The sequence below is a fragment of the Larimichthys crocea genome, chromosome XIX, assembly GCF_000972845.2.
Source record: "Larimichthys crocea isolate SSNF chromosome XIX, L_crocea_2.0, whole genome shotgun sequence".
Taxonomy (NCBI): domain Eukaryota; kingdom Metazoa; phylum Chordata; class Actinopteri; family Sciaenidae; genus Larimichthys; species Larimichthys crocea.
In genome coordinates this window covers 7,597,972-7,742,150 of record NC_040029.1, presented here as the reverse complement: position 1 = coordinate 7,742,150, position 144,179 = coordinate 7,597,972, and the positions used below count along the sequence as shown (strand labels likewise).

The 144,179-nt window shown below is 42.6% G+C and overlaps 2 protein-coding genes and 4 long non-coding RNA genes across 19 annotated transcripts in view; 2 read left to right on the top strand and 4 right to left on the bottom strand.

The window, feature by feature from the left end:
• Nucleotides 1–1,541: 1,541 nt before the first annotated feature.
• LOC104937226 (von Willebrand factor D and EGF domain-containing protein) lies at nucleotides 1,542–27,702 on the bottom strand. 3 transcript variants are annotated; one of them, XM_027291354.1, is made up of 34 exons: nucleotides 27,158–27,702; nucleotides 22,254–22,438; nucleotides 21,818–22,046; nucleotides 21,296–21,361; nucleotides 20,828–21,066; nucleotides 18,994–19,083; nucleotides 18,748–18,889; nucleotides 18,043–18,260; nucleotides 16,994–17,067; nucleotides 16,629–16,905; nucleotides 16,179–16,381; nucleotides 15,195–16,096; nucleotides 14,955–15,091; nucleotides 14,701–14,862; nucleotides 14,510–14,614; nucleotides 13,705–13,819; nucleotides 11,899–12,173; nucleotides 11,384–11,603; nucleotides 11,110–11,247; nucleotides 8,496–8,939; nucleotides 8,030–8,194; nucleotides 6,586–6,833; nucleotides 6,451–6,543; nucleotides 5,866–6,376; nucleotides 5,465–5,560; nucleotides 5,293–5,388; nucleotides 4,606–4,701; nucleotides 4,428–4,523; nucleotides 4,255–4,350; nucleotides 4,078–4,173; nucleotides 3,811–3,906; nucleotides 3,156–3,251; nucleotides 2,979–3,076; nucleotides 1,542–2,516 (listed from the first exon to the last, which is right to left on the bottom strand). In XM_027291354.1, the coding sequence occupies exons 1-34, from the start codon at nucleotides 27,255–27,257 to the stop codon at nucleotides 2,490–2,492; spliced, it is 6,231 nt and encodes a 2,076-aa protein (XP_027147155.1). In that variant the 5' UTR covers nucleotides 27,258–27,702; the 3' UTR covers nucleotides 1,542–2,489. The 3 variants fall into 3 exon arrangements, with proteins under 3 accessions (XP_027147155.1, XP_027147153.1, XP_027147154.1); XM_027291352.1 differs by having other exon boundaries at nucleotides 6,451–6,833; nucleotides 27,158–27,701; XM_027291353.1 differs by having other exon boundaries at nucleotides 5,866–6,373; nucleotides 6,451–6,833; nucleotides 27,158–27,701.
• On the top strand, nucleotides 12,083–27,147 carry LOC113748274 (uncharacterized). The gene is made up of 5 exons (XR_003464206.1): nucleotides 12,083–12,186; nucleotides 12,861–12,999; nucleotides 13,717–13,845; nucleotides 26,457–26,519; nucleotides 26,885–27,147. It is a non-coding gene; the product is annotated as an uncharacterized LOC113748274 (long non-coding RNA).
• A 4,750-nt stretch (nucleotides 27,703–32,452) lies between the features above and the next one.
• On the top strand, nucleotides 32,453–39,761 carry kynu (kynureninase). Of its 4 annotated transcripts, XM_027291840.1 has the most exons (15): nucleotides 32,558–32,699; nucleotides 33,809–33,899; nucleotides 35,216–35,410; nucleotides 35,509–35,629; nucleotides 35,723–35,805; nucleotides 36,872–36,933; nucleotides 37,095–37,166; nucleotides 37,764–37,838; nucleotides 37,925–38,071; nucleotides 38,229–38,327; nucleotides 38,408–38,481; nucleotides 38,551–38,603; nucleotides 38,736–38,821; nucleotides 39,140–39,370; nucleotides 39,502–39,761. In XM_027291840.1, exons 3-15 carry the CDS (start codon nucleotides 35,242–35,244, stop codon nucleotides 39,616–39,618), a joined length of 1,389 nt encoding a protein of 462 aa, XP_027147641.1. In that variant the 5' UTR covers nucleotides 32,558–32,699; nucleotides 33,809–33,899; nucleotides 35,216–35,241; the 3' UTR covers nucleotides 39,619–39,761. The 4 variants fall into 4 exon arrangements, with proteins under 4 accessions (XP_027147643.1, XP_027147641.1, XP_027147639.1 ...); XM_027291838.1 differs by lacking the exon at nucleotides 33,809–33,899; XM_027291839.1 differs by lacking the exon at nucleotides 32,558–32,699 and having other exon boundaries at nucleotides 33,687–33,899.
• On the bottom strand, nucleotides 39,493–44,781 carry LOC109142632 (uncharacterized). 3 transcript variants are annotated; one of them, XR_003464292.1, is made up of 6 exons: nucleotides 43,945–44,781; nucleotides 43,801–43,860; nucleotides 42,424–42,497; nucleotides 41,144–41,207; nucleotides 40,791–40,973; nucleotides 39,493–39,604 (listed from the first exon to the last, which is right to left on the bottom strand). It is a non-coding gene; the product is annotated as an uncharacterized LOC109142632 (long non-coding RNA). The 3 variants fall into 3 exon arrangements; XR_003464291.1 differs by having other exon boundaries at nucleotides 43,801–44,781; XR_002043029.2 differs by having other exon boundaries at nucleotides 40,791–40,921; nucleotides 43,801–44,781.
• A 1,355-nt stretch (nucleotides 44,782–46,136) lies between these two features.
• On the bottom strand, nucleotides 46,137–108,745 carry LOC113748304 (uncharacterized). Of its 7 annotated transcripts, none has more exons than XR_003464251.1 (6): nucleotides 108,595–108,745; nucleotides 97,605–97,684; nucleotides 81,890–82,107; nucleotides 53,300–53,357; nucleotides 47,853–48,813; nucleotides 46,137–47,773 (listed from the first exon to the last, which is right to left on the bottom strand). It is a non-coding gene; the product is annotated as an uncharacterized LOC113748304 (long non-coding RNA). The 7 variants fall into 7 exon arrangements; XR_003464252.1 differs by having other exon boundaries at nucleotides 81,890–82,013; XR_003464247.1 differs by lacking the exon at nucleotides 108,595–108,745 and adding an exon at nucleotides 101,850–103,590 and having other exon boundaries at nucleotides 97,556–97,684.
• A 13,398-nt stretch (nucleotides 108,746–122,143) lies between these two features.
• The window catches only part of LOC113748305 (uncharacterized), a 160,487-nt gene continuing 138,451 nt past the window's right edge, over nucleotides 122,144–144,179 (bottom strand). Inside the window, exon 6 of the long non-coding RNA XR_003464253.1 lies at nucleotides 122,144–122,198. This is a non-coding gene — a long non-coding RNA (uncharacterized LOC113748305). The remainder of the gene's footprint in view (nucleotides 122,199–144,179) is intronic.

Genomic DNA, 144,179 nt, shown 5'->3' with positions numbered 1-144,179 from the left:
ACTAAAGTGTGTGTATGTTTGCCTTCGTCCTGCTTGTTTGGCATCCAGGGTGGAGGATAACCTTGCTGCCTTGGCCGACAGATCAGTGCTTCCATTGAGTGAACGGTCCAGGTGGACCCGCTGCCGGTCCCGTTCCATTCTGCCCACCAGGATGGACACATGCACCCCCCTCCTCCTCCTCCACCTTGCCCAGTGCCATCTTTGGGGGTGGATATAAATATCTGTGAACGGACGATGCCTTGTGTGTGTTGCTGTAAAAGCTCAGAGCAACCTACGAGTCAGGTTGTCGATTTCAGTAAATCACATCGGGAACGTGAACTTCAGTTTGACCCTTGATTCCACGAGGAGGGTTCATGAGCGGTTCATTTATTGGCATTATTATTATTGCCACCAGATGGCAGTAAATGATCATTTCTGGTGTAGATGATTACTCGAAATATCAAAGACTTTCAGCCTAATAACTAAAACTAAAAGCCAACATGTTTGAGAGGTTTCGAAGATCTATCTTCATCTTCCAAAGACCTAATTTCAAGCAAGTGATGGCAACAAATATCAGCAGAGGCTTGTTGCTCCTAATCCACTGGCTGGCGTACTGGCAGAGAGGAATCCTAATTGGCGTGGAGCTAATGTGGCCTCATTAATCTTTTAATCCTCATTTCCTCGCCGCACCTTTGGCCCTGACCTGCCGGACCTGAACTTGTCTGGCCCCTGCAGCAAAGTCAAATGCTTCTCTCCTCCTGATGATGACTGACCCACTCTGATGCAGCTTATGTCATATAAGTACAAGTGCTATACAGCTTTTTAATGAATCTATACTTTCCGGTGGCCATGTTGGAGGTCTTAGGAGAAAAAAGTTAAGGTGTGTCTGATATGTGTCAGGAACCCAGCGTGGACCATGTGTTGCATGAGGAGAACTTTCATTTTTGGTATTTTAAGTATATTTTGATGCTGATTCTGTTGTACTGCATGAATGCATGACTTGTCCAGGAGTCCTTCTACATTGTGTTATTACTTTTACATAAGTTGATTAATTAATCCAGTGGTTCCTAACTTTATTCCTTCCTCTATCATTTACCAAACTGACTAGGTCACATATTTTATGGATATTTCTTTTTATATTCAGTGTATAGCAATATCAGAACAAACGGTGAATGCAATACCTGCAGGAATTTTATATCAAACGAGTGATTTGGATGTATTTTAAGCAGTTTATTTCCTCATGAATATTCCATCACAGATGAGTTTTTAGGGACTTTTTACACAATTCTGTCTATATTATACATATTTCTTTCATTTTTAACAATCATATATACATAACAGGACAAATTTTGTGTTTTCTTCTCATTGTTCTTTGAGATCTTTGGTTGTTTTAACTGCGTACTTTTCTAATGCAGGACAAGGGAAAGAACATTTATTTAAATTTACATTTTAAATAATCATCTAAAGCAATTCTATTGAGTTTTCTTCACAGAAATGAATGAAATGCTGAGATGTTGTCTGACTGGATGTATTTTTAAAAGCTTTCTTACAGCCCGTAAAAATCAAGAAGGCTCTGCGATCCTCTTCAAACATGCTTTGGTGGCCCCTAGTGGTTCCTCCAGTTTAGAAAGCATTGACATCTTACTGATCACATCTATACATGATGCCGTATATGAAAGACAGCGAGCTACGTAGTATATGCTATGACTCATTAAGAATATATGATCAATCTATGATCAAATCCGACATACTGATCACGTCAAAAGATTAAAAAAAATAAGATGTACTCTGAAAAACAGTTGGTTTAATTTGTCACTGAAGATGAACAGACCAAACCTTAAAAGGATCTTTATTTGTTTTCTTACAAAACAACCAATAAACAAGCTTTAATAAGAAATAACATCGATTATACAGTGATTAAGATATATACAACAAAAAAATATGCGACAATATAAAACAACCAAATAAATAAATACTCATACAGAGGTTTGGGTTTGTAGTGTGGAACCTGAACACGATGGCACTTACAGTAAAAACTTAAACGATCTGTCCGACCATTGAATGAAACCGCTGCTTGTAAAATCCTGAACTTTAGTTTAGACTCTTCTTTTATCACGCTGTGACACGAACTGGTGAAATTCAGGTGATGATTTCCCGATTTAACAAATAAGTCTATATCTCATTAGCCTAGCTTAGCACAAAGACTGAAAGCAGGGGGAAACTGTTAGCCAGGGTATGTGAAACAATTTTGTAACCGTTGGCTCCAAAGCGGACTTCCCTCAGAGAGATCATTTAAATCTACCTAGTAACAACTGCTGTAAGCTGCAAACACAAAGACTGTCATGCATGTATCTGTTGTTAAAAACACACATTTCCCCCAACTTCCAGTTTTATTTGCTAAAATAGGCTCTGTACAGAGATAAAACAGACATTTCTTCTGCGTTGGTGGCTCTGAAGGTGTTATCTGTGATGTTGAATAGAAACTTTTTGGTGTTAGTTTCAAGTTGAGCTCAGCGTCGGATGGCGGCAATGGGGAGCTGAAAAAAAAACAAGAATATGAGATTTAATAATGTGCAAAAACAAAGTTTTTATGCACACACTAAAGCAGGTGCAGGTTTAGCATTCGCAGACTGTCTGTCTACATTTTTTATTTATTTTTTTACTTTATTTTGCACAGCTTTGTTCATACGTCCTCATCTGTAACTGGTCAATTCATGAGATTGGCTGCATTTTCACGTGTCTCCAGTTTTCTTCATGTGCAAGTCTTCTGACATGCACATGTGTGAATGTCAGGATCAGTTGGGAAAAATGAAGCAGTAAAACTCGTCGAAATGTTTGTGCGTTCTTTTCTAAAGCTCCACACAAAACTCCAGAACTTCAGACCTTCATGTCACTTTTTTATGGTCAAACTGGAGGGTATTTGAAAAGTACTGGACATTGTTCAACATGCTGAACCCCCTTTTACTTTAAAATAACACCCTCTGTTCAGTCCTTCTTACCCTTCTGGAGCAAAGAGAACCTGAGTATCCGCTCCTGCAGGCGCAGACGTTTGGTCGGACACATCGACTGCCGTAAAGACACTTCTGTTCACAATGAGCTGAGAAGAAATAAACAATCACAGTCAGAAGATACAACAACTCCTGAAGTGTACAATCATGTGAATCGCCAATACTCACGGATCTGACACTGCATGCCTTGCCACCCGGGGGTACAGTGGCAAGTGTTGGATCCGACACACTCGCCTCCATTCAGACACTTCTGCAGACAGCTGGCTGAAGGACAAAACACAAGACTTAACATTAGAGTTGCAATCAAGTCACAAAGATGAGAACTAAAGAAACGACTTGGACTCGACTGCACCAGGCAGGCCTTGCAAAGATTAACTATAAATGTATCCATCCATCTGTTGTCTTCTGCTTAAACATCGTCTCCCCCAACAAAGTTTTCCAGCCCCTCCTGGAAGATCCTGAGTAGTTCCCAGGCTAGACGGGATATGCAATCCCTCCAATGAGTTCTGGGTCACCTGAAGCCACCCGAAGCTTGCGACACAAAGGAGCCTTATGATGTCCTCACCCTATCTCTAAGGCTGAGGCCAGCCACTCTAAGGAGGAAACTCATTTTGTCTGCGATGGTAGAAAGGTTGGACTATAGATCGACTGGTTAACCGAGAGCTTATGCCATCTGGCTCAGCTCCCTCTTCCCCACAGCGGCCAGTACAATGTCTAGCAGGCTGAGCAGTGTGATATATTTCAGGTGTTCACACCATCATCCAACAGGTTGTCCTGGAGGATGACGATGCTGTAAATGTAAAGTACGAATCACTGCACTTACGTTTATCACATCTCTTCCCTCGCCAACCTGATGGACAATCGCAAACATCTGGGCCGACACACCTGCCGCCGTTCATACACATGGGCTCGCACACACCTGCAGAAAGATTAAGAGAAATTGTAGGCTACAGAGTATGTTCTCATCTCATGTAGTGAGATAGTAGTAAATTCGATGGCAGAAGAAGAGAAAGAAGGGTGATGGAGAAAGGAAATCATGATGGCAGAATAATGCTTTTGGAAGAAGTAGACAAGGAGGAGAAAGACTGACTTTTCTCGCATCGCCACCCGGTGTATCCCTGCAGACAGGAGCAGACGCTGTTCCTCATACACAGACCGCCGTTCTTACAGGGAGGACTGCAAACAGCTGGAATATCGGAAAAATGTATGAATGTTTGCATTACTGATTGACTTATTAACTGATTCACATCTGACGTTGTTGATTTACCATTCTGACACTGTGCACCGTAGAAACCATGAGGACACTCGCAAGTATCTGGCCGAACACAGGTGCCTCCGTTCAGACACACCGGAGAGCAGAGAGCTGGAGAGAGAGAAAGTCGAGGGCATCAGCATTGAGAGGTCAGTGAAAACACGCACAAACAGCAAAAACACACTCACGGGTCTCACAAGACGGTCCAGTCCAGCCTGGCGGACACTTGCACTTGTCTGGAGACATGCACTGGCCTCCGTTGTGACAGTGTCGGCTACACACCACTGCAATCGACAGAAAAAAACAGAATAACTATGAGAGCAAACAACTTTTAAAGCAAAAGAAAAAAAGGAAGTGTGAACTCACTGGTCTCACATCGTGGTCCGACAAACCCATAAGGACAGGAACAAGTCTGCAGTCCCACACAGGTGCCTCCATTTTCACACGATAACCTGCACAGAGCTGCGGAGATGCATTTCAGTGAGTTATATCATCTGTAATAGTCTGTTTAGAGGCTACATAGATCTTTATGGACGTACTTTGCTTCATGGTTTTTCTCATTTCCTGTTTTATGTTGAAAGAGTCTTTCCTCTGGCATCTTGTGTTACTTTACTTCCTGTCTTTGTCCTGCCTGTGTCCTGTGTCACCTGTGTTGTATTTAGTTAATTACTTCTCTTGTGTTTAGTCCATGTGTTTCCCCCTCTTTACTGCATTGTTTAGTCGTTGTTGGATATCTACTAATGGGATTTTTCTTGAATTGTTGGATTTAGTTGATTTTTCCCTGGACTCCAAAGTTATGTTGTCTCAACCTGCCTGTTCAGTAAGTTATTAAATTTACTTTTTGTTTACTCTACCCATCACATTTTGAACTCAATATATAATATATATTGATAACACTTTACTTATGGTAAAAACCAATAGCACAATTGCCATCTGTGACTGGATTAACTGGGTTGTTTGTCTCAACCTATCCAGGGTGTACACTCCACCCCATGACCCTGATAAGGTTTAGTGGTCATGGAAAATAAAAGAATGAAGGGAGGCAAACTTTACCTTCCTGACAGGTTTCTCCATGAAAACCTCTGGGACACTGACACACACCCGGAGCAATGCAAACGCCGCCGTTCATACAATCCGGCTTACAGATTGCTAAAAGAAAATAAAAAGAATATACATAAATATCCTAAACAGCTGGAATCATTTATAAAGGCCATTTATTTCTTACCTGTCTGACAATCGAATCCAGCGTAGCCTGGTTTGCAGCGGCATGTGTTGGGCGCTGCACACTCCATGTTCCGACCACACGTATGTCTGCAAACAGCTTGAAAAACACGCAGGACAGGACTGTTAAACCTGTGAACAGCTGTGTCTGGGCCATGAAGATGACACAAAAATCAGGGTGGTCATTGGTTCAATTAATCTCTTAAGCGCTAGCCTCAGTGCTAATGACAAATCCAGTCGGTTGGCAGCAGTAAAACTTGAACAAAGGTGTACATGGTTGACCAGTTTGTTAATTGGTGCTTAATGAGGGCACTTTATTGGACAGCTTTTATCAACAATGTGTCAAGTTGATTATTACAGCCAATGAATCCTAATGGCAAGGCTATAAACCCTGTCAGGACTTACCTCGACATGCCCGTCCATCTCCAGTGTATCCTACTGGACACCTCCCACAGCGGAAACCCCCATCCATTGCTGGTTCACACAGGACACCAGGAAAACATGGCCGGTCAGCGCAGGTCGTCACCTGTTTCTCAGCTGTTGTAGCACTCCTGTCCCCTGGCTGGATGGCGGTCACTCTTTGGAGCATTGAGCTGCTGTAGATGGTCTTGCCTGGTGTTGTGAAGGTCAATGCCGGGACTACGTGAAGCATCTCTGGGACTTCGGATCCAGGCTCAGCCTCATCTCCATCTGCGGAGAACTCTGACTCAGACAGCGAGTAGGACAGAGCGGTGAGGGCCGCTGTAAGTGGGAGGGCAGGTCTTGGACGTGTCCAGGCCTCGGTGGATGCCAGATGGTTGAGCTGGGGATGGGTTGTCTGTTTGTACTGCGTCACTTTGCCAGACTGAGTGGATAGGTGAGGACTGGACGGTGTTACCTTGGAAGGTGTGCCACCAGTCATTGCTCTTTCAGGCTGCTGGGACATAATCACAGAATGAAGGAAGGAAAGTGATTGACATTCATGACACAGTACAGAAATGGTGAACTCACCTTGGAGGCCGTCACATGGGGAACCGTAAAATCCCTGGAGATAGTCGTGCTCGATCTGGTGTATGCCCTCGTATCTGTTCTGAGATTGGCACTTTGATGGGTGATGTGAGTATTTGAAGTCACATGGTGGGCCCCGATTGATGTTCTAGGAACATCTCTCGAAGGAGTGACCGCCTCTCTTCTTCCTGTCCCACCTCCTCTTCCCGAGGGATTCTGGCGTGGTATATTATCTCGGTTTGCTCTGGTGACGGGCAAGGATAGGTGTTTGATACTGTGCCTGATGGGAAGGTTGGGCAGGTGGAGCTGGGAGACTTTGCTCGTGCTTCCGTGGAGGGATTGGCTGGTCTTGGCTACCGTCTGCTGCTGAGGAAGGTGATTGGAAGCTGAGAAAAGACGGGACGTGACATCAGTTCCTTACCCTCATAGCTTTGCAGCTGTAACTAGCCAAAGCAGGCCATTGGATTTCTTGTGATGTGACGTAGTTGGGAAAGTGGTGTCCTCAGTATTACCCACAGTAGTAATCCAGCATTACTTCTAAGAAGGAGCATTTCATACTGCAGTCTAGGGAAACCTTATTGGCTCTTTCCTGCTCTGTTCAGACTTGGGAAAGTTTACACTAAAGCAATCCTAGCCAAAGTCATTAACAGAGGTAGCATTACATTTGCCAAACACATCTGATCGACCTCATAAATCATGGATCTAAAGTGTAAACCTAACATCCGTCTTGCTTGATAAGCATGTAAGCTAAGCAGGCGAGCACTCATATTGGAACGAAATCAGTCAGTAATCTTGCACTAAGATCAATGATGTTTATTCATTTCTATGTCTGCTGACTTGAAACATGCGTTTCTGCGTGCCTGAGACAGTCAAACAACTCTGGTAGTTTAATTGGCTCGCTACAGTTGGTACAATCTTCTCAAAACAAGTGTGATTTCAGTCGGCAATAGAAATTCAAAACTTGCTAAATTTGCACAGTTATCATTGTAAATGATGCGAGAATAGCAGGTATAGCAACATTGACTAAGTAGGCTTGGTAATGGTTCAGTTAAAGACACATTGAGTTCTATGGGTAAGATGTTGAATGATTCATGTCTTGTTTGAGGCTGACTGACACATCTGTACAAGCGCTTTATTCCAGGCAAACACGATCCACAGTGAAGGGATTTAAGTTGGACTGAAACTGTCTCTTCTGAGTTGTTAGGGCCCCCACTCCCCTCATGAGAAAACAACGTTAAGCAAACTTCTGTTGAAACTTTGTGGCTAGGCACTGACTCAAAAATCAAACTACCAGTGGTGGTTATTACATCCAGGCAGTCTCTAACCACCAATTGATTTTTCCTCTGCAATAAATGTCATTTCTTTCCGACCAAGAAAAACACATAAAACTCCAGGGAAACCAGAACATCATAAGAACAAATTAAAAAGATCTTTAAGGTAGCCCACAATGTTTGGATGAAATTTCAAATAGTCGTCTATGTTGATATTCATGCATGCATTCGTTGGTGGCAAATGGTGCAACTTTAAAACAATGAAAAGCATGTGGATGTTTGTTACGAAACTGCCAAATCAAATCTCTTACCTGCCTTGGCGTTCTTCATGCAAATGCGTCCGTTGCCGTGAAGACCGGGAGGACAACGTCCGCAGACATAGCCGACATGTGGCGGCCTGCGGTTGATGCATTGAACCCCAGGGAAGCAGGGCCTACTGGCACATGTAGCCATCACAGCCAAAGACCGACCAGATCCTGAGAGACACAAACTATGATCAGTGCTGAGCCGAGTCATCATCAGCACAGCCAAGTGGAGTATGAACACGTCAAGATGAAGTCAGTCTGTCCTCATACTGTAAGATTTATTAGGTAGTAGAGGTTTAAGTATCCCCTTGCACCAAAGTTCTACAAATCAACATGTTGTGCAGCTTCTCTTTACAGTTTACTGATGTTTGTTCTTATATTTCTCTCTAAAAATGCCCTCAAGTAGTTTCAAAGAGTGCACATCAACCCAGTAAAATGTATGGTTGGTAGAGGTTCTTGGCAACGGGCTTACCTGAAGCTGGTTTGCCATTTCCCAATGGCTGGGTGACAGTGGATGTCTTGGCTATAGTGTTGCTGATCTTTGAAGGATCAGGCTTGACTTCATCCGGTGTAGTTCTTGAGATGTTCTTAAAAGTATCTCTGTTAGCTGTGGAGCTGTTTTTTCTAAAAACATCTGTCTTTGCTTGGGTCACGATTGGTTTAATTGCTGTGATGCTCTTGTTAGTTATTGCCGGGTTATGGCTTATTCCTGGAATCTGCCTCCAAGTGGTGGTCTTTTTTGATCGGTCTGGGTCAGCCCCTGGAATTGTTTTCCCCACCTCAGTCCTCGTCTGCGGGGAGCTACCACTTGAGGTCTTCCGGAAAGTGTCTGTCTTTGTTTTGGGTGGTTGCAGCAGAACATCTGGTATCTTGTAGACAGTCGTACGAGGAGCAGATGTGGCAGGGATGGGGACTGCTGTTTGAAGAAAGACACAGATTAAACTTTAGACTGGCAAGTAACTGCTTCATGTGATGCTTTTATCCGCAATTACTTCTTTTTCAGTTTCTAGATCACCCACATCGCAACAAACCAACAGCAAAGAGGTTAAGGATTGAAGACCATTGCCTAGAAGGTTCAAAAAGGTTGTTTTTAATAAGACAGGCGCCCAGCATGAAAAGAGACTTTGGAACGGGTTTGTGTAAAGATCTCAACGAGGCATGATTACCACTCACAGGCTATCAACACATTTAAAAGCCGCAAGTGTAGCAGGAAACACTCAGTGATTGACGATGACTGACTTCAGATGTGCCTCAGACATGACCTGATTTATCTTGCAATGACTTGGCCAACAGTAGCAGATTACATCATTAGTCAAGTTTTGAGTCCAGGTTCAAATATTTCTCTGACATCTCGGCTCGAGCTGGTTTTACTTCCGCCTGATGGATTAATCAAACTCCAGTTGTACGCTTTGGAAGAGTTCTTCTGATCCTCAGGAAACTGCTTCTAGTATTTGTAGCTCTAAAAAAGTACTACGTATTGCCATGTAGCTCCATTTATCTTCAATAGCACATGGATTTCAGTTATCTGTCCTTGACTTACTGAATCTAACTGGGGGTTTCTTATCTTTTTGCTGCTGTCTCGTTTCTGTATTCAATTTGAGATACCTGCTTGTGATTAAAAGCTTGTCTTGATCCCTCTGCGCCTGGTCTTAACGTAGACTAGACTTGTGTGCTTTTGACTGCAGCCCAAACAGCAAAAGAAACAAAGAAAAAACCTTCACTACGGCTTGCTTTGCTTACAAGATTTAGGACCGTCACGGTGTGACCCCTGGTGTAGTCCTGACACACAAAGTTGAGTATCTTTTGCACTGAACTAAACAAGGAGGTCAAATAAGTCAAAGTCCTATAGCACGAGAAGATCAGAGGACGGAAAAGTAAGCAGTTAAACAAAGGGGGTAAATAAATCCAAAGATCTGTCCTCATGGGTTTACTTTTACAAAGTTCATGACAAACAATGTACTACTGACAGTAATTTATGCTTTGTGCTTTGCTGTGAGCCAATTCTTCCATTACGGATGATAATGTCTTGAAACATACACCTTGGTTTGATTTTCAGCCTGCATGGATGCCAAGTTTTGAGGCTCTTTGATTATTCCAAGGACAAAAATGCAGTTGCAAGAAAGCCACAATTCAACTGGCACCTAGATGGTGATTTGCAAACGCTATCCAGCCCAAGGTTTACTTTAAAACCATGTATTACCAACATTAAATACACCTGTGGCGCCAAGAGAATGATTTCTGCTTAATACCTACGAAGCGTTTTCTACAGTTCTTTCAGTTACAGGTTTGCCAAATCTGGTGTCCAGTCATGAGATCTGACGGCCAAAGAACATAAAACAGTCTGATCGTTACATCATGTGTTTTTTTTAGAGATAAGAGACGCCCTATACACAATCATGTAGCTCCTGAACCTGGAACTCATTAACAGTCATAGCGTGAGTTTATCAGATACTGCTGTTCTTTGAGTTCTGAGGTCTCACATAATAACAAAATTCTACCTATTTTTTTATTTTTATTTGATCATATATGATGATCTGCTAGAGGCTGCAATGTTGGTTCCAACATTCTTCGTGATTATATCAACTCCGCTGCTATATGAAGTAAATCACTTTGGGATAAGAGCATCAGCTTACTGCCCTGAATGCGAAGGTGAATTTGTCTGAGGAACACACTGCAGGGATGCAGTGCTTGTGTTGAATGGAAACCAGATGTCTGATGGCAGCTGATACCGCCGCCTCCCTCCGTGTGCTCACTTCGCGCTGCAGCTGACTGCTAACTGGAGTTAATGCTTTAAAAACACCGACACTGCGGGAGAGAAACTCAAGTTTTTTTGTTTCTGCTTACAGCTAAGCTTAATCGCTGCATGGTTTTTGTGTCCTGCCTCTTCTGCCTGCTGGCTAATCTAAACCTCAGCAGAGACACGGATCACTGGCTGACCTAAGATGGGCTCAAAGCTGTCAATCAAAGCCCCCACACATAATTCAGCCAGCCTCAAGTGGCCGTTCGAGGAACTTGGCTTCACTTCACAGACGGAGGTTGCTGCTTGGGCATAACACACCTTAAACACTCAGTGTGCTCATGCTTACCTGCACATGTCGTCCCATTTCCCAGCGTGCCTTTGGGGCATGGTCCACAGCCATAGGAGCCAAAGTTGTTGAAGCACTGGACTCCTTGAAAGCAAGGATTCCTTTCACACTCATTGATATCTTCCAGGCACGTTACACCTGCCAAAAACATGGGAGGAAATTGTGTCTGCGATCATAAACCGTATCTGTTATCGATCTATTGCAGCTGCAAACATGTGATGCCAGACAGATGTGAAATCAAAGGCTCTATTTTTTTTGTGAATTCAGTTCTTACCCCTCAGCCCCGCAGGACACTCGCATCTGTACCCGCTGGCTGTGTTGATGCACTTGCCGACTGTGCACGGGGCCGACAAACATTCGTCCACATCCTCGTCGCAGAGGTCGCCTAGCGTACCCTCAGGGCATACACACAAGTACTTCCCACTGCCAGCAGGGAAATTGATGTCCGTCACACATGTACCTCCGTTCTGACACCCACATGGCACCACATCAATCTGTAAAAGATAAGGCATTTCTTCGTTTTATTGCAATGTGTACAATATTTAACATTCCCGGTGATCATTTTATTGCAATGTGTACAATATTTAACATTCCCGGTGATCATCATATAAAATTACTGCTGTTAACTGACTTAATTACTCCCCACAAACAGAAATATCCTCTGTGCATGCTCAGTTGAGAGAGACAGACACATAGTTAGCTGCTGCAGAGCCTGTTATTGATGGTCTATGTTGTTTTTATCAATTCAACCAGGCCCACAGATGATTGAGTGTCTCCTTCCAACTCTACCTCCACGGTGAAGGTGCTCTGGGCGTTGCACTCGTCTGACAACGTGAAGCGGACAGAGCGCTTTGATTGATGTCCACCCTGCTCGGGGAGCGACGACGGGACCCTCCAGATAAGGAGGCCGGCTGGGGAGAGGACAGCCCCATTTGGGCCCTCCTCCAGTTGGAAGAGGAGTGCAGAGCCCTCCGGGTCTGACGCTGTAAACTGGAAGACGAAGTTCTCCCCGGCGAATGTCCGCAGGTCGCTTTGAGGTCGGTGGAAGGCCGGCGGCTCGTTGACTGAAGACAGGAGGTAAAACTTGACAATGAGTTGAGTCTCTGTACATCTACAACTAACCAACAACCTTCTCTCATTCTTATTTACTGTTACAACTGCAGCTATAAGTCTTTGTGTTTTGACAACAGAACCCCTTCCTGTTGTGAAATACACTCTTAGAGTGAGCCCGGTTTGTCCAGGCTATTCCTGGAAGAATCATTGTAAACACATTTGTCCACGGCATGAGAGGTTTCCAGCTCTCAACAAGATCGTATGTCACCCGCTGCTGAGCTCACGCTCTGCTCACAGGTGTTTAATAGACAGAATGTGGTGATAATCCCAGGAAACACCTGCTCAGAATGAATGTCATATGTTTAGAGACCAACAACATATGCCTGCTGATTAAAAGGATTATTAGTGTCCCTGAATACCCATAACCAAACTCGAGCAAAGGGGTGAGATAATCCCAACATAAATAGAAATAGTTTGCTTTGATCAGTTTTATTTTGTCTTGTTACAAATGCACTGGATGATTATTACTGTCCTAAGAAAATTGAGGCCTGAATATGAGACGTGTTAAGTCCTTTATTGCAGCTTTTACAGCCTCACTACTACCACTAACCTGTGTGTAAGTAATGATTGTCATTCTGTGGAGCTGTGATAATCAACCATGTGATTTACCCCCTCCCCTCTCTTCCTCTCTTTCTCAGGATGGTTAAGCGACAGGTCAGGGCATGCTGGGAAACTTAAACATCCGCTCCTTTGATCTGCTGATGGTGACAAACAGGACCTCAGTTGGACGCATACCGAAGTGTAACAGGCTACTGCGACTGCCACTGCACTCATACAGTAAGATAAATAGTGATTTCCCTGTTATTGGTGAAGCAAAAACAACCCCAATCTTTGAGCAATCAGTGATAGCAACAGATTTAGGTCTTCACAATATGTTGTTGCAACAGTACGTGGACGCCACTGACAGTACAAAGAACGATTTCTATCTGTGGCTCTGGCTGCCATCATGTTCCTCTCAGCTAATCTAAAAATTGGCAAAGACCTGAGGCGGCCCTAAATGAACAAATCAAACAAGCCACCTGTGATGGCATCCACCTGTCAAAGCGTCCACACTCCTAATTCTGCATAACTTTAAGCCTTAATATAATGTGAACAGGTGAGTTCTATATAAATTCACCGTCAGTACAGTTGTCATGAACGGGGAAATTAGCTATAGAGACAAAAACGTTTTTTGTACCAGGCTGTAAACATGTTTATTTCTGCTGTGAAACATGGGGACTTATGGAGACTGACTCACTTCTGGAGCCAGCCTCAAGTGGACGTTTAAGAAACTGCAGTTTTTGGTACTTCTGCATCTGCATGTTTACAGAGACATTGTCATGTTCAAAGAGAAAAAGGCCTTTTGACCATGAAAGCAGCTCCAGACTAAAAAAAAAAGTGTTACAGGGGTAGTGTAAAGCAAATTAAAAATGTCAGGCAGATTGTCTAGGGTGATTTTGATGACGGTTCTGTATTAAAAAACAATGAATGAGTTGTTTGTACCTTGGTTCACAGACCAGGTGAATTTGGAGGTTTCTGGGTCACAAAGGAGGCAAGGGCTGCTGGGATTGGAGTCTCCGTCTGTGAAACACATCCCATCGATGTTACATGTCTTCTCCTGGAAACAGAGACACAAAGAAGAAGGTTTGTTTGTGTACAGTTCAGTTTTAAAAATGTTGACATGTCGGGGGAGTTTTACAACATTATAAAACATATTCTGTTTGTTTTTCTTTTGTGGTTTTCTCTGGGGAGTAACAGGAAATCAGCTCTAAATACACATCATCTGCTCCAGTTCTGTTTAAGTTAATTCGATTTAGTTTGACTTTGGCAAGCGCATGCAAATGTGTTCACTCCAGGTTGTTTGTAAGGTTACATGTTGTCCAGTCTCCCATAAAACGCAGTTCCAGTAACAACACAACCCCCTCTGTACCTTTTTTTAATTAATGTTTGTTTTTTAAATGGCCAGCAGCTGCATGTTGTCTCTGGTTTAGTCATTACAAGTTACAGAGAGTCGATGCTACAGCCATAATAGAGCAAATAAAACGCTTCAGCACACTTTTCCACTAAACACTCACTGAAACACATCTGTCTCCTAAATCTGTTTCCCATTTTGAAACAAACAAAGTCCAAGTTTTCTTAAGAGACCTGTTGCAGTCGTGCGAACGACCGACAAAAACAAGAAGTTAAGGGCGCTCTGAGGATCTTTTCCGAGCCTCAACCAAATAATTGTTGGATCATATTTGAATCATCAGTGGAGGAGATGAACAACATGAAAAGGAGAAAAATACTGTTCTTCTGAATGCGTTACCTTTAACTTACAGAGTCCGGTGCGCGATGCCTCGCAGACCTGACAAACGCCATCATAGATCGTCAGCACCTTGGCCTGGCTGTACTGGGAGCCATCATTGGTTACCTTAGGATAGGAAAGAACAGAGGTGACACTGAAGAACACTTCTGACAACACGGCCACCAACAAACAAACAGTAACAAAGGCTTTACCTTAATCTCCCAGCGTGCGTATGGTTTGTCGTCCATCATGAAGTCTTCTGTGTTGACGGCAGTGTTGCTTAGAGATGGTACGGTGCAGTCTAACGCCTTGGAGCTGAGGAAGGTGGCTTTTGTCCTCTGTTTTTCGTCTGGAACCCAAACTCCGTTCATGTACTGTGGAGGCAAATCAACGCAGTTCAGAGGAAATATTTTGGCTTTCATCTTGAAGGCTCTCAGCCACGACCTTTGACCTCGCCTTTCCTCACCTTCAGTCTGGTGGCATGGCAGCTCAGGTCCGGAGAGTCGATGAAACCGAGGCCAAAGACTCGGATGTCACGACAGTTGAAGGCCCGGATATCACACAGTCCACCGTTCTCCAAATCTGTTAACTCTACTGGCTGACCTAAGAGAGGACACAAGACTAATCAGATAACAGACCACTTTTAGAAATGCTTATATGCTGCTAAATCCATTAAGGATTGGAACGACTTTTTCCAGATACTCACTGATGGCCAGGCTGCAGTCGTAGAAGCTGTGGCTGGGATAACACTGACACCCCCACTCTGTGCACTCTCCATTTCCGTTGCAAAAGTTGGGGCAGCGCAGCGCTGTCACCACATCCCTCGATGCTCCTGATGGACCACCCATCTCCAAAGCTCTCTGGGTCCGATTTTCCAACAGCCTCCTCTCACACTCATTCTCTAAGTATGGCAGCAGCGCCTCCTCCCAGCCCAGGTCATCTTTGAGCTGCAGGTCCAGAATGCAGAGATCCACGGCCTCGTCCAGACGGCGTCCCAGCAGCCCTCGGCACACTGCACCAACAGTGGAGTTGGCCAAGGCTATCTGGCAGACCTCCAGAGCTTTGGCCGAGGTTAGGCCACTTGGCGTGGGCCACTGAGGTTGTACCTCCGGTCGGGCTTCCGCTAAGTGATCCTCAGGGAAGAAATAGGCAAGGTTCTCCAGATCGGCCTGGCTGAGGCTTGAAGCAGTAAAGACAGGCTGGAATTCAAATGACACCTGTCTCTTAGGCCTCTCGACAGAAATCAGACGATCCTGCCTGAACTCACCTTCCAGTTCAACATCATGGTCACTGTAATCACTGTAAAACTGAAGGTGCCTCCTCTCCAGAGGATGACTGTTAAAGGCAGACATATCCAGGATGTTTTCCTCTCTTTCTGGACTCTTGATATATTCCACTGTTGTGTCCATGGAGGGGAACACAGATGTGTAATCCACATTATCGTATACTATGCAGTCAGAGTGAGCGGAAGGAGTGTACAAGTTCCTCATCCCTCTGCCAGCGTGATGAGAAGTGCTGTATCCTTTTTGGCACTGACAGAACGGCCTCCTGATGTCCTCTGTCGTCCCTGGAGGTGTCTTGTCAAATAAACTTTCACCAGGAGCTATCCTAGCACGCACACAAAAGATGGATAGTGAAACAAACACACCAATTTGTATTTTTATTCCTTAAATTGCTGTCGCAGACTGACCTCCAGTTTTCTATGAAGCTAAGCAGGTCGTCCGGTCCGAAAACATGACCATCAGAGCTGTGGAAGTCGTTGTTTCCATTGCGGTCGAAGGTGCCACAGAGGCCTTGCGTGTTACTGTAGTCAACGCTGGGCACCCGGACAGACAGGCTCATCCCCCAATCGCCAACATCGGCCCTAACAAAGGCCCCGGAGGGAAAGATCAACTACAAGAGGAGAGTCACATCCAGCAGCTAGTTAACATAATCTCCTCATGCAGCAAAAGTAAACATTTAACCTGAAAAAGCTGCCAAATTCTTGATGAAATTTGTATGATTTGCAACAGGCAGGATATGATTCAAGCATGAAAGTAGCCAGTAATGTTTTCTGGCAAGCAAACAGCGTGTACTGATTTTCCAAATATCGAACAGATTAAACAAATCTGTACCAGTGTCAAAATCTTCGGATACCTACGGTGACCTTCTTCCCCTGGTGGGACTCCAGGACCCTGACTCGACTGCCCTCCCTGTCACCTAGATTCTTCAGGGTAAGCTGTGGCCTGCTTTCCTGTGGTTGGCCGTTGCACATGTCAAAGACAGCAATCTCGTTGCCCTCTCGCACCGCAACGCCACAGTTGCAGGCGACAGCGTAGTGCCGGCTGCCACAGTCCCACTGGCGAGAGTGGACCTCAAACTCCCTGACGAGGCTCCGGTAAAGGACAAAGGTGCCAGTCTGATGGTTTTCATAACGCCTGCACATCACAGATCAAGAGAAGGAAGAAGAAGAGTTAACCATGCCAAATGTCTGTTATGCTGTTAGATGATCAGGAGTTAAATTACCTGCCATCCAGGGTAATGACATGTGGGTCAGTCAAAGAGTAGCAGATGGAAGTGGGAACGTCCTGGACTGTGACCTGGGGGCAGAGATCAGGAGAGCAAAGATTATGGGAGCTCCACCTTCCGACCCTCTGACCTTTGGCTTTGATGATTTCACTAAACACAGATGGGAAACCTCCCCTGCAGTAGGCCCCTCAGAGACACAATGTCTAGAGGGCTGACATCATGTCTTACATAACGTAATAGCTTGTGTGGACACAGCTAATGACTGCACAGAACAGCGCTCTTTAAACATCACGTCAAACCATCAAACAGGCACACTTTTGGTCCTAAACCTCACCCTCCCCTCCAATTTTATACAGCACTGTATAACTGTGTGTATATGTAAACAGTATGACAAAGAAACCTGCAGTTACAGCCGAGTTTTTAATACTTTATAATTATACTTCGACAATTAAAGTAATACAAGACAATTATAATCGCTCAACTTTATTTATTTTGGGACCTTGGTGTAATTCAGGGTACCCATCCAGGACTTCTGAAAGGACCATGCCCTGTGCAGCTTGCATGAGACAGGACCCTGATATCAAGAATCCATGAAACATCCAGGAGAAGAACTTATGGAAACTAGTCAGTTTCTCAAAAAACTGTTAAGGGAATTTAAGGTCCATAAGAAGCATGGCAAAGGGCATTTAAGTGTCTTGCGACTTACATGCCCCAATTATCTGGAACCTCATCAAGGTTTCCAAGATCCCCATCAAAGACCACAAGAAGCCCCTCAAGGTTGACAGGAATCTCTTGGAGTACTCATTGATCCTCCTTGTGGTCCACTAAAACCTGTTCAAGGATCCCTCAATGACTAATGAAAACCCCTTAAAAATTCCTTGAACAAGAATGATTTTATCATGAACCCCTGGAAAACTCTCAAGGATCTCTTGAGCCCTCTCAAGGGCCACCACTTACTGCAATCTCCGTGTCTACAGATAACTAGCTTTGATCCAACAGATTTCATTTTGAATATCAAAAGAGTTTCACAAAGTTGAACAACTCACTTTCAGGGACGTTGGGACATAGTTTCTCCAGAGTCGTGGTGCACTGGGTCCGGGCAAAACACCAATTAGACTCGGCCGGTTCCCATCTCGTGTGAAATCGGTGACAGCAGTGACAAAAAAGGCAGCCTGTCCACAGCTGCCATCGCTGCAGGCATGAGGCTTGAGCTCCACCTGGCAGGCGGACAGCACCACATTCGAGGCCTCTTGTCCGAGACTGTCTGTGGACGTCAACACAGGCGTAAGATAGTGTTAACGGATGACACACAGCTGCCTGCAGAACTGTAATAATGTCCTTCTGAGCTGGCTTTGATGTGATGATGCACAGGGCAAGTCAGAGCGAAGCAGAAGAACCTAAGACAAGCTCATGAAATGCATGAAATAGTCTTTTCTTCACCCACTGGAGTCTTATCTGGGATGCTTGTGACAATGTTTGCATCCTTCAGGGATGACACTAACTTTAAACTGAATTAACTTAATAGTTTAAATTTCCTCTAATGTGTTTTGGTCACAAATTTGTCAAATTAAGACGATATTAAGGCTTAAAGAACGGTATGTTAGGTCGGCTGTGGTGGTTGCTGCAGGCTCATCCTACTTGGTTCCATCTGGTTGCCAAAATTAGGATTTTCTGTCTCCAAACAACTTAATAAGATGGTTAACGGGGAGGTCGATTACAGATAAAGACACCATCTCCTGTTTTGTTCTTACCTGGGTTGTGCACACTCAGAGCCAGAGGGACTCCACACTGGTGACCGTGGTCGAGGCCGTAGCAGGGGATGGGCACTGTGCTGTGGACGGTCACCTCGTGCTCCTTACTGTTCTCTGCTATGTGGAGCGAGTCTGAACAAAACTGAAGACAAAGAGCCTTTGTGAGTTTCTACAAGGTTTTCTCCATCTCAAATACTTCTTATCGTGACGTAGACTTGAGTTAAAAGATCACACAGGAACGTTTACCTTCAGTCCAGCGTAGAAACTCTCACTTTCCTTTGGAGGAGATCTGCCGTTGCTGGAGTTGGCTCTGAAAGTTGATACAATGCAGGAGAACTGCAAGGAAAACATCACTTAATGCTTGTCTTAATCCCTAAAATTACATCACAAGGATAAAGGTATAATAATATTTTCATCACCCTCTCAGGGTTTGATCCCTTAAAAAACAAACCTGCTCTACATAGATCAACTCTTGTTATGTTTTTATACTTTAAACTGATTTTAAAGCATCAACTGTAATGTTTACTTGTAAATGGAACAATGCATGTTTGTTGGGCTGTACATGTTCCTTAATTTATGTTTTTGCAGTGTAGTATTTGTGGACCATTTTTAAGATTTCCAGACATATTTTTAGCTACATTTCCAACAAAGAAAGTCTTAAATCTCTGCAATGTGCACTTGTTCATCTTGAGAAAGACTAACAATGTCTTGACTGGCGCAGTATTTATGATCTATCAAAACAGATCCCCATGTAGCTCACCCGCAGCTCCATGAGCGCATGACCTTTGACGCAGCTCAGCTGCTACATCAACATGTGTTAAAGATGGCCCTCTCCAACATGTTCCAGACACAACTAATATATCCCCTGTGTCTAAACATGACAGCACAATGGTCCACAGCTGTACCAAGGGGTGAATAGTAGAGTGACATCACCTCAATTTCAAATAGCATCACGTTGAAAATCTAATTACCTAATGTTTCCTGGCAACAAATAATTTCTCCAGGAAATGAGAGCCGTCAGCAGCCTCTGGGTTTTGGTGATTTGGATATAAAGCTGTGCGGCAGGCTGTCAAAGTGCCAGGAAAAATTAGGTTTATGTAATTATAACAATTATTACTCCCAATGCAGAAATTGCTTGCTATAGGAAAGCAATGCATTAATAAGCAAAAGTCTCCAATGACTGAGGAAATCTTTCGTATCTGTTCACTGTCATTTTTTGCCAACAGCCAGATTTATGCGATTTCTTCAAATTTAGTTTCATGAGCGATAATTCAACCTGACAACCAGAAGCGTCTTCAATTATTCTGCTTATTAGCCAGCAGCACAAGTGCTCTCGTATGTTGATTTTTAACAGTATGAACATGTGTTCGTCAAGAGTTCCCGGTCCGCAGCTTCTTGATCCTGGATTGGAAAAAAATTAATAGTCTTGAGACCCAAAGCCGAACTCAAATAAAAAGCAATGATAAAGGCTGATCACACTTTGTATCACCTAACATCTCCTGGTGAAGGAATACAGGTGATGGCCATCTGACCACCAACTGGCACATACACGTGAAGACTGAAAAGGAAGAACTTCTCCAAAGCCTGTATTCGTTATCCAATGGTCAACCAAAGATGCCAAATGATGGATGCCAATTACAGACTGTTTCTCCTCAGGAGGTTACAAGAAATTAGGACAGAATAGAGATAATTTTACTATGGATGTGTGCGGCCTTGCACATCAAACAAGCAGTTGCTGGATGCAACTATCTGCCAGAAAACAGTGTAAAACATCACAAGAAACATCTTTATTATGTGTGTGTTTGTCCATGTAAAAATAGGAATTCACTGTGAAGCTCTGAATGGATAGGTTTAAATGGGAAGCATGTGGAGCGAGGCTTTTCCAACCTGCAACTCATTTAACTTCCCCACCCTCCTCTTGCTTGCTCTTAACGGGATATGACACACGTTGCCTTCTCTGCCTTTGCTTTGTGAGGCAAAAAAGAGGTCAGCATGATCCATGGCTTATGTTGTCCGCTCGAGGGGTCAAACCCACCACATGTGCACCACGAAACTTTCAGCAGGGTCTGGCAGGAATTACCGTTTCTCCGAGCCTGAAGTGAACGCCATCCATCTCCGCCAGAGAGAAGGGCTTCAATGTGGATTCCTGCCTGATCTCAGCCTTCATGCTGTGGCCGATGTGTCTGGCCCAAACCACCTGGAAGCCCAGTTGCTGGCTCGACAGTGGTGGGATGAAGGAGCATCTCAAGTGGACACTTTGGCCGATGAGCTCCGGGGTGATCACTGGCCGGGATGGCAGGGATGGCGATGGGATGGCGGCTGGATAGAACAGAAGAGGTGTAGCGCAATCAGATGCAAAATTGATGCTGTTATTTGAAGATGTAGCCTTCTGGTTCTGGGATTTTTCCACTTTCAATTCATTTTCTTACATTTAATAGACTAAACAATGAAGTCTACCAAGTTACTCTGCAAGTTAAAACCTTAAAATTACAAGAAATGTTGAAAGTTAAAATCTTCCAATTCCTGATAACCTCAATATTAGTCTTACCTTTGCATCGGCCGTTGACTTCGACTTCACCTGGTGGGCAGAATCTGGGCCCCAAATCAGGAGCAACTGAAACATGATATTTATCAGATTTCTTCTTGTTATTTTAGTGCAAAAAATATATATATTTGGCAACATTGAAACACAAGATATTGTTGTGCAGTGATAACCATGTAGATATCTTCAAACTGGACCCTTCGAAGGAACTGAATCAGCCTTGTTTACTTCAAACGTCAGGAAATTGGGGTTCATCCAATTGGATTTCCCACAAAGGTTGGCCTAATCTTCTCACACCAAAGAAGAGCTTGTATTTTAGAGTCAACCTGTATCTGAAGAATTAAAGATTGGCCAATATTTTGTTCAATTTGCAGGTACTGGCCTAAAAAGTCCAGTATTGGTCAAGCTTTAAAGTTTAAAATCACCGAGACAGGAGAACAGTAACATGCAAGCTGTGCCCTTTACTAATAGCACAGACCACATGAAAACATCTTCAGCTGCTTCTGTTGGAGCATCCACCACGCTCACCTTTAGCGCAGTATCCCATGCACCCCTGCGTGGGCTGCAGGTAGTAGACCAGGAACTCGCCGCAGTTGCGCACCGTGACCGGGATGCGGAAGAGGCAGCAGTCCTTGGCGCTGCCATGGAAGAACTGCCAGGTGGCACAGGCAGAGAGCTGGCGGACTTCACCGGCCCGTGGCAGGGAGGCATCCTTCAGGGAGAGCCACACTGGAGCCTGTGTACCACAGCGATTCATCTGCAAGAGGGTGGGGAGAGGGGGCATCGACAGAAACAGTCATTACCTACATCAAAGGGATTATTATACCCTCCACCTGGACTGAAGGTGCTTATTAAACCAATCTACAGATGGCAGAGGATGCTGTTTTTTTGGCAAAAGAATCTTGACAGTCACGTAGTCAGAGTCGAAACACTTACAGGAGAAAGAGTGCAATGTTTGTCTTACCTCAACACAGGTGGTCGGCATCTCCGCCGGCTTGTTGTTGATCCTGAATCTGTACCAGCCCGGCAACAGCGAGTGGTCACAGATCAAGTCCTGGATGGCCGTGTTCTGAATCTCTGTGGAGTCGAAGTCAACGCTGCGATAGGAATTGCGCAAAATCTGATGGCCTCCTGGGTGGCACTCTGGAGCTGAGACGAGGAGAACAATGACGGTGTCAAAGAAAGAGGAAATTCAGCATATGTGGCCTTGCCATGAAACTATTAAAATAACTCTCCACCCCACAAGTTTTTGGACACTAGCCTTTGCTCTTCTCCTCTCCCTTTGTCTTTTTGAGCTCCAGATGTGTCAATTTACACAAGAGGAAATGAAAACTGACGAATCTCAGGCTATGATCAGATGAGCGTTTTTTCCTCTAGAGTCTTTATCTCAGATGGAGTCCTGCTGTTTCGGCTGCGTATAAAACTGGCCTGAGAGGACAGACATGACAAAGATAGACAAAACAAAAGAAACTCATGCTGTCATGGGAATCGGCACTCAAAAGTCTGAGTGTCCTTGGCTTGCCTGAGAAGTTTTCTCTCTCTGTACACTGTTGTTAAAACGCTTCATTTAAACTTCCCTTGGGGATAGTAGTGTGACTTAACTTAATCTTAATTTTAACTATGGCCAGGTGATATAAAAGGGGGAGAATTGTATCCTGGCATGAGATGTTGTTGAAAGCTCCAGAGAAAGTTAATAACCGAAACGTAGGTTAATCATAGCTCTGTTGAACTAGACTTTAAAAAAAAAGCAGATTTAAACACAGATTTACCACTTTAATGATGTAAACCTCAGTTTTATAATCAGTGTATATAGGTTACATGTGGTGGAGGATGAAGTTGACTGGACCAAGAAGGCCATTTAACCATTTATTTTGTGGGTTCGAGGTAGTTGGTCAAATGGGAGGGAAGGATGATTATCTGTACAATAAACAAACAAATCAACACACTGCCATATGTTCCATAAACTAGCATTATAAACAAAGATTAGCATTATTAATGCATCCGCTCAGAATTACAGATATCTCAGGTCTTTGTCGATAACTAAACAATACATTTGATCTGTTTAAAGGAAATACACAAAAAATTAGGATGCATAACCTTAGGTATAACTGAAAGGACAAATAAACTGAAATATATCAACTGACTCATTGATGTGGCAGCATGGCGGACAGGAACATTGGACCTAACGAAACACACCCTGGTCCTTATATCACCTCCCCTGTAGTGCTAAACTCCTCCCATCCTCTCGGTTGTAGGTAATCTCCACCCACAAAGTAATACGAAAGCTTAAGATTTTTAACACTGACAACAACAAATTACTGTCAACATCAATGCTGCATTTGATTATGCGTCCATAAAATGATAGAAGTAACTTTTAACAAGCTTGAATTGCCGTAAACACGTCAATAATCATAAAACAAATTTTCAACTAATTTAAAAACTAATTTTAAAACCTCTTACTTTAAAAGTTAAATTGTAATGTTATTACTGGTCGGTGCGACCCCACTAAACCTCTTTAAACTTCATCAGAACAAGGTGAAGCAAAGTTGAAGACTCTTATTTGGATAGTCGGCCTACAGATAATAGAGTATTTGTAATATTTTAATATTTCAACAGCTCATAAAACAGTTTATTGATATTACACCACTGTGATTAAGATTTGGTTAAAGTATGTTCATGAATTGTCAGATATACCCGTACTCATCTATAGGCAGACTATCCAAATGAAGTGTTACTGACTCACTTTAAACACTCAGATGTTGATGTCGCCATCGACCACGTTCAACACCCGAAATGACAAAAGTGCCCCACCAAACAGAAAATCAAGAGACGAGGAAGGAGACATCACAATGTGGCTGTTTTATTGTCAGGTGATCTTTAAGAACCGCAGAAACAACAAACGTTAAAAGACCCTGTGGAGGTCACAAATTACAACCTCATTTCAACTTCAATATCAAAACAAATGGCAAGGAACGGTCGTACGTAAACGGTGACTTAATGATGTGTACGATTTGCTCGTTAAACTAGTCAGTAGGTGTTGAGGAGGTGAGCAGGAAGGATCATTTCACCCCCAGAGGTTATCTAAATTGCTAAGAATAACAGACATTCCTGTGAGCCTCTCGCCTCTCTAAACTCGCCCTGGGAAAAGACGCTAAAGCCAATGACGCATGACATGGCCTCTGAACACCGCCTGCAGTTGTGGGATGAAACAACTGGGGGGATTATTTGAGCAGTTTTACACACAAAAGCTCTAAACCTGTGAAGTGAAATGGGTCAAAGTCGTCAACAGATGCCTTTCTTAACAAAGCTAGACAAAAAGGCTATTCTTTCATGTCCAGTGGACAAAACCTGTTCCCTTTGCCCCTGTTTGAGTTCAGTTGTGGTGACTGAGTAAAGCCACATCAGGGAAAACAAACATTCAGGGTGTTTAGGATGTCTTGAGACTGTCAAAGCCTTGAATGTGTAGGGCGAAGTTACTGCCAGTGATCCCTAGCCTAAACAAGGTCTTTCAGGCTGGTCTTCATGTTGACAGCCCCTTGAAAGCAAATGCTCTTGTTTACACCTCGTCTGGAAGCTCCACTGACAACGTTTGAGGTCACAGGTTGTCCAAACAACCAGGTTTTTTAGGCAGACAATCGGCGAGACTTTGGCTCCTGGCTAAACTGCTCCAATTGGAGGCTTAATGAGTTTACAGAGCCGGAGGGGTAGGGGGGGTGAGCTAATGAAGCCTTCCCTCCCGGAGGGAGGAGATCCTACTGGGAAGGAGGCCCTCAGCAGCCCAGATGTGCAGGAACTCTGCAGAGAATTCTCCAGTTTCTCAGGAAATAAGATTAATTTAGGAGAGTGTGGTGTTAACACAACTGAAGTTGTGGGTCTTTTTCCCAGAGGGCCTGACACTCACGACGAAAACAAGTTATGGGTCTGGATGGGATCTGAAAATGGTATAAGACTCAAAATCATTAATTATTGAAGCAGGTTTTTGGTAGATAACACTTGACATGCTCGGTTGTCTGCATCTAAATCACAAAATGTGTTTTTTTTGTTCCAGATTTCTTGGTCTCAAGCAAGTCGTGTCGTTCTTCTCCGTAGCTTTGCGAAACGTTACAACATTTTATTCTTGCAGTAGAATTGATTAGTACAATTAGCTAAGATCAGCCATCACAGACACAAATCGACTAAAGTATAAAGTTTGTTGTTGTCAGAAATCTTTGATGAGCACGTCTTACATTCGCTTTTTTCCGTCGAGCTCTTGACTGTGTCTTTGTAACGTTGTAAAGACATTAACCAATGTTCAAGTTGACTCAAGTCCAAAGTCAAGCATCAGATGGATTACCGTGAAACTTTGTACAGACACTGATATTCTCCAGAGGGTGACCACTTGACCTTTCCTCTGACTTCACCATTTGGCTTTTACACACGAAATGTCATTTGAAGGCTGCCTTTATGACTACTGAGCACATTCATGCTCCCCAGAGGATGAAACATTCACATCAGCCTACAAGCAACCTGTCCCCATTTCTTCTATAAAGCCAGAGAAGCCAAATGCCTGAGATTTATGTCATCTCAGTAAACTTTGAGATCTTGACTAGGCTTTTAAACAATGTTTGGTTGCACAACATGACTTTTTATTGATGCACCCTGAAGGGTCAGTGGGTTAAAGGCATTCTTTGTAACTGAGGCAAATGTAGAAGATGTGTTGCTTTTTAAGTAACTTAAACCAAAACTTTGAGTTCTTCTTGGCAACTGGACAAAATTTAATTTGTTCTGGCACAGCAATGATTGGTATTCTTGTTGCAAAGCCCACCACGTTTCATTTTACGATGGCCTGCCTTAAATCTTTACGACTGTGTGCTTTGATGTGTCGTTGGACGCCCTGGAGACAAAGATATGAGCAAGATGGAAGACAGGGTGGGATGTTGGACGGACCAAGACAACAGCTCATAGTTAGATAAGACTTCAGTTTACGTTGCTGGATTTCAGGCCCCATGTCGTATATTTGAATTACTGTTAAACATAAATCGGATGGAAACCAGTCAAGACATTTGTCTTTCAGTGTGTGTGTCCTTGAAGCTTTAACACAGTGTGAAGAGAGCCTCAGTCTAACAAAACATCCGACTTTTGTGACAGTTTGTGCTAACATCATAAACCCTTTGTGCATCTTTTACAGCTTTCTTTTAAATATTTGGTCGCACACGTCACGGCAGCATGATGGGACTGAACAACAGAGGGGGTAAGCACGAAGCTGTTTATATTGAGCAACAAGTGTATGATGTGGTGTAATAAGTCCTCGCAACTCAAGTTTGGTAATCTTGTTTCAATTACAGCTGCATTTTAATGACTCTGTTTCTGATCGTGTTGTTTTTACAGCAGTGTTTCTTCAATTGTAATTGAGTATTTTACAAACCCTAGACTTCATTTCCCCTAAGTGAGGTGATAATTAGCTAATATTCTCCAATACTTCTCTGATAATGGGCACAAATAGTGCATCAATTAAGGAACTTGAGTTTCATTCAGCTCCAAATAGAGTTAAGTGTCTTCAATCTTTATGTGACTATAGCTTTGCTCTTGTCTGTGATTTCCTCTCTGCCTCTGCAGGTCCATCTAACCTCTAGACCTGCTGAGTGATCGGAATGCAGCCTCACGGGCCAAGTCACGCAGCTCTGCAGTATCTGATGCTTTAGAAGGCAGGTTTTCCTGCATTTTATTGAAAGTTTATCTCTTTAATTAAACTCGGCTAGAAGCGATTGGATTGCATTAGACATCTTCTTAAAGTTTTAAATCGCCTGGTGGCAGCTGCGCAGCATTTGGAGAGATACAAAAGGATTTAGGATTTGATATGAAGTCATAAAAAGTTTTGCATCCACTCACCATGTTGCGCGAACGCTCTTAAATGCACGAACCATAGCAACGCGATGCGTAAATATCCTGGGAACAACAGGCGCGCCGAACCAAGCGCGCAACAGTCCATGTCTGCGGCTGCGGGTTAAAGAGATGCAGCAGGCTTGTCTCAGTCGTCGGGTCCCATTGAAAGTCTGGAGAAAGTTGCACAAAACTTACTCCCGCTCCTGTTTGGTAATTAGAGAGCTGAAATTTGCGCTCAGCTCGCTGGAGACTGCGGCGTTCCTGTGTGGATGGCGCAAGATGACAAGAAGAGAGGAGGAAGGAGGAGGCACTATACCACCGAGGAGTCTGTTCCTATAGGTGGGTCCTCTCTCACAAAACTTCTCTCCATCAACATCACGTGGATGCAAATCAATAAATGATCCATCCGAACCTCAATCCTCTCCAAGGATTCAACACTTTGTGCGCTTCAAGAACTGTTTGTACTCACTGGAAATCATCAGAGAACACGTGCTGCTGCCACATGTTTCCAAACGCATCATCAGTGACCGATTTCTTTGCATTTCCTGCAGGAAAAAAAAGTCAAATAAACACAAACTCATACTGACCGTTTGACATATGTGCAGCAGTTTTACACAGAGCTGCAGCTGTAATATGCTCAGTATGTTACTGCAGCTGTGGAGGAAGCGAGCGTCCAGTCAGGCTTCATTTTAGAGGAACATGAGGATGAAATGCTGCATATGACATTAATTGTTAACAGTGGAGGACATTTAAAATCATAAAAAGTTGGAAAAGTAAGGAGTTTCTGTAAACCTGTTTATACTTTATGCAGCATTTTATCATCCTACTTATGTACCTACTCACATTTTATATATTTTGACAACAGAAATTAATCAATGAACTTGAAGTTCTTTGGTTAATAAGTGTTTTTTTCCTAAACACATGTTCAGTATTAGAGAAGTGCAAACAATACACTCACATGATGTGGCATTAAAAAGCGAAACGTACGTACCCAAAAATGTTGTTTTTAGGGTAGAAAAACATTAAAACTGTATAGTTTTTTCTAATATTAAGGTATTTGGATATTAATACTGTCATTTCTAGGTTCCATATTTGAAAATGTCTGTAGATTTTACAGTGAAAAACGGTTCCATATTTGAAAATGTCTGTAGATTTTACAGTGAAAAACTGCCAGACCATGACAGTAAAAGACCGTAAAATATGCCATTAAATATTATAGTGTTTTACTGTACAACAGTCTCTCTCTCTATATAAGTAAAGGTTTTGAAATATGACTTAAACACAGTCATGCTACTGTTTTTCACTGTAAAATCTACAGACCTTACACAGCAAATGACACATTTTTCCTTTTCCCAAACAGGAAAACTCTAAATGCCAGCCACTGGGAAAAAAAAGGCCTAATCTGTTCGCTCATTATCTCTTCATGTGACTCAAAACAGTTTGTGACTGAGATTATTTCACCGCAGGGGGAGGTGAGAACCTGCAGAGCTGAAACGGAGAAGGTCGGCCTCCCGTGTGTAGAGTAAATATCAGGTGCTGGAGGCTTCAGAGACAAAACGACATACCTTTCCACTAAATCAAAGACCTGAGAGGAGCAGCAGGTGTTCTGCGCTCGCCTTTTCATTCAGACTCCACTTCAGTACTGTGAGAATGTCTGAGATCTTCAGTTTTGGACCTGAGACGTTTTTTATTTCAGTGCAGAGAGTTTTGCTTTGAGTTCCTGCACATTTTCAGTCTTAAAGTGTGATACTTCAGTATGCTCTAAGGTTTTCTGGTGTCTTAGCTGGCCTTGGACCATTGTTGCGTATCATTTCCTCTTTCTATGCCTTCAAATTAAAGATATTCAAGATAATTTGTCACTAAGTGTGTCCCTACACTTTAAAATATGATGACGTAGGTTCTGCTCTAGCATCATTTCTGGACTCAAAGGGCTCTAGCCTTTCTAGCTTTAGGAAAATTATGTTATGAAGCCTGGCAAACAAACCATCTGTAACAGCACCCGCCTGTCAATCAAAGTGGCCACTCTATTAATTATGCATAACTTTAAGCCTTAATATAATTTGAATTTGCATCATTTGCTTCATTTCACACCCATGGAGGTTGCTGCTTGCTACGGTGTTTTGAAGTGTAGAGTCACTGACCTCCTTCACACCTGTTCGAACTTGGAATTGGGGGAAGGGGGCTGCGTGAAACCAGCATTCACCCCACCTTCAAGTGTTGCCATTAGGATGGAACTGCTGACTTTGTGTGACAATATTTCAGGAAGTATAATTTATAAAAATACAGCATATAATACCTTAGAAATCAAGGTGATTCACTGCCCTCAGTGACCTAAAACAACCAGACATTACAAAGCGGTATATCGTGAAACTTTGGTTTCTTTAGGTAACAAATTTCACCATCTTGTGATTGTCAAAGCTCATACGAGGACACAGGACAGAAACTAGAAGCCTCCTCCCTGCTGCTCTTGCACTAAAACCCCAATTTGTCCTGTAACTCTCACACCTGTCCCGCATGTGTTCAGAAGCGCCATATCATCGGCATGAGACTCTCGGGAACCTCCCTGGTTTGAGACAGCAGCGGCGGCGTCAGCGGTAGTGGTGGCTCCTCGCTGAAGCGTTGTTACAGGAGGAAAAACATTATCTGCCGCCTTCTTTGATGTTTGTGCCCTGAGAAACGACAAGAGGGGGAAGTTTCAGTCCTGCCTCCTGAGCGCTTCCAGATGTCACACATCCTCCTTTACTGTGAGAAAAACAAGAGAAGAACATACAAGAGGCATGTCAGCAGCTACAATGCCCACAAACATCTTGCAACCATATTGGTTCTGCACTATTAAGAAGTATGAGTCATTTTTAACACGTCTGCGTGCTTAACTCTTTAAAAACTCCAACTTGTGTTGCTGTCCTGTCTCTAAATTGACATGTTTACTGGTTAGTTGATTATGTCATCATGTCTCAGTGAAGTTAAAACAAGCTAATTTGCAACTATTGTTTCCAGCTCTTGTGGAGAAAAATAGATTTCTGAAGCTCTACATATTTGTAATCGTGACCTGAAAGTGATCATCCAGCATCTGTAAACTCAGAGGGCAGAGTGGATGGGGTCAAAGGTCAATCAGTTTAACCTAGAGGGCACTTTTTTATTTGGTATTCCCGAAGGTCATGTCCGAGGTGACCAGTGTGGGGTTTTTTACAACGCCTTAGGAGCCGATTTATCAGCAACAGCTATACTTTAAAGGCACATATGGACACAGTGTTCAGCAGCAGCTACCCAAAGCATAAAGGAACAATGCAGCATACATGATAAAAGACCAGGTTGAGGTTTAATATGGTCAGATTTTATGTTTTAAAAAAAATCAAACCTCTGTCTTGGATTCATGTGCTCATATGTAGACAGAAACAGGTTTGTTCTTGCTTTAATCATTTCTCCTTTTAAAACAGCCCTTTCTAATGTGCTTCTGCAAAATATAACAAGGCTTCAGCAGTCTGAGTTGGTAAAGGAAACTTGTATTATTTATATTTAAAACATGGAATCTCTGTTATTAGTAGGTGATTTCCCACTTAAATTACCCCATAATTTATTTAAATCATGTTGGAAACTTTGTGATCTTCACTGAAATGTAGATAAAGTTGCACAGGTTTCAACAATGCTTCTCCAAACAACATGAATTTGTGAAGACTGGATCAGCAATAATTCAGCTTTGTTTACATTTATAGTGATTTAATGTGCAGACATCAAATTTCATTGGCATGTTATAGGAACTACCTTGGGAATATCTTGCATTTACCTTTTTTGTTGACATGTACATGAATGTAAACCTAGCGACAGGCAGCATAATTTAGAGAGCCACAGAAGCTAAGTTAATTTAATATTGGAGGAGTCCCTCAAGGCACGACCTTGGGTCCTCTTTAAAAATGGTCATGGTGTGACCAAGGTTTTCCAGAGATGCTGCCTGGCCCCACTTTGAGTCAAAACACAGGCTGCTGGGCCTCATTGAAGGACAGTGACACCTCCATACTGTAGGTCAGAGTACAGTATGACCTCAAAACCTCCAGCGATGGCTTTTCTCACTCTGTCAAATTTGATTATGAGATGTTTCCCAAACAGCGAGGTGTCACTGATGCAATGTCAGATTACTGTGAGTGGGGAAAAAAAATCTGTTTTTCTCCAATATGGCTCGTCACATCCTGTCGGCTCTCCTTGCAAAATTATGACATTCTAGTCATTTTTAGTGAATGAATCTTTTGTCAAAACATCATGAAAAACAATATTGTGTTTTTAATTACCAGCATGTGTGTCTTCTTTTAGGTTCCGACACAGTTTAATGCAGCGTGGATGGAAAATTTACCTCCAGCAGGAGTGGTAGCTACAGCTAATGTGATGAAATGAAAGCAGATGGCTTAGTGAGCTGTGAGGAGGAATAAGAAGAAAAGAAGGTGAGGAAGATGATCTTAGATTTTATGAGAATGGTGCATTAATATTGCTGCAAACTCAGGGGGATCCAGGGGGCCGTTACATGTTAATTAAAGTGATAACACAGTAAAACTCTAGTAAAACTGACACATAATTTCCCCCTGGGATTATTAAAGTATTTCTGATTCTGATTTCAAGTTCCTAAAGTCATAGTGCACTTTTCTGGTGAGGTTTCTTAAGATTCAAATACCATACACAACCTCAAATATTCAGTCAATTGTGTAATTTTGGCTTTATTCATTACTAAGACGGTGTTTTATTGCACTAAATATTTCACTTTTATTCCATGTGACATGATTTATCTGTTTAATTGTATGGCAGCATACTCTTTTTATACTATTGGTGCAAGCCAACATGTCACTGTTGGTGTTAAAGTAACTTATTGTAACTTTTCTACAATTAAAAATCAGATTTATTTTATTGTTTTTGATGCTGCATTCACGTGTAATCAGGTGATCTGTGACTCTATGATCCAGATACGATCACCCGCGAGAAGTACGTAAGACTTTATGGCACTAAGTCACACACCACCAAATATTTAACTGATTTTGGTGAAACTGGATTATAATTTATGGAGAAAATGTTTTCTGGTTCTCCCTCTGGCTGCTCCGCCTCAACTCTCTGTGATTTACAGAGTTTCCTGATGGACAGTAAAGTAAATCGGTAGCTAACGCTAATGTTGGCTGCTCCTGTGTTTCGGTTTAAGGAGCGACCTTGTTAACTTGTGACCGCCAGCCTTACGCGTCTGTTCATTTAATTAACAGATGTATTTGGTTTAAAAAACAAACAAAGAGGAATTAACGAGGACAGCTCCGTATATTCCTGTGTTCAACAGCTGTCTTAACTGCTACAACTAGGCTAACGGACGCCGGTTAACACGGTCGCTCTTTAAACCGAAACACCGGTGTGAGCTCAGCGCGTAGGGGGGCGTGTTAAGTGTTTAAACCACAGGTGTTTTCACCAGGGAGGCAGAGCCCGAGCCGGAGCGCGGTTATCTCGGACTTAGCCGATGGCGAGAGCTCGGTGAAATAAAATGATGGAAGACAGACGCCGAGCTGGGCTGACTGCTGTTGGACTCGTGAGTAATATTAGCTGCTGCTGTGTTTTGTGTTGTTGACCTTTGGTTGATGTTTGGCTGTTACACAATGTTCCGTTAACTGTGTTAATTATGTCCGCCATTTTGTCAGCTAGTTCCGAGTAATCTGATTGGACGAGAGGCGTTCCAGAGAGTTCTAACCATAGACATATTCTAACGGCACTGCGGACCGTTTAACTACACGTATCACTCCGCTTCACCGGTGTTTTTAAATTCGTTAAATTAACGGTCGTTAACCGTTATTTCCGTTTTAAACTGTAGCGAACTTTTTCACCGCCAAGGTGAATATGTATAAAAATCCACAAAATAACAAAATAACATTTACAGAGAACTTAAAGTATCAAAAAATGAAATTTAAAAAACGCAAAGCTAGCAAGCTACTTGCCGTTATAAGCAAAGATATTGACATGTTGCCTGGCAACGGTGCAGCGGCGCTGTGGGACTATTTGTGTTGGCGGAATAAACAAATCATAAATTATAATTTGTTGTCACTTATTATTATTATTATTATTATTATTATTATTATTATTATTATTATTATTGATAATAACTATTATTAATATTTTAAGCAATACATTTATTTAAAATACATTTTTAAATATAAAAAAATAAATAATTAATTATAAATAGTTATTATTTTCTTGTGGCTGAAGATTGTTTTGGATTACATGTTAAGGTATGTGTTAATATTATATATTATATATATATATATATATAATAATAATATTAATATATATATATATAATGAATTATTTAATTTAATGATAAATTAAATTTATATTAGAAAAAAATCATATATAATTTATTATTTGTATAATATTATACCTTATGACCCATCAATCATGCTCTTGTGGCTGAAGATAGACTCATTGTTTTGGGTCACATGCTATGGTATGTGTTTTTTTTTTTATTTTTTTCACAGTGTGTTCAACGTCACACTGTACGTTTGCGTATTCAAAGTGAAAGTAAAAATTAGGGAACTCAGTGTTGCCTTTCTGTTGTTCAACAGTCAGTTCTGTAAATAGTTAAACATGTTTGAGCTCTGGTTTAACCTACAAAAGCTTGCTTGTTTAATCAATGATTAACATTAGGCTGTATGACAAGAGGTTAAAGAGCATTTGCAGAACACAAGAATCATCCAGTCTGTGTGCTGTCTGCAGAGACGACGCTCCTCTCCAAACCGTGAGTTTCAACTTTCAGGTTTCACTTAATGACAGAATGAATGATCAGGATCTTAAAGTTTTATTCTTGCCAAATTCACAGTATAAACTCTTTTACATTATTTAACATGAACCTATGTTGCAACCATACACAAATAACAGTTAAACTCATCAATAAATCAATTAAAAACGACTAAATTTACCTTGAACCAATAATGCAAAACACAAACAAAGCTGGGATAGTGTGTATCTGCATGTTCCTGATCAGTGGTTACATAGAAGACAGCGTTGTACTGACAAAGCTTCACAGCCAGGAAGACATGTCAAAACTTGAAACTGAACTTTGAAAGTTAAAGAACGTAATGTCTGTTGTGGAGAAATTGCTGAAGTCAAAGGTCAGTGGTGAGGTCAGGAAGAAAGAAAATGTTCAGGAGCCTCTGATGTCTTATGCTGTATTATTTATTGACGCTTGATCAAGGAGAATTAGAGACACTCTCAAAGTTCATCAGAAGCCAAAGCCAAACAACTAACACTGCCGAGAACCTCAAGACCTACACATGACCTCGTGTAACCTAAGGATAGAAAACTCCATAACAGTGTCCTGTACACAAATTCATGTTTCATCTAAATACACTGAACGATAAGATAGATTGATGTAACTACGAATATCCTTGAAAATGTAGTTTGGACGCTCCGGTTTGCACGCACAGGTTTACGTCTTATTTGCTGCAGATAAAACACATCCTGAGGTACATCTTGACATTGCAGACAGAGTCACAGCAGGTCTGTAAAGAGTTTTATCTATATAGGCTTGCTTGTTTAATCAGTGTTTAACATTAGGCTGTATGACAAGAGGTTAAAGAGCATTTGCAGGTTTCAGGTTTCACTGCAATGACAACTGACTTTGAGAGCAACGTAAACAAAGCGTTTCAGTCGATTGTTATTGGACTATTGTGAGCAACGCTTATATAAAATCAGACCACCGGTGTGGGGGAATACCTGACCTGAGAGAGCAGTAGGAGGCAGACACGAGGAACTTTGTTCAGATAAAGCAGAAGGATGTTTATTTACCAAAAATGACACCATGCTCCATGTGTAACCTGAGTCACAGCAGATTAAAATTCACTTTCATAACTTTCAGCTGGGGGCATGAGACAGTTCTTGATTTCCATCCCTAAATATTGTTACAGCATTTGTTTTTTAATTCAGTCAGAATAAAAATCGATTCAGGCCAGAAACTGTTGAGAGACAAAACAAAGAAGCAGATAAATGAAAAGCATTTCTGCAGTGAGAAGCATTAAGCTTTAAAAAAAGTGGCGTGTCTCGTCCTCTCCGCAGGCCGGCAGCCTCCCAGTCTCGCAGCGATGGATCCATTTGATGGCTCAAATCCAGCAGAAACTTTAAGGCGAGTTTCAGCTTCGCTGGGCTGCAGTCCGACCTCCGCGGAAGTGGCTGCGTACCTCGACAAACATGACGAACTGAGACATCTCAGGGAGAAATTCCTGGTGCCCAAAATTGCAGACATGCCTCCATGTGAGTAAAAAAATGCAGCAAAGATATCAACGTCGTGAACAGCTCAGTCTTTTAATCATATGAAAGCAGTTCACATTAGTTCTTCTCTGTTTTTGTAGCTGATCTTTCGCTGGTCGACGGCACCAAAGAATGCATCTACTTCGTGGGAAACTCGCTGGGGCTTCAGCCCAAAACGGCGAGGAAGTATGTGGAAGAGGAGCTGGAGAAGTGGGCCAAAATGTATGTTGACACGTGCACATGATCCTTTTGTTAAAGGACAAACATAAGATACAAATGTTCACTTCACAGTGTGTGAAATAAACTTCTTCACAGGGGCGTTCATGGTCACACAGAAGGCTCTCGACCTTGGGCGTGGGCTGAAAACAACCTGGAGGAACTCATGGCTAAAGTTGTTGGTAAGAGACGCGTTTCATTAATTAAACCACAGATACAAACAGGAGCTGGTTCTGGCCTGGATGTGGCCTCCTAATGTAGCTGGGATTAGGAGGGTTTGGACCTTTATTCAACCAGGATGTGACTCTTTTTTTTTAAACACAAAACACAGACGTGACACTGAAGGAACAAAAACAGTAAAAGGAGGAAGGAGCTGTGCACACAGTATAATAATAATCAGCAGTTATAAATCCACTTTCTAAATGATGTAATGTGTAGGATGTTGGGCGTCAGTCAAACAGAGCTGAATACAAAACATTTGAACTATTTGATGATTCGTTCTTTTCTTTCTCTGCTTGTTCAGGTCACTGCACTTCATGTACAGTCCAGAGTTCACACGGAGGGTCTTTAAACAAATACGCAGTCACACACACTGCAGTAGGTGGTGGTAGTAATAGTAATAGTAGAAAGCTGCAGTGTACAGATTATAGTGTGCAGATCTTCAGTTAAATTCTGGCGTCATTCGTGTCTCAAATGATGATTATTAGATTAATATCTCTTAGTTTATGAACCCTGATGGTATTCGTCAACACTTATTTTCATTATACTCTGATTTCTTAATTATTTTTAGGTTTCGGTCGTTTATTTTGTCTGCGAACGCCTGAAAATTCACCATTACAACCATTTTTTTAATAACCAGGGGTCAGATTGTATTCATACCAACACTTTTGTCATGTTTATTTTGCTTATCGGTACAATTCTTTATTGATTTCTGATCAGTTTACCTTTTTTATGGAAGCTCTGACAGTTGAAGTATTATATATTTAATTTAATTTCTCCATGCACTTTAAACACAAGGTTAATATCATGTAACATTACTTTCACGTCTTTGTATTTAAATCTGCGTTAAAACTCACCTGAACGTGTTCAGTCCTGTTCACATCACTGGTGCACGTCACCCTCTTGTGGTTAAAATGAGTATTACACACACTGTCGCTCCTTTTGCATGTGTTCCTCATTTTTGTTCAAGACCAACTTTACACACCACTGACGTATGAAACGAGAAGTTGTTGTTTTTGTTTCGTACAGGAGCCAAAGCTGAGGAGGTCGCAGTAATGAACGGCCTGACCGTGAATCTACACCTTCTGATGGTAAGAGTCATTCAGATAATGGGACTCACAGTGGTTGAAGAACTCTTTAATATCTTTGATAGAAAAACTGAAACACATTTTGAAATATAAAGAATTTTTCAAGATCTCAGTTAAAATGAATGATGCAGATATTTAATCGACTTCATGTCGTCGTGCTGCAGCTTTCCTTCTACAAACCGACGGCAGCTCGGCACAAAATCCTTCTGGAGGACAAGGCCTTCCCGTCAGACCACGTGAGTGAACGTACCCGGATCATGGTCGCTAAAACACCACTGTACTATAAAACCCTTTTTTGTGTGTGTGTTTTGTTCTTGAATGGAGCCATAAATTCTCCTTTTTATTACACGTTTGTTCTACTGCTGCACGTTGACTCCAGCTCAGAGCTCAGTTTGTTGTAATTCAACAGTTTTAAAATCCAACCAGGAGTTTCCGATAAAACCTTTGACCATAGCAACAAGATGAAAGAAGAATTCTGAACCCGTGTTCATGATAAATCAGCACGTTTAATGAGATGAAGCCTAATTTGCATATTTACACATACATTTTTTATAAAACTTGTAAACACAGAATTTATCTTTATGTCAGTAATCAGCTTTCAGTGAAAGTTTTCCTCGATTCGCTGCAACATTATGACTTCTGTTCCTCAAAGGCAGAGCAGTGAGGGTTTGATTAAAAATGTCATAAATTAGGTGTAATGGACTGAAAGCAAAAATCAAATCAAAGTTTTACTGAATTAGAGAATTAACATGACGAAGAAAGAAACAGCCAGTGTCAGTCTGCATGAATGTTACGACCTGTCTCGTGTCTCTAACGCCTCCGCCTGTCCTCAGTACGCTGTAGAGTCTCAGATCCGACTGCGAGGGTTCGACCCTCAGAAGAGCATGCTGCAGCTGTCACCCAGACCGGTACTGCAGCCGCACACTTTATCACCTGCTCATGGTTTATTCCATTTCTGAGATGTTCTTCAGTTTGATTCTCTTTCTCTGTACAGGGAGAAGAGACTCTGAGGACCGAGGACATCCTGCAGGCGATCGAGAAGGAGGGCGACTCCATCGCCGTGGTGATGCTCAGCGGCGTTCAGTATTACACCGGTCAGCTGTTCAACATGGCTGCCATCTCTGAGGCCGGCCAGAGGAAGGTAACGTTCGACTTTATTAGCAGAAATCAGCCAACGTGTTTCATTTACATCTAAACACACAGTTTTCCTTTGTCAATCAACACTTGGAGTAGTAGTTGTGACAGTAATTAAGCAGATGACATCACTACAACTCATAATCACGTCCTTCTTCTCACAGGGCTGTTATGTGGGATTTGATTGCGCCCACGCCGCCGGAAACGCCGAGTTGAAGCTGCACGACTGGGGAGTCGACTTCGCCTGCTGGTGCTCCTACAAGGTCAGCTGACTGCACCTGCTTTCTCGTGTCAAACACACACCGGGTCACACGTGTAGTCATGACGGCCTGTCTTCTCACAGTATTTGAATTCAGGTGTTGGTGGAATAGCCGGAGCGTTCATCCACGAGAAGCATAAAGGCACCATCAGACCTGCGTGAGTGACTCACATGTTGACTTATTGCAGTTTATATGAGAGATTATAACATCATGTGATCTGCTGCAGGCTGGTGGGATGGTGGGGACACGACCTGAAGACTCGCTTCCAGATGACAAACGGTCAGTGCTGAGTTTAAAGCTGATGTTTGCTGCCATCTCGTGGTCTCACTGGATATTACACCTTTGTCTGTAGGTCAAATCTTCATATGCATATACAGTCGTAATAGTTTCAACGTCTCGAACTCTTTTCAGAGTTGGAGCTGCAGCCCGGCGTGAGCGGCTTCAGACTGTCGAACCAGCCCGTCCTGCTGGTCTGCCCCTTGCAGGCCAGTCTCGAGGTACTGCAGTGCACTGTTTGCAACAATTAAACCAACATTATGTAACTTTGATACTGTTTTTTTGATTTGAAAAGTATTCACGACACCTGGTTTTAGTCATCGTCAAGTTTTTTCATTTAATTTCATCTTTATTGAAATATTTGTGTAAAATTCTTAAAAAAAACAAACACTGATAATTCAATAATGTCTTTTATTTCTTTATTGAGTACAATTCTAAAGTACTGTCAATGCATTTTTCAGGTAATTCAATATGGTTTGTTTAGCTTTTTATTCAACCCACTAAGAAATATTATACAATTCTTTTTTTTTTTTTTTTAGGTGTTTAACATGACCAGCATGCAGGCGCTGCGCAGGAAGTCCGTCCTGTTGACCGGTTACCTGGAGTACCTGATCCGGCATTACTACACCGAGGACCCGGCCCAGCCTGACAAACCTCACGTCCGCATCATCACGCCCTCTGACCCTCAGCAGAGAGGCTGTCAGCTGTCACTCTCCTTCTCCGTCCACGTCGGAAAGGTCTTCCAGGAGCTGGAGAAGAGGGGCGTTGCTGTGAGTAGATGTTAAGTTTAGTGCAAGAATCTGGATTGGGCATTAAAATTTGGCAACATCAAACCAACAAAATTAAAAGACAAAGAAGGAAAGCAGATTTTTGACTTTAACTCTGATTTCGTGTCGTTCAGTGTGACATGAGGGAGCCCAGTGTGCTGCGAGTTGCTCCGGTGCCGCTCTACAACTCCTTCAGCGACGTCCATCACTTCATAGAAACGTTGGGATCAGCTCTCGCTGCCAGTGAATGAAGAGAACAGTGAAGGTTTACTCTGAAAATATCCGCTCTGACTGAAGTACTGAACTGTAGTGTAGGTAAACAATCATGTTTTTATGTGTATCAAAGATATTTAACAAACATTGGCTGAAAATTAAAAAAAGTTTTACTCCACCAGTTAGTGTCCAGACATGGACGTCTCTTTTTTTTTATTTGTTCAACAGAAAATCAGATCAAATCAGATCCAATTCAAACTTTTTATATAAATTTAAAAATAATGTTTCAAATTCTCAGAACTTATAATGTAATTGTAATATTAATCCTGATACAAAATAAAATGAAAACAAATCTATCAAAATTAATTAAATTCAGCAAATCATTAAAGTAGCTGTAAGACAATCGGTAAAATATGTTGTGTTATTACTACTATTGTTTTTGAGAGAGAGAGAGTGAGTGAGTTAGAGTAAGTGTTAGTGTGTGAGAGAGAGAGTGAGTGAGTGAGTTAGAGTAAGTGTTAGTGTGAGAGAGTTAGAGTAAATGTTAGCGTGAGAGAGTGAGAGTGTTAGAGTAAGTGTTAGTGTGAGAGAGAGAGAGTTAGAGTAAGTGTTAGCGTGAGAGAGTGAGTTAGAGTAAGTGTTAGCGTGAGAGAGAGAGTTAGAGTAAGTGTTAGTGAGAGAGAGAGAGAGTTAGAGTGCTAGTGTGAGTTAGAGTAAGTGTGAGTGAGAGAGAGTGAGTTAGAGTAAGTGTTAGTGTGAGAGAGAGTGAGTTAGAGTAAGTGTTAGTGTGAGAGAGAGTGAGTTAGAGTAAGTGTTAGTGTGAGAGAGAGTGAGTTAGAGTAAGTGTTAGCGTGAGAGAGAGTGAGTTAGAGTAAGTGTTAGCGTGAGAGAGAGTGAGTTAGAGTAAGTGTTAGTGTGAGAGAGAGTGAGTTAGAGTAAGTGTTAGTGTGAGAGAGTGAGTTAGAGTAAGTGTTAGTGTGAGAGAGAGAGTTAGAGTAAGTGTTAGTGTGAGAGAGTGAGTTAGAGTAAGTGTTGGTGTGAGAGAGAGAGTGTGAGTTAGAGTAAGTGTTAGCGTGAGAGAGAGTGAGTTAGAGTAAGTGTTAGTGTGAGAGAGAGAGAGTGAGTGAGTTAGAGTAAGTGTTAGTGTGAGAGAGAGTGAGTTAGAGTAAGTGTTAATGTGAGAGACATTTCAGGCTGACAGATCACTCACTCAGTGTCTGATTGGCGGCCGGAGCGTGATGTCGGGCTTCGTTTTTCCAAAAGTTAGATCTGGCTCAACTTCTGCCCCTGCACGGCGGAACGTTTTTTTCCTGACACCTCTGCAGCGTGGACCACCGGAGCCTAAACAGACGACCCAGACTCAAACAAACAGAAACACCTCGCCGGATCCTGTCTGCACGAAACGAAACGAAACGAAACGAAACATTTTAAAGCTCCAGTGTGTGTGTGTGTGTGGGGGGGGGATTTAGTGACATTTAGTGGTGACTTTGCAGATTACACCAATATATATACATGTAGGAAAACCTTAGCAATGAAACTTGTGGAAAACTACAAAGAGCATACCGTTCTGGGGTGGTATAGAAACAAGCCGGACACCGTGGAAGACGTCCCGCTTCCTCTGTTGATTCTAAGGTAACAAAAACAATGGAAATTATGATACACCGATAAAAAACATACACACTGCTTTGAAACAATAGTTAGACACGTAGATGTCTGACTCTGTCACAGATTAAGTAAACATTTTCTCTCCACCACCCTCCTACAATCCCCTCGCCCCTGTGACCTTCCTCTTCAGTCGAGCGTTTGGGCGCGACACCCAGAGAGCTCACAGCATGAGGTTTGCAAATGACATGTTTCGGGGGAGAAAAGAATCTGATGAAACCCTCCCTCCCCTTTTTTCTCCTCCCCCCTCTCACCCGGCTGTACATTACACACATGAGTTAGCCGACAGTCCTCCCTTCACCAATTAACACCTACTTTATTATAACGTTGACTTCTCCCTAATGTTCTTGCATGTGTTTATGCACTATTACCTTGACGGATGCCTATTCCACGATTAGACATAATTGGCATATCAATATGCAAAACCTAAATGGATTAACCTTCTTTAAAACTAATGAGCACTTGGATGCCCAGCTGGGGAATGGACCAGAATTAGCATTTGTCATCTTTTTGGGGTGATGTGAGAATAAATAATTGAAGAGAGAGGCTGGGTATTGTCTTTCCTTGGGCAACTTAAGTTTAAAGTGACTGTACTGTTGGGGAATATGCAGATTTACTGTCTTAATGATGACCGTGGGCTCGCTGCTTGCACGCGTACAGTGTCTGAGGACAGAAATACAAAGAATCTGTGTCCCCGCTGAGGAAAACGGGACCGTTTGCATCAAAAAGGAATAAAGAGAGAGCGTAAATCAGCACGAGTTTGATGGAGAAAAACACAACTGGCACTTCTGAACAGATATTAAACGTATTAAAACATCCTACTTGAAATAGTTCAAGCCTGGGGCCAGACTCTGACTAGATCTGTCAAGACTTAGATGTCTAGATTCAAAGAACTGTCTCGACTATTTTTAGGTTAGGACTAAATTCTGGGTAATTAAGACTGTTAAGACTGAGTGACTGCGCTCACCTGTCTCTAAAAACTCCTGTTGTAAAGTAAGGGGAAAGGCTGAAAGCTCTGAGAGAAACTCTTCCTGAGTCAGCTGGTTAATTTTGAGGACTGTTTTACAACCGCAGGGCACAAAGAGGAGGTGAAGTGCCTGGGTTGAATCCCGCTCGTGGCTGGTACCTGAAGCCTGTTTACCCCTGTACTTCACGTTTCACGTGGGCGAGGACAAACTTACCAACTACATGAGCGCAGGGAGAAGAGGTCTCGGTGGCGAGGGGATTGGTGGCTACATTTCACAACGATGACCATCTGAAATTTAAGTGAAAACGTAAAGAGTTAAGCAAAATCAACAGTGCACAGGCCATCGTGCAAAATCAGAGGTGGAAGAAAGAGGCAAATTTTTAGAAGACCACAGCTGAAATCATCTCCAGAACTACTCGGCAACAACAGAGCAGTGCTCGCTCAGAGGGCATGTACAACATCACCAGTCTGATTCAGACATGTTAGGCTGAACTCCCTAACTGAGCGGAGCCCCGGGCAGTCGGTGGCGGTTGGTGGCAGCAGTCGACAGGTAATAGGGATTGAGAGCTGCATGCATCAAAACTAATTACCTTAAATAGCCCCAGCCTCGGGCTTATTTTTCCAGTCCACGTCTCTCCAATTTGACAGCTGGCAAAGGTAGCCGCGGTGGCGAGGTGCTGCGTGGGACTTTTCATCCCGTTAATTAATTGTAGGGGAACTAAACCGTGAAAAGCTACAGACAGGGGAACTTTAGTGGCCGCTCTCTCTTGGCAGGTCTGCTATGACAGCCACCAAGGGGAATTACACATTAATAAAGGCAGGTGCAAAGAGAAGAAAAAAAAAAACATTTACTAGATTAGTTTTGGGTGGTTTAACTTCATTTGGGGCCGAGCTGAACTTGAAGCTATCAAAGAATTTCATCAAATACAGTTTCCTTTAATAAAGTGAGTGAAAGCGGCTTGTTTTTAAGTCCGCGAGACGGCTTTGTTTGAAGAGCTGGCTTCATGAATAAGAGAAGAAATCACAATAGAGGGACAGAAAAGACAATGTTAGCCTAAAAGAAAAAAAAAAAGATGATCTGGAATCAGATACTACAACCTTGTTAGCATCGCAAGCTTATTTCCATATTAACGACCCCTTCAGAACCTTCAAAGTAATGAATAATTGACAACAAATGAAATGTTTTGATTGTCGTCAGCGCCCGGCGTGTTTAATGTTTCATATGTTGCTTCTGAGCTAATTATGGAGATGGCACATTTGTCAGAAATATGTCCCCCCTCGCAACCCCTGCCCCTGCCTGTGTTTCCAGACAGGAGAGGGAGGGAGGGAGGGAGGGAGGAAAGGTGGGGGAGGCAGGGGTGCAGACAACTACAGGCCCTGTTGTAATTAGCTGGCAGGGAATGCTCAATGACCTGGGAGGGAATGTAATGGTTGCCAGCGCTTACAGGCATTGTTTGGCCACAGAAACAGCAGATATTACAACCTCTGAGGGATGGAGAGCAGATACGGTTATTGATGAAGACGCCGGTGGCTGGTGCGACACTCAAAACACTTCAAAACATTGTTGCTCTCTCTTTACAGAACCTTTTACCTGATGGCACAACGGGGGAGGTCAGGTCACGCAGGGATTCTTCAGGTGTGTCTTCTCACCCTGCGACACCAGAAATGAAATATTCAAGAAAAGAATTGTTGTAACAGTATTGCATGATTCAGGAAGTTATGAACCTGCGCATACACTGTACGATCTTTTCATCTCCTGCTGTTGTAAAGCAGCGGCCTCCCAACCAGCGGGCGACCATCGCTCACCTGCCGGCTGACAAACTGGTGCTGCTGCAGCAGCAGGACAAAAACAGAGTGGACTGTACTGTGACGTCCGTCATGATGGATGTCAAACCGGTACATGGTGTAAAAAGTTAAAGGGTCGTCTGTGACTAAATATACTTTGACTGGTACCAAAACAGAAAATTATCACGTATATTACAAGTTACATGACAATTTACACTCACCTGCCACTATAAATTCTGCCTTTACCAAGAAAATGTTCAGTTTTAATTGACACAGCTTCACTGTGCAACGTCCAACAAACACCCTCTAAACCTCAAAGAGCCAATAGCTCATAGAATGTTAAAGGACTGCCCAAAAGCTCAGAGGTCATGGAAGGACTGAGGTCTGAGTTCAATCCCTTAAATCTAAACGGGGTGTGGAGTGGAAACTAGAGGTGATTATCTGTGTTGACCTTTAGCTCAGTTTGGTAGAGCGCCGCCTGAAAGTAAGCGCTGAAGTCGTGGGTTCGAATCTTACGAGGTGCAGTTCGTTTTGAGGTCTACGTCCAAAAGGAAGAGTGTAAACTCCGAGAAAAAACATCGCAAGTGGTGAAAGCGCTGGTTCGAATCCCAGTCGGTACCTGGAGGGACGGGGAGGGGGGTGGTCCCTCCCCTGTTATAAATAGGGGGTTATACTACTCAACAGCACGTCTGGCTGACAGTTTACTGAGGGGGAAGGGACGGGAGAGGAAAAGGAAGAGAAGAGAAGAGAAGAGACTGTTGCTTCTCTTGCTTGTCTTCTGTTGCTTCTCTTCTCGTTCTCCTCTCGTTCTCTTGCTTCTCTTCTCGTTCTCTTGCTTCTCTTCTCGTTCTCTTGCTTCTCTTCTCGTTCTCTTGGCTTCTTTTCTCGTTCTCTTGCTTCTCTTCTCGTTCTCTTGGCTTCTTTTCTCGTTCTCTTGCTTCTCTTCTCGTCTCTTCTGTTGCTTCTCTTCTCGTTCTCTCTTCTCGTTCTCTTCGCGTTCTGTTGCTTCTCTTTTCTCGTTCTGTTGCTTCTCTTCCTGTTGCTTCTCTTCGCTTCTCTTTCTCTTGCTTCTCTTCTCGTCTCTTCTGTTGCTTCTCGTTCTCTTCGCTTGCTTCTCTTCTCGTTTCTTCTGTTGCTTCTCGTTCTCTTCGCTTCTCTTTTCTCGTTCTGTTGCTTCTCTTCTCTTCTCGTTCTCTTGCTTCTCTTCTGTTGCTTCTCTTCCTGTTGCTTCTCTTCGCTTCTCTTTTCTCGTTCTCTTGCTTCTCTTCTGTTGCTTCTCTTTTCTCGTTCTCTTCTCGTCTCTTCTGTTGCTTCTCGTTCTCTTGCTTCTCTTCTCTTGCCTTGTCGTTCTCTTCTCTTCTCTTTTCTCGTTCTGTTGCTTCTCTTCTCGTCTCTTCTGTTGCTTCTCTTTTCTTCTCGTTCTCTTGCTTCTCTTCTCTTCGCTTCTCTTTTCTCGTTCTCTTGCTTCTCTTCTCGTTCTCTTCGCTTCTCTTTTCTCGTTCTCTTGCTTCTCTTCTGTTGCTTCTCTTTTCTCGTTCTCTTCTCGTCTCTTCTGTTGCTTCTCGTTCTCTTGCTTCTCTTCTCTTGCCTTGTCGTTCTCTTCTCTTCTCTTTTCTCGTTCTCTTGCTTCTCTTCTCGTCTCTTCTGTTGCTTCTCGTTCTCTTCGCTTGCTTCTCTTCTCGTTCTCTTGCTTCTCTTCTCGTCTCTTCTGTTGCTTCTCGTTCTCTTCGCTTGCTTCTCTTCTCGTTCTCTTGCTTCTCTTTTCTCGTTCTCTTGCTTCTCTTCTCGTCTCTTCTGTTGCTTCTCTTCTCGTCTCTTCTGTTGCTTCTCTTTTCTTCTCGTTCTCTTGCTTCTCTTCTCTTCTGTTGCTTCTCGTTCTCTTGCTTCTCTTCTCGTTCTCTTGCTTCTCTTCTCTTGCTTCTCTTTTCTCCTTCTCTTGCTTCTCTTCTCTTGCTTGTCTTCTCGTCTCTTCTGTTGCTTCTCTTTTCTCCTTCTCTTGCTTCTCTTCTCTTGCTTCTCTTTTCTCCTTCTCTTCTCTTCTCCCCCTGTTCCTCTTCCTGTCCCCGCCTCTTCCTCTTCCTGTCCCCGCCTCCTCTCCTGTCCCCGCCTCTTCCTCTCCCCCTCCTCTCCCCCCTCCTCTCCCCCCGCCTCAGTAAACTGTCAGCCAGACGTGCTGTTGAGTAGTATAACCCCCTATTTATACCTCTCTGGAAACAGGGGAGGGACCACCCCCCTCCCCGTCCCTCCACTGCCACCCAACTCCAGGTACCGACTGGGATTCGAACCAGCGCTTTCACCACTTGCGCCTTTCGGTTCGGAAACGAATCCACTACGCCACCAGATACCCTTTGCTGTCAGACCTTCACTGTGAGCGCTCTTAAGTCTAAACTTTGGGTGTTGGCCTTCAAAACCGACTGCACCTCATAAGATTCGAACCCACAACTCCAGAAGCTCCAAGCGGCGCTCTACCAATCTGAGCTATCTGTCCACACAGGCAGAAATGTTTTTTCTCGCAGTTTACACTCTTCCTTTCAGACGCAGCCCTCAAAAGCCACTGCACCTCATAAGATTCGAACCCACGACTTCACCATTTACAGGCGGCGCTCTACCAATCTGCGCTATCAGTCTACACAGGCAGAGATGTTTTTTCTCGGAGTTTACACTCTTCCTTTTGGACGCAGACCTCAAAACGAACTGCACCGCGTAAGATTCGAACCCACGACTTCACCGCTTACAGTCGGCGCTCTACCAATCTGCGCTATCGGCCCACATACGTGGAGATGTTTTTTCTCGGAGTTTACACTCTTCCTTTTGGACGTAGACCTCAAAACGAACTGCACCTCGTAAGATTCGAACCCACGACTTCAGCGCTTACTTTCAGGCGGCGCTCTACCAAACTGAGCTAAAGGTCAACACAGATAATCACCTCTAGCTTCCACTCTTTCTTTTGGATCCAATCCAACCCGTTTGGATACAGCCTTTTAGATTTAAGGGATTGAACTCAGACCTCAGTCCTTCCATGACCTCTGAGCATTTGGGCAGGTTACAGGCGGCGCTCTACCAGTCTGCGCTATCGGCCCACACAGGTGGAGATGTGTTTTCTCTGAGTTGACACTCTTCCTTTTGGACGCAGCCTTCAAAACCGACTGCACCTCATAACATTCCAACTCACAACTTCACAGCTTACAAGCGGCGGTCTACCAAACTGAGCTACAGGGCCACATATTTGATCACCTGTCTTTCGTTTGGATCCAATCCAACCCCTGGAGCAGGACGACCTGCTTAACAGATTTTGAGTCTCTCTCTCTACATACACACATACAAACATGAGCATACATTCATTCGAACATACATTCATTCATTCATATGAATATACATACATTTGTACATACATACATACATTCGTACGAACATACCTACATACATTCATATGAACCAACCTACCTACATATCCAGGAAGATTTAATCATGAAATAACACTTTCAATATACAGACGTTCATTAATTTTCACAAGGTAACATTGGAATGTTTCAAATTGTGTCGTTTCTTTACACAGGAAGTTGAAATGTTATTTTATCTACCAAACTCTACAGGGTGACAGTAAATGTGTTTTCTGCTTTGTTAGTGTGTCTTCGACTTCCATGTGACACGTCCGTTATCTGCCAGGCCGACGTTGCCGCAACCAGCTCCATGGCGGCGGGGAAGGCTCGGTGCTCGGCCTCTCTGATCCTCTCTGACAGGCTCTCCTCCGTGTCGCCGCCCAGTACCGGCACCATCTCCTGCACCAAGAACAAAACAAATGTGAGTTGTTCAGTTTAAATAAATAACATTACGTATTTCAGCTCATGTCATACTTACTGCTCCGAAGTGGACTGTGCAGCTTGCAACCCGCACCCCAGCCTGCAGAGCCTGCTTCTGTGCGTTCACGCCCTTGAACGACCTTCTTTTGACCCATCAGATGGTGAACATGGTTAGTATTCACACACCACACATCCATTTCCTGACAAACATCCCTGTGAGGATCCTCATGAATCCAGCCAGACACACCAGCTCCACCTCAAATTCCTCCAGCACGCGGTCGATGGTGCCGTCGAACTCCGTTTGTGGTCGACCACCTGATGAGGGCCGAACAAGGATGTGGTGGAACGTAATTTAAAGTTTTCTTGTGATATTTGGGTTCAGTAGGTCGCATACATCCATTAGTTATGAACTAAAATGAGGTGTTAACTTGTGGAGGTAAAACTGTATTTTAATTTTTTACACCATGTTTGACATCCATCATCACAGACGTTAAAGGGTCGTCTGTGACCACTTCATCTTTCTCTCGTCCCTCGAAACATTTTGTGCGGCGCCGAACTTTTCAGAAGCGGTTAGCCGTCGATGAACTTTTTGGCCGACACCTTGTCTCTCTGATGCACCTTGACGAGACGACAGGCGAAACCCGGAGCTGACAGAGGTCGTCCGTGTCAGACGCAGAGACAGCTGGAGTGTGTGCATGCGCTATATTTGGTCGCGGCTTGTGTTTGTGTGCACTACAAGTGTTTGTTTGTGTACGTGTGTGAATGTTAGTGTGAGTTCAAGTGTTTATCTATGCATGTGTATACACCATCTTCTGTGTGCGTGTGTGTGTGTAGTTGTCATCGTCCAGTCAGGTCGGAGTATCCTGAAGACACTGTCAGGCAGGATTGATTTTCTCTTTCCCGATCCGTGGAAGCATTCCTGTAACACAGCTGACCCCCCGAGTTGCGTTACCTTGTCATTTTGCGACACGGATCAAAGCGAAGACGAGCTGGAAATAGCCGCACGGCGACCTTGAACTCTGAGGAGGAGACGGGAGTGACAGGAGCTCCGAAACACACACACACACAAACACACACACACAGTCTGGCTTTAAAGGGAAACGTCACAGGTGAACATTTCAAGTTAAGTCTTCTGTTTTAAATATGCAGATGAGGTGTTGTCTTATTAAAAATGCATGCATTTGCACACATTTCCATGAACACTATAAAACCAGGTTTAAAATGTGTTTCACTGTGCTGACATGTTGGAGTCAGAGGATTTTGCATCACTTGTTTTGTTCATAAATATGCAATCCAGGCATTATTTAATGTATCTGATGTGTATTTTCTTGCCACTAGTCTAAAAGAAGTTAAGTAATCGTCTCCAGAACTTGAACACGGATTGAAAAGACAAACACAATCTTATAAAAAAGGAAACATTGAAGGTTACAGGATGAATTAACTGTCCACATCGATTCTCAAGCTGTGGAACGTGAGCTTCCCTTCGTGAGTGGTACAGCGAAGAATCACTGAAATATTAAGAAACAAAATATTCCACAAATATACTTAAATTTTCATAAATTAAAAGCAAGTTCATGCACGTAAACTCTCTCTCGAGAGTGGTGTTAAATGTTTAGGATTACTACTATGAGGTAAAAACCTTTAAAAATGTTTAAATAATTAAAAGAAGGTTTTTAGAGGTTGAAAGGAAGATAGAGGAATAAACACGGTGAATGTTAACATGTACCTTGTGTGTCAGCAGGCTTCAAACTGAAAAATCTAACGCTCACACACACTCTGAACAATCCTGTTGTAACTCAACGTGTCACACTTCCACTCAGCAGCCAGTAGAGGGCACAACAGCACCAGGAAACACATGAATGTGTCTCAGCCGGCTGCTCCAACCACCAAAAGAGTTTCTAAAATCCTGAGTCACTAACGGAGACGCCGTCATCGTGACCTTTAACCCCCGACCGGGGGTGTTACCTGTGTCAGGTAAAATCTTTTTTTTTTTTTTTAATGTTTAACTAGTCGACCCTGTAAAGGAGCCTTCGCTGCGGGAGCATGAAGCAGACGGAAGAAAATCTGACGTTCGAGTCTGGATAAAGTTTCCTGCTGCTCAACCAAAACACGTTTATTACTGTTCTTCATTTGAACCATTTAAACTTGATTTTTCTGACTGTGGAGGTCAGGCAACATCAGTTCATGTGATTATTCCAGAGTCATATTATATTATTGATGGGTTGTTGGCATATTTTGGTGTCCACATACTTTTGGCCACACATACTGTCTCATTTGATTATTTTTCTCTCTCTCTCCAGATCAGGTGAACGACCTAATTTCACCCACAGTATGCTGGGAGTCGACTGTGTCTGTCATCTGGTCCTCCATCCTCCTTCCCATCACCACACACACACACACACACACACACAGTGAGAAAGTGCTGAGGCCCAGCTGGGTGAGCGAGCTAGCTGCTCTCTCTCTCTCTCTCTCAGAGCTATTTGGTTGGTTATGGATCCCTGAGGGACGCCACTGCCTCCTGTGAGCAGAGGATCCATGCCAAGCCCTCAGTCGAACCGTGTGTGTGTGTGTGTGTGTGTGTGTGTGTGATACTCTGGCTGGCACTTTCTCAAACATGTGCCAAAAGACAACAGAGCAGTGAGGACGAGTGTGTTTGTGCTCAAAGATAAACAACGTAAAGTTAATGTTGCACTGAGCGACGAATCCTGAAATTATTTTAATATTTATATAATATATAAATATATATTATTTCAGAGTCTGCGACTCGTGCAAACGTCAACACACTGAGAAGAATACATAATGATTTATGAATTTATAAATCTGAACAGTGAAAAGCAAAAACAAATATTCAGCGTGTTTCTGTTAGAAACGTTTAACTTAGCAAAGTGATGTATCCTGAACTGAACAAATACCTATAAAATATCTCGACCTTAAAACCAAAAGACCCACGAACATATGACGAACCTGCCTACCAGACAAGAACGAGGGAACAAAACTCGCTGACCCGGGAGGTCCAATAAAACAATACAAGGCGAAACAAACTCCTTTACGTCATCTACTGTTGCACAAAATGTTTATTTTTGTTCTGTTAGCGTGGCTCATAAAACATAAAATCAAGTTTAAATGTTGCTTTTACTTGATTACTTTGAGGTACTTCACTTTCCACGAGAATTAAGAGGGAAATACTGCACAAATACATTGTTGCAGATTACACAACAGGACATGTTTGATACTTTAAAAAGTGTATTTTACTCATAAATACTTTTTGTACTTATAATTTAAAGTATGTTTACTCTGTGGTATTTGTTCCACTGATATCTGATCTCCGGATTATCACCTCTAGAGCGTCAGGTGAGTTTTTCTGGGTCATTTGCAGCGACTGCGTTTGTTTTGTCTGTTTGTGATTGTTCCTAATCTTGAAACGTGCGAGGTGAAGCTGCCGTGTTTTGTTTTACGAGAGGCTGTCAAAAACAAAACAACAACAATCTTTATAAAAGAAATGATCTGTGGCGTAAAGCTACATGGACTGTCAGTCATTTCTCTGTTGTACGATGAAATGGGTTCAGCCTCCTGCTGTGAGAACCAGCCTGTTATTCAGATTTCAGAAAAAAAACATTTGGACTTGTCGGGTTTTCATTCCCAAACAGATCCTGTATATATTTTGGCATTTTGACCTCGTCTTCCTCCTCGCACGTATATTACTTTTACAACCTGACAGAGACGGATGCAAATCCTGTTGTTCATCCTCATTTTTTTAATTGTGTTTCGATATTTTTTTGTTTTTTGTTTTGCATATGTAATAAAACGACTTTTTCTTCTCACCCTCTGAGCTCTAAATTTCCAGCTCTTAGTTTCAGTTTCTGCCTCGCCTTTTCTGGCTCCAACAACTTTGTTCCATTTCTCATTCTCTGGCATAATTACGGCTTTATAGCATTCTCCTCTGCTCGGGCATACTGTAGATATTTCTCTCTCCCCTCCTTTCTTTTTTTTTTTTTTTTTTGTCTTTTTTGGTTGAGCTCTCATTAATAATTCACAGAGAGAGAATGGGAAATTTTAGTGCAATTTGCAGCTGCTGAATCCCAGTTATTGTTTTGCAGGGTGTCGCACAGAAAGAGAAAACCTCGGACAGAGGCTTTGTAGTCCTGAATGTAATTTGGCGGCGTCTCTCTGACAGGCCACACATCATTAGGGGGGTGAATGAAATATGTGGGAGGGTGGGGAGAGTCAAACACACTGTCCTCATGTGTCGCTCCGAAGCCCCGACGCTCTGTTTCCTTAATGCTTCTAGATGCTGTTTGTTCATATTTATGCCTCATAACTATCTATGTTTTATTCCGTTTGTTTGCATTCGACCAGGCAGCCCGCTGAATTATTCAGAGCGGGCCGAGCGAGATGACAAAGACGACAGGAAACTTTAGTTTCAGGGAGCGAGAGCAGACGCTTCTCGAAAGAATGATGGCCGATGACGACCGGGTTTCTTTTTTTAGGGCGTGCTCGGTCGCGGTGGAGAAACCGATATATAACCGCGGCGGTTCGATTCCTGCTGGGCAGCTTTGTGGCATGACTCGCCGCTCCGTTTGCCTCGTGTTTCCTGAGTGTCTAAACTGTCCAATAAAGATGAAAAAAAAAAAAGTCATGTTGAAGCTGCAGATGCCAAAAGTTCAAACTCTTTACCACATATAATATAAAATGTAGTGAGGACACATCTGTCGCAGGTGCACCTCAGATTTTTAAAACTTTTATTAATATTTGAGAATTTGCTGCTTCTCTTCAGACGAGACATTTAATAACTACTCGGGCGGTAGGGAATCTCGATTTTCACTAATTTCTGCTGATTTACGGGCCGAATAATCAATTAGGGAAATAATCTGCTAATTAATCTGTAATGATAATAATCATTAGTCGCAGCTTTGGAGCTAAAATCTGTATCATTCAGCTGCCGTCGTTACTTTAGTTCCTAAAAACCTACAACTTGTCCAGAGCTCTGCAGCCGAAATCCAAACAGAGAGCACGTGTTTTAAAGTCTTGAAATTGATTTTAAGTTTTAGTTTTTAAATCGCCGAACGGCATCGACCGATCTTCCAGGTACGCTACATCAATATGTGCCGAGCAGCCGGACTCTTAGTTGTAGCTAGAACCTCCACAAAAACACGCGGGGAGTTCGCCTTCAGTCACTGTGATCATCCTCTCTGATATTTTTAATTCGCTGAATAGATTTTAATTTACTCAATTGGTCCAATCGTTCTTAAACTTGTTTTTCTTTTCTAAACATTTTATATTTTTTAATCTATTTCAATTCTTTGTTGTCCATTTCTGTTTTTATTTTTTGCTCTGTCAAACACTTTGACCTCCATAAATAAATAAAGTTTTACGGAGCTGCACAGATTTGAAACTGAAGTTGCTTCTCTCGCTGTTTCCCCCTTTTTATTAAATCATAAGTTCAGCTCGCTGATCTTCCGTGACCCGACAACAACAACCTGAAATCTTTTTAACATTTGAACCAACCTCGATAACACGGGCAGTTTCTCTCCGGGGCGTGAGCTCTAAATATTCATCCACAGACCTGAAAATGACAGAAAAGTTAAAAAAAATTCACAAATATTCATCTGTAAAGACCAGAGACATGAATATCATGTTTTCAGATGTTGAACACGATGCGGGTGATAAATAACTTGAATATTTAAGCATTTCATTTAGCTCCCACCTTGACTCGAGTCCTGTTTGTGTCAGAATATTAAACAGAACACAACTTCAGACGCTTGTACACACTTGCATGTATTTTAGCTGTTTATGTTCAGAGATAATATTCAGATCTGTGTGCAGAGTTTTATTCTCTACATCTCCACTTTAACTGATTTGCATGTACGTTCATGTGTGTTCAGCTTCAAGACCACCAAGAGAAGAGTCCAGGGGCGTGAGGGCTTGAAATCAAAAACCTCTCTCCTGTTTTTTCCTTTCTCTCCTCATTTTGCCCGGCCTGACCTATTTTTATTTTTTTTCTTCTGCGCAGAGTATCTCATAACGGGAGAGTTTAGGGCTGTTTAATGCTAGGTGACACAGCTGTGTCCTGCAGTCTTTTCTTTCTTAATCCCTGGCATCTTCGGTAAAAGATCTCTCAGAAGAAACAGCGCTCGTTTCTGGCATCCGGCCGCCGGAGGGAAGGCGAGATTGTCAGGGCGCATTTCTTCTCTGCTCGCCAGCCATTCCTCAGGAGGGTTGTGTGTGTGTGTGTGTGTGTTTGTGTGGATAAACCTCCCCCACCACCCCTTCTTCTTTCTTTTTTTTGGGGGTAAGTTAGGTAAACTGAGAGGCAGAAGAGAGCGAGGTGGCAGCTTTCCCCCCCTTTGGAGAATAATTCCACCGTAAGCTCTTTTTTGGAAATTACAGGAATGTTTCTCTTGTATTGCTCTTGTCACCTTGCCTCCAACATGGCCGCAAACAAGCTGGAGTGAGACTCACTGAGGCGTTTGCTCCAGAGCGGTGGAGGAACTGAAGGAGGAGGAGGAGGTGGAGGAAGATGCCCGGCGGGCTGGTGTTTTGTGTCATCCTCTGATAGCGGGTTTTTGTTTGGCCGGAGGAGGTTTGTGCTCAACGCGAGGCTGACTGTGTGTCCAGTAATCTCGCTGACCTCCCTGTCCAGCACGGCGAGGAGGAAGCACAGCGCGAGGCCGAGTCTCTGCTGGTCATTTGGTGGAAGCTGGAGATGGACTGTAAATCCTCCGAACTCACACAGGATCTTCAGAGTTGTGCACATTGTTAGGGTCTGTCTGAGCTGTTCGGTGCATTCAAGATGCTCAGATTGAATCAAAAATGACTCTTAATTATTCATTTTCAACCATCTGGGTAGTAGAACGCTGAGTTTGTATCAAAAACACGATTAATCAGAGGCTTTAATGTTTCTTTTAGGTCTTTTAGGTTGTATGTTGTGTGTCGCTGCAGTTGGAGAGGCCGCTCGCACTCACTGTGACAAATAATATTTAATATTTCTGTTCACGCTTTGGGGTTTTTGTGTCAAACCGACTCACCGGAGTGAGTTACAGATTTCATCTGAGCTGATTATTAGGTACAGCTTATGAGAGACGGTCACTTTTCTAATTAGAAAAATCATAAAAACGACTTACTGGTGACAAACTCCATCTAAACTGAGACGATTTGGGTTACGGAAGAAGCTGAAGAGAGATGAATTCAGCTCGAGTTCCTGTGACGGTAAAGAAAAACTAAACTAAAAACAACTCGAGACACAAGATCGCCTAAACAAGTCGGTCCAGACCAAATCTTTCACATTTCAGCGACCACTTCCTGTCTGGACTATAATCAGTAAACAAAACCAGTTATGCTTGTGCAATCAATAAAGCTAATTAAAGCATCGATATGTCTGTTCACACTGAACACGTTCTGTTTTTACAGGATTATAGGAAGTTATCACCTAAACCGAGACCAAGTCATGACCGAGACCGGAGTGTACAGAAACCCAGACACGACTTTGAGGGGTCAAGACTGAGATCAAGGTATTGCGAGACCAAGACCAGACAGTGTAAACCCTCCTTAGGTAGCTAATATTCCACAAATCTCTCTGGGTGACAGGTGGTCCCAGCTGTCTCAGGATTTACACACTGTTTTCTTTTGGGCGCCGTTTTGCAGATGAACTCTTTGTAGTTTTAGATTTAGAGAATATTTGGCTGATGTCTCCTCTCAGACAGATTCTTCTTTTTCTTCTTTAGAGACCCTCACATGTTGTGGGTTTGAAATAAAATCCTGAGATATCTGAAACCGCAACTAGACAGAGTCAAAGCAGTCATTTCCAGTCAGTACCAAAAACTGCAGTTCCTCAAATGTCCACTTGAGGCTGGCTCCAGAAGTGAGTCAGTCTCCATAAGTCCCCATGTTTCACAGCAGAAAAAAACATGCTTACAGCCTGGTACAAAAAACAGTTTTGGTCTCTATAGCTAATTTAACTGTACTGAGGGTGAATTTATATACAACTCACCTGTTCAGATTATATTAAGGCTTAAAGTTATGCAGGATTAACAGCGTGGACGCTTTTATTGACAGGTAGATGGCTTGTTTGAGCATCCAGGCATCATTCAGCCCGCCTCAGCTCAACAGTTTAAAATATTTCACAACATTAGTTTTTACAGTGCACTTCCAGCTTGTTAAATGTAAAGAAAGCCAAATAAAAAGCATGGTGGCGGGTGCACTTAGGTGGAGTGGAAAACACACACAAGCAGTGGAGTAACTTGGGCTTTCTGCGACAGCAGATAAGAATGGGGTCGACCCCCCACGCGTCCCCATCTGTAAGGAAACCGGGCGTCCAGGAAACCAGAGATTTCCCCAATCAAAAGTTCCATTAACCTGGAGCACCGGGAGCTAATTGAGAGCGGGAGAAGGGTGAGATGTATCACCGTGTCATTTCAGCCGCTCGGCTCGCCAACGCGCCGGCGTCAGCACGCGTCATACGGTGACACGCCTGACATATTTGTAATTATCCGGGATAATAAGAAACGAAATGCGGGCAACAAAAAAAAAAACAGCCGAGTGTGAGGGGTGATCGTTTCGGCTGGACTCCTCGAGGAAAAGACAATGAGCAGGAAGCTCCAACCTTTGATAACCCAGATCATGTTTTAGGCATTAGCAGACGCATAAGTAGTGAAAGAAAAATCCACAAATCTGCATTACTGTTTTGAAGATTTATGAATCTCAACTTCACACATGCTCTTTGGTGGTGGGAGATCACGAGTTCATTATGTTTTGCACCGTTTTCTGATGCTGGTGTCTCTCTTATCTCCTCGAGAGGGTGAAAGATATTCTAATCTGTCGCCCCAATAGCCTTAAGCCCTGGTACGGCGAGTGGGCCAACTTTTGTTCCACATAATCCCTCCACCCCAGCGAGGGGAGGTCATGTTTGTCAAAATGTGGCGAAGTGAACATGGAATTTTTTTTCTCCCCCTTTACTCCTCCTCCTCCTACTTCTCCTTCTTCTCCCCTGGTTTAATTTGGAATTAAAAATGCATGCGATTTTGAACTTTAGATCTCTGGAGAGAGCCGTAAACAAGTATGAAATTAAGTGTCTTTTGAAAATGCTGCGGCGGGGACGTGAATCGAATCGAGGCGCCCACATTATTCGGCCTTGGTGGGCTTCAGAGGGGGGCGACCGGAGTGGCCTCTCGAGTCAGATCACTCCGAGTTGGTCCATATTGACTAAAACCAAAACACCCCTGTGGAAAGTGCTGATTTGAACGCTGGATGTGATTAAATCTGAAGAACTCTGGCTTCATTTAGGTGTTTTTGTCCACTTAACATCATCTTAGAGCTGTTAAAATATAAATTTGAATGAAATCAAGGTTACGTATCGAGTGTAGGTGCTTATAGCATACACAGAGTGCAAAGTCCCACTAATTTACACACTGCAAAAACATTTCTGAGCTCTGTTTTAGCTCCATTTTTGGTCTCCACCAACTCCTGAAGGAAATATCTAGCTCGTTAGCTGCTAAATACTCCACTGTGTTCACCAGGTAGCCTCTAGCTGTCTCTGTTGGACGGTCGCTGCTGAGCAGGTCGTGTACAGGAGATTTTTTGGAACTTATTCTATGAAAACGACACCACTGGAGCAGCGAGAGCAAACCAAAACAGATTTTAAAAAAGGCAGATTCAGGTGATAAATCTCTGGTTCAGACACTACTATATTTATGTATTTACATATATTTCAGTTTGACGGCCCGGGTTTACTTCAGGACCAAAACCCGAGACGAACAACGAACACTTCATATATAAATGTCGACTTCCTGCGTTTGTCTTAATTCCATACAGCGCAGCTAAAACTACATTTCCTTCCTGCGATGGTGTCCCAATATTTACACCTTTTTATGAGCTCCGCTGCTCTCTGCTCATTAACAGCAGCAACATTTGTCCCTCTTTAATAGCGGGTCGTGGCGAGGTCACGGAGCACCTTAAGTAAAAGACGACATCCTCTTCTCCCTCAGGCCGCCGAGAGCGAGTTGTTAAGCAAATCTGCATCGTAATAGGCGATTAGTATTCATTTCTGTGCCCTAATTCCACACGCTGAATCCTGGTGCGACTTCACAGTGATTAGGGTTTCTCGACGTTTACGTTCTTTGGTAAAAAACAAGAAGGCAGACGAGCCTCTACATCCAGAGGAATCCTTCAGTGATGCTTTGAGCAACTTTGAGGTGCTAAGCAGGTCTCCTAACACGGATTCGACTGAGCTTTTAAGAGTGTCCAGCCGCTCTGTGCTCACACAGAGGCCAGACTGTGCGTTTCGATTGCATTACATCTCAGGTATTCAGCTCAAGCGCCAGCGATGAGACCTACGGGGGTCAGGGGCCACGATATTATCCAGCACAAAGTGATTAAAAAATAGATTTAGGTGTCAGGAAATCAGTTTAGTAAGGCGTTAAGAATGTTTTGCCTGTTTATAGGAATCAGGAATTAGTTATAGCTCTTCAATTTAACGGCTCTTAGACATGCACGATGTGACAAAGCGTTGCGTGTACAGGAGCTAAACTGCTGTTAAAACCTGGATGCACTCATCCACACCCTGTCTTTACGTCTCGACACGGACTTCAACAGGACTGTAACTCTGTTTTAAAGTCGGAAGGAGTTAGAGGTCACAGCATCGAGACAAAAGATGTAAGTAGTCCTGTGTTACGATGAAGAAAATATTTAAACGAGAGCCAGAGATCTTTGAGTAATACTGGATGATGTCACGTCTATCCGCAGACTATAATCTTAAAATTAATCCAAGAATTAAAAGGATTCGTGTCCAGAAACATTGGCGTTTTATATCCTTTTATTCTGTTTTTCAAGGTTTTGAATGCTTATAAATCACTTTTATGTACCGCTGTGTATGAATAGAGCTCTACAAATAAATCTGCCCTGCCGTAACAACTCAAAAATAAAGTTTAAATGCTGTAAAGTGCAGCCATTTCAGCCAAACTGACTCAAACTAATCTCCAAAAAAAATGAACCAAAGATGATTAGATGCTCGTATCAACATAGCTCGCTGACATCAAGTATTCCTGCAATATCAGGAAGACAACTAAGCAGTAAACTGGTCTGTTATCGTGATCGAGGCCGTGCCAGCTCTGTAAAAAGCGGCTAAGTAACTGACGTTCGTCTTTTACCAAACAACTAAACTTTGTAACCTCGCCGTTGGAGGCCACGAGGCGGTGGAGCGAGCAGCTGAACTGCTGCAGTCATCTATTGGAGCGAGCAGACAGCTTGACCAGGGGAGCAACCCCCGGATGACGGATGGCGTGCGGCCGGAAACGAGCGCCTTTATCAGGCCGCATTATCCTCCAGTAGCCGATCCAGACAGTCCAGATTTTTATCGAACTGTATTGGATTTAGTAATTTCCTTTTCCAAGATGAATGGATTGAGATACGGAGGTGGTGGTGGTGGAGGAGGAGGGGGGGTTGCTTATTGTCTGCAACCCCCGGGGTGATTATTACTTATGATCCATTTAGTATTTGGGGCCCTTGTCCCGACACGTGCTGGTTATTACTCTGCTTCACCTTTCTGTGAAACACTTTGATGCAGCAGAGCGGATTTAATGCCGCGCAGCTTCGACCAACAAGAGCTGAGAGATTGAATAAAACGAGCTGACTCAGTGCAGATTACCTGGATTACACACTCAGTGTCCACTTTATTAGGTACACCTGTTCAGTGCGATCCAATCTACTTTGAGCAAAAGAAATACAGCTAATACTTCACACGTGACGGCATGTAAGGAAAGTTTGGAGGTCACTGGAGTTTTCAAAGGTTTAATGAGGTTGAGATGATGTTCGTCTATTTTTGATGGATGCCACGTCAAGCAGCAGCGAACAGATCGAGGTGGCTGAAAGTCAGAGAACGCAGAGACGGCATAGAGAAGACGGTTGATTTTCAAAATAAAACACCCTGTGCAAACTTCCGGTCATAAAAACAGTGCAGTGGGGTCCAGGCACAAGACTCATTGACTCTCCATGTGGATAATGAACTTGACTCTTGCAGGATCTTGGACGTGAATTTCAAGGACTTTCAAACTTGAATTTTTGATTTTTTAGAAGTGTTCCCCTTTCCCTGCAGGTCTGTTTTACAAAAGAGATCATAATTCTGATTAAATAAATATCGACAGGCCCTTTTCGCGCAGCCTCATCCACTAACAGCGCCATTAGGCGGTTTGGATCAAAGTGTTCACCAAATGGCATATGTTCTGTTCTCCCACCTCCTCTCTTCACTCACACACTCACTCTTTCTCCGTGTGAACACACAGACGGGGGAAGCACCTTGCGCCGATGAAAGCTGTGTCAGGTAATTTCACACTCTCACACGCGTGCAGTCATGTCGGCCTCCCCCGAGCTAACTCATTACCTGTCTCAGCCGCCGAGCGCGGCGCAGGATGCACCTTCTGGAGACGCTGGCGTTAAACAAGCTGCGCAGAAGGAGGGGTGGTGGTTGGTTGGTTGGTTGTCACGGGGAGGGGAGGATTTGTCGTACTAAACGTGGCGGCGAAAAGCGACAGTAATGCACGGACTGAAACGGTTCATCCTGATCCTGAGGGGCTTTTTGGGGTGGATGGTGGAAAAAATGCAGGGTGACAGACCTGAACATCCTCAAACGGGGGCTAACCCGTGCAGGCAGCTCCACTCACCTTGTAGCGCCAACGCAAACAAGAGCGAGGTTGAGGAGGTCGGGGGTCTGGGTTCACCTTCTGCAGGCTCAGGGAGAGCAGACAGGGGAGAAATCAAAGGCCAGGCCCCCGCCAGCTGTTTTTCTCCCTCTGTTTTACTCTCTGACAAACGTGCCCCCTCCTCCAACACCAACGCCACCCCTACAACCTCCCTGCCACGCGGGAGCTGTCAAAGGGGGGGAGGACCGGACCTGCCAGCATGCATCTGGCTGACAGGCGACTGGGAAGGTGCACTGCGAGCACACGTCACAATCAATAACCCCCGCTGAGAGCGATGGACCGGGGGTCTGTGTGTTTTTATTTCTGTACAGGAGGGGGGAGGAGGCGATGGCGACGAGGGTGGTGGCGTTGACTTGTCACCTAACAACACGCGCCCGCTCCAGGGGGTTTGGGAGTTTGTTTTGAGAAAATACATATGCGGCGTGTGCAGGCGAGCGTGCATGCATGAAGAGCGAGTTTTGGAGGTGTGATACGTGATGTGATAAACTGCAGGTCAGCGCTTGGTGGGAGGGAACAAAAAGGAGGGAAGACGAGAGGATGCGACAGAGTTTTGGGAAACATAATAAGACCCTGATAGTAAAAATATCCCACGTGCATTAACATGCAGTCACTGCTCGCTTCCCACAGCGCTCCCAAAGTGGGGCTTCGCAGTAAATCGCAGGATACTCGATCTGCGGGGTCATAAAATGATTAACAAGACACGAGACTTGATAAAAATGTGCTGCTGCTCCACAAATTTGGTTTATTTTTCTGTAATATTTGTTTTTTGTTGTGAATTACTTGATAATTTGACGTCTCCTCGATTGTTTGAGAAGGAAAATATCACTCTAAACAAGGGATCGCTAAAGAATGGGCAAAATGGTTGGAACCAAACTGGACACAAAGACAGTGACATCTCCCAGGTAGGTCAAGATCAGAATCAAGGTGCATCATGGAAAATGTAGGATTTTGGAGCGTGTGTGTCGTGGCCTTTCTAGGTGATTTTTCGAAGCCCGCAGCAGCCCAGAAACGGCATAGGGACTTTCAAAATAAAACACCCCGTGCAAACTGATCCTAAAAACAGCCAAAAGGGAAACAATTTAATAATGTAGCACGACCAAGAAACAATGACCAACAATGAGCAAGTTAAAGTCTGGTGGGCAAAACGCTTGACGGACCGAAACAGCGTCAAGGCCGTGATGTGATGGAGACGTGTCCGGTTGAGTTTTGCCGTAATACTAAAAGTGTAATAACTAAAAGTTACGACACACAAAAAACACAGCACTCAAAACGAGAAGACACTAAGTCAAATGTTGATGTTGAGACAAAGTCTTTATAATTTATATTATTTTGACTTGGAGGCCTCAAGATGTTGACCAACTTTCAGACTTTTTTTGTTTGTATCATTTGTAACTTTAAACGTCTTGACAGGACTGGGCTTCCATACATGACTTCCTTTTTTTTTTTGGCCTTGCATTGTTCAAAATTTCAAGACGCTGCAGGATCTGGTGACTTAAAGTCTAAAAATATACGGTCTGGCCTTCAAAAAACCTGAACAGAACCTGAAACCTGGGAGACTTTTCAGGTTCATCAGCTCTTTAAAGGCTGCTGTTCTGTAAGGAGAAACTGTGCTGTGTATGTTTGCATGTGTGATTATGCGTCAGTGTGTTTGTGTGTGTGTGTCTCGCGAGGGAGGTGGAGGAGCGGGAGGAGGGGGTGTTGATCAATTGCCTTTGCACTTACAGTCAACAGCCCGGGCCGCGGCTAACACGCTGGAAGATCCGTTACGATTCCTTCCCAGAAAAAGGGCAGAAGAAGAAGAGCGAGCTGCCGCTGAGACGAGGCATTCCCGGCACATCCAAGCGGCCGTAAACAGATATAACAAGTTCCCTCCATCGTAAGATGAGAGAATGTCAATGGGGCCTGACACTGAGACACCCGACCGCCGATCAATCGATAGCTGACATTACACCTCGGCACGTCAAGCCTCTTCAGTCACCAGTATTAAAGTTTTGCATTACCAATGAGGTCCTGCTGCTCCTGGCTTTTTCCTCCCCCGTCCTCCTCCTCCTCCCCTGATAATTCATGTTTACCAGTGCTGCTTATATTTTGAAGGGTGATTATCCAGTCACATCAAAACCGTAATGAACCTCATTTCACTTGCAGCAAGTAGTATTAGGAGGTTTTTCTCTTTTTTTTGTTTAATTTAGCAAATGAAATCTAATTTTTTAGAGATTTCAACAGAAACCCGAGCTGATTAAAGCGATTCTTCTGGTGTGTTCGAGCCACAAAAAGACAATTTCTACAGCGTGTGCGCTCGTCTATGAGATGGAGATGGTCGGTCATGGCTTTTGGAGGCGTCACTTCGACTTTAATCCGACAGTGTCCTCTTCCTTAAGGTTTTCGAAGAGCTGACAGATTTTCCTAACCGGGCAAATTAACTGGCTTTGATACCTCGCTCATCTCCTCCTAAAGCCAATCAGAACATGTTTACCATCACGGTCAGAGAAGGGGAGAAGTTTTAAATGTGTGTTTCATTTAATCTGGTCTCTGATGTGATGTGGTCCCATCATTGGCGAGAAGAAATAGGCATCCTCCGCAAGCTCGCCGTGCTTTTAATGAAGCGCCGAGCAATTATCAAAGCCACCCGGCTATCGATCCTCCCCTCTCGTGCGAGGTCGGTCGGCCAGACACCGGATTTTTAAGTCACTTTTTCAGCTCGGGTTCATTATGAGGACCAGGCACCATGAAAATGCATGTCAGGATTTCAGCCCTTGTCTCATTTGCCATGGTTTTGCCCCTGAGTCTTGGCTGCAAAGGGAGAAGCGAGGTGACTGTGTTTGTATTTTTGAAGTCAAGATAGTCTCACAAAGATAGAAAGGTGAGGGAGATGAGAAAGGTTAGAGTTCAGAGCAAGTGCTCTCAGATATTTCAGCAAGACAGCAAACATTTGATGTTTCCTGACCTCGAAGTAGCGTGACATTATCATATCGGTATGAAACCTCTCCTGGAGGATTTCAGATTGGATAGTTGGGTGTATCAAGCGCTGACTTTGACAGGTATGATCAGAAAACCTTTACTCAATACAGCTGTGTCCATTTTCAACAGGTAGAGCCTCCATCAGAGGCTGAATCTGCACCTTCTTCCTCAAATTAAAGCAAACCTTTGATGCTTTCAAGTGCTTTAGTCAAAGTAAAAGGATCTAGATCATGAACAGGTAGTTTGTCCACTAGAACTTGGTAATCTGGGGCTAGATGTTTGTCACTGAGCTCATTGGCTGGTTGCCCAAGGTGGATGGACAACGAGGGGGAACACCACCAAACTGGGATTACTTCAGATTCAGGAAAGGCCCACAACCATCTACCTTCTCAACAATGCCACTATATTGTGGACAATAACAACAAATCACTTTTGCAGTACGACCCGTGCATGACGGTGGCAAACTATTCCATATTAAGGGTAAATACATTCATGAAACTTTTATTTTCCTGCAACACGCTGGGAGTACCAGCATGTAAACAGTTCGCAGCTGCACAGAGGATGGTGGGATACTGAAAGCAGCAAAATTCAGCAGAGAGATGCTGCATTTCTTAGCATTTGGAGGAGCTGTGGGATTGCGACAGGCCTCATCGACCTGTGATGACATTAAGTCTGGAAATGTGTGCAAAGTAAACTTGTCATACCGTGGCAGCATACAATGTATTCCGTGTTTTATGACTTGAACATCTGGGACTTGTGGATCATTTAGCGTTGATTTTTTTAATTCAAATAAAGCGACATACATGTGTTTCTTTGCATTTTAGCTTCGGTTAAGTTAGACTGATGCAGGGTTTGGGTTCAGACACGAGTTCGGTAACTTAGTTTGTCCCCATAAGATCCCCATAAATCTAGTAAAGGAAACATATCTGTGTGTTCGTGTCAGTGAGGGTGAGAAGTGTGTGCACGCTGCACAGTATACGCTACACATCAAGGGGAAGTGGAGAGTGATCGAGTTGCAGAGTTGGTGACTGCATGAACGTGTGCATTTGTAGGATCACACACACATTTATCCCTTTGCAAATGTTTAAACGTGGAGTGGTGGGGGAAAAAAAAAAAAGTTGCAATAGTGAAATCCATCCAGGATACAAGAGCCGTTCCCTCGGCATGTGGAGCTCTCCTTCACAGCCTGACCGAGGCAATAAAACTCTGACTCAGTCTCGTGAAATATGCTGCCGCGTCGCTGCGGTCCGCTGCTCCGCTTCCAAACACATCAGTCCGTATTGTTACAGCGCTCTGTTTACCTTCGGGCCCCGACGCTCTTCATTTTTGCATCGCCACCTGTCACCGAGCTCTCATTTATAACGCGAGCGGGTTCCTTGCCCTTCCAAACAATGCCAGAACTGTGAAACTCTCTGTTATATTTATACCAAAAAGAAATATAAATATTTGAACTAGCGTTTAATGGGGGGTTTTTGTGCATTCCATCATATCGTACACAACCTCAATTGTTACCTTGGATGAATCGCCGGGTTGTATTTACTTTGGGGTCTGCGTGAGTGATATCCGCATCGATGCTGTTTGCCATATTAGTGAGCTAAGACCTGAGGCTCTCCAGCTGAACTATTGCGGCTGTGTACACAATTTAGATGAAAATCCTGTTTATATTGCAAAAGAGGTGTATTTTGTAAGCCCCCCCACCCCACCCTGCTGTATATTTAATTGTGAAATATTTCCTGCTGCCCCGTCGCGGCCAGGCCGGTATGTCCTGATGGCCTAATATATCCCAGGATGCACCTTCAGCTGTAAATTCATGTGTCAAAACGTTTGGTAAAACTTTCTAATATGGCATACTTCACATAAGAATTCATAAATTTGGGATTTATTCACGTTAATAAATTATTTTTATGCTTTTTAGATCAGTAATGAGCCAAACCTGAGGTCTTATAAGGATTTAAGGTTATAAGAAGGTCTTCTCATTCACCATGGGTATTTTCTTTTTGACAGTTTTATACAGTTTATTATTGTTTAAAAAGGTCCAGTGTGTAAGATTTACTGAGTACTTATTGGCAGGAACCAAATATAATATTCATAAGTATATTTACATTCATGTATAATCACCTGGAAAGAAGAATTGTGTTTTCATTGTCTTAAAATAAGCCCTTTATATTAGATTATGAACTTTTGCAATCTATGCGAGTTGGGCAGCCAGTACCACATAAATGGTGGGTGAGTATTTATTCGGTTGCAATCTGCAACTTCACCGCTACACTGGACCTTTATAAAAAGGTAAAGCTACATAAAAGCTTCCCAGAAATGTGACCAAGCTGAGGAAGATTTGCTTCATGCACTAAGGTACAAGAAATTTAAAACCCAACAGAGCTCACATCTGTTCTCCTCTGGACTCAAAACTCTAAAATCCTGGATAACACGACTGGCAGAAGTATGGGATGTGGGTATATAATTTGCAGATTATTCAAGTTACCTGATTTGTGTTCATATCTTGTTTTGCATTCTTTACTCTCATTGAAATGAGTCATGATTTCCACTCCACATAAGTCTGTATTACTGCTGTGTGCGTGCTTCCCAATACAAGGGATGTTTTAAGGTCTCTGCAGGTCTACTTGCCTCCTAATAAGAACGTCTATATTGGATGATTCTGCAAAATCCTGGATTAGATTCAGTGTCAACATTTTAAATTATGTTCTTTCTACGGTTTCTTTGCGTGGCAATAATGGTTTGGTTAAGCTTAAGGCAGATGAACGATGATATAGTCAGGGTTAGGTGAGAAAATAGTCACGGTCAGTAAAAAGCAAATGTCGGTGGCGAATGCCAGTCTCCTCCATAAAAGTCAAACTGCAGAGTCATCCAATATGGACGTAATTCGAAGGGACACTGGGCTGAGAACCGACCCAAGAACAGAGTCGAGCCAAGTCAAAATTACATCCAGTCTAATTGGGTCTTGTAGGCTGCTGTTCTGTTTGCCACGGTTCCGTGTCTTTAGAGGACAGACGGAGATTTTAAACTGTGGAAACATATTGGGAAAAATGTATCGCCATTATTTGCTTGTTAATTGGTGGATCGTCATGCTGCTGCCAGTTCTCTTTCTGTTTGGGTCAGCCATATTTTGGACTGGGTCTAATTATCTCGGGTATGTTTTCATCTGGTTCTGACTGCCCTCAGATAGTTTCCAGATTTAAGTTTTGTTCCGGTCAGTTTTCCACACAGTCGAACATTTAGGACCTGTGAAAGTCTTCAGCTTAAAACTTTCCTTTTCCAAGTGTGGGTCGGAGGATGGAGACTGTTGGGTTCTGTACAGATGTAACATTTCCGCCTCAACTTGTTTCATGCACAGTTTGAGCTAATGTCCTCGAAAATAAACCAGCAGTAAGTAAGATTTGTATTCAAGTACTGTTCTGAACTCTAATGGACGTTTTGACGTTTGAAACACTTCACGGCTTATTAGAAAGTCAGAAACTTATGAGCCTTTATCAATGACATACAAACATTTCTAACTTATTAGAAAGTAATTAAGTCGTTTATAAAGAGTTATATTTTTCAAATCGTTACAAGCATTTAGCTCTGCAGCGATTAATGTCATGAAATTGATGCGCCATCAACCTGGCAACCCACAAATTGATCAATTAACTGTACTTTAACACCAACTACAACTTTTTAACTCCCTATAAACAGTTTTTTCTTTTTGACGATGATAAAGTGATATTTTATGCAAGGGCTCCTTAAGATTTATTTAAAGAGGAGCTGGTTTTGATACTGATTGGCAGGATAATTCAGAGCGCGTCCATGGTTACACTGGCCATATAACCCAATCTGGACTTAGAGATTTTTTTGAAAAGAGGCAATTTCAGATTATCACGGCCTGATCTGTGCGGATGTGTCGGCCCTCGTCGCTGTCAACTAACGTGTGGATACGACCGTGGACGCCTTAGGAAAGCACAGATGCCTCATGTTGTCGTTAATCTCCCCGAGTGGCTAGCATCTCGATGGCATCCATATGCAACTTTAATTTCAGGCACTTCAAAACTGCAGAGGGATAAAGATAGCTTTTGAAGATTGCTTTTCATGTTCGCTTGCGTATGTCTGTGGCGTCTAAGTGTAGCGGAGAAGATCTGGACGGTTTCCCTCTTTTGTGGCACAGTTCGGCTCAGAGACAACTTGAAGCGTCTGAAATCGGCGGCTTTAGAGGCAATTTCCTGGTATTGTCTCACGCTAACGAGATAAGCACTTTCTGTCAATCAGAGCTTCTTCCAAAAGGTAACGAGTTTCAACATTGTGCAAAATTACATGTGGTAACAGTCGGCGCTCGATGGAAATAGTAATTTTGTGGAGAGGACTTCATTGAGCTGCCAGCTGTTTTGGACATTTTTACATTCATGCATTTTCTGAACCCAGCAATAAAACATCCAGCTTCCTTCACAACTGCAGTTTTCCCTCCACATAAATATGCTTCTAACAAACAACCATAACATCCATGTTATACGATCCCTATTGTTAACAGTTCTCTTTTAACTTCCATCCAAATCAACTGGCGCTGCTCACAGAGGGCCAGTGCTAAAAGGATATGGAGCTTTCAGATGGCACCTAAGTGCTGTATCGCATAACCAGCGTGCCTTTTTATGGATTAACAGTTTATTCCTTTTGCTGGAGCCACACCAAAGCACCCCAGTCCTCTGTAAAATATACTGCTTTTGGTGAATTATGAGTGTGGCCTTCATCCAAGTGCCTGTGGCCTTCCTGTTTATTTGTACGGCGGCGCAGGTCGGCAGCGAGGTGGGGTCCGACGGATCCAGCTGAGCATGTGTAAACACTCATCCTGGGAGCCGCGGTGAAAGTGGCTATTTTCCTCCGGCGAGGGGATTTTTTTACTGCCCATTGTTTTTAACACAGAATCGACCTCTTAAAAACATTGGACACTCTCTCATGGCTCTCCTGTGGCCCAAAGAGTGCTTTGTATATGCCTATTGACAAAATATTTCTGTGTTATGGCATGTGTATACTGGGACTCGTATAAACTGGAAAAGAAACACGAGTGTGCTGGCGGGAACATCGCGCCCATTTCATGCAAGTGCTCCCTGGAAAGCTCTCTGAATACCAGCTTAAAAAACACTGACCACCTGTGTTTTCCTTCACTGCAAACCTCACACATGCAGACAAAGATCAAGTCTTACCTTTGTGCAAAGTTACTGCTGCACTGTTGCTACATTTCCCAAGAGATAGTCCCATGAAAGAATCAGATATGACCCCTTTTAAGCATTTAAGGATATCAAGAACTGACCAGGCCGAAGAATATTTATATAATATTTACGAGTGATTACATGCCAATCACTGCATTTCAAGACTTTGTGTCTGTACCTTGAAACAAGAATAAAGCAGGTCAATGCACTAGAATTAAGAAAAACAAAAAAAAAGTTGATTTGCTTTGGACAGAAGCTGCCATAACCTCACTTTATGAGCAGACTGTCACTTGATTTGAGCAAACAACACTTTAAAAAGACGAAATGTTTGCAGTGTACCCAAAATAAACCACCAAGAAAAGAAACACGACTTCCTTTTTGGCTTTCAAAACTTTAACCAGAGTTATTGTTCGGGTTGATTGAGATTTAGCGTCTCATGCGCCGCACAGATTTCAATCTTATCAAGCCCTCTCTGCCTAAAATTGACCCCTAAAAGCCCTAATTAAAAGATTTAAATTAATTAATCTTCTCCAATAGAAATCAACTTGTCCCAAGAAATTAGCGTCTGCAACTCAAATCGATAAAGATGAAGGCCGACTTAAACTTTCTGCAATGGTGCGACTGCAGGAGTGTGCGCAGACCGTCTGTGCACAGCCAAAAATACATGAAAAAGAAGAATTTGATTAAAGTAAATCCGTTGAAATAATCTTATTGCACTGGCAGATTTGTGTTGTCTTAAGAAAATGAACTGTCCTCAGCTGAGCTGGATAAGAAAGATGAATTACAGGAGCTTTAATTTGATTAAAGAGTCTAATATTAAAGGATGAATCGAGTCATAACACTTAAGGATGACTACATGAGGCAAAGCTGACACAGTGCATTAACAAAATGGAAGCTACCACTGTATACAGTTGGACACATGGGGGACAAACACACTCTGTAATTGTCTTCGTGTCAGTTTAACCCTCGAGCATAGTCATGGGGACATTTTCAGAGTGACTCTGAGGTGCAACCGGCGCTGTTTTTGTCAACACGACATGGGTCATCCGAAGGCAAAACGTCAGGGGCATCGGAGGCTTCGCCGCCACTCTGACTCAAACGGAAACTCAAACCTTTTCAGACTCAACTGGTGGAGAACGGCCCGCTCATCTGCTGCGACAAACGATGACGGAGTTTGGGGACAAGCCAGAGAAAACAAACAAACAAAAAAAAACAAATCTGTAGGGTGGTGGTTGGAAGAAGAGGATGTTTGAGTGTTGCCACTATGTGAAAGCTTCTCCGGGCTGCCCGTGCACTCTGACACCGGTAGCCAAGTCCTGGAGGCCTCGACCGTCAGGGAGGAGTGTGTGTTTTGTTGCTGCTGAAGGGGTCTGTGAGCAGGATCCAAGCCAGGGTCAGGGGGTTAGCTACATGTCCTAAAAGCAAACTGTAACCTACTTTCACCCAACACACACGCACACACACTACAGTGAGCCAGTCAGACATCCTGCCACGGAGTCCACTCTTGACGTTCTGTATGTTTTGCAAAGTCAAAAGGCCACAAAAGAGAAGAGGTAGTTGGGCAAACTTTGGGGCATCTACCAAAGTGCCTCAGAGTTCCCAGAACGCTGTTGGTTTCAGTGTGGGTGGCTACAATCACTCAGGCCTGCAGTGTTAGTGTAATTTGCATAACCGCAGCTAAAATATACATTTTACATACCAAGACCCTGAGATGGTGTTAAACTGCGAATTCGATTTTAGGTTTAAAATAGTCGGATTTACATTTGATTGAAAGATTGGAGAGCTCAGGAAAAACGTCCCAACTTTTAAAAGCGCTGCTCGGACAATTTAATAATACACGACCAACAAGTTGATGGAAGAATCAAAGCCGCAGATGCAAAGATCATTTGAATTTCAGCCCATTACGGGGGTCAAGCTCCAAAAACCCTAAATCCTACATTTCCCATAATGCCACTCTTTCATTAGTCCCTCTCTGCTAAACTCTACATACTCAAGTGTCATCGTTTGAGTAATTTACACCAGAGTAACCACAAAAGTGAATACATTTTGATGCCCAGTCTGTTTTGCAAGTAAAACTACGTGTTTCGTCAAAAGAGATCGATAGATTAAGATGCAGAAAACAATGTTCCTCCATATCCAAGTCCTACAATTTGAATGTCCAACTATCCACGTCAAGAAGCTCCTATGACTTCTGTTCTCTAGAAGAACTTTACATGTCCTGCATTTGGAAAAAAAAGTTGTCCAGGCAGCAGTTTTATTCCTTCTGAAACCTATTTGGCAAACCAAATTAGTCGTATATGAAAGCATTTTGTAGGAGTTAAAGTTTCTTTCCTACGTGCCGCCTTGCTGCTGCCCCGCAGGCTGCCGACCCTCCTGCTAACCTCAGTGCAGCATCTAGTCGATGCAAACTAACCAACACGAACACACAGAGAGACACGGCTGGCCTGTAGCACCGAGAACAAGATCTGCTCCGCTCAGGATCATCCTGCTCCGTCTTCTCTCAACGACTCGCTGCCGGTTTGAAGTTTGACTCTGAGGCGCGTCACAGATCTTATAGGGTTTGAAGTCGAGAGCCGCGGCACCGACAAGTACCCGCTTCTCCTTTCACCTCGAAGGGTTTCTACCCCCAGAAACAAAGCAAACGGATATCGTCAAGCATCTTCCAGATCAAGCAGAAGGAAGGAAAAACACAGCATCTCCAGGAGGCAGACATGGATTCCTTTTATGGTTGGTTAGGATCAGTGATCACATTAAGGATGATGCTGTTAAAAATCTCCCTCAGACCTGCTTCACTGCTTTTTCTTTTAGGCCTTGAAGCTCTTCTATACTGCTAAAAACATGTCAGTACAGATAGAAGTAAAAAAAAAAAAAAAAAAAGCTCATATCTTGTTCTCGTTTCTGTACATGCATCAGAAACTGACGAGCTGTTTGTGGTCAGTCAGCGAGGACGAGAGAAAAGACGTGACCTTACATTGCGTCTTCAGATTTTCAATTAAATCCTGTTTGAATTTCCTTAAAGTTCTTCTCCTCTAACTTGGGGAATAAAAAAAAAACTAATTTAATGTCGCCTTTTCTGGAAATAAGCTACTTTTAACTTTTAAATAGGAGTTTCTTCCACCTCTTTTAAGAGTATTTGTACTCGAGTATGACGTTTCTATAATCTTCCATCCTCAGTCCACTAATTGGCACCAATTAACCAGATGAAATGTCCTTCAACACCAGGTTGTACCATTTTTATTTTACTTTAATTTTTTCCTGTCAAACAGTCTCACAAGTTTAAATATTCGATTTTTCCCAAACTCCACTCCGCTAAAAACAACTACTCACAGACCACTCCATCTTATGAGAATCACAGCTATCCATAATGCATATGTACTCAAGCTCAATCTGTTTTTTGAAACTTTGGGACCTCGACTAGAATTTAAAATAAAAGTTGGGACTCTGCGGCACCGACATGCATTTGTTACAGAAGTTCCTAACTCAGTGTCCTCATTAGCTTTTCCCCGAGAACTTTCTGTCCAACCGTTGATGATGATAAACACTAAGTGAACCACGGGTCAAGATATACCATACATAAAGATTTTTAATAATTTTTAGAGGGGCAGTCGTCATAGCTTCAGTGTAAAGATCACACGAAATAAGGAGAAAGGAACACAAAACAGGGAGGGTGTCGATCATAATCAGTGCAACCTCACGGCCACCAGATCGCGAGTCAGGATTTCTTTGTCCGACCAAAAACAGAGAAGTCAAAGTCCAACAAAGCTGCTCTGAAAGAATGAAGCAACTAAGATGTGGAAGATAAATAAGGGAGATGAGAAATGGTTGGCGATGATCCAACCGCTGCTCTGAATCAAACTTGTCAAAGTGACAGTAATTAAATGACAGAGGGGGTCGACCCAAACCTCAGCCATCCGATCAGGCCTCGTACGAAGTCATTTGTTGAATATTTGATCAGAGATGCTTTTTACTGTGATTTGTAAATAAAGTGGCTTCAGCTCATTCTAAAACCGGATATATTAGCATGGATTTGCATCCTGTCAAGGCTCACACAGCTGCATGATGTGGATTTGTTTTTGTAGCTACATAAAGACGCATTGGCAAAACAAGCCATAGTTTCAAAGTTGGAGGTTGTTTTATTCATGCCGCTTCAAAAAACGCAGACAGAGGAGTCTGCTGGAAGCTCTCTGACATGGCGGGAAGTCAAGCGAGGAGAGATAAGGGCTGTATAGAGCAGCAGGAGAACATCAGATGGGGGAGAAATAGTTGAACAGTAAACCACAGGATGCACCGCCGGAGACAAATATTTCATCAGAAAAGTTCCCAGATCCAGGCTGGAGGAGATTCGGATGCTTGTGAACGCACCCCGCCCTCGGTTTGTCTTTGCCTCGCCTTGACACTGCAAGCTGGTAAATATGTGTTTTCCTCTGCGGTGATTGGAGATGGGTTTCACCGCCCGGAATAAATCATTGTCGCTTCTGAAAAGCAAATACAGAGCTGTTGCTCATCTTATTGACAATGTAGAGAGACCGGAGAATAAATAAAGAGGAAAAAAGGGAGGAAATGAAGGCGGCTGCCCAATCATGACGCCTGCTTAAGACCTCATTGCTTCTGAGTGCTACTTTACTGTTGTCGTATTTTGACTGAAATCTTAATGCAATGAGGATTAAAGGGATTACAACATAATCTTGAATAATCCAAAGTGCCACGGACGGAGGAGCGCTTGTAATAACGGCGTAAAACCCATCCGGAGGTCTGACAACATTGTCAGTCACGGCAAGGATTAAATATTTGCGGGAAAAACTTTCGACTAATGCCCGCAAACCATCGTGGGGGGAGAAAAAAAAAAGAAGCACAGGGGCCAGAAGGCAATTTAGTAATTTAAGAGACATATAGCACCTCTGTAAGTGCTGGCCAGCCTGCTGCCAGGACAAAGCCCAGGCAGACGAGGGGGAGACAGGCTTTTTAAGCAGATTTACTCCTCCAATTTTTGTTTTTGATCAATGCTCAGTCAGGTTCATTACACATGTAAAGCACAGGGGGGGCGGGGGGAAGAGGTTTGAGGAATGAAAATGTTCTCACAACCAAGAATCAATTCTTATTAGGTTTACCGAAATGCCATCAACATGTCCATTAGCTTTCCCATTAATTTATATTTTTCCTCAAGAGCAGGGCTTCCTTGTGTATTTTAAAGGATTATGTAAAGCATCACCAGAAATGATCTTTTGAGCTAAATAACCCATATTCATCGACGTGAACCTGCCTTTAATTACAACCCTTCACTCAATAAGAGCAACGCTAAAATCTGTTTGGGAGGCACATTAGTGGGATTTGATGCAGACCTTGCCTGGATGCTCCCTGAAATTCATGCGGGGCTGATTGAAGTCGTATTGACGCTTAACTCCCCCTCCAACAAGCCAAACCCTTAATTTAACTGAATGAATATAAATTGAGTGTAAGGAAAGCTTTTAGAAACAGAATCTACATCTCGTGTACGGGAATTTGTCTCGTTGAACAAGGAGCAGAGGCACTGACAGCTAAAGTAGTGACAGTACAGAGGCCGGACAACAAAAATACAGACTGTACATGACTTCTATGGCGTATATATGATAAATCTGCTTTATATTGAATATTCAATCACTGTGTGCATTCAGGCAGCAACAAACTGTGGCCGCGGCTGCTGCTGAAGAGGAGGAGGAGGAGGAGAAAGACTTCAGACTTTTATGCTTTGCATCGGATCAGTCATTTTGTGTTAGTGTTGTCGGGTGGAAAGTTGGCACTTCAAAAAAAATGCTAAATTTCACATTTAAGGGTCACATATCTGCATAAATTCTTCTTCTTGATGTTGTTTTAGTGAGTATTAAGCCACATTTCGCTTAAAGTGTGAGGAAAAATACTCTCATTCACAACTCCTTCATTTTAAAGGGATTTTAACATCTAAACCTACCTTCAATATCCATCTAGTAGGTGGTGGATCCAAATCTCTCCAATGCTACACCTCTGATACTTCACAAAAACAGTTAAAGACAATGCTGTGCATTTGTTTTCACCTTAAACAAGGAGCAAACTGCTCCAAAGACACTTACAAATAAGAGGAGAGAGCAACAACAATCAAGGTACAGTGCAACTCTAGGAGAGTAGGTCCTCTCTGAAGAGCTGGAAGTCTTCAGGGGTTTTTGAAGGTGAGAGTGACGCCCCTGCTCTGGTAGGAACTGGTAGGACGTTCCACCAATGAGGGACGACAGACGAGAAAAGTTTGGATTGCCTTAGCGAACGGGTGGCAGAGCCAGGCGTCGTTCATAGCGGAGCACAACATTAGCGCAATTAGAAATCAAAACAAATCATACTGCAAACTCTTCAAAAATCTAAACATTGCAGAATTTTTTGGGAGATTACAAATCAGCATTCACATCCAACACCATACCACATATCTGGACCGAGACCAGGGACCACCTAGAACTATGTGACTAACATCACATACTTGGGTCACATGATAACAACAGAACCAGCTCCAAGAGAGGTGTGATCAGACTGGACTTTGCTGCCTGATGAAGGTTTATTTTCTATAAACGTAGTGCTGACAGTGTGTAGAAATGTTTTACTTTCTTAAGGAAAATCGTCTAGTTCAATAAAGTGAATCTAACTTGAGTTTATGAAGATGCAGGTTTCTAACTAGAAGGTCGCAGTCGAGGTCAACGGACGTCGGTGGGTTCTCCAAAAAGCCACAGAGGTGACGTCTTGAAAGTTGAAATACTTCACTTGTAAAATTCAAAGTTGCTGTCAAGCCGACCGCATGTTTGGCCTTTCTAGTGTTAAATCTGCACATTTCCTGCTTGGTCAATGAGGACATACCCTCTGACTCAGCCTACTGCTGCCCGACTGCCCTTGGGCAAGGCACTTGACCTCAGGCTGCTGTGTGTCCAGCAGCAGAAGACTGGCCGGCTTCCAGTTTGAATAAACTGTAGCAGATAAAAATACTGATGTGCTTTTCCCAACCCTCAGATGATTTAACGCTTTTCAAAATGTTTCATTTGACTTTACTGAAGACTCACGTTACATCTGGGACGAGTTTGGATAAAATGTCTTTTTTTAACTTTAGATAATTTATGCGTTAGTCCTATTTGGCACTTTTAAATACCAACTGTATGCTGGTATTGTTGCATCTTCAAGTTGAATTTGAGTATTTACAGGCCATAGTGGTTCGTTAGCGCTCATTGTTGCTGGGACGACTGTTGTCAGGGTTGTTAAAGTCACTGAGGTCTGGTGTGAACGACAGTGAACGACAGTCGTTAAGGTAACCCGAGGTCTGGTGTGAACGACAGCCGTTAAGGTAACCTGAGGTCTGGTGTAAACGACAGTCATTAAGTTAACCCGAGGTCTGGTGTGAATGACAGTCGTTAAGGTAACCCGAGATAGGGTGTGAACGACAGTCGTTAAGGTAACCCGAGGTCTGGTGTGAACGACAGTCGTTCGGGTCACCTGAGGTTCGTTATGGACAATGGTCGTTGGAGTCACATAAGGACAAGTGTAGACCCTCCCGGACTTGGAATGATATATTAAGTTTATTCTTGACTTTCAAAATAAGAGTCTAGTAAACACTACTTAGACAAAACAATTCCAAATCAAGTTCCTCTTTATAGTTTTACCCAGAGTTTTCAATTGTATTACACAGTATTCAGCAGATTGAGTTTGCCAACTTCATCAGATGTTATATTGATTTATTATTTACTTGTGTGTAAATACACAAAAACTGGGGAAACTCTATTCACTGATGAAGGCCATGAAATACAGCTGAAAGCTCCAGGAGACATTAAAAAAAGTGGACCTTCAGACTTTGTTAAGCTATCAGCTAAGCTGTCACTTATTTGTGTATAAACAGCTGTGTGTAATAAATGAAATATGGTTATCGTCATGTTACATGCTAGATATAATTGTTGACAAACACTTAAAATATGCTTATATCTGCTTACAACTAAACTAAACTGTGTTTTTATAATGTTTATAGATGCTAATAAGGGAAGGGAGGTAAAATGAAGTGTGAACACCAACTCCAATAAAGATGCTCCTTTTAAAAATGTGCCTATTTCACATGCTGGCTCTCCAGTCGTGAGCCATTCTCCCCTGCAATCTCACCCACAGTGCTGCCACCCAGTGCAGACTGCCGTCAACAGCAGCCGTCTCTCAGCAGCCAGCCACTTTCCGTCATGGAAACAGATAACACCCTGGACATGTGTTTTAGTTAGCAACAAGAAGACTGTTTTATAAGCAGGCACTTTACACCAACTCCTCATTTCTCTGAGAAAAAGGAGGGAAAAAAGCTGCCAGGCGGTACAGACAGTTTATTTTTTCTGCCTATAAGCCATAATGAGGTTGTGCCCCGGGGAATCAGTCGAGCGGAATGTTATTAATGCCTCAAAAAAGGAGGAAAAAATCCTCGGCACCTTCTGCGGCCGTGGCATAAAGGCAGGAAAAGACTGTCAAACAATTAAAGTGAAGTGAATTCCCTGAGATGGAGAGGGGGGGAAAGAGAGAGAGAGAAAGAGAAAGAGAGAGAGAGAGAAGAAAAAAACAAGTGGACAGGCCTGGAAACGTGTGCGAGGACGAGGAGAAAAAAAAACTGCTTCCTTCAGGATGTGCAGGAGAAACGATGAGCTCAGCTTTAGTTTAATCAGCGGCGTGAAAGCTATCTAAAGACACTGGATGTTTTTCCACTGCGAGCACATGAGCGCTGAGTTTAGATCAAACAGGGTCAGGAGTCATTATTGTACATTTAACTTTTAACTGTAGGATGTTTTCCTGATGTTAACCACAACCTGAAACACTCGCTTACGGGACCTAAGGAGTCTGATTTGCCCTTCCTGTCTTCTTCCTTCTCAGCAGTTTACGTTGGACATGCTGCCCAAGGCATGGAGCGGTTGACAAGTGGATGCAAATATAATATAATCACATTATTCTGCATATGAGTGTAATGAGGGGAAAGCTCATGAATCCAAAGTGTCAGGTGGCAGACCACCATACGAATTCACAAATTATGGAAATACCAGGCTTTGATTGAACAACGAAACATGTCGGACAAGCCTCTGCTTTATTTAGTTTGTACTGTAACTGTAGCTTTTACATGTCCCGGTGCATCTTTTCAAATCTATAATCTAGAAGTCTGAGTAGCTGCAACTTGTATTTGTGCAACCAGGATCTCTCTGAATCTTTTGCGACATTTCGTCGTGCCAACACTTTTTCTCTGCAAGTCACAAGATCACATGAAAATCCATCTTCTCGAGGTTCAAGCTGTGCACTCATGTCCGAACGACACAAATTTGGACCAATCAAAGCCCAATCAAACTACTGCCTGCTATGAGCTACGGCGTCAGCCACTGACGTTTTCAATCTTCTCCCGACTTATTACATCATAATAATCACCTGCCATTTTACGAACAGTTACTTTCTCACTGGGAAACGTCTTGACATTTTACCAAAAGCTCGAGCAGCCAGGTCTTGCTGAAGGGTACGTTGGCAAAGATGGACACAGAGGACACATTTAAATTGTCCTCCAGTTTAACCTCAGAAATCCAATCTTCTCTCACCGGTCCCTGTAGGTTATGTTAGTGCCACGGAGCTGCAATACAGAGGTGTGTGACACATTTTCATCTTCATTCAAAGAAACCCTGATGACTCCGATTTAATTTGCTTAGTTACATCCTCCCGGCTCGGCCTCCATTGTTTCTCTCGATGTGTCAGGGCGACATCCTCGGCGGAAGACGCTGTCACCGTCAAAGCTCGGTGCCCCACAGCGGGTCGAGACCCCGCGTCTCATTGTCTGTCCTCACCTTTGTGTCTTTGTGTCTTTATGGACTGTCGCATCGGCGGGGTCGCTCAGACATGAACCGCTCTGGCTCGTCAGGGGAAACGCCGCTCAACAAAAACGCGGTTCCCACAGGAAGCCGACAAGATGCAGGGGAAGCATATCAAACAAGGAGAGGTGAGCGCCCGTGACACTTCCAGCAGCTGAGCTGCAGCTGGTGCGTTTAAAAAAGAAAATAATGAGATCCTCAGCCTGCAACGCGCTTGTTTCATGTTGAACTTGATTTGTCTGCGTGAGCTTCACCCTGCCGCTCTCAGGGTTCAGGCTCCCTGGTTTATTCTCTCAGACCACTCCTCAACCTGTTCCACTCCTGACCCCTTAAAAAGACGAATGAATCCCCTTTTCAACATGTTTCATTGTCAGAGCATGCATTGCAATCCGAGTGATGTTTCACTGCTGTTATGATCGAACTTCAGTCATGTGAGCAGTGATATATAGTCGCGACCTCGGCCTCCACCTGCTTTTTCCAGCCGACAGTTTGACAAAGAAGAAACGGGTCGAGAAAAAGAAGAAAACTCATTGGGAACACTAGATACTTGCAGTTTTTGTATGTGGGAGAGTCTAACTTGCAGATATTAAGTGGTATGTGTAAGAAAAACCTTAAAAGAGCCAATCCCAAGCCTGTTTCTGTCCTCTACAAGTCCGGCTGTAGCAGCCTCTGTCGTAATTACTTCTACAGCTTGATAGATTTTTCTTGTTCGTAATGAAGAGCAACTTTTCAAAATGTTGATGTCAAGATTTACAGCATGAAATATCTGATCCTCTTTCAATTAAAAGTTTGAAGACAAAGTCCCTCCATCAAGAGGTGAAATATGACAGAAAACTAGTTAAAAACACTGAAAACTTAAGTTCACAACAAACTAGGCCAAAGACAACAGTCCCTTCAGCTTCTCACTGAAGTAAATTTTGTCCCGAGCGTTGCTTGCTTTCAGGATCTGTACTGGGGCCTCGCTCGTCACACCCATCAACTCAGATACGCTGACAATCCCCTCATTAATTTGAACGGTGCAGCCGGGTTTGAAACGCGAGAAAACCCTTCAGCCATTTCCCTAATGGTCTGCGAGCCGGGCCGACCCGGGCGCAGCCGAGCACTCGCCTCCGCGCTGGAGCAGGGATGGTGTTAGAGGTCCTTTCACTGCGAGCTGAGCAGCCATGATGGCTAACCACCACACCAGAGGCCCCTTTGTCTCTCTTTTTTCCTCACCCCAACACTTTACAAACAGCTAAGCCTGTCACAGTCCGACATCAAGGTTCAGTGGTCTGTCAACATTTACCAGCAGATAAAGACAGAGAGGGGAAAATTCTCAGCCCTGGAGAGCACATCGCCCCGTCCACAGAGTGTGTGTTTGAGAGCCGGAGTGTGTGTGTGTGTGTGAAAAGATACAGAGCGAGTACTTATGTGTCTTTTCTCAGTGACAGCAGCCAAACAGAAAACACTCATGCGGGGAGGAAGACGGCGCGAGTACATTAGAGCCCCCCGCCGGCTCCCTGCCTGCCCGTCGATGAAAAGTGACGATGGAAAGCTCTGACAAATAGGACCGGATCCCGCCTCCCCTGGGCTCAAACCGAGCTGCTTCTCGTTCTTCGCCTTGTGGGTCTTTTGCTCCGTTTTAAAAAGGAGAGAAGGGCTATCACAAGCCTTGCCGGCTTAGATGTGTTTGAGACGAGAAGCCGGGGCAAAGATTTGAGATTCGGTTCTGCGACGCCCATCAAGGGCAACCCCGACTAATAAACAACGAGGGGATTCGACAGAACAAAACAAGCCGCCGCTCTTTGAAACAGCCGTAGTGTGAGGGGGGATTTTCAGCTAATGATCTACAATACAAAACAATTGCTGGGAAATTTGTTTGCTAATTGGGCCACAGGTGACGAAGAGCTCTCTGAAGTTCGTCCAGCAAAACAAATACCTGTGACAAACAGTGCACTTTACAGCGCCGCCCCGCTGTCAGGATACAACGAATAATTCAAGGGGAACTCGTCGTAATTAGGTTGCATTGAGCTGAAAGTACACAGTCATAATGAAGAGTGTGCCAAAAGTTCAGATACATCTCTTGCACAGATACCACAGTTTGGTTTGCAGCTTTCGTCTTCCTTAGTTTGGGCCTCTGAAGGGAAAGGCTTAATACCTTGATGGGATCGTGATTTGATCCCACAGACAAATGAGCAACAATTGAGCCAAAACAGCCTCATACCGCTGTCCGACATAACTACAAATACATAAAAAAGTCCTGTCCTAACATTTATTAGTTCCTGACTCCTGGAAAGTGGGAAAACTTCTGCATCTCTAACCCTATTTGATCTCCTTGAGCTACTTCCAATCATCGAGCCTCGATCCCTCAAACTGTTCGAGGAACACTCTGAACTCCCGACATCCTACTACTTCTTAAAATCAGCATTTTAGACAACGCTGTTCTCCAACTAACAACTTTTGCATGAACTGGAACGTAGGATTAGGAGAGAAATGACTTTTGACACCATCATCCTGTATGGAAGTCATTTTGGGATGTCCACACACTTTTGGCCATACAGTATACGGATATGTACATGTATTCTACCGACTATAGATACTGTAATATGTCTGTATACATGCAGTGCAGTAGAGATTGTCTTAAATACTTTGTACATAATGTTTCTTTGTGGTGAGTGATGTTTAAATTATTTCTCACTGTTCTATAATTCATTATTAAGCCGCATTTAAATTCTATACTGTTCTATTTTTAAATAAAGACATCAAATATCTGACAGCGGCAGACAAAATGCCACGAACTGAAAGAACAAAAGTAATTCAGCTTCATACGAAAACAACAGATTTGATAGAAATAAGACCGGATGACAGTTTTAATAATAAAGTGACAGTTCTTCATTTATAGCAGCTGCTTTTTGTCGCTCAGCTTCTTTTCTGATCCAAACTAAACAAACTTAAATTAAAAGTTTTACTTTTGCACTCTGCTTTTCTATGCGGACACTTCTGCACATTTATTTCATTTGGCTTGTTATCGAGTGTTTGTCTGATTGTGACTGAAACAGCTTAAAGACCGGATGGATGGACGGATGAATCATCAACTATGATTCATTAGTAATGTCACAATAACAGAGGCTCTCGTGGTGATCCTGACGTAATGGTTTGGATTTTTAAGTAAATCTGGTTCATCGATTAAGCAAACTCAGCTAAAAGTCACAAAACTTCCACCGACGATGAAAGATGAGAAAGAACGACGGGAACAAATGTTAGAGGGGGACAGGAAGAAGGAGGCCTGATGGGTTATGTGGTCTTAAACAACTTGTTCTTGATGATTCGGCTCAGGTATCGTGATAAATTTCACCGTCACGTTTCTTAATAATTTAATTATCAGTCTAAGGGCTGCTTCCTAAATGTCAGTGAAGCTCTTCAGACACTTACCGTACTCGGAGGAGGCTCGTGATGTGCAGGTCACATGATCTCCCCCCGCATCATCTTCTTGGTTTCCACAGATGTGTCACCTGTCGGCGCAATTACAGTCGTCCACGGGCCAGACGATGCGGACCTGACCACGGAAAAGACAAAAAAGGCGCCCGTCACGGCCGGTTTGCTGCGCTGTCACGGTCACTTTGATGTCACGGAGCTGACGTGACCGAGGCCTGCAGCCAGAACGAGACAGAGAACATCAGAGGCGGTTAATTATTTACTCACACTCGATTCCAGGTAATCCTTCTTGGGAACTCTGCAGCGTCCATTTACGTCCACTAAAGTGGATCCCTACTGCAAAAGAAGTTCTTGTTTGGCTAGAAAAGACTCATCTAACTCTGGTTTGGTTGAAATAACCCTTTAGTCTACCCGTAGAGGGAGGCGTGGAGCAATGTTTGGACGCGACGGTTCTCGTTTTGTCTGTATCGTGAGCGCCCACGAGGGACTCAGATGTCGCCTACGCATTTCTGCCGACAGTTTCATTGACAGTTGGCGTCGTAACGCGCCAAGTGATGGAGGGACGTGCCAACGAGCTACTGAACGTGAACGTAAATAACGCAATCACGTGATACAACCTCACAGATCTCTGACTTTGCTGAGTAAATCCCAACAAAAATGTGAAACTACAGGGCTGACGATGAGCTAATCGTGGTATAATCATCAAAATTACTCAAGATATTTGAATAAATATGTTTCTACGGAGTAAAAGGCGTCCTCAGACCTTACAGACTGTGATTTTTAAGCTTATTTGTTGTCGTTTTCTGAATTATCGTTGGGTTCGGTGCAGACTTCAACAGGTATTTAGTCACGACTATAAAAAGAGTTGCGTCTGTCCACAAGTGTACAGATATATCTGCCCTGTAGATGCGATTTCCCTCACACGGTCACACTGTCAGCAGTATAATTCAGGGTAGGGGATTGAGTGTATCCTCCCCAGCCGCTGTCTGAGCAGCTCAGTCAGCTGAACTCTGCTGGAATGTGATGGAGGAACCAGGTTGGGTTTCACGAGCAGGTGTCTGTTGTTTTTCTCCCTCGTGTTTCTCACACTGTTTCACCACCTGTTCTCATCTCGACTCCTTCCCAGGTTTTTTTTTTCCTCCCTCTCTCTCACTCTGTGTGTGTGTGTGAGTGAAGGGCAGACCTCATGAAATGCATACATTTCGCTTTAAATATTACTGTATCAGGTGAAATTGCACTGCAACCCTGACGGTACAGGAAAAAATTGTAACGAGAGATCGATAAAGAGATGAATTTTACACTTATTTTGTGTGTTCATGAAGGATTAGGAGGTCAAAATAAACGAAAACGTGTTTTGTTTTTGCTTTTTGTCATTTTAAAAGATCATTTACTGGCATCTTGCATCAGTTTTTGCTCAGTATTTGTTGGAAGAAGTCCGAAACATTTAATAATTTGACAATAAGAGGTTGAAAAAGCAAGATATTCAGGTCTGTATCGCTGATTTTAGGACATCCATGTCCACCTCGACTACAAACACTGAAAATTGTTTAGGTAAAGTCACCAGGGCCAGATCAACCTGCTAAGAGGGCCCAGGGCCAAAATGATCTGCAGGGGGGCCCCTGTTGAACCCTCCTTCCTCCCACTCTCTGATCATTGTGTATGCATCCTGTTTCCACTTAGTCGACCATCAGGTACACAGCACATGGCAGAATGCACACGACACGTATTACACAGCCAAAACTACAGAACACTACCCGGCTCCAGATTTCCTATGTGTCCGTTGTTATGTACATTTAGGAATACGTGTGATGAAAGACCAAAGATAGTTAATTTCTCCTCTTTATATGACTTTATATGTCATCACTAGAATCTGTGGAGGCCTCTACGGTATATTTAGTGGATAAAATTCCCACAGTGGACACTGGTAAACATAGTGGACACATGCAGCTCCTCAAAATTAGGTAAAAATGCTGCCTCTCGCTTCATGATCTCAAGTTAGAAAAGGCTCTAATGATTTTTTATAGATGTTTTCCTCCTGTTGTAGATGAATAAAGTTATTTAACTGAATCGAAATGCATCAGAAAACCTGGAATAAATAATATTTTTGTGAACGAAGAAGTGCTAGATTCAGCTTGTATTCAAACTGTAATTTAACAACTAACAAAATGAGTTAAAGTTTCAGTTTCAGCACATTTAATTGCACTGATTTTGATTACTATGTGTCATTTTGTCGTAACAGGACAAAGCGACGTCCTCGAACAGACACTCCAGTTTGCGTTCTTGATATGCACTCTGAAGTTGTCAAAGTGTGTCCTGAGAATAATTTCCTAATCTTAAATCCATAAAGAAATTGAAGACAAAAATAGGTTAAACTGAGTTTTCTCAGCTAAGTTTGTATGACTCAAAGCACCTGGTGGAGGCTCCAGCAGGAGATATTTCTTGCGAGGCGGGAAGAAAAAAGAAAAAAAGAAAGAATCTGTGATTGTCGGCGTGTCCGCCAGTGTTCTCCCTCTTTGCCCCGACACACTTTTCCATGTCGCGGGTGCGGCGTTACACTTGTCAATGTATTTGTTCAAGCAACTCGGCCGTCAGGTCCCTGCGAGGGCTGTGCACCGTTGCCTCCTCTCTCACTCCACCCCCCTCCCACGTCTCTTTTTTAAAAAGCTGTGGCTCTTGCTTGAATGCTCTCTGTGTCCATGCCCAGTGCCCTAATCCAGGGCCTGCTCTTCCTCTAAGCAGGGAGTTAACTTAATCCCTCTCATTTAGGCAGCTGCACTGCCGGGGAACTATGGAAAAAAAAAAAAAGTTATAACTCTGTGACAGACACTTTCAGCTGTTGTGACGGCACCTCCCCGATTCAGCTGCCTTAACATGCAACTCTCACTCTCGGCCCGGTATTTTAATTTGGCTGTGAATAATGCATGGAGGTCTGTGAGCATGGAAAGCATAGAGGGAGGTATGCATGGCTGGGATGATAGCTGTGTGACTGAAGACAGAGTCGGTGTAAAGCAGAGCGAGCTGTAAAACACTGACTGGCATCTATGTGCAGAATGAGCCGACTGCCAACCGTAAATATGCTGTGAATGTAAATGGTCATTCCCAAAGACACCAACAGACATCAGTGTGACGGAGAGTTTAAAACGTCCCCTGTGATGAGACTGATCGCCAAATTAAAAAGGGAAGTGTCACAGACTTTAACTCTGAACGGTCTGGGGCTGCAACTGATGACAGTTTTGATTTAATTTTGCTTATGTTTAATGACTATTGAGTCCTAAAATTAGCCTGTACAACAATCTGAAAGCCAAAACTACCAGTAAATGTCAGAAACTGATCATCTAATAGTTGACAGAAGTAAAGAAGGAATAGATTTGGCTGAAATGTCACTTTAATGTGATATATAATGACTAACAACATGCAACTTTTGAGTATTGTTTGTATTTTGTACGAGCAATAAACTATGGTACGAGTACCACCGTCGAACTCTCCTAGTGGTGCGAGAAGGATTTGTTTGTTGTAAATTTAGAAAAACATTCTATTAAAGTTTTATTTAAATAAACTATAAGTTCGTTGGAAGGTAATTTAAATCAAGTTTTGCTTTTCCTGTAATATTTTGTTTTAATATCAGCTTGACACACAGTCACGTTCATGCAGGTAGCCCCCGCGCATACATCCGTGATTAGTTACCATCTTAAATGTGACGGTTAGACAGTGAGCGGAGGTTCAAAAACGCCGCCAACGTGGCTCCAAATGGGAACTATATAGAAGAGAAGTACGGATCAGGAGTACACCAAATGAGTCAACAATGAATAATCTTCTTATTAGGACCAATCCTTCTGTGTGATCTACCTGTAGCTCAAGAGAGTGATAGTGGTCGTACTTGTACGTGGTCTAGAAACGCTGGTGTAGTACTCACAAACCACGATGTTCCACTGACCAACAGTGGCTCAAATCCATACTGAACATATAACTCTTTAAGAGTGCCATCAGTGCAGATACAACCATTTAAAACTGTTTATATCATCAAGGACTACAGCTGATCAAAGCCACATACATGCTTTCTTGCGCGTTGCAGGATTTCTCCAAACAGCAGCAGAAACTTTTTTTTTCTCCTCCCCTCATTCCTCTGAAACATCTTCACACCTCTGCACAAAAAAAAAAACTCTCATTAAAATGGCCAGCGAGGGTCAGAAAACACAATTTCCAATTCCTGCAAACATCTGAGCTACTTATCCGTGAAATTTCGAACCTCACAAAACATTTCAGAGGGCGTCAACACCCGGTCAGGAGGACTAGCTGCCTCCTTCATCCTTCGCCCACATCTGGCACTTCCAGCCTGCTGAACATTTGTAATGGGCCTTGATTAGAGCGGAGGACAGATACGGTAATAAGCCCTGGAACCTTGTCAAGGGAGAGGTCAGATCACAAGACAAATAAATAGGAAATTGCTCCCTGCGAGCCTTCTCACTGTCACCCTTTGCTTGTTACCTTGAGCACTAAAAAGGTATTTATCTGACTCCCTCCCTGCTGTTTAAACAGGCGTCATCGCCGCTCTGCGGGCCTTAATTGCACTTCGGTCTCAGGAGTTCACTTGGTGAAGTGCAGGTGCAGCATCCAAGAAAAATAATTGAACAAACAATTATAATGTGCGTTCCCACACTGCCGGTTACAGACAAGAGCAGCTACAGGCTTTTGTGCTGTTTAGCTTCCCTCTACTCCAAAATATATCACTGTAGGAGTGTTGAAATGCTGCAAAGATCTATGCTTGACTCGTGTGTATTCTGGCAGCGAGGATCTTGACAGTACCGTACCTCCACCCTGGGAAAGAATCTGTGGCGTCCCTTGCAAACATGCGAGAGACATTCACAGCCTCTCCTGGTGTCTTTCCGTCCAGAAAAACAAAAAAAACTTGTTCACCGGCGCTGACGGGAAACAAACGCCACCTCAGGACGTCAACACGTGTCGCGGCCTCAGCGCCTCGTCGGTGGAAAAGATCTCGAACCCCGAACGTGCGACCCTTCGAGGTGCTCGTCACTCCTCGGAGCTCTTTGTTTTTCGGCTCATCCCATTGTTCCTCCGACGGGGGGAATGTTTTTGTTAGATGACAAACGGTACGTCTTCGCTGTCAGTGGATTATTTTGACAGGACGGCCTCAGCAGGAAAGAGCTGGTGGAAAATGTTGAGTTTTGAGAAAACACTAAGTCACTAAGTTCTCTGCAAATGCTGAAATAATACTGACTATAAATATAGAGGTGCATAAGTCAAAATGAGGCCGCAGTATTCTCATTTCTGCACTACATCTTCTCTGGATTTAGAGGTGCTGCTCTTCTCATCTAACTCTTGGCAAGAAAGCGAAACCACTCTGTTATAATGAAAATGTATTGACCAGTACCCTCTTAATGATGAATTCACCTCATAAATCATGCCACGTAGCTCCACCATACCACTTTTATTAACAACCGTACTAATACTGTGATCTCGGGTGTCACTTTTACCTCTGGCAAAACATCACAGACGGTCCGAAAGTGTTGGTACCGCCTTTAAACGTGATCAAACATATACAGTCGCACGGTTCCTTTAAGCATCCCAGCTAATGCAAGGAAACACGAAGCTTCCGCAACATTTTCCACAGAAACTTCTTCGGCTAATCCGTAAACGACTTCACTCTTTGACAAACTTGTCTGTGAACAAGAAGAAAAAGTTTTTTTTTTTTTTTTTAAATCTCACTTTTAAACATTTCTGAAGATACCAGCTCTCTGGGGGCCTTAACTTATGAAGCCGCAAACGTTTTTTAGACGGCACACATTCTTGTTTTTTTGCCACGTTTCGAGCAAGGAAGGAACACCAGGTTATGCGTTCAAACTGTTTTGGAAGCGAAACCTTCAAATGTATCGTCAAGTTTTGCGGTTTGCTCGATCAATCTGATTTGTACTCCGCCGGCCTCCCCGAGGAATTCTTCTTCCATGCAGGAGGACTTCAGTTATGGCTGTTTCGGCTCTCCGTCTTCCTCTCTCTTCTCTTTTCGCCGTTCTTCCAGAGATGCGTAGTTGTTGGCAGTGCTTATGTAATAACAGATGGAAGCTAGAAATTAACACGTCTTGCCTCTCTCGTTATTCTCCTCTCTCCATTTATTTTTAATGCTGTGAGCACGAGCGTCTCTCTCATTCTCTCTCTCACTGTCTCTCGCTGTGTGTGTGTGTGTGTGTGTGTGTGTGTGTGTGTGTTTGTGTGTGTGTGACCCCGGCAGGCCAGCAGCACCTGTCAGGAGTGTATCCACCGCGGTTGCGTGCCTAATTAGCACACAAGGAATTTGGTGGCACGAAGCGCGCAGCATCGGTGGGAAGAAAAGAGTGTGGGGTGCAATTAGGATTTGTTGGCATGTACAGAACATACAGTGAAGAATCAAACGAGGAGGAGGAGGAGGAGGAAGAGGAGGAGGAGAGGTTGGGGTGCGTTGGTGTGGGAGTGGAGAGTTGCATGTGTGGCCTGATGCTACTTTTTTTTTTCTCTCTTCACTTTAAAAGATGGCAGAGAGGCGTTTGAATATTAAAGAAAAACCTCTACCCTCTGTTTTGTTTTTTTGGACCTCTTTACTAAAATGTACTGAAAAGAACACAATAAAACAAAATTTGAATGAACAAGAATCAAAGAGTTGGCCTTTTTTTAAAAAAAATATAAATATAACATTTTTATGCTAAGCTAAGCTAAGCGACTGCACTCTGTAGCTTCGTATTTACAAAAACAAACAATCAATTTCATCAAATAACTCTTAAACGATTGTCTTTTTTAAACTTCGGGAAACTACACTCGAATATCTTTTGAAATATTTTTGCACAAGCTAGTGTTTCCAGATTTTGTTATACGGTATAAAAGGAATTTAAAAAAGGAGTTTTTTTCTCGCCCATGGTGGATCTGCAAATACTATTATAAAAGAATCCAGACCTGCGCTGTTGCGATTTGGCTCTGAATAAATAAATTGCTTCTTTTGATTGATGTATTCACTTAATAATAAAAAAAGGTTTCTCATTTTCTGACGGGAGAGCAGAAAAAGTTAGTATATCATCTCCAAAATCCAACCCGTCTGCCGATCAGACCGGTCAAACCTCCACAGTCCACCTGAAACTGAGACTATCCAGGTGGATTCATGGTCTAAACTCAGATACTCTAATCTGGCTTTGTTTATTTCATGAACCAGCTTCTAAATCTGAGTCTGGCTCGCAATTTACACCACGATTTAGTACCACCACGAAAAAGTTTAATTTGGTTTGTGTCCGATGGTTTAAGAGAGAGAGAGAACGCAAACAGTGGTTGAGAGACAAAGACAGCGAATGAGAGTGAGTGAGCGCCGGCATGGAGAAAGCTGCTTAATCAATAAAATAAAGTCATTTACTGGTTGTTTCACAGCGGTTACGTTCAACGCGGCCTTAGAGAGGTCAACTCTGATGAATTTAAAATGTTAACTACACCAACCCTGCCTTCCCAAAAGCCGCTGGCTGATAAATGAACCTATAATGCATCAGTAGATGTTTGTTAGCCCTAAATAAATCCTGTCTTTATAGATCATTAAAAACATTTGGTGGCCAGATGTGACCAGCTGATCGGGTTTTGGTCGCGATCCTGCCATTCGATCAAAACAGATTTGGATCCTAATAAACGTCTGTATACATGAGCTGCTAAATAGTTCAGCTTTGGTAAAAGTTTGAGTATTTCCGTGTTTTTCTGTCTTTTTGTTCATTCACGACCTCGTCGCTGTGCACGCTGTGGCTGCTGTCAGTCCATCAGCCTCTGTAACAGGATATAAAAACACACAAACGTACATAAATTGCACATCATAAAAACACAGTCTCGCCTGCATTTCAGCATCACGCTCCGCACGCAGGATCTGTTCTCGATTCGCCGCAGTCTGTCGATCTTCCTCTCAGAAAACCCGCCGCCTCCACACAGGCGCATAGGTTCCCACTTAAACCCCCCTCTGCTTAAAAACACAGATCCTCTCGTGTGGATCTGACCCTGCATTTCATTTTCTGCTGCCACCCAGACTTTGACCAGAAAGAGCAAACTTTGAGGGGATTTTTTTGAGCGAGGAAAGAAGACGAAACAACAGATAAAGAATTCATGGGTTTCGTCTTTTAGTTCCGAGCCGACGCCATCGAGTGCCGTGCACTTTGTTCGGGCATCGATTGGTCATTACAGCGTCATCAAAGTGCGAACATTTGAAGAGGAAAAACAGACGGCTGCTGGAAGCAATTGTGTCAAGGTCTAACTTTGTGTCCACCGCATGATTTATTTATCAACACGCCGGCGTTTTCATGGTTAGATTAGGGCGACGATGAGAAGGAGAGGGGGCTGCTGGGAAGTTAAAAAGAGTACTACAAGGAGCAGACGTGACCTCAGTTTGACAAGAGGGAACAAAACAACAAAAAAGATCACGATAGCTCTTGTGCCCACAACACTGAGAGAGAACAAATGGCTCTTTAATATTTCCATGCGCACCAAAAGACGGTGATGAATAAAACAAAAAGAAGCAACAAGAAAGGGCTGCAGCGGCGGCGTCTCTGTGAGGCAGAGAGAGGAAATATGCGCCGTGTCAAAAAGCCGTCGTCTTTTTATCTAATGGGTGCGGCGGCTGTAATGCATCCATGTGGCCCTCGCTTTAATAATTGAACAGACATCGGGGCGGCACCTGCTGGGAGCCCAAATCATCGTCGCAGCTTTGAACAAACCGCTGTGACATTACGGCATCAGGCATGGAAACGCCGCAAAATACCAGACAGAGGGGAAGAGGAGGAGAAGAAGGAGGAAAAAAAAAAGAAAAGAGGATGCATTCGAGGCGGTGAACATGGCCCGAGGCTACAGAGTAATGAGCACATCTCCATGGAGGCTTCAACGGATTCACTGTTTGGAAATTGTTTCTTGTCTTAATAAATCCTAAATGTGTAATTTACTCGTGAAAGAGGAACAACAAAGCAGCTGACATTCCCCTCTCCCCGTCTCCTCCTCTGTAGAATGATAGAAATCACACCGGCCGAGGCGCGTCAACGTTTCCTCAGGTGTAGACGCCGCAGTACTCCTGCCCTCCCCTCTCTAAACTGCAAAGTCATTGAAATTCCTGGTCTGCTTTTGAAGGAATTATAAAAACCGTCTGAATCAATTACAACATCAATCGGGCTGAAATCTGCGGGCCGATGAATATGTATAAAAAGTACACGCACACACGCGGCTAATTAAACAAGGCCGTCAGAAATCACTTCAGACAGGTCGTGCAAACGCACAGCAAGCATACATTAACCAGCAGGAAAGTTGGGGCTCGGAGACAGCTGATGCAGGAACTGGATGCTGAGGGAATGTAAATTCTGTCGACTCAAAACAACTTTTAGTACTTTTTTTTTTTTTTACGTGTTCCAAATAGAAATTAAACGTAGAACGCTCTTTGACTTCTTATTCTTGATGATCTTTTTTTTAATAAATAAATCTGCCTTCTTTGTGGCCACAAAAGCCCCAAGTTCACTGTGTTATTGGTTTCAATAACTATATCGATTGTAAATTCATGAGGGACTTTGAGTGATTGGACTGCAGCATTAACAAGAGCGAGTCCTGCGTTAAACTCGGGAGGATGGAGGGCGGTCAGCAGCCACTTTAATATCAGGCAGTGGTGCAAGAAGTACTAGGATCCTTAACACAAGTACCAATACAACGATGTACAAATACTACATTCAGTTCAGAAGTATTCAAAATGTACTTAAAGTACAGCCAAATCTTCTGTAGCTGGTCAAGGTGGATCTAGTTTTAAATACTCTGTGAGATAGTTTAGTTTGTTTTGGGCGTTTCTTTAGTCTGATCTCTTGTGTTTTTTTTCCATCTACAGGCGTAAAAGTGTTTAAATTAAAACTATCTGAAAGGTTTCAAAGGGGAAATGTCTCTTTGAAGGAAACTAGACAATGCTTTTTTTTTTTTTAAACGGGCCACGAGTCAAAAAAAGATTTAGCAAACGTTGGTTTAATCTTTGGAAATGCATATTGAATCAAAGGTCATCGTGGTGTTCATGCAAAATAATCTGAAACTAAAAGATGTTGGAGTACAATATGTGCAGTACACGTATGAAGTACTTATTTGCTACTTTCTACCACTGGTATCAGATGCAGAAATTAGTCTGACTGACAGAAATATCCACAGACACGTCAAATTTTATGTTCTCTTGCCTCGTTTGTTACCTTTGCACATCTCACACGTCGCGTACAGCGAGTTCAACATCAGACATGACAGACGTAAGAGCGCCGCCGTCACCTAATTTGACCAGATGACAATCAGGAAAGACATAAATGTCATGTTGTCTACTTCAGGCATAAAATGCTTTAAAAACCTCGTGTTAATATAGAACATGTGATGTTTTGCATCTGTAGTCTCTTTCTTCACCCGTGTCACCTTCTCTTTGAAATGCAATTATCCACAGGCCAGTCTCAAACAAGCAGAAGTTCAGTTTCACAACAATAACGTGCTTAAAAAACATTATCGGCTTCAGAAGCAGTGTTACAGATTCTTTTTTTTTCTCCCCTGCTTGCTCTCTGACAACAGTGCTGGGTCGATCATTAAGTTGAACGTTAGCTCCACTGTCTCATGCCTGAGGGTGCTAAAGCACAGAGATCTCTTTAGTTTCCCCCCCATTAGGAGATTTGTGAAGTGAGAATTAAGGTCCTCCGTGCCATCGTGCCACGATGTTTCACTGCGCAACTTTACATACAGAGAGCGGGTGGGTGTCTTCTTGGCAGAAGACACTAAACAACCAAACGTCACACTTAAAAGATGCACTTCTCTTTGCTGTATGATCTCTTCAAGAAGTTAAAGTCATTGTCAGGGCGCTGGAGTGAGACATGGGAAGTTACAAAACACGTTCAGTCACTACTAATTAGATCAGTCTGTTTTTATTTATTTTCTTTTATATATATTTAGAACTTTTCCAGAAAAACAAAGAGACTGAATATTGAGGCGGTAACATCCCACACAGACTTGTACTCTTTATCATAGGTTTCTATAGTCAACCGTTTATACAACTATGTTTTTAAAAGTATATAAAAGGCTGCCATATCAATTTAAAACTACTTGCTTTCACCAACATTTTCATATTTTTAATTCAGATTTTATGTCGATGTTCTGATTATTTGTTTGTTCCGACAAACACAAACACATTGTGCAGTAGTTGGAGCTGAATTTACAGATTTTATTGGAATTAAAAGAAGCTAAAGTCGTTCAGCGTCACTGTGCGTTTTCATTAAATCACTAAATTTGAAACCACGTCCGATAGAAACGACGCACTACACCAGTTTCTGACAGATCTCTGAAATATTAAAGATCCAGTGTGTGAGATTTAGTGGCATCTAGCGGGAAGGCTGCTTATATGGCATCCAACTGAATACACCACACCTCACCATGCCCTTCCAAAGGAGCTGCTGTTGAAACATGGCGGACCTGTAGATGTAAAAACGCGTGTTTGTGTTAATTACTTTAATTAGGAAATGAGATTACCATTACAAGAACTTGACATGTTTACATGCAACAGTACAGATTTATCTTTAGTCCATGTTGATCTGAACCATCAGCCATAGAGGCCGCTGAAGAGGCTGCACTGTGTCTGCAGGTATAAAAAGTCTCATTCTACGCTAACAAAAATACAAAAATTCCTATTTTTACGTGATCATACACTAATGAAGACAAAGTTCTGCCATATTCTGGAAATAAATCTGACACACTGGACCATTAAAAGACACGTTGAACCCGCCAGTGGTGTGATTGGGGCAAAAAGAGGTTACAAATGTGATAACGTGCATTTAAACAAGACTCCCAAGTTAACGTCCATCAATGCTTGTTAGCAGCCGTGAACATTTCGACAGATATTAGATTCATCTTATTAGTTTGTCCCATTTTTATCTTTCATAGTTTCGGTCGACGAAACACAAAAATGTTTTCGCCTTTTCCTCTTCGGTGTTTTGAGTGTATATGTGTGAGGGAGAAAGAGAGACGCAACAAACAACTGTTGATTTAGCAGAGATCTTCTCACTTACTGTCGTACTGTGGGCGGGAAGGAAAGAAAAAAAAGAGAGCCAGGTCCTGACAACTGTGCTGCTGTTATGTGTAAAGTCGGCAGTTTGTGGACGGATCAGGTTGTTGATTAACTGTATATTTTTATATTTGTGGGTCGGGTGGTGCAGATTGGCTGTCGTAATGAGTTGGGTGGGTGCAGCACTTAAAAAAAAACACCCTGACCCGCATCATAACACCTCTATTTTCTCTTACTTATTGATAGCCCCGTCGCTAACATTTTAATCTCCTCGAACACGATACAAAAATAGTTTTTAGCTCACCAATGTCTGGTCTTGATCATTGAAACTACTACATTCATCTGCGGGCTCCAACTGAAAGCTCCAACTGGCTATGACCTTTAAAAACTACTCAGCTCACTCCTTTCCATTCCTTGTGGCAGATAAATGCTGAATATGATCTACAGTGAATACCTGGGATTAGATTAAAGTGAACTTCTCATCTAAACAATGTTGCAGAAGTTCCTTGGGAACGCCGACACACGATGATGATGAGGTTGCGGGTAACTTTGTGCCAGAAAAGTGAGTCTCCACTTGCTGATTCAGAGTGATTGTGTTCTCATATGAACATGTTGCCTTGTGCACTTTAATCTTATCCTCCTGCTGGATAAGAGCCTCCAACGTCAGATAAAAAAAAAAAAAATCTCACTTTTAATCCCCGTCTCCGTTTCACTTGACACAAAGTTACCCGAGCGTCTCGACGATCTTGATTTATTTTTTTTATTATTATTTTCGTGTTCTGCTCCTCGGCCAGTTGTCCCCGGGCCGTTGCTGTCTCTGCCCATGTCTCCCATCCTGAGATGTGCTGGGGAAAGGGGAACAAGAGCCCAGCCAAGAGGCCCTGGGGCCGCGGCCCTCTCTCTGGACCCCCAACCCCGGGTCACCGAGCACCTCGGGTCAGCCAGTACTGCTCGGCCTCCTTGTGGGGGGAAATCGCCCGGCTACCGGATTGAGGAGGAGGAAGGAGGAAGGAGGGAGAAGGGGGGAGGAGGGGGAGGCTCCCCCTGGTGTCTTGTGTAATCAACATTTAGAGAACAGCTGGAAGGAGGAGGAGTGTGTGTGTGTGCGTGTTGTGCACATGTGTTTTCTCACGTTCGGATATATTTGATCTGTCGTTTGTGTGTTTTTGTGCGTGCATGTAAACGGCTACTACAGCATTAAGAAGTGTAGAGTTGAGGTTGTGTGTGGTCGGTGTGTATTCCCCGCTGGGCCTCAACGCTCAGAGCAGGTTCAGTGTCGGGGTCTTTGCCTGCAAATAAAACTCCTCCTCTGGGTGCCAACATGCTCGACTGTGGGTAGAACTGTCAGAGCGAGGAATTTCAGATTTGCGGGAGGGGAAACGCTCGAGACGGACGGTGAGATTTACAGTTTAAAAAGTATCAAAAAGTGACTTCAAATCATGTCTGCAAACATGAAATTAGTCATCATTACATCTAAATAACTTCTGGTCCCAAAGCGTTCAATAAAATGTTTTTTAAAGTCTTTACAGCAAGTAAAACAGTGCTATGCCTCTAGATTACTGTATAATCTATACATACACACCTTAAAGTCCCATAGATCTAGAATTAATAATATCAGGAGCATAAAGATCTTTTAAGGCCTCACTCTGGTGTTTAAATGATTAAATTCTCTTGTTTTAACTGTCAGAGCAGACACCAGATTTCCTATAAAACATGTATATTTGATATCGCCAGTAACCTTCATGGCAGCCGTTGATTTCCATTCATTCATTAAAATTGTTAAGCAGCAGCCTTCTTTGCATTTTAAGATCGCTGCAACTTTTTGCAAACACAAAACTGTCTCGTGATTTTCAAGAATCTGCAAGTTGATTTCATGTCATGCAAAGATGAATACAAGTCAATGGCTGTACATAAACTCTTGGAGAACTACATGAACCCAACGCACATTGGTTGAGGGACTCTCAAACATCCACAAAGTCAGAAATTAAAATTTTCCACCTGATCAGAGCTAGTAACAAATCCACTTGGATCCACTCAGGTATAAAAGACAAACACCAGATCTGAGACCTGTGGTAAGAGAACTGGACTCATGACATTTGATAAAACATGAAAAGACGTTCGCTGCTACTTCAGTCCAAAAATTAAATCCAGTTTCGCTCCTTCTCTAAAAATCAAACTAAAATCGGAGCCAGATAACATTTTGCCATATGCATTGTTTGTTTTGGATTTATAAATACCGTAACCGCCTCGAGTACAGTGCTAATGCAACAGATATCTCTGTGTCGCACAACATTTGAATCGACCATCTGACTAATTACAGCAGCGTACGATCAAATCCGGCTCCGGAGAACCTGTGAAGACCCCGAGCGTGGCCTTCCGGTCAGGAAGAGGAAAGAAGCCTCATTGTCGCTGCCAGAAATAATAATTTCAATAATTTTCTATAATTTCCAGCATCTAAACAGAGCAAACCAAGTCAGGAAACAAAGCAGGGGCTCGCCAAGCGCCGCCTCCACCTCCCCTTAGAAAACACACTCACGGAAAGGCCTATGAGAGCCTCCCCGCGGAAAGCGGCTGCCATCTAAAAACAGCCTCTGCAGCTGGCGGCCGCAGCGAGAGGCGTGCTTTCAGCGCTCGCACCCGCAGTCGCAGTTTACTCCCGCTAAATGTATGGAATCAGGCTCTCACTAAAAACTACAATTACAGGTGATATACAGATTGAAATCATAGGGGCCGCTTTTTTTGTTGAGGAAAATTGTCCTAATGAGCGGTTTGGCGATTCGTGGGGTGGAAGGGAGGGAAGGGTTGGTGCTGGTGCTGGAGGAGACTGTGAAAGTCTTTTCTCTTCAAGTGTGTGTGTGTGTGTATATGTGCGTGTTAGGGAGGTGTTGGGGGTGGGGGGGCATAAACAGCTGCACCTGCTGCTGCGGCGCACACTGCCACAGTTAATGATATCGGATGATATCATTAGGCAAAGTGCTCATAAACAGATGTTGGAGGCGCTGCCTAAACAGCGTCAGCTGAGCCGGTTTGCATTTCTGCGAACATATTATTTATATAGGGCATTTAAGTTTGTTATGTTAATAACCCCTCTGTTAGCATGCAGGATGTGGCACAGGAAGAATTAAACTGCACTGCAGCACAGAGTTAAACTGCACCTCTGAGCCTCCAAACCTCTGAGGCTGATCAGAGGTGTGAAGCTGACAGGAGTTTAGATGAGATGAAACCAACGCGGCTGAGCAGAAACTGAGACCCACCTGAGCTCTGACAGACACCGGGAAACCATCCTGTGCTCTTAACTTGAAATTAACCTTAACTCCATATGGAAATTGTCTTATTATTTTACACCCATTTGAGGAGAATACCCTGCTGGCTGTTCCACGGTACTGCAGGTTTGGAGGTTTGCACTGCAGCTGCTCACTTTATGAATAACAGGCATAGTTTATTAGTTCAAAAGGTGCAAAGGTGCAAGTTTGACTTATTTAAGAATATAAATCTCAAGCCAGGTTTAAGATCCAGCTGTAACCTTTAAAACTGTAACTTTAACTGAATTTTCTTTTCTTCAAAAAGTTGTTTTTAGCAGATAAAAACCGTCAATAAACAAGACACGACTGTACCTGCAGGAGCTTCAACCCGAAAAGGAGACAGCAGAGAGTCGAGTCTTACCTCAGCAGCGTCTGACAGCTCGGCTGATATCTGGTGGTAAAAGTGGATGTGAAGCACCTGCAGCTCCTCCGGTCAGATCTCTGTGACAACAGTCCAAAACATGCATAAATACACCCAGTAGAGTAACTCTTGAATCACACATTGTGTGTGAGTTCATAGAGGAAATGAAACCTCTAACCCCGGCTGTGTTAGTGCCTTGCTCTGGGGCATTTATAACCCTAACACTCAGGGATTCAACTTGAACTTGCTGGTTGTATAAATGCCTTAATTTAACTACTACCTTAACAATAACAGGAAATTAGCTTTTGTACTGCATGTTTCAATGCATATATATGAGTGTATATCACCAACAAAAACACAGCAGACAATCTTCTGATTCAAGTCTGTAAAAGTTGTCTTGAAGCAGTGGCCACCTTGTTTTTATGAACATGAGTTATTACTTACAAACAGCAGGAGAACCTTAAACACCTCGTTAATCCTCTCCTTCCTCTGTTGCAAACATTTTTAGACAACAATAAATTAAAAATAAAGGAGCTTGTCTCTGTATTTACGCTCTTTCACCTCTTCATCAGTGCATCTCACAGGTCTCACCCCTCTGCTGAGCGAGGTGTGTGCACAGGTGCTGCTTGTTTACCTCGTCTGAGGCACACACACACACACACACCTGCTGGTTTGTTCAGCAACAGATTAGTGGAAATGTTTGAACAGAGATGGCAGATGGAAAGGTGTTATTTACCGTCATTGTGTGTGTGGTTCATCCAAAAACTGCTAAAAAAACAGTAGCAATAAAAACCAAATTTCTTTGATTGCCTAATTAATCTCCTCCTCCTCTTCTTCTCTACTTTTGGTACAAACATGAGGCGCCCTAGCGCCACCATCTGCTTCGGAGGGTGGACTGGATCCAACCAGGTTGACACCAGGCTCATCACTTCCTAAAATCTCTTCAAAGTCAAGTCTTTGTAAAAAAAAGGCTTTTAATGTGAAGGATCTACAGGAAGTGTTGAGCTTGAAAAAGCACAATAAATGTCTATTTTTCTTCACTCCACAACACTGGGATGATAAAAGTCTTTACCACACGTTCATGTATGTAACTTTATGTGATGCAAATCCAGTTTGTCGCGGCAGTAAAGAGAAAATATATGGTAACAAATTCAAACTGCGACAGGCTCGGGCCACCTCGGAGGAGGAGGAGAGCATCAAGCCTCACTTTTAAACAGCACTCATACACGTGTTAACAGATTTATGTAAAAGGTTAACGTCCTTGTGTTATTCTGCTCAGGCGCTGCCATTTTACCCCCCTCCTCCTCCTCCACCACCTCCTCCTCCACCACCTCCTCCCAACCTCCCTGGCTGGGAAAAAGAAGAAAAAAAAAGGGGGAACAGGCGCCCATTTCCCTGCCACCATTATGCTCATTTGTCCTGTCAAGAGAATGACAGGCCGGTTGACTCTTCCCCAGATACGACCATTAGGTAACGCTCTGTCATCTGACAGCGAGGCATTCTGCCGCTCCCTAAAAACCCCCTAATTATTTCCTTCGCCAGAGACAGGCGGTGGCGGGTAGGTAATTTTTAACCTTTCACGTGCACCTGGGGAACCCTCCTCCGGGGAGCCAAGGTGCCTGTGTGGCATTCACTCATCAAAACATGACCTTTTATGGCCGTTCGGAGAGCAGTTGGCACCGGGTGCCACGCGCCGGCTAATGCTAATGTTGATGACTAATTTATGCATCAGCCGACCGCATCTGCAGCAAGTTTAGGGTAGCAACAATGTGTGATAGAGCGGTGAGAGGGGAAGGGGAAGAGAGGGGGAGAGCAAGCAGAGGTGAAAGGCATTTTGGGGGAAGGGGTGGGGCTTTGGAGACACCCAGTAGCCTGGCACGACAGGGAATTGAGGGGGCTAATTATGTTGCAGGGAATACATTCGGCGTGACCAGCGAGCCTTTTTAGAATTTGTCGAGCACAATCTGACTAACGTGGCTGACCTTTACTTTTTTTTTTTTTTTTGGCCAAATTGCGGGAGACCAGAGAGCATGCAAGATGTGTGCATATTCTATGACCTAATTGCCTTTTTTCTTCCGTGGCTAAATGCTGCACAGCACCTTCCTCCACCCACCCCTGAAGAACACGGGATGTCAGAAATCGCCTCATCACGTGCGCATCTTAAAGCCTAACAGCACATTTACAGTATGTTTACACTTACAGACGTTACTACACCCTGTGGGCGGAAGGTGTTTTTAGCCAGCTTGGCTTGTTAAACGAGGATGAGGAGCACCGCCTTTGTGAAAAGGCATTTCAACACTTTTCTCTTCACCTCTTTTACCCAGTGACTCATTTAACAACGATTAATGTGATCAGTGATACGCCATTAACGAGAGATAACTGTAAGGTTGCCAAAAAAATGTGTTTGTCATCCAGCATATCAGTTGCTGTGACTTTTTAGTGCTTCAAAAGACAGTTTAGTTTTCTTGCCGAGCGCATGCTGAGAAGAATGATACCTTACATGCCTGTATGGTGAATATGAAGCTACATCCAGGAAGACGGTTAGCCTAGCTTAGCTTAGCATAAATCCCTGAAAGCAGAGGGGAACAGCTAGCCTAGCTTTATCCAAAGGTAGCAAAAACCTGATTTTACTACAACAAGCAGCTTCGAAGACCTCTTGAAGACATGTCACGCTTCTTGCATGGATTATACAAATAAGAAGTGGTGCTCGTAGGTGGGTTGTGTTCCAGTCTTTATGCTAAGCTAAGCTAACCGGCTGCTGGTTTTTGCTTCATATTTACTCTACAAACGTGAGACTGGTATCGACTTATTATCCAAAATGTCAAACAATTCATTTAATGGCTTTTAAACTAAATATGAAGCATCGGGAAATGATTTATTAGCCATCGATAAAACCATTCATTTCTGCTTATTAACCCTAATTTTTCTACTGACAACGACGTAAATCTAAGCGACTGAATGCGAGCAGGAATAATTATAATGAACCAGTTGTGCGTTCTATTCATTTGTCTCTGGATTTAAAGAGACATTGCAGTATGCAAACATGTCTGCCCCCTCATGATCATGTTTATGTCCACAGCAGAGGAATATGGATGGGTGAGGAGGAGCGAACGCCTCCTGCACTGTCAGCCTGTCTAAGAGCGATGGGGAAGGGGGTGACAGAGACATTTATGTGAAAGCATAAAAAAAAATTAAAAAAAAGCACGGCCTCGGGGCTTTTTAAAAAAAATAAAAAATGCTGCATGTTTATAATCTTCACCAAAATTCCCGCAAGTCCATAAATTGTTATTATCACAAAGTGTTTTCATCGTGCAGACAAATGGAGGTGTTGGGGGTGAAGATGAGATGAATTTCGTGCAGCAGAAGGGAAACGAGCAGAAGAGAGAATCAAGCTAATCGGATCAAAAGTAAGTGATGGTGCTATTCTGCTTGAAAAACATAATTTGTATGAATCAGGCCATGTGTGCATTTGCAAACATGTCAGGCCTCCTCTGCTCTCTCTCTCTCCTCGCTTTTGTATATTCATTGCCAGCCAGAAAAGAAGATGCTGATGAACTCTCTGTTTAGACAAATCAGGAAATTACACTGTCTTATTTTGCCTGTGAAGCGTGATTTTTTACTTTTTTTTTCTTCCCCCTCCTCTCCCCTCCCCGTCTGTTGCAGTTGTGTTTCTCAAGTTCTGGAGAAAGGTCATGGCAAAGTGTTTCCCTCCGAGCAACGTAGCGCAATAAAACACAAGTAAACACAAAGCAAGACGGATTCAAGCCGCCGTACGCTCGTGCAGCCATTAGTGATTTATACTGTGTTTCTAATCCCTTGCTCAGGCCGCCCGGCTGCCATTAAGCTTCGAAATTACATGTTCTATCAAGAGCAGCCGCTCTCACCTGAGTATTGGATTACTGAAATAAAATATGAATAATTAATACAGAGAAATAGGTTCCTGGCAACAGGAATGGCTGCAATTTAATAATGAGCATTATGTTTCTTGTGTTTTTTCCCCTCCTTTTCTCTCTCCTCCTCCTCCTCCGGTGTCGTTTGATCTTCTCGGGTATCTCTACCAGGGGAGTCGGTGCATCCTCTTCTTCTTCTTCGTTGGTTCTTCATTGGCTGGGTTGACTCCCCTGGCCACCGGGGCGAGAGACCTGCCTCCCGCTTGTGTTCGTCATCCTTTCCTCCTTCTTCTTGTGTTTTTTTTTTTTTTTTTGCTTTAATAAGCTGCCGTTAAATAAATTAGAAAATACCCACCCAGGGGTGATCAGACGGCCACAAACCCTTGTCATCTGTCTCCCGGCGCTGCCAGGCAAGCGAGAGCAAGGGAGGGAAGGAGAAGAAGAGAGGAGGACAGCCAGGATTTCTTCTTCTTCATCTTCTTTCTCTTCCCTGGCTTGGTATTCTGTCAGAGGTGAGAGGGAGGAAGAGCTAGGAGAACAGGCTTGTTTTCGCCCTGCCAGACAACCGAAGGCGATCTGCCATGTGCTAAAAAAAAAAAAAAAAAAAAGTCCATACATCCATATTTATTTAATGCGGCGAGAGAATACATAAGGAGGAGAGGAAGGAAGGGAAGGAGACAGAGAAAAAAAAACTTTGCTACATATGGAGTGCTTCTTACAACTAATCAGCAGACTGTTGGTGATTGGGGCCGCGGGCGCCAGGTTGGCTCAAACCAGAGTTAGCACAGTGCCCAGGTCTTTGCTGCAGGCTGCACAGGTTGGCCTCAACTCTGCTGGGGAGCAGATGGCGAGCCAAAGCTTGTAGTCACACTTACCTTCCCCACTAAATCCCTAATCCCTCCGTGGACGCTCCTCCAAGGCAGGTTTTTGGAGGCAGAAATAGGGGTTACAATCTGGACCGGCGCGGCGCCTGCCAAAACACTCACAACACAGAAATGCAAATTAACTTATTTGTGTTGTCCGCCGGCCAAGGCGCCGCTTCTTTTGCGAGTAATTAAGATACCTTGAAAAATATTTGTAAAAGATCAATAATTTGAAATGGACAAATAACAATGCGGGGAAAGAGAGAGAGCGGGAGAATAGGCGAGGGGTCTTTTTTGTTATTAATTTTTTTTGTATTTAACGCCCACCCCCTCCTCTCCATCTGCATGCACCGATCAGCTCCATCACTTCACCTCCAGATATGAGAAACTAGTCCCTCAGGTGTTGGCGGACGTCGACCTCTTCTGAGGCGTTTTGATTACCTCTAATAACTCGGCCATTACAGCCACTGAAGCACGCTGGAAACAACAACCGACTGGATGTCGAACACATGCGGCATTTTTCTAAAAAAGGATGTTCCTTTAAAGCCGGCAGCTTGAGGCCGCACACACACACACACACACACAGACAACAAAAAAACAAAAACAAAAAAACAGAAGAAGAAGAAGACGGAAAAAAAAACAACAAGCGCCCCCTGAATCAGTAACTGTTAGAGGAGGCGTAGGAGCCTCGGTGACACCTTTCAGCTGTGCTTGTTGGCTGGTGCTTAAGCTACGCGCTAACACACACACACACACACACACACACACACACACACACACACACACACACACACACTGTTATTAGCCTGGTGTCAGCAGCACTAAATGGGCTGCAGATGTTAATGCACTGTTTTAGATACAGTGGCAGGAAAAAGAGGCAGAGACGGACCCATTCAGACACGGAATAACTAAATACAGAGCGAGAAACATATTCATTAGTGACGAGCACGCGCTGGATAATAATTCAGAGGTGATGCTTTATAAACGGCGCTGTTTAAACACAGCGGGTATGTTTAAAATCTTTAAAAAAACAGACAACGTGTAGGTTTGTCTCACATTCAGGAGGAGGTTCGCCTCCTTCATCGCGACGTTGACCTTTTATTTCTACTAAATGTAATGTAGTTTTCCAAACCATTGCCTCTTCTATGCATGAATTAATCTGGAAATTTATATTAAAAAATAAAACAATAAAAATACTCGAGCTGCTCTAATAACTATTGAAGGAACTGAAAATATCAAAAATATCTCGCTATACCGGAAGACGAAGTAACTTTGCAGAAGATTTTTTAACACCTAGACGTGAAATTTAAACTCTAGTTAACGTGACAGGAGAGATTTAATCTACCTGTGAAGGTAAAAGTTAAATTATTAACTCATTAATGACTATTTCTATATTTAGTATGTTGAGGAAAAGACCCACACATTTTTTTCTGACAGGTTTCTTTTGCTGTGGAAACAAAACAAATAAAACTTTAGCATCTATTTAACGTGTTAAATTTCAGATTTACACTGAATCAAAGTGTCAAATATTAAATTTGAAGTTGTTCTGAATCCGACTGCACCAAATATTTCATTTAACTCCTCTTAGGATCTCTGATTCAGACATTTCTAGATGATTCTATATTTAGTCACACGGGGTTACTCATTTCATCCCACAGGATGGAGCGGGAAAAAACAACAGATTATTATTTTTCTTTCTAAAATCTGTATTATTACAACAGTCCAGAATAATTTTATGAAGATCTGAAATTGCTAACCTTTTATTCTGGAGGTGTTTCACTGGAAACATCTTGCGATTAATGACTATTATTATTAATATTATTATTAATCACATAGTAAAGTGATTTGTGCTCCAGCTTAGTGAGTGTTTTCCCACTGTGGGCTATAAAATACAGTCAGTAATAACACTCAAACTTCAAGCCGCTGCCTTGGTGGTGTTTCTGTTTTTAGAAGTAAAAATTTACAGTCTAGAAACCTGAAATAAAAATAAAAAGTAGACTTGATTGACAGCCTCGTAGAAAACAACATTTTATATAATATTTTCTTCATAAAAATAAATAAACTCTCTTTGGATGGATGCACTTTCCAGGCCCAGTTTGTGCTTTCTGAACAACATAAAATATATGTGTACTATTATAATATAAAATATAGATATGAAAGCAATGTGTTGAATTATTATGAGTGGGGGAAAAAAAAGATCTGGAGCCTGTTAAAGTTAATTAATTTATCTGGAGAACAATTCTCGTTTAAGTTAAATCTCGAGCAAAGATTGAGAGCATTAAAAACTTTAATAACTTGGATTTAGTTCTTGTTTTTTTGTTCATTAATCTGCGATAAAAAAGAAAGAAAAAAGATGCTCACTTCTGTAGTTTTTAATTTTTCACAGGCGGATGACCCCTTTGTCCACATTTGGATTTGGGTTTTAAAATGTAGGGATGCACCATTCCTTAGTTATCATCTCTATGGGTGAAAGTATAATTATTGGCATTGACGTATGAGAAAAACCTCCTTCTTTAGTTGACTGATATTAAACTGTGCTGGTGTCATGTCCCCCTCCAGCAGCACTCAGCCTTGTACAGTAAGTCTGACAGGGTCTGAAAGGCCTCTGGGACCAGCCAGGCGGATCAAACGACCTCCCCAGTATCCGACCAGATGTCCTTACTGGGACGGGTTCAGATGGTCCCAGCGAGCAGCGAGGGAAAGGTCAGAGTCACACAGTGGGTTAAACTGGACCCATCATGAAACTGGCTCCGGCTTGCAGGTTTGTGCAGCGCCGCCCCGCTCGTCGGCAGGGATTATTTCAATTAAGGCTCATGCTGTCTGAACGCGGGATTACAACAGGGTTTAGAGTGGCAGGACACATCTGAACACAGCACATGGTCAGCCAGTCAACTCCCAGGGATTATATGGCAGAAATATGACAGACAGGGAGTCATAATTACAATTAATACAAGCACAATGAGGAGCTATGTTATATAAAAAGATGTACTTCGACATTATTTGTTTTTAATACTTGTTATTGTCACCAGATTTGTCCCAAATATTAAAAAATCGATGCATGTCCTTGTATTAGTGTTTCATTTTTTGCAAAAATATGATTTATGTCAGTCATTAGCAACGTTTAAAAGTGGGATAATTTGTCTTTTTTAGAAGATATTGCTTCATTTTTCTTAAAAAGCCTAAAAATGAATAATTTGGGAACAAATTCAAACCCATAACCACCTGAGTTCTCTTCAAATCCTTGAATTTCTCCATTAGCATCCATTTTTTACCTATAACAGGAAAGTTTCTTTCAGCATTCTTTGTTCTGTTGGGCTCCAAATAAGATCTCCTTTCTTAAGGCAATGGACAGCCATCAACTCAAACACCTACCAGTCAGCGTTCTTCGCACTCCCACACACTCTTACACTGTTTGTACAACACATTCTTGCACTATTTGTAACCCTGTATGCAATACAGGGCTAGCAAAGATAAAGTTGAGCTCTGTTGTCCTGGTTTTAGCTCTGTCTTCTTTCTGTTTTGTTGTTTTGAAGCTCACAATCTGTGGCTCTTGCCCGCCACCATGTTGGCAGTCCTGCTCCAAACGCAAAGACTTGGCCTTTCTTCTTTGGTCTGACAAACACATATTTATTCTTACTTTACACAGACAGAGTTCAGAACGCTACCATTAATAGCTGCCCTGCTCTCCTGAAGAAGAGGCTAATAGCCTGATATTGATCCCAAATAAGTTACATATGTATATATAACAACGTTTGAAGTCGATCAAGACTCCTGACCTCTCCATGGCGGGTAAAAAAGAGAAAAATACTCCTGCAGGAATCAATAAAACATTGCATAACTCGCACATTGCATCGTCAAATCTCTAAAATGAGGCAAAGAGAAGATCCTCCCAGCGGGATAATTACCTCCTCGTCTCTTCTTCTTTGCTATTCATAGACGCTCTGCTGCTATTATTGGCAGAGATGAAACAGGAAGGTAAAAGGTGGTATCACATACTGAGTGAGGAACATCATGAGGATCATGAAAGGTAAAACCAGCCAATGAGAGACTATTAGCCTCTGCCCCCCTGTGCTGTATGCATGGCATGATTTGGACATGAATAGCATTACTGCCCAGCCGCCTTTAGCATTCACAACAGCGAGCGGCGACTCCGCCTGGCATTTCACCTGCGGACGGTCTGGATTGATTGAGATGCGTCGGAGGAGCCGGTGGAGACACGGCACGAAGACTCACCTAATTGGCCCCAGAGTTGGCCCTAATTCCTGATTCTCAGGGAGGTCCACATTTCAAAGCAGCGCTCAGATCAATTAATGGACCGTTAATGTGTCTCATTTTCATACAAGGCGAGAGTCTTAGGTTGGGAAAAATCAGATATCGGCCACCTTCGACTCAGCGAGGCGAGAATCACTCAGAGTTATGTGAAGGGGAATTCGATATGATGCTCAGCTGTTCAGAGCAGGATCACACAATGAATATTTTTTGTCTCGCTCTTATTTCTTCTTTTGACACTTTAAACTATTTAAAACTTTCAAAGGAAGCACTGGCAAGTTGACCTTCCAATCAACAATCAACTGACTGTCAATACGTCATTGCCAGGAACACAGTGTAGTTTATTTTAACTCAGCCTCAGGTACAATGTTGAGTCTGTTTAAGTAATATTTGTGGAAAACTAGTGCCCAGCTGTTGGAAATTGCTAAATATTTGTGACTTTGTACAGTGAAAGCTGTTGGTTTTAATGTGATCATGTGATAAAAGTACAAAGACTTTTGGTTGTGTGATAAAATGACAATACAGTACTAACCTGTAAACTATATTATCAATAACCTGATGTGTGTGATTTGCAGCTAATAATCTCTATGTTGCTGCAAACAGGACTGATTTAAGCAAGAGCTAACCAATGCTAGCATTAGCCTAACCTGCTCGTTTGCGGCTAACAATCTAATTGTCTAATGTCTAATTAGCACACTACTAAACATGTAGAAGCTAGCGTTAGCCTACTATATGTCATTCACAGCTAACAGTCAATATCTTTGTGATAAGCTAGCATTATGCTAATATGTGTAATTCATAGCTAACATATAGCAACATGTAGCATAGCACATAGCTAACATTTAAAAGCTAGCATTAGCCTAATATATGTAGCTCACAGCTAACAGTCAGTATCTTTCTGATAAGATACTATTAGCCTAATATATGTAGCTCACAGCTAACAGTCAATATCTTTGTGATAAGCTACTATTAGCCTAATATATGTAGTTCATAGCTAACATATAGCAACATGTAGCATAGCACATAGCTAACATTTAAAAGCTAGCATTAGCCTAATACATGTAATTCACAGCTAACAGTCAATATCTTTGTGATAAGCTACTATTAGCCTAATATATGTAGCTCACAGCTAACAGTCAATATATTTCTGATAAGCTAGTAACATATAGCACCATGTAGCATAGCACATAGCTAACATTTAGAAGCTACTATTATGCTAATATATGTAAATTATGATGTAAACGACCATATAGCTCTTAAAACTGTTACCTTGGCAACTACAGATAAGTGATTTATTCCATTAAAAGACATTATGTGACAATATGTATCGGGTTTCTTGATTTATTGGAGATTTCAGCTCGCTCACTGTTTTTCTGTTTGACACAGACTGACATGGTACATAAAATTCATAAAGTCTAACAGAACATGCTTGTCGCGTTTCTTTGCCCTCCAAACTCTGGAGACCCTGACAGCCGTAACCGCTCGGCACTTTAAGGTAGAGTAAAGGTAGCACTCCTGCTGTTTTTCTCAACAGCAGACTGTTTGAAATATGAATGAGGAGCCGGTCTATACATCATGTTAGCTGACATGTTGTATTAAAATTTATGAACGACTTCATCAAAAAGCACTTTCTGCCAGACTGATTTGCCCTGACATCGGAGTTACACGGCTGGTTGGAGCCTCGGATAAATGTATGCGCGTGTGTGTGTGTGTGAAATTATGTGTATACCTGCACTGACTATGCCTGTGTGTGTGTGTTCGAATTAAGTAAAGCTGCAGTTTTTAAAGATTTCTGATGCCTCTAATTGACCAGGAAAGGGAATAAATGGCAAAAAAAAAAGTGCTAAAAGTGAACAACAGGAAATCGCTCTGCAACTTTTGCAGCTGATGCTTCGGCTGCAAAACTCTGTGTGTGTGTGTGTGTCCCATCATCAACCCCTCTTCAGTCTTTGGGTTATGAAATAATACCTGTCATCTGCCGACTGCTGAACCCTGAAAAGGGGGCAGGTTTTCCAGGTCAGCCCGCCATCTGTCAGCGCAGCCCTCTCCTGTTCTCACACATTAGCACCTGATTGGCTGGAACTGGCCTGAGGTAGGCGGGGCCAATCAGCAGGGACACCCACTTAACGGTCGCAGGCGGGTAAAGGAGACAACGTGGACACACAAATACACACACATTTATTAAATTTTGCATCTAAATTTGCATGTGGAGGCGGAGAAGACACAAAATATTGCACATTTTAATGCAAATATATCAACATTTAAACCATATGGACACATTGATGCACATACATGTGCACACAGAAGCACCATCACCCACATTAGAGGTGTGAATCTCTCAGTGGAAGTTAACGACTGTGGCTGTAAAGCTCAAGCTGCAGTTCCTCAAACGTCCACTTGAGGCTGGCTCCAGAAGTGAGTCAGTCTCCATAAGTCCCCATGTTGAAAACTTCACAGCAGATATAAACATGTTTACAGCCTGGTACAAAAAACAGTTTTGGTCTCTATAGCTAATTTCCCCGTTCATGACAACTGTACTGAGGGTGAATTTATATACAACTCACCTGTTCAGATTATAATAAGGCTTAAAGTTATGCAGGATTAACAGCGTGGATACTTTGACAGGTAGGTGACAGACGGCTCCAGTTGTGTTTATTTCTTGTTCATTCCCTTAAATAATGTTTCGGAAAAATCCTCATATAGTTCCAGTTTTACGCCTGGAACCGAGCTTACCAGCTATGAGATGATTCCTGACCATCAAACACATGATTTGGCGCAAGACTGTGTACATACGTAAATAAACTACTCATCCCACAATCCATTGCGAATGATACCTTTCCAACAACTTCTGGCCTAACAAGCGTAGCTCGATTACTCATGAATTCATAGTGTTTATATTGCTGTGTATATATTTGTGTTATGACAGCATACGTATGCAAAACTCACCATGGCCGCATAAAAAGTTTAGCTCCACCAATCAGAGACACTGATGTAAGCCCTTAGGATTGTGGGTAGTGTAGTACTTCTACAGGCGCTCTCCTCTCTTTAACATGGTGCAACATTTTCTTACGCAACCGTAATCGTTTCGAGGACGGCAAAAAGCGCTCTGTGCTCTTGTGGGAGCAGGTACGTGATCGGGGAACGTAGGCGAGGAGAAGGTCGCAGCTCACAGCTGGAGAAGGTTAGATGATGGTTAACTGTGCAGATTTTGTATAAGAAAGCAGGAGCTCCATCCATTTCCTGCTTTTCTCCTTTCTCCTCCCTCCTCCTCCTCCTCCTCTACCCTCCCTTCCTCCCTCGCTAGTTCAGCTGTCTGGTCAATGGGACCGGGGCAAGTAGCCAAGCATGTACAGCCAAGCCTCCCTCCGCTCCCTCCACCTCCCCTCCTTTTCCTCTCCCATCCAGACGGCCTCCTGTTCAGCTGTGCCGCTCGCCGCAGGTTCCAGCCAGGTCAGATGTTCAACACGAGCGACAACATGTTCGCTCCTCACCGCTGTTTACAGGCGTACGAGCCGTCCAAAGGCAAGACGAGCGGATTCAGGACGATTTTGCGGTGGAAAAAGTTTGGCTTTTGCCGTTTTTACGACACAAAATCTCTCCACCAAAACCCAAGCTAATGAAATCCTGCTAATTAAACATTCATTCATTGCAGGTTTTTATAGACTTCCAGTGTGGCTGTAGGCAGGGAGGATCCTCCGTGATAACACAGTTAGAGAGATAACGACAAAAGAAACAATAAATTCTTCAGTTTGTGAAGATATATATGCATATTAACCATTTCTAACACTAAACCTGTGATTTTTGAACCCTTTGCGCAATCATCTACCACAACAAACACTAAAATAATAAAGATAAATCCTGATTCAAAGATGTTTTGTCACCTTTATCCTTCTTTCTGTCCTTGCTGAACCTCATTATCCACGAATGTATCTGGCATTTCCATGGTTTTGTTCCTCCTTTGTTCACACACCCTGACTGTTTACGGGAAAAATCCAGAAATCGTGGGCGGCAGGGTCGAAAACCAGACGGTAAAAAGGTCATTTTTTTGGGGATTTTGGAACAAGCGCTACAAAAGAAGATTTGCGCGGTAACAGGTGTCCAAACATGTTAATACACAGACACACAACTTGTATATATCTGACCTGCCAGGAAATGTGTCTATCTAATCGAGAGGTTTTAATAGATACGCAGGAGAACAAATGATGAAATGCAAGTTCTACTGCCTGAAGAGCGTGAGAAATGTTAAAAAGCAGACCTTGAAAGTGTTTTTTTTTTTGTCAAATCATTCGTGCATAGCTGCTCTCAGGTTCCTCACACACTTAAAAACCTCGCTTCAGCTCAAACCGGAGCTGCAGACGCAGTCGTACGAGGAATTACCACTTCCTCTGTGACTCCTAATTGTTTTTACAAGTGCCTGATGGTTATGACACTCACAGAGAGAGAGAATCTCAAACATGCAGGCAGGAAGGCGTTGCAGAAAGTCACTTTTTCCTTGTGCACTGACACACACACACACACACACACACACACACACGCACACACACACTGTAGCAGTGGCCTGTGTGCCCGAGTCAAAGGTGCAGGGCTGCCATGCTCGCCGCCCAGGTGCAGAGCAGATAGGGTTGCAGTGCGTAAACGGCTAATTCCGGCACGGCTGTGGGAACGCCAGCTGCCCCCGTATTTCTCAAAATCTGAAATTGTTTTGGATTCGCGCGCCAACAGAAGGACTCGACATGCAAGAGTGAAAGCAGCTCGTTTCCTGTGTCTTCCCACGTCAATAAAATAACTGCTCGGTACCGTGGCAAAGCCTAACTTCTGTTCTCCATCCTCCCCTCCTCACCCCCTACCGTCTCCCTCTCCTCCCGCCGCCGTGTTTGATAGATGGTACCGAATGCATTTGAGCTTTATCAAAGCAGGGGCAGAAAATATGCATATGTTTGACCATTAAAGCCTCGCACAATATTGACTGTGTGCTTTCACGGCAGAGTCAAGCGGTTTTCCGCCACGTTTTCCCGCTCAATGTGTGCAACCTTTTAAACCCTCCGCGCGCTCGCGCCTGCAAATGAAATCGCTTGCCATCGTAACGAGCTGCACTCTCCACACACAAGTCCGTCCACGCAACCTTAAAACCTCTCTTCAAACTTGCCTTTTGTTTTTCGGGACGCACTCTTAAGAGCTCATTTCTAAAACATCACGGCGCCGTCTGGAAAACCAAATGATCGTTAGGTTTATCAGATACAGTGGATCGGGGGTTAAAGTGCTCTTTGGTTACAAAACAATCCTTTAAAAGTTTGGAAAATATTTTTTTTATGTAGTATGGGGAAAAAACAACCAAAAACTGAAAAAAAATCAAGAGATTTTTTAAATTAATATATATTATTTTAATTATTTATGTATTTTTCTTTATTTTGTCCTCTTAATTCCTAATTCCTAATCATATATTCTTATTTTTTACCTTTATTTTATTAAATAATCTTTTATTTGTAACGTGTGTATTTTATCCGATATTGTGTCACATTTTTAATATTATTTCATTCAGTTTTTTATGTATTTTAATATTTATTTAATATTTTCTCCATGTTATCAGTATATCATACTCTTTAAAAAGATCTTCATATATTTTGTTGTCATCTAACAAACTTTTTGCTCAGAAAAAAGTGAAATAAAAAATATATTTATAAGAAACTATCATTGCTGCCCCATGTAAATAAATATATATTACGTATGTTACACATTTGCACCCACCCACCCACACCTGAGTCCAAATCTGAACCCAGCGTTGTCGTCTAAAGATCACATGGAAACTTGTTGAAACTCAGCAGCACAACAGATGCGTCAACATTCAACACTGTCGGTGACACCGTGTGGCTGCGGAGACACAAACCGACTGTCGATGTCGTTTTTTTTTTTTTCCTGTGGCAGCTTGTGAATTTTTTTTTGGCGGGCAGATGTTCTCCGTCAGGCGCCGGTCGACCTGCGAGACGAGATGAAACAGTTTGGACGCCACCTGACCTGCGGAGGGGAAAAAGGCTGCTCGTCCCCGCGGCCCTCGGGAAGATTTGGGTTGTAGACGGATGGATGTGGACTGAGATCAGCAGAATGGCATCTGCTTTACACGCCCACACACACACACACACACACACACACACTGCTGAGATATTAGTATTCAGAGCAGAGCTGCAACTGAGCAGCTTTTCTGCGTATTTGTTCTTTTTTAAGCAGCTAGGGAGCAAAATCACTTAACTTCACACTGTAAATTCCCCTTAACCTCCAAACCTCTTTGACTCTTCACTACTTCTGTCATCATAATCTCATATTGTGCAACAAAGCGCCGTTCAAACTTTATTTCATGTTAAACTTTCCATAAAAAATAAACACATAAAGCTGAATTCTTGGAGAAATATGAAGTGGAACGTGTCTCTTGTCAACATCATTTTATATTTGAAACAATGTAAAAGCATGAAGCGTGAAGAACATCTGTGTTTTTGTGGAGATTTATTTCAGAGATTACTATATTTTTGGTGGAGTGATATGAGGTAAAACATTGAGGTGATAAGGCACGAAAGTAATTCAAATCAGTAAAAGTCAAGTTTACAGCCAGGGCTACTTTCATTTATTGCAAAAATATATGTGAAGAAACATCTGAGGCTAATTAAAGACTCCATCGAGGATAATTTTATCCATCACGGGGAGCACCACACGAGAAATAAAGCTCTGGAGGAGCCACATTATGTCTGAGAAAATAACTTGTAAAAGCCTGATAATGCAAACATGCCATTGGAATTGCATTATGGGAAATGTAGGATCCGGTGTTTTTGGAGGTTGACCCATGCTCAGACTAAAATCTTGCACATTTGACCTCTGCTGTAGCCGTTTTAAGCATTTATCTTATTTTAAATGTCACTAAATCACTGAATTAACCCTCTAAGGACAGCATAACATAAAGTTCCCCTTAAAGTTTTACATTTTTAACCACCTCCGTTTTTGATGGTGGCATCGTTACGACAAATGTAAATATTCTAGATATCCTGTTCAACATTTCTTAGTTTATCCTGGCATACTTGGTATTCGTTGAGATGTTGGCTACAGTTTGAAATGGAGCCACTCTTGCCAACACTTCCCAATTTCCCCAGGAGACGCCCCTCCTTCGTCGCCCTCTCCGGGGTTTCCTCCCGGGGTCACATATCTCCTATATTTCCAAATTTTCACACCTTTTTCCCCCCTTTTTCATCATCACAACCTGTTTCTGGCACTGTACAGCGAGTATAACTGCTGAAATACACGGGACACGGGCGCAAGGGTCACATAGGCGTTATTTTTTATACCTGCTACACTCCGTGTTTTATCAGTTGATTAGAAGCAGCCACGCCTGCCGTAACTGATGAATATTAGCTAATTTGAAAAGAATTTAAAATAAAAATGCTGTTGCATTTCTTTATTGTTTTACTTTCATTCTTTAAAAGTCACCAGGATGCTGGAAACTCACACTTTTAGCAGTTAAACCTGCAAACATCAGCTTTGGTTTCTTATTTTTGACGTCTCAAGGTTGGCAAGTCTGAGTAAAGCTATAAGTTTTGGCTTGTCTCCACAATATGATTAATGGACCTGATAGAAAGTGTCATTACGGAGATTTTAAAAAACAAAGTTTAGAGTTTTAAGTCTTGTCTCAACTAATTTACCCCCAAAACTGTCCTTAAAGTCTGAAAGAGTCTCACTTTAAGCTTTACTCTGGGTTTTCTATCTGCTTGTTTTGAAGCTTACATTGATTCAAATATTCAAAACCATGATGCCATATTTTGTTTTTTGGCTCCGCCATTACATCAACTTTGGGATACAACCTGGAAATTTAAAATACAGCTTCTGTATGTGATTAAATAAAATGTCTGTCAACGCAACAAGAACTTCTTATAATGGATCTCTTGGGATTTGAAGACATTAAAAGTGCTTTAAGGTGTAAAGTTAAGAGATTCTGTTACGGCTTCAACCCTCAAAGTTCCCATGAAACATGCAAAGTTTGAAGCGGTGATTAAAAGCACAGAAGGTGATGAAGGGCACTTCTCAGGGATCACAGGTAAATAAAGGCGTTGAACAGCTGGCTCGTCTACATCTCAGAGATGTAAAACGGAGAAAGAAAAAAAAGAAGAAGCAGCTCAGGTGATAATTGTCTTTCCACCCTGAATGTATAAATGAACTCTTCATTTGCTCTCCATTTTCTTTCCCACCAATTAGAGATGTCTGTGGTGGCAGAGCACCACATTGCACTTTTGGACCTTCGTCAACGGGGTGATGAGGCGATTCTCTGCTCGTGTGAAACGGTGCTGGCAGTCTCTGCCGCTCGCATTCATTCCCCATATAAACACCCCACCACCACCACCCCCCCACTTTTTTTTTTTTTTTTTTGCAGTTTCCTCCCCCGGCGATGCAGACAGCACAATAGTCTCACTGAGCGGTGACGATTAACACATAAAAGCAACACGGGGAATCTCGCTGCTAGATACTAGCGCACATGAGAGGGCAAAGCATTCATACCATGCCAAGAACTTCAGTGGGAGCCCCTTCTATCTGATTGGTGATCTTTTGTTTTGGCGTTGCCCTCGATTCGGGGGAACGTGCCCAATCAGATTACGGAGAGGGAGGCAGAGCGAGACGACAATCGCTGTTTTCTATTTACTCCGTCTATCTCCAAGCGGCTTCACTTAAGGCAGCCAGAGAAAAGTCAAGTCAAAGCGTCTCCATCTCGGAGCCTCAACTTTTACCCCCCCTCCCCTTGTTCGTCTTCTTCGTCTTCCCTGGAGTAGATTTGGTTTGCACAGTAGTGCTCTGACACTAAAGCTGGATTAAATTCAAATGTGAGCACAATCAGATATTCTTGGGAGCCCCGGGGGGGTTTTAATCTAAAACTTCAACCGCTGACACAAGTGACAGGTAATCTCAGGGAACTATTTAAGACACAGAATGAAGACAAATGAAAGATCATTGCTGAAATTAAGTCCCTTTTGATAAAATAAGCGCACGTTTCGAGAGATAATCTGCATCTCAGGGATGTAGAATATAAAGGCCTGAGGCCTTGTATCTAAATCTGTGTTTGCGTCCTCACACGTTACTTAAACTTTCTGACAAAAATGTGTCAAAACACAACACAAAGCCCGTATCAACTCTTGTACATCTTGGACAGTTGTGTCTGATGTTGAAATATTTCATAAACCAGGCTGTATTTGGTCTTTTTGTGCTATTAGGCAGATTAAGTCTTCTAAGGTGTGTGAAGCCAAGACAAAACATACCCACAATCTCCGAATAGTCCTGAGGACCATAAGGTCACCCTGAAAGGGATCAGCAAGATTCAGATTGGAGATAAAATAAGGAAAAATCTAGATTTATGATAACGAATTAGACGTAAAAGTATACATACATGCTCCAAAGCTGGTCACTGTATTTGTATATCTTAGAAAGAACAGCTGGTGTTGTGATAGTTTAGTGTAACAGAGCTGTTTCCCTCAGATTTATTTGACTTTTGACCTCCAGACCTTCAAATCATCTTCGACAAAGTGACATAAACTGTACATGAGTGAGAGTAACTGTGACGAGTTTTAGAAATTACTACCGTTGCTTCATTGTCTCAAAGATGGTTGCGCTAAATGGTGAAATTTGTGAGATTTCGTGCCGTCCAGTCTGTCTTTGAAGACCTCATCTGACTTGTTGTGTCAGTTTTGCGCAGATCTGAAGCAGCTTTGTTGTGACCCGTATTGTCCGTTTTTTCTGTATCAGCAGTGGTTGTGGCAACTTTCCATTCAGGCTCGGTCTCTGACTTTCCGTCTTTGGTCCAAGTTTCAGTTCTGGTGTAAACCGGACTGCAGGTAGGATGCTACATTTGATATTTTTCTTTTCTAAAGGTTTGTCACGTCTGTTCAGTATTTTTTTAATCTCTTACTAGTTTAAACGTGGATTATTAAACGTCACTGCTGCTGAGTGAAAACAGACAAACCACAGACTCTTTCATTGTTATCATTAAGTACATATGTATATAATGAACATGTCAGAATTATATACTGCTTACAGTATGTAGTTTAGAGATACACATGTATGCATATGTGTGTGTATTATGTATGCTGATGGATCATTATTCAGTATACTAATATACTGGTGTCATGGTTTGAATATTATATGATAATGATCTAATTAGCATATTGTAGTGAGACATGTTTTAATAGATGGATTATAGAGATTGCAGTGAATTAAACAGTCTTAATGACGCGGTATGTTTTTATATGTGTGTGTTCATTTGATGTATTATGATGTTACAGATGTGGAATGTATGCAGATATATTTGTGGTGTTGCAGCAAATATATATAGAGATCATTTTATATGACAGAGTAAATTACGGTGGTCCAGCAGCTTTCAGCGTTTGTTTCGAGCATAAAAAGTTCTGACTTTGTTTGCAGTTAATAACTTTCTCTGCAGATTTCCTGATAAAACACAAGCAGTGATGGATGGTTCATCTTTAATGTCTCTGCACAAAGATTACAAAGTGACTCAGAAGTGCTGTCGTTTTGGATATTTTCATACTTTTACAGTGCGGATTGATCAACCGGTTTATAAAGCCTGTTTTGGTCACGAGTTTCTGCAGACTGTCAGGACTCAGTATGTCACTTATCTGATCTTTAGCAGAAAAAGAAAATCAGTAAAGGACAGGGCGAGGCATTTTGATTGACGACCTTCGGTTTGTTAATAACTAAACACTGCTGCGGTGGTTCTGACCAAAGTATGGCATGTTCATATTTTAAGTCTGGAGAAGAAACTTCCCTTCAAAACATTAAATGTTCAGATTGAAATACGCCGAATATCGGCAAAAAAATACTGATTATCAGCATCATCAGTACACTACAACGGGGTATCGGACATTTGCCGAAAACCAGTGTCGCTCCAACTGTGATAAGTCACAGCAAGTCCCAGTTTCACTGGTTTATTTATTCTATTTTACTTTTTAGGATTTAAATACCACTTCAACCTGACGTGTGTATAAAAACCTGCAGGTTAAAAAGACGTTAAATCCAAGTCTAAGTTGTGGCGAAAGGTGTTGAAAAAAAAAAAAAATAATAATAAATTATCATTATTAAGGTCATGGCTCCTCTCAAATAATAATAATAATAATAATAATAATAAAAAAACTCCTCTGAAGGAGTTTGTGGTAATTAACGATGTTTCTTCCTCTTCTCCAGTATTTACATTTTGATGGTCTAACAGTACAATTAGGGATTTGGAAATACTGTCCAGAGCAGACTGCCAGGAAAAGTCTGATTGTGTGTGTGTGTGTGTGTGTGTGTGTGTGTGTGTGTGTGTGTGTGTATGCAGGGGGTGTTCCACTACTTCAAGTGGGATTTACAAGCCAAAACCCCTCATTGTTGCCGCCACCGTTGGAGGGGGGGCGATCAGACGCACTGACCAATATGTGTTTTTACGTCGTGGTCAATGTCGTTTAGAATCGCCGTTCAGATAGGTGTGTGTTCAGGTGTGTCACCCTTTGATTTGATTGTTTATGCCACCAAAAAAATGAAGACACATTTCGGGTTTTTTAAAAAGGTCAAACGTCGTGACCCTGAAACGAGCTGCGTTCATGTATCATCACCTCTAATTAGTGCTAAGAAAAAAATCTAAATATAACAATATTTTTGACTGAATGTGACAATATTTTAACTGTTAATGCCCAAATAATTGATTATCAGTACGTGTCTCTGTCAAAAATAATTATTTTAGCTGTAGCTGATACTGAAAGAATTTTATATTATATAATATTATGTAATATTTAATATATAAATGGTCAAAAATATAGTTAGTTTAATATAGTTGTAGTAAGTTTGACAGGAGAAGAGATGAAGATAGTGATAATTTATTTTTATGCATTTATATTATCAGCAAATTGCAAAATATGACTTTTCCCAAGAGATGGACTTTTTGTGGACAACTTTAAATAAATATTTCCAAAATAAGGAATTAAAGAAGAGTATGAAATTAAAGTTGTCGTATTAAATTGGGCAGAAAAAAAGAGAAAGGAAGTTATTATGTGGCATGAAAACAAACCTGATTTTAAACTGTGAAACATTTTAATTATTTCTCAGGACTTCAATTCTGATATTTGAGTCGATTTTTTATTGGATATGAAATAATCTGTGTGCTCCTTTTGTTTAAATATTACACATACAATATGCATGCAGAACTGTGCATTCGTGGCTGCTCAGTTTGTGTTGTAGTGCACATTCATTTAATTTTTAAACAGAAAAATACTTTATCAGAAAACACACATATTTGACACTAAAAAGCGCAACATCTATATGAGATTTCAACCGAAAATGAGTCCTCGAGGTGGCAGAAATGACGCAAACATTAGCCCATTTTTTGTGTCAGTGTTAAAATATTGTTAAATTTGATCATCGTGGTAAAATATTCACAGTTTAGCCCAGAATATCCTCCTCATTAGGGGAGAAAAGCCTTTGATATTTCATTTAGACCATCACAGGACACTAAACCTCTCCACTGAAACCAGACTGGTGAAATTATTTAAGAGCTGGAAGCACTTTAAAGCTACAGAATAACAGTGGAACTCTTTATTCATTCATTCCTGCTTTAAAAGAACTATAAGTTTACTAAAAAACAGTAGAAATCTAATCAGAAAAGCTGCATTTTGATGTTTTTATCTCGCCACGATGCCAGAGAAGCCTCCTTTGTGTGTGATATTTAATAAAAAAAAATCAACACTGGTCAGTTTTTCAGCGTAAAAAAGAACAGAGGGTGAGCAGCGTTTGGAGGCTGTTTTGCAGGCACAGTGAGAGACGGATTTTAAACTGTAGGGTGCAGCAGTCGTCTTTCAAACAGGACGAGCTGGAAGCAGCCACGGAGCCGAGCAGAGCCGAGAGCTGGAGGTGGAGGAGGCAGAGCGGATCGAGGCCTGAACACAAGAACCACTGACGCTCCGAAATGAAGAAGAGGAGGAGGGAAGAGGAGGAGGAGGTGGGAGGGAGGGAAGGGGGTGATGTGTAATTACAGACTACATACCAACACCCCGTCGTAATTTACATTACTTGATGTCGTGGAAAAATATTCGATGAAGATTGTTTTCATCCGCAGTCAGTAACACGACAGAGGGAATCCAGGCGAGTGATGCAGGATGGGAATTTGTTCACACACATACACACACACACACACACACACAGTATACACACATATCTAACAGGCCACTTGACCACTTAAGTTGCAGTGATTATGCCATTAACTGACATGAACCTTCAGCCAATTCACAGCGTCATAAAACAAGCAGCCAATCGCGGGGTGAGGTGGACATGGTCACAAAAAAAAGGGGCTTTAATTCACTGCACTTACGGTTGCTTTAGAAATGTGCTTTATGTTTGTTGTTGTATTATATGTATGCGCAGATAATTCAGTCGATAAAGATCTCCCCTAAAACCAATAAAGTCAAATATTTTTGAGATCCATGTGGCTTCAATTTTGTCGATGGTGTGCTCAGTAATTTCCCAGATATGTCATTATATAAAAGGGTGGAAAAGTTTTGACCACACTATCACTGAAGCTCTCACAAAGTCCAGATCACTGAGACTGTTCAGGGTTAAAGGTTTGGCTGCAGCTACATTTGTACTGCTGAGGTGTTTAGTTTATGAAATGTCAGAAGACGTCTCGTTTTGTGGCCTCAAAAACATCCAATTTACAATGAGAAAATCAGATTTCCTGCAAAAACAATCGCCTGGAATAATTATTTTACACTTTTCTGGTGTTTTATTTTGAAGTTATGATATCCATAACTTGATATATTTGTGGTTTTAATATAGTGTTACATCTCCTCTCTCATGCTTCTCTCTGGAGCTCTGACAAGAACGAGACTGTTCTGTCTCTCCTCTGATTGGCTGACTGTTTTCTGAGTGACGCACGTCCGGGCCAATCATAGGTAACGGATTGTAGCCTATCCGGGCGGTGGGTGCGGGTCGGCTGTCCTGGGGGCGTGGCAGGTTTTGACTACATAGTTGTGACATCACAACCTTACAGAGGTCCTGATGGCTTGTTTAAAAACACATTTCTGAACACTGGATGTGTGAATTTCTCCCTGGATGAAGTGTTTGACACTCTGCACCTCATCCTCCAATATAATAATTTAAAACATATCTTCTTTTCTACAATATGGGACCTTTAAAATGTTTATTTACATAAAACAGTATTGAACATGTTCGGTTTTAGAAAGTGTGTGGAAGAAATTAAATGTCCAGCTTTCCACAATTTAGATTATATAATTTTTGGTTTTTAGTTACAGTAAAATAAAATAACTTAAGTTTAACTGCACATTGTTTTCAGAGGATTAAAGGCCGTCTTACAACTTTAGTCAGGTAGATGTTTTTTAAGGTGTTGCTTTGTCAGATAAACCAGAATCTGTCCATATTAGCAATGGTGCAAAGTTCAACTGGGCCTCAAGGATTTTGAGAAGTTTTTGGGACTTAAGCTTGTCGAGCCTCGCCGAGCGGAAATATGAACGAGTTTAATAAAAAGTTAAAGTGTCACAAACGACATCCACAGCCCCAAACACACAAACAGAATCGAACTTATAAATCTGCAAAACACGAGCGTCTTCAATCACGAAGAAACTCGATGTGACACTGATGTTAAATCAAACATTAGCCTTGTTTCCTTCCACTGACAGCTCAATACGGAAGCCCAGAAACGACACGAGCCAACTCGAATCATTTTATTGAAGTGAAATTTATTTTACAAATGCGCGCGTGCGCCCGTGTGTATGTGCGCATGATGTACAAGAAAATAAACATTCGACACTCCAGTTTTCATTTTTGATTAACATGTTTGAAAAAACATTGTTGCTGCCAAGTTTCAAATAAAACTCTGCTGAAGTTTTAATATGCAGCTTGCTCAGTCGTCACTCAGTCTGCAGCTTCACATTATAACATGTATAACCTAAATTAAACTGAGCATTTGAGTTGAATTAGTTTAGCATAAATTAAATGGAAATGTGCTGCTAATGGCAATTTGTCAAAATTGTGTCACTGTTTTTTTATTTTTTATTTTTCCATATATTTTTAGACAAAGGTTCACGAATCACAATCCAATATATAAAATATATATTTTCCCTTTTATTGACATTGAAGAGGTTGTGATTGCGCGGTCACCCTGGTGCCCCCATACACATATCCTAATATTATGCTTTATATAAACACGGTTGAGCTTGTCCGTCAAGCTTCTAATAAAATAAAGTGATGACAAAAATGGAAGAAAAATGCAAAATAAGCTGATGTTTTTTTGAGTTATTGATTTTTTAAAACCTTTTTTTTTTTTACCTGTTTCGGGGAATAAAAAAATAACCACCAATGAATTCATGGTTTGAAAATCATGACGACCCCTTATCGTACATCATGCACACATATGGGAAATGAAATTTCAATTTGATTGAATGCTTTCAATTTAAAGTCACCCCTGGACTTCCGTACCCAAAGGCCACACTTTTTTTCCCCTGCCTGATCTTACCTTTTCATCTCCTCACTGCTGAGCTGAGCTGAGGCACCACCTGAAAAAGACAAAAGGTGGAGTCTCTTTAAGTACACAATCTGCAAACGACGCTGACACGGACGTCCACAGCGGCTGTCACATGAAGAAGACACATTAGTAAATAACAGCGGGTTGATAACGGTGAAAACGCACCATCAAATGTACTTCATAATGCTTTACGGCTGCCATTCGCTGACATTTATATATCACTTTTTAGTGGTGGGCCAATGAAATGCCGGCTTTGAAATAAAGTCAGCCATGATTCATGTCTCTGCTGTGTCAGTCTTACATTAATATTATGACCATATCCATCATGTCGGCCATCTATAATGAACAGATGCTGTAAAACACAATTTGGCATGACAAGAGGGAGCGGTGGAGGGAGAGTGTTTCATCGATGGCAGTGTGGCAGTGTGTTCACTTATATTCTTTCAGTTTCTCGCACACCTGAATCCAAAGTGACGTGTCTGTTCAGTGTTTTCCGTACCAAGACTTTGAGTAGATAATCTTTCTTATCGGTTAGAAATAAAACATATGAGGCGTAGGGTAAATTAGTGTTTTTTATCACATATGTCTTGTGCCCTATGTCACCTTTACACCAATATCTGGCCCAACAATGACAAACAAGCAGGTGGACTAGTGAGATCTTGTGAGGATCCATCTTACCAAGCTATGTGAGACCAATTGGTGTCATGTGGTTTAAAGGTCCGGTGTGTAAGATTTAGGAGGGTCTATTGGCAGGAATATTAATTTGTCTGTTTTCATTAGTGTATAATCACCTGAAAATAAGAATCATTGTGTTTTTGTTGTCTTAAAATGAGCTCTTTCGAATAAGAGTTTGCCTACGTCATGTGTTTCATTGATCTCATTGCTCATGTACATCTCCTGGCCTGTATTTTTTTTCCATACGGTTTCCAACAATGACTTCCCAAATCACTCCAAAACCATCACGTTAGGTTACAAAACCACAGGTCTGAGTTAACTTTAACAAGACTTTGCATTTGATTTGTGGGATTTTGTGGATTTTCATGTGGAAAACATGCACGTTTAGTAGAGCATGTGGAAACGTATTAGTCAAATACGTTGACATTCTGACCCCTCACCTACTAAATATAGCTGTGAATCAAGATATGGAACACTGAGGCTGCTGTACGAGAGACTTATTTGCTGTCAAAATTTCATTAAAGGCATAAATAGACGATCTGAAGAAACAAAAACACTCTTTACTTTTGCCCAGGGTATAATTTTGATGTCTTGTGTTGCCCGTTGGCCCACGATTCACATATCTGACACAGACAACAGCCTTGTTTTCACCATGAAATCTTCCCATAAAGAAACCTGAGAACAGACGGTTCGCATCACACCGACACCAAAAATACTCTCCAGCTACTGCACTATATTTGACCGGCAGTGTACTATTTTGTGGCCAGGCCACATGCTGTGGTTGTAGGTGTCTTCTGTCATCTTTCATTGTGGGCAGTGACTGGATATTTTTTCATGTCTTCGTAGTCTTCAATGTGCTGCGGCTCAAACAGATTCTTATAGCAGTTTGCCAGATTTCACGGCACGTCTCAGCTGTGATTTCTACACTGAAGTCGTTCTCCTGCATCTGTTTAGTAGCCCGTGTGATAACGCAGGTGGTGGCAATCAGCACCGACTCTAATATTTTGAAGAGGAATGGCTGTTTGTGTGTGTCTGCGCTTCAGAGAATGGCCAATAAAGCTCAACTGGGCTTCTAAAAATGAAGTGTGAGTAAAAGTAGAGTCTGTTTTTGGGGGAAGAAATGACTGCGTGAGACATTTATTCTTCTCCTTAATGATGAATGGCACAAGCTGCTTGTGCAATGCTCTCAGATTTACACCTAATAAGGACTCACTTAATTCATAAATATCCGTGAAAACATTCAGTTCAGGTGAGATAAAAAAAAAAAAGAAGAAGAAAAAGGGTCAAATTGAAGCTTTTGAAAGCAGGGGAAAGAAAAGTGCCTCCAGGTGACGCCGGAGAGGTGAATGAAAACCATCCAAATAATCACATTATGTGCCCCATTCCACCTTCTTCATGTCTATCTCTAACCTCTAAACCTCACATTGCTCATTCTCATATCAGGAAAACTGTTTGGCTCTTAAAACGCACTATTTCAAAAATGCTAATTTCCTAAATGTGTTTTGCCAACTGCACCGCTGATGGAGGTGCATATTTTCTCCCCCCTCCTTCCCTCGTACACTTTGATTTCCCCTTTCGGCCCGTTGAAAATTACACACAGCCTTGTTTTGTATGCAAAGATACTTCCCTTGCTCAGGGAAATTTTTATTTGTATGCCGTCTTTCCCGCTAATGCAACAAATGAGAAATGGCGATCCGGGCCTCGGGAAATGCTCAGGCCCGGCAACTGGCACTGTGATGTTTGAGCATAAGCCTCTCCTTTAAAAAAAGCGTGTTGATTCTCCATACCCCAATATTGACCGACCGTCTCTGTTTGATGTATGCATGCCCCCCCCCTTCACATACACACTCGTTCATAAACTCCCCCACTGCCATGCAAACCCAATGTTTGGGCTTAACTTGTTAGTTCTGCTTCTGGAATAGCTGCTGATGCCCCGAGATATTAGTGTATGATCGACTGTTGTGATGGACGGACCGACTGTCTGACTGCCTGAGAGTTTGCATACGCTCACTGATGGGTGACGGATGCACTGTGGCATCTCGCAGCACAGACTTTGCCGTGTTCATGTGTGTTTACATTGGAAAGGACGAGGCAGTAGCATGTCTGTGATTTAACAGACACCTACATGCATGGATTGTTAACTTTTTTGCCCCCCGTAAACTGAAGAAGACAATTATTTTTACAACGTAAAAGACAGACTGAGTTTGTAATTTATCATTTTAAATCATAACAGACACACACACACACTGCGCTAAGCTTGGTTAATTTCACATTTGGATATGATAATTAAACCTGTGTTCGGCTTGTTAACATCCGTGAACGTTTTGACACCACCATAAGCCAATCAGAGCGTCGTTTGTGTTGATTTTAATGGATTTAAGATCGGTTCATCCAAATAATATTATTCTGAGATATGTCAATTTCTGCCCCCAAACTAACACAACTAAGATGCTCACAGCATTGAAAATAAGAAACTGGTGTTCGTTGGATCTCGTATCGGCTAGAGAAGTCTTCTTACAGTGATACCTCAAAAACTGGAAGGTCTGGTCTATCTAAGTGTTACTGAAGTGGAAATTTGTGGCTCAGAGTCCGAGGAAAAAATCAGAAAATGGATATGTATTGTCAAATTCAGACATTTGGCATGACACTACAAGTGAATAGGGTACAACATTTTAGCTGGTAGATATCCCCATGAAAGCCTAGAGTTATTATATACACTGTAACAGCTCTTCTCTGTATGCATTACACAGCAGGTGTGTGGAAACTAAGCGCATAATTTGCCGATATTCTCGAGCTCAGATGGAGACAAATGTGGCACCTTTAAGCCAAACACAGCACACGAAGCCACGTACAGTATGTACAGTACGAGTGACACCGCAGACTAGAAGAAAATCTCGCTACACTGAGGCCTTTCTGTGCTTTCCCGGTGGGACTCAGTGCTGTTATTAAAGCAGAAATATCAACACAGGAGATAGGTATCTTCTTCAGATCGAAGATAATCCCCGCTGAGGCTCAGTGCCAAGATACCGAGAGCTGCTGCTATGAAGTTATCTCACCAGGAAAATATCCTTGTTTACTAAAGTGGCTGAACAGAGTAAACCTAATTACTCTGAACTAGGTCAGAAATCTGCTACTGAGTAAAGAGTAATCAAACTGAATATTTAATGGTGTATACTACTGCGCTTTCCTCCCAAAATCCACACTTTGCGATATCTCTCTTATTGGTTTTACCTTACTCAAACTCTTTACAGACTTCCTGCCCGTCTGTAATTTGTTAATGAAATCACCTGATGAGAACGCTGCAGTCTGGTTGTGATAAAGAAGAAAAGAGGGGAGGGGTTGCTATTAATAGATCAGTTGACTTGTGGCCTGCAGATGACAGGAAGAGGGGCCTGTCATGAGGAATGCCTTTGTTATTTTCCATCCAGGGAGGAAATGAATTTCTTGTGATTTTTTAGAAACGCTGCCCGTGGGAGCAGGCTTCTTCGACGCTCGAGGAGGGAGACAGAAATAGACAGGAGAGTCGGTTGATGTGATGATGAGCACTCTTCGGGTTTTGATGCGTCCTTCCGCTTGCAGAGAGGAGCGATCTCAAAGAGGTTGGACGAGGACGGGCTCGCGTTTAAAAGGTTTGGAGATGGAGCGAGCTTCAGTGTGCGAGGCCCCCCCCGTCTTCGTTAGGTCCAAGAACGTATTGTGTCGCCATTTGATGTTCATGTTGGAGAGTGATGAAGAACTCCCATTAGCTTGCTTTGAAACGCATGTGACAACTTTTCCACATTGGAACTAATCTTTCATGTACACAGCCAAACCTTGAGCTAATGTATACTGGCGGAAAACAGGTTTTACAAGTTGTATCCGCAAAGCTAAGGGTTTATCTAAGCCGTAATGAGCTGCTCTACCACAAAACAGCAGCGATTATTGATACATTTACCCTGAAATATGAAGTTTTTGATGGACAGTGACAAAACTTGTAGCCTTTCAGATATTCGGAGCACAGTTCATTTGTCCTTTCTAGTAAACTATTGTTCCTTGACACTCTGCTTTAATTGGTGTTGAGATCTCTCCATTGTAAACGAAGCAGGGTGGGGCTGTTCACACCGAAATTACAAAGTCGATTACCATGATAATAAAATGTGTCCACTCGGTAAAGAGACCATGTGGTCTATGAAAGGACGGCCAGTTCCGCCAGCTCTTATTGGTGTAGTCTGGTTTGGCTGCAGCTCCCCTTGTTCTTGGAACCGGTATCAAATGGCACATGAACACTATAATCGGAGCAATTTTCCAAACATCTTCAACTTCCACTGCACAGAAACGGATCCAGGAGTGCGGCAACAAAACCGGGCCTTATGTCAACTTCTGATTCCAAAACGTTAATGATCTAGATCAAAAGGAGCTTCACAGACGACTCGCTTTTGTGTTTTCCGAGTCCTTTTCAAACGCTGCCTTTGAAGGTTGAATACATGCCCAGAAAATGGTTTGATTAAACAGGTATGTGGGATGGTTAAACATATTGAAGACACTAATTACTACTGAACGCTCTGTGGTGTGGGGCGCTGGATGAGGATGTGGAGGAAAGGCCGCTGGGCTCAGGCAGCAGTCGTTTTTTTTTTTAATTTCGAACTGATCCAACAAACACAATCTAGATTATTTCATATTAAATTAATGTAATTTGCCTTATTTTCATCATGGACGGGGAGATTTTGCTGCCCTGCAGCCTATGTCAGCTTCTGTGTCCAACTTTCACACTGAGTATGAGGGTTAAGAGATAATAAACACTTTTGAAAAAGGACTTTTACTTTGAAATGACACGTTTTTATGCTTTTCCACAGAGCAACTTTTGGACTGATGCACCTGCAGCTGGAGCACAGAGGGTTTACCCTCTTTGAAGCGCCTTCAGTTGTCTCATGTTTCTCCTAATTGGCTATGGACTAGATTTTACTTAGCAGTTTGATTTGGTGAAATCTCTATAAAGGGTGTCCTCTCTCGAGTTGCCATATTCCAGATGAGCCCTGCAGTGATCTAGGTCTCCTTTAATTCTAGTTTTGCTACCCAAAACCTTGTTGGGTTCGGTCCATTTTCTTACAGGAAGCTTTGAGTTTGGGCGTGTTCTGTTCTTTTGAAATACAATACATTAAGAATTTTGCCTTTTCTCTCTTCAACTGTGCCAAACATCTGCATAAAAGGTGTCTTTCGTGTTGCAAGCGGATACGCAATTATGTTGCATTAGCCTTAAACGAAGTTAAGTAAAGAAAGAAATAGTAAAAATATAATTTTGGGTTACAGGTTGGAGTCAAGACCTCAAATTAGGTAGTACCACTCAGCTCTGTTGGGTCTTAAAGACTCTGTGTTTGCCAGGGGTTTGGGTTTTGCATCTCAGGCACTCCTAAACATCTGCTTGGTGGGCCTCCAAATACACTACGCCCTCCTCTGTGTGTCTTTGGGGAAAAAACAATCATTTACTTTGTGTTTTGATTCATAGGTGATGATGTGCAATTTAAATATTCTAATAAAAATACAAAAGAACTGAACATTAATCATATAAGACAGCAAAAGATATGCTCCTGAGACGTGTATTGATTTTGGGGAAAATAAAGCTGCTCTGGTTTGTGGTTAAAGATGTTAGTACAACCTTATTTCAGCCTCAGTTCTCTATCAAGTAAACTCAATGTGATTTTAAGTAGTAGTTATTCATAAAACAGAAACTAATGCAGCATTTTCTATTATTTTGTGACATTTATGGAAGTCACAAAGGACAAAATTCTTCTTATGAATGAATAAATGTATGTAAGATAAAAAAGATATGCAAACGCAGAAAGTCAGTCACATATTTGATCTTCTTAATGAACTTCATTGATTTCTAAACCAACATCAATGTGACCTTTGACCTTTGATGCAGTGTCTGTACATTAACGATGATTAGTGACTTGAGTGTTTACAGTCTCATGTTGATCTCCTGTAAAAGCCCTACATGAATAATTACATTAAAAGACTACACATGGATGCACAGTTGTGTAATTATTCATAGTTTCAAGCCATTTTGATTTAAATAAATCATAGGTGAGTCCCTCCTCTGACTGCCCTTGGCATTTGACTTTGGTTTGGGTCTCTCTTTGCACGATTTCTCTGCTGTGATGTGGACCGAGAACACTTTTGACACATCTCTCGAAACACACTTCTAATTTGTCCCCCAGGCGCTGGTTATGACGCGAGCTGACACTGAGGTCTGACAACATGACTTCTTTCCTCCTCTGGCCAAAGCTGCCGCAAAGATGCAGCCTCGCCCGCCTCCAGACCGGAGAACCGGGTGTCTTACAATTGAGTTGTTCCCCTCCCCTTTTGGGACATCGGTTCAAATTAACGCCACCGCCGTCTGACTCTTAAGGCATCGCCGCTGACAGCTGCAGCGCTCACACACACCAGGTGCTTCTGTCTCCGCCGAGGTGCCTATGACACCTACCTGTTTTTTAGCCCCCGACCTGTCAAGGGAGCCAGATTTAATTAATGTAATGATCAAAGCAGGAAAAGCAAGTTTAGCCCTGAGGTAGCAATCCCAGTGAGCCGCGCGCTCGCTTGCTAATTATTTAGCATTAAGGTAGACGGCGCTTATGCATACATGACTACTTCAAAGATTTGATTGGGGTTTGGTTCGTTACAACAGCAAAGCGCCTGGAGGAGCCGGTGGTGACATCAAAACATCAGTGTGGATAAATCTGCTGGTGTAGAGCGTCTAGCTCTCAGCCACCAGGTAACCTTTCTTTATCCTCTCTGACAGCGCCTGTTCACAACAAACATCAGCTGTGTGAATTTAAATGAAGGGACATGGGGGCAAGTTCAGGATGCGATGATGAGGGAGATGAAAGTTTTATTTTAGGGCACTGAGAGCAGAAGCTGAGCGCCCGACCGCTTTTTAAGGTGACCCCGAGGGACAGCGCGTCGCAGCCACGGCTCATCAGCCGCAACCTCAAATGAACTTGGATGGATCATAATAAAAATACATCAATTTATAGGTAGAACTCATGTGGTTACGGCAACAAATTCACAATTCTTTCATAGTTTGTGGTGAAATCACATCCTGTTTGACCTCCAGAGCTTTTGAGATGTAGAAGCTCACATTGTTTGGTCAAGCATTGTTCAAATATCCAAAGACTTAGCCACAAATACCTCAAAATAACAAATATTTTAGACAAAATTTTGTGTAAATGTGTCTAAAATGATGCTTTAGGACACAGGAATTAGATTAAAGGTAGGACTTGAGGAGTTTAACTTCTCATTGATTCTATTTGTTGATTTCCAACAGTCAAAAGGTAATAAATCGACATTTCTTTTCTGCACCATTTCGTAAACCCGATGAAGAGTTTCCATCAAATTCACACAGCTCTGAGGCATTTTTGGTGCAGCTACTGGCCTCCAGCTTTTCTTTGCTGCTTTCATTTGAAATTTTGGTTCTGAGGTGACGAAACATCTATTTAGTTTTTCTTGTGGGACTCTAGCAGATGAAAGAAGTGACTCAGATTCAGATGAAGTCAGTTCTTCTTCTATTTCGCTTCTGGTTTCATTCACTTCTCGGAGATTTGTGGTTTGATTAGATAGAAACTCTGCTGTAAACCGAGCAGGATGGACATTAGTGGAGTCCAATGAACACCCTGTGTGCCAGCAACCACCGTTTCTGATAGTGCCAGGAAAAACTGTTTCTCTCCAAGGCTATTTCAATGACAAATTCAACAATTCTCCCTGCAGTTTTGGACAATACCATCCTCGATTTGCATAGAGCAAATTCATTTTAGTCCATGTGCCAGAGATCTGATGGTGTTGCAATCCCAGTGGTCGCCGGTAGAGTTTAATGTCTTAAATTAGCTCCAAGACTTAAAGTCTTTAATGTTGTGTAGTTTTACTGTGGATGTATTGAACCGTTTCTTGAAATCTTCTTTGAGAAGTCTTTCTATATTTATGTAGACTGTCCCATACCCCTCATTATTATTATTTCTGTGTATTGGGTGGTCAGGTGTCTGTTTCTGCCTCAGGAGTGCAGTCTGATCAGGGATTATTATAAAAGCCTCTTTGCCTGCAAGACAACCTCTTCTGAGATTCATCTTTCATTTGACAAGTTCCTCGAATCTGACCATGTGCTTGCTTCTGAATCGATGTTACAGAAAATAATGAAATTAATCTGGAAATTAGGATTTTCTGCTAAGGTACTGTAGCAAATGTAAGAGATTTCAAGGATTTTGAATCAATGACCATTGCCTAGTTGAAACATTCTTGCTTGACTGAAGCACCATTCAGTATGAGAAGGCATGTAATTATGAGTTAAATGAATTCGGAGTTGTGCAGAGTTTGTTGTCTCGTTGGATGAGTAAAAGCAGACCTCCAGCCGCCAGCGAAGCCGGGTCTTTCCCTCCGGTGAACGACATGAATAGACAAGAAAAGAACAGCCCTCAGACTGACACAGGGCTCTCACATGAATCATGTGAACGAAGACAGGGGGAATTTCTGATAGCCCCCATCTTGGTGCACAGACATAGAGACAAAAGACCTCACTGTCTGCTGCCCGTGGAGCTGCGACTTACCTCCAGGCATTGCCAAATAAAAAAAATTTAAAAACAGAGAAAGAAGCGACCTCCTGGATTTGGGACCTGAGCAGTTGCCCATTGTTCCACTTAAAATGAAAATCCCCACTCCTCCGTTGGGGCCCCCAGTAACCTGTTCGCAAGCAGCTGGTGACCACCTGTGGAGCAAGTCAAATTAGGGAAGGATTCCTACTGTTTCTGTTTATTGTCTGCAGGTTTTTGTGTGTGGTATTGTGCTTTGGTCCTGCACAGTGGTAGTGGAGGTGGGTTGACCGTCGGGACAGCCAATGGCTCCCTGGAGGCTTTTGTTTTGTTGCTCAAATCATCAGGTTTCTCTCTCTGTTTGTGTAGCAATAACTCTGGATTGCTGGTTGTTACCCATGGAGGGAAATGAGGTTTCGGTGCAGCGTTGGAGAATTTGGAAGACTTTCACAAGGTGATTATGATGTTTGATGAAGTGAGCCATCAGCTCTGATTTCTAGTTTTAGTCTTTTATTGTCAAGAAGCATTAAACAAAAGCAACATCTAGCGAATCCTTGGGAACGCAGAAAAAGGCCTAAAGGTGGATATGTACGACTTTTTGACCGACCCCACCTTTAAATAGAAACCGAATCCCTTGCGTGACTATCTTAAAATCTTCAAAAACAAAAAAGAAAAAAAGAAAGATGTAGATGAGACATGACCTCTGTCCATTTTCCCTCATATTATCCAATTTGGCCTTTATGAGATTCCATAGCCTGGGAGCGTAGAATTCCTTTTTCATCCGAACAAGAGGTGCTCTTGTTTGCTGCTGTGACCATTCGGCACAGAGATAGAAAACAGATATTAATCATCATTTGGACACACCGAGGGAAAAAAAAGAAAATCACTTATGGGTCACAACAAAATGAGTCAGTACTGCAGAACTGCGAAACACGGTGGCTCTTTGTGTCCACTTCCCGTTCCCAGGAATGCTGCTCGTCTTATGACTCGAGGTGGGGTTGGGGAGGTGAATGACATCACCGGTTGTGCTCACATTTGAATTCTGACACAGTGGCACCTTGTGTTCCTATTCAAACCCCCCCCCACCTCCCCGCCATCTCCTCTCTGAAGCCTGGATTGTGCTTGGCTCTGCCTTTTCTTTCCCCGCTCAAAGAATACCTCCTTTTCTCTTCCTCCTCTTAAGCAGCTGCCTGCGTATGAAGTGGAGAAAATGACACTCCATCTTGTGATGAATGGTCCTTGACCCCTGGAACCTGTTCCTGTGGGGCTCACACGGCTCCGCATTTACATAAGCCAGGAGATCTCACGCACTCCCCTTGTTTACATCCGGGAAAAACAACCCAAGCTTGCCATCTCTAAAGGTGCTGCAAATGAAGATTAAATATTTGTTGATCAACCTCAGCTGTAAATTGAACAACCTTTATTGCCTGCTTTTTCAGCTCTCGGCTCTCGCTTTCTGGTTTGACACACATCCGCACTGGTGGGGTTGCCTCACTGAGAGCCCTTTTGTTACATGATTAATTACTCCGAGCAACAGTTATGGCGGGATTAACAATTAGCTAGACCTGTCAAACAGTCAGTCTAAGATGGCAGACTAATTGAGCGGCTGGTTGGCCATTGTGTCCCAGTATAAGGCCAAGGAAGTGGGGATGGTTCACAAGCCTTTCATCTCTTTTACAGGCCTAATACCGCGGCAGAAAAGGGCCCGCTATCAGGCACAGTGAGCTCGGGTAATTTTTCATGAATATTCATATGCCTCCTCTATCCGCAGTGAACTTTGCAAAGTTACCTTCATGGTGCATGTTCTGGAAGTCTGCTGTTCTTGTTCTCCTCGAGAGGATGTTCACTCACTGCAAAAAAACTTGTGCACACTGCAAAAAATGTCCATCCTGCCAAGTTATTTAGTCTATTTTTCGTATTTTAAGACGGTAAATCTCACTTTGTCTCCTTTTCTTGAAACATAAGCTGTAATTTCGCTTCACCACCATAAAGCACAGTGCACGAAATACAATTTTTACAAAAGTGAGGGTTTATTGAACTTAAAAAATTCAACTTGTGTCTGTATCATATGAAACGGCTTTTATGGCTTTTATATCTCTTTATTGATATTGCATTTATTATTTAATGATCTATTTTTTCAATATATATTGTTTACATGCATTTAAATTACATTATATAATACACATATACAGTGAAACACATACGCGCATCATAAATATTGACGTATTGTATTTTTAGATATTTATTTATTGTTACTTTATTGCAGTGTTTGTCAATTCAGCACATTACTAGATGATTATATATATATCACTATCACACTTTAAAATGGGGAAAGTGTTTAAAATCTGGTTTATGGACAATATTACACTACAAACTGTTTACTAATTACATTTTGTTAGTTAAATTAGTTTTTCTATGAGTTTCTACTATTGCTTGCTCTATACATGTGTCAAATTCTACTTCACCGGCCTCCAGTTTTTAATTGGTGCTGCTTAAATTCAGCGAATGTTCATCTTAAGATAGTAAAAATACAAATTTTAACCCTTGCAACAAAGAGTCAGCCATCTTGAAAGTGGTAAATATGACGATCCACTAGAGGGCGGATAACACGTGTTAGATTGTTTACACTTAGTGTTTCGGGTAAGTATTGATCTTATTGATGATTTAGAGGTCTCGTAAAGTTGTGGATCAAATATGATACAGATGCAGTTATGATTTCCACCCAGAAAATGCATCAAACACGGCGAAGAAGTCAAAATATCTCTTGATTTCTACTCAAGAAACATCTTGTTTCAAGGTATGATAAGCGACGCAAGTGCGTATTTTTGTGCAGTGCAGCAGAATCTTCAGACACGTAAAGACGAGGAGCCGACTGAACTAATCACTGCTCTGGTTAATCATCATCATCACGACAACAAGACCAAAAAAAAAAGATCAAACCCATCCAACTGCAGCCCAACAAAGAAAAAAAGTTTCTTGTGAGCCAAGTTTTGGATGAGAGGGGGTGAAAAAAAAGAGAAACCTGCAAGGCCACACAACTGAAGTAGCTTCCTCAAAGAGTTTTTATCCCCGGTGTCCATGGGAAGAACCCCAGCAGAACAGCTGCAACGGCAAGCCATGGCTCCTCATGAAAGGTTTTGCCTGGAGGCGGGGAGGCGAACGACTTGATCGTGAAGAAAGTCAATTGTTTTCCCGCTGAAAGGCAAAAAGCCCAGGAGGAGCTGCACCATGGTGTGTGGGACATATCAAAATATTTGACAGACTTCAGCATTATGAAAAAACCTCCGTCCCCCCTTTTTTTTTTCCTCCCACCACCGACCTGTCACACTCCCATCAGGCCCCCTGACTGGCCCGTGTCATTGTTTGGGCCCTGAGAGTTCAAAGCGGGCCCTTTAGGAGCCGCTCAGTGTGCGCTGACACCATGTAATGAAATTAGCAGTTGTTGCTAAACAGGTTTCAATCAAAGAGTCCGAGCCAAGACCTAGTGCCCACTGTTCATGAATCACCTCTTTCACTGACTTATGGCAGACAGTCTGGGACATTGTTACTCCTTTCATTGACCCATCATTCAGCCAGGTAGTCCCACCGAGAATAAAAATCTGTTTTCAAAAGAGAGACCTGGCTGAGAAAGCCAACAACAAACAGCAGACGATAATGGACACTCTTAAAAGTCGTGCGTTATAAATAGCTTTGGTTTGATGTGATGAACTTTGAAGCTGATTGTCTGTGAGATTTCGGCCTTGCCGTATAATATAAGTGACTGGAAATGTGTTTGTGTTGATCAAAATGATGATGTGAAAAAGCAACACAAACAAAGTCTGAGCTACTTTTTTACCTAAACACAGAGAATATTTACTATTTATTGAACTGTTTTATGATTTATGACCCTTTAATTCTAACATTTGGCTGGAATTTGACTGAGTCCTACAAAATATGAGCTGCACAAGGACTTACAACCCCGTAGAGAAGAAGGCTAAATCATCTCACGTGATTATTATTTGATGAAATGAGTCAAGTTCCTGTTGTTCTATCTAGTTTATCAAGTTAATTTGACCACAAATTCAATCCACAACTCTTATTGTCTTATTAACGTGAAGTTTTAAGTTTTGTTTTTCATTGTAGTGCAGCAGCAAGTTTCAAGAAACACTCGCACTTTCAGAAACTAGATGAGAAGCTGGTTTGTGGATTTTTCTTATTCTTTTTTACTTTACAGCTGCGGGGAACAATTATTTTATTATTTGTAGATGAAATTATTTGCTTTATGTGTCAAATAGTAAAAAAAAAAAAATCCACCAAACCAAAGATATTTAATTTAGAACGATACCAAACAGCAAAAAAGACACAAACCCTCATATTATCATTATTATCAGAATGGATGATTATTTTCCGTCATCTCGTGGTTCTACATTTTGCGAACCCATTAAAAAAAAAGTGGAAATAATGTCTGAAAAATCCCCTCGCTTAGATTCCAAGAGTAGGAAAAATGCAACTTGTGACTCGTAAAGTTCTCTGAGGAACTCCACACGCTGCCGCCGCAGTAATTTAAGAGTATTTAAATACTTCTACCTGCTGCCGCAACCTGCAGGAAGGTGGAATTATCCTTTAATGCACAACACATGCTCGACTGCTGCTGCGTTAACAATGGCCTCCGCAGAACACTGCTGCTTATCACGCGTGTGTGTGTGTGTGTGTGTTTGTGCGGCCTGTGATGCATGTGTTTACATGTGTGTATCCATGCGTCTGCATGATGCATGTGTTTATTTGCTTGCATGTCTCTGCGTGTGTGTGTTTTGTGATTCGTGTGTGTGTGTCCTCGCCTCCAGGCTTGTCTCCTGAGCCCCCCTCCTTCCCTGCCGCCACCTCCTCCTCTCCGTCCTCCTCCCACACACACACACACACCTAAAACTGATGGCTTTGAATCACTGGCAACCCTGCTGCTAATTTATTTGCGCTGAGCATTATGGGAATTAATGTACCTGACATTCAATGACAACAGCCGGCGCTTTGTGGCCCTTTTTACATTTCAACACATTCCTGCCGTACACACGGCTGCCTATTGAAAAACGTCCATCTTCCCACCTAGCTGAAAAGAATAAACACACACACACGAACACACACACACACACACACACACGCACGGCAGGCTCTGAACCTCTAGGTGCAGGAGGCTGTTAGCGGTGGCTGATGATAGTAGCAAAACATTAACATAATAATTAGTGTCTTGTAATTGTTTCATTAAAACCAGTTGTTCCATTTCTCCTCTTGTTCTCCCAGAAGACGCGAGACGGAGTTTGGACGTCAGCCAAAGGGAGGGTCGGTCCACGTTTGTACCCGCGCAAGATGTTTGCCTGCTTTCTGTGGAGGCTTGTCAGAGGCGGCGGGCGCTCTCCGGTCATGTGCGGGGACGAAAACGAACACGAGGGGCGTCACAGAGAGAAATCTCAACGTGAAACTTGAAAATCTGCTTTAAAAAGTGCAGGTTTTTGTAGAATAAACTCCAATCAGGAGCTTCTTTTTCCACTTTTTTTTGCCGCTCTCACTCGACAAAAGATGCTCAATAATGAAGTAACTCCTGCATGTTATGTCAGCGCCTCTAAAAGGTCACGTAGCGTAAACGTATCGAAGGCTGGCAGTTCATTTAGGAGCTGCGAATACATACACAAGCGCTCATGCATATACAGCGGCAGCCCGGCTGTGCATTCATTCACACACACACTAACACACACACACAGATTCCAGCCCTCATTAGCATTTTAAAGAGGAGTTCCACTCGTTTACCGTTTAGTACCTGCCAGTCGGCATTTGTGAGCGTGATGGACTCTTCGTGGAGCTCGCGACTGAAGAAGTGAAACCTGTGATGTCATTAACATTTAAATTATAAAGCGCGTGTGTGAGAGAGAGAGAGAGCGATTCTGTGCGCAGACAGAAGCTGATTGAGTCGTACGAGACTGTGAGACGTAAATACATAAACCTGTGGCCTCGGTTATTTTCCGGCTCCTCTCAGGTTTTTTTTTTTACATTTTATTGACATTTTTTCATCTGAACTGTCCGAGAAATAACACGGGCTCATAAACTAAATTGAAGTTGTATTTTTAGCTCTTAATTAGGTGAAAACCTTAATTAGGAACTGAAATTGAAGGTCAGTTAGAAGGCAGGGTTTAACGTCACGTCACGTTTGAACCCCCACGAAACAGGATTTTTTTAAGAAAACAAACTTTATTAGGAAGACGAAACGTCCGTCAGAGATTACAGGTGAACATCCTGCTTCAACTTTAACTCGCTGCGGGTTTTCTCACGCAAGAGGCGTCGCAACATTTCATATTTCAAGTCGCAGAGTGATTTTTAAGACTTAATCTGATTTGAAAAATTAATAACGACGAGAGAAATCTGTTTTTTTTTGGTTTATTCTGATTTGTAGAGATAATTTCAAATCAGATGCGTCCCGGTCTGTCAAACCCAGAGCGACTGAAAGTGCATCAGATCAGATCAGAGCAGTGTGAAGGACAACTCAGTCCGTGGACAGACGCTGAAATAAACCTGCAGGCCCTTTGGGGGGTGGCGGAGTTTCCGTACATTGGCATCGTACTTTGGCATTGTCACCAGCGCACACAGTTACCTACGTCACAACAGCATCAATTGCAGAGAGGTTGCTGACGTCTAGACACAAATCCGACCTATTTACTTTTGAATAATCGCGTGGACACTTTGTCTTACAGATCTGATTTGCCTGCACTTGATAATCGATCGTCTTTTTAAGCCCCCGTTAAAAAACATCGTAGATTGTACAAACGTAACCACTTAGTGCGCAGACAGCTCTGACAGCTTTGCAACAAATCCTGAATCCTGTTTCCATTTTCCCGCAGTGTTTTTGTGTCCCTGAACATACGTGTGCTGCCAGACGACCTCACACACACACACATGAACACACACACATGAACACACACATTGCTGCTGTTGTTGGTCTGCAGCTGCGTGCTCTCCACTCCATCTCTCTCAGTGCAATACAGTGAGGAGGCATGGGAGGCAATAAGAGGCATACGTCTCATTGGCCAAGTCTGGTAGAGGAGGAGGAGGAGCGGGAGGTGGAGGAGGAGGGTGTGTGTTTTTAAATGTGTGTGTGACACACACACCACCAGATAGTTAGATACCACCGCCGGGGATTTGACATTTAGTGTTTTTTGACAAACTTCTGACGACCGTCTCCTGCAGATCATTATCAAAGCATTTCTGTCTCTATAATCAAGATGAATGCTTCCGAACACAACGATGATCATTTCGTGGAGGAGCAACTCTCGAGGATCCAACAAGGGAGGGGTGCTGGGAGGAGGGTGGCGGCGGCGGTGGGACGCATCACTTGGGCGTGCTTAACACATACATTTCCATTTTCCCAAAGACAGATTTGTTGGCAGCGCCGATATAAAGCGACACCCCGGCGCTGACAATGTTTCTGTCAACTTATTGAATCTTCTGCAGGGGGAAAAAAAAAGGGGGCAATCTTGGGAGGCAGACCGCAATCTAAAACATTGATAAATAAATATGGGAGATATGAATATGTTTGTTTGTTTGTTTGTTTGTTTGTGCTGGGGGTCGATTTAATCCCCGCGCTTGCCTTAGAAATCTCCCCAAAGACTGATTGGTGTCGCGCACTGCAATTAACTCCGCGAGCACCGTCTATAAATCAACTTCCTGAACTCGGCGTGGAGGAGATGATGTTTTTGAAATTAGCACCATCCGCCGCTTGTATTGTGGGGGAGGAGAGGATGGAGGGAAGGGAAGGGAAGGACGAGGGAGGTGGGGGGGCTGATTTTCAAAATAACGGCCCCTCTGATATGTGATATTCAGAAAACACGCAGAAACAAGTTTCAGAAAATCACGTTCATTCTTCAAGGCGCCGCGGGGGTAGGAACGCACAAACACACGCTCATTTTCTTGACGTTTTGAGTGGCGAGCGCGCCTTTTTTTATTTTTTATTTTATTTTAACTGATCGCCTGTTTGGTTGCAATTGAAGCATCGGCGCCTCCCTCATATTCGCCACCCGCGCCTGCGTGGCATTATGAGCCATGAGTTGCTGTCATCGCCTTCACAGAAAAGGAGCATTTAGGTCAATTATCATTCCATTCAGAATCATGCTCGACTACTTAGATTAAGAAAAACACTTATTTGCCCACACGGTCCGAGCAGAGTAATATTTCTCTGACTGAAGCCCGCGTATCAAGAGAATGCTTTATTGCTTTACTTATTCATGTTTCATTTGCAAATCCCGCGCGCGCTCGCGTCCTCAAATATATACAGTGCGCTCGCATGTTTGTGCGCGCGTTCCCTGATAACGCTAATCCTGTTTACTTCCCTTTGCCGCTCCCCTCACTGTTTCATATATACCTTATGCCTTTTTCTTGACTTCAAGGCGTATCCGTGGAGGAGAACGCGGCCCCCTTGCCCCGGCGTTCCTGCACACACACACACACACACACACACGCCAGAACAAAGGGAAGTCGCCCCAACCACCCACCCACCTCGTCATATTCGATTCCCTCTCTGAATATGTAAAACGCAGCAGCAGCAGCAGCCGTAGAGTCAACGCTGAGAAATTACCAGAACTATCTGGGCCATTGACAGGCCTCCCCTGTGGTCAAATGGGCCGCGGCTGTGTTTGGCGAACCCCCCCTCCCCGCCTTCCCTCTCCGCTCTGGTTTCCGTGGCTCTTCGTAGATAACCAGCAGGGAGGAGGAGACGCACTCGGGCGAGCTCTTGCAATCGGGTTTGTGGGACTCGGACGAGCGTTGCACAAGGCCATATTAAAGGGGTAATATAAAGAATTTCATCTGTTGGAGTCATTGATCCAAACTTCACCTGCTGAGATTTCTGTTGTTGGAAAACTCTCGCTCTTCTACTTTCAAGAGTTTCTCGTAATACACACTTCACCCTCGAAACTAAAGCTCTGTCTGTAAAGTTGTGATAAATTCATTCTTCATTCTCAGATTGTTTAATTAAAACCACAAGGTAAAATCCTTCAGTAATTAATCGGAAGAAACGTCAACCCTTGCGACTAGTTCATGAAGATTTAAACCAATTTTCAGATGCTAAAACAGTGAAATTATCTGGTAATCTTGGTCTTTCAAATCCTGTTAATCTGAATTATACTGCGACATATTGAGCTTTCCTGAACTAAAGGGTCAGTTCAGCTAAATTACTGTCATGGTGAGAAAAATACTGACATCTGTTGCCAGAGATCTGTTGATAATTCGACAGTTTGTTTCAGTAATCGCTGGAAATGTAATTAATTTGACGTCCGTTGTGGTTAGGCGGTGGCATAAGATATCTAGATCATTACACAGTAAATATGCAACTAAGCCAAACATATCTGCTTAACTGAATAAATCTGTCTTTCCGGGATGGACTGACGCTTTAATAAGTTAATAACGATCTCTCAAAATCGTTATAAATAACTTAAAAGTATCCGCACGGCTTGTTTCTTTGTGTTTTGGGTGGAGTAACCCTTTAGTGACCCCCCATTAGTCCTTTATGTTGAAGTATTTGATGTTCTAAATATGTACGTACGCTTGGAAGTTCTGCTTCGGTTTGCATTTCGTGAACAAACAGAAGAAGAGCTGACTACGAACAAAAGAGCACGACCAACACCGCAACCGCCACGACGAAGGTGCTCAACACGACTACATTTTAAACGCAGGTGTTGTGGTATGTTCGAAGGTTTATTAGAAATATTTCCGACCCTTTTAGGTGATGATATTTTGAACCATTTGTGATTCCCCTGACCCGTTGGCACCGCCGAGGCCCTTCTTGGCCCGCCACCGGCGTCAGGGGAGATCCTGATTCACAGAAGCCATGGCTGCTCCTCAAACCCGCCGGCAGATGCTCCCTCTCTCCTGCCTCGCCAGCCGGCAACGTGCCTCCTCTGACATGCCTGTGTGTCTGTCTGCCTGACTCAGTCTGTCCATTCGTCCGTCCATCTGTCCGTCAAGCGGGTGAAGCCTGAAGCCTCGGTTATAAAAATGCACACTGGGTATTTAAAGGGGCAGTAAGTGAGTTATATGCCTGCCTATAGGACGCACGGTACAGGGACCTCGAAATAATATCTAAAATTAGGTAGGGAAAAAAAAAGGTTCATGGAAGGCAATATGTTCCCATGAATCATTTATTGGCTGACGTGTTTCAGTGCCCACATTGGCTGATGAATGATTGATGGCAACATGTTGCAGTACCGAGCCTTTTTCCCCATCCTTAGATACGAACTCAGGTCAATTACAGGCCATTGTAACTCAAGGAGTGTCAAAACTGTACTTATTAATAGTTCTTTGTATGAATAAAGACTCAAAAAACACATAATTTGAAAGACCGGACTTCCATTCAGCTCTATGGAGCGTTTTAGCTACTTTAAGCTTCATGTTTCGGTTCAGAGTCTTATAAACTCCCTGCAGCACCAAATTAAGCAACTAGCTGGAGTGAAACAGCAGCTAAAGAGAAGAGCCAGATATTTCTCTCAAGACCTCAAAAAGAAAAACTGGCTCCGAAATGAATGTTAATATTTCCGCCGTTAACTGCTGCAGGCAATTCTTTGCTTACATGTTTGCCATATCAACTTTATAAGGTGATAATATGTTAATGTTTGTGTTTACAGTTTGTTCCACTGCCCCAAAGTGACAAAAAAAAAAGTAATGCAACTTTCTCTCTGCATAAATGATATTTCATCAGTTTAGACTTGTTTAAAAAGGAAATATGTCGCAGTAGGGAAGTAATGGTATGTTTTCACGGGGGCTCAGGAGGCCACTTTAGTTTATGTTTTGTACCTTAAAGTGGCATTTTTTCAAGTTATTCTTATACTTCGACGTAAAAATAAGCATCAATAATCAGTAATCACAAATTTGCACATGTGAATATCATTTCCGGACATCTGAATTGAGAATTATGTGTCCGAGAATAATCTAATAATCTAATAATCTGCTGTTTATTACTTTCTAACGTCCTCATCCGACCAGCAGAATCGGTCCCTCGATGGAAATCCGTGGATTAAAAACTGAGCAGAACTTTTTTTTTTTAAAACATTCTCATTTATATGGAGCATTAATTAATAATTAAATATGTCTTATTGGAAATGTGCGCCCTGATACAGCATCCAGTAAAGCTCTTGGAAATATTGTCACAGATTGTACAAATGAGAAAACTTTCTCGACAACACACACTTGTTAATGAATAAATCATACTATTAATGACGGGAAGTTTGTTTTTCTTGTGTGTGTGTGTGTGTGTGTGTGTGTTTTTTTCTTCTTCTTGTGGCTGATGAACCCTGGAATGGGGCACCGGCCATCTGCGGTCTTGTGTGTGTGTGTGTGTGTGTGTTTTGTGAGCTGTGGTCCAGCGTCCACTGGGGAGACTCGGCTGCTGCCCCACTTTTCTCGCTCTCATGTCGGACCGGGACCATCTGACGGGGCTAAAGACCAGTGTCACATGTCTATATTTGGCCGCCGTCGCCGCCGCTGCCAGAGCTCAGCACTGCAGTTGTTTTCCAAAATGCGCGGGGCAATCGATGATAATGAGGAAGGACATTTTAATTAGGGCTGTCGCAACCTGGGGACGACATGCGGGCTCGCTCAGTGGGGGGTGAGGGAGAGGACGGGAGGGTTGGCGGTGGAGGAGGGAGGGGGGGTCTGGTCACCATCACACCTCCTTCTGGGAGTTTGACTGGTGAAAGTCTCGCTGCATTTTTCGGAGGAAATTAAATTAAATCTGCATGGAAAGCTTTACGACGATGACATTTCATTAAAAGATTCGGATTTTCTGCTCGAGATAAGAGAAACTTGAAATAAATTAAAACTGGAGTCACCGGTCCCGTCTAAAACCAGGTGAAGCTGCTGGATGGAGACTTTTCTAGGACAAAAACTGGCCTGACTGGACAGATTTCAGACACTCATTGGTGAGAAGAGCCAATCAGGACACAGTCAAGCTGTGCAGGTTTTGTAAATACCGTCCACAAATGCATTTTTTCTGAAAGTTTCCAACTAGGTGCTACAATATGGAAGGCAAACAAAGACAGAAGACATTCAAGGGAAAGTCTTTTCAACCGTCACACAACAAAGTGGTGGCAAATCTAAATAATTTCCAACCAATTTACCATTGGACCGCTGCTGTATTTCGTTAAAGATGCCTCGAAGAACTTCACAAAAATCAAACTAAAACAAAATTTAAGCTTTTTATTCAGCAACTTAAAATAAAAGAACCCATTTTTCCCACTTCCTGTATGTCCTGAACGTTAAATTCGACTTCCATCCTCCTCGTAAGCCGATGAACAAGAATCTGTTGAGACTGCATGAAGATTAAGTTGTTGTTTTTAAAGATTATTTGATATAAAAGATGCTTCGACCTCAGGCTAGCATTATATCTCTGTGGCTTTAAGTCGCACACGTTGACAAAGAAATCTCACCAAGACAATCCGCGGATCGGCTGACGCGGCTTCAAAAAAACGTGTCCAAATTTCATATTTATTCCATAAACGCTAACATCTCTGAATAACAACCGTGCAACATTGTTGACGTGCAGCCTGGTCAAGCGTGTTGCAGCCTTCAGAATTCCCTGCCATGCCTGCGGGTTATTTTAAAGCTATTTGCGCATTGTGAAATCAAGTGATAAAAAAAAAAATAAATAAATAAAAAAAATCAAAAAGAGGACAAAACTCATATCTTCTGCTGCTCTAACGCAACATGAAATCTGCACAAAACTGCCTGCAGAAAGGGACAGAGTTTTGAAAATGAAACTCATTAAACATCTAAAG

Excerpts from the sequence above, each read along its gene's own strand:
- LOC104937226 (XM_027291352.1), bottom strand. The coding sequence starts at position 27,257 with ATGGACTGTTGCGCGCTTGGTTCGGCGCGCCTGTTGTTCCCAGGATAT. Across the intron at positions 21,067-21,295 it reads AGTCAACGGCCGATGCAAAG|CCGCCATCCCATCGCCATCC; the intron begins GTAAGACTAATA and ends TGTTCTATCCAG. Across the intron at positions 4,702-5,292 it reads TGGAGAAACCTGTCAGGAAG|CTCTGTGCAGGTTATCGTGT; the intron begins GTAAAGTTTGCC and ends GCATCTCCGCAG.
- kynu (XM_027291838.1), top strand. The coding sequence starts at position 35,242 with ATGGATCCATTTGATGGCTCAAATCCAGCAGAAACTTTAAGGCGAGTT. Across the intron at positions 37,167-37,763 it reads AGGCCTTCCCGTCAGACCAC|TACGCTGTAGAGTCTCAGAT; the intron begins GTGAGTGAACGT and ends GCCTGTCCTCAG. Across the intron at positions 37,839-37,924 it reads TGCAGCTGTCACCCAGACCG|GGAGAAGAGACTCTGAGGAC; the intron begins GTACTGCAGCCG and ends TTCTCTGTACAG.